Consider the following 102,053-nt stretch of genomic DNA (forward strand, 5'->3'; position numbering starts at 1 on the left):
GGTCAGAAACTATCACCGGATATGCGAGGAAGACCCCCCCCCCTCTCTCTCTCTCTCTCTCTCCTCTCTCTCTCTCTCCACAGGGTATTCTTAAAGTATCGGTATCTTCGTTGATTCACATAAACTCACGTCTTGATAGATATCACGGACAAAAGAAAAAGTACGCCCTTATCTCTGTGTGCCAATAATGGAGATTATTTTATGGTGGGGGTGGCGGGCAATAAGTTTACCTGGTAGGTCACTGTCTTCTCTCACACCGTCATCCCAACAGTAAGGTGTCGGTTGCCTGATGCTCCCTCTCCAATGCCTTATATCAAAGACACGTTATTCTAGCAAACCTCTTCTCTCCATATCATCCTTCACCTTATCTTCTTTCTCATAATTATAACTACATTAAGGGGTCGGTTGCTTGATGCTGCCTCTCCAATGCCTTCTATCAAAGGCACCCTCTTCCAGCAAACCTCTTCTCTCCATATCATCCTTCACTTTATCTTCTTTCCCATCGTTTTAACTACATTAAGGGTTGGTTGCTTGATGCGTCCTCTCCAATGCCTTTTATCAAAGGCACCCTGTTCCACCAAACCTTTTCTCTCCATATCATCCTTCACCTTATCTCACCATCTAATTATCTGCTTTACTCTCTTCCCCCGCCACCTATTCTAGCTTTGGTGGGAGAGGTAGCTCAGGATCTAATTTGTTTATATGTTCCGTTTCCTGGACATTGAACGAGAAACAACCTTTAAACCTGTAATATTTACAACCTAGTCTTGTCTTACTTGTTTGGCCAGAAGCAGTTCCTCCGCTGGTCATTGCTATTCCATGACATTGCATGTGGCAATGGTACTGTTGAAGCGTTAATAATGTTTATCATCATCATCATCATCATCATTATCATCATCATATCCTCCTATGCCTATTAATGCAAAGGGCCTCGGTTAGATTTTGCCAGTTCTCTCTCTCTCTCTCTCTCTCTCTCTCTCTCTCTCTCTCTCTCTCTCTTTTAAATCAATACGACTGTTGAAGCGTTAGTAATGTTTATCATCATCATCATATCCTCCTATGCCTATTAACGCAAAGGGCCTCGGTTAGATTTTGCCAGTCTTCTCTATCTCTCTCTCTCTCTCTCTCTCTCTCTCTCTCTCTCTCTCTCTCTTAAATTAATACGACTGTTGAAGCGTTAGTAATATTTATCATCATCATCATCATCATCAAAATATCCTCCTATGCCTATTAACGCAAAGGGCCTCGGTTAGATTTTGCCAGTCCTCTCTCTCTTTCTCTCTCTCTCTCTCTCTCTCTCTCTCTCTCTCTCTCTCTCTCTCTTTCGAGCTTTTAAATCAATACTTCTCCAGCAATCATCCCACACTTCACGCTTCATAGTCCTCAGCCATGTAGACCTGGGGCTTCCAAATATCCTAGTGCCCTGTGGAGCCCAATTAGATGTTCAGCGATGATTAATAGGAGGACACTCCAGAATCAAACCGTTATTCTCTAGTCTTGGGCAGTGTCATAGCCTCTGTACCATGATCTTCCCACTGTCTTGGGTTAGAGTTCTCTTGCTTGAGGGTACACTCGGGCACACTATTCTATCTATTTTTCTATTCGTCTTGTTTTATTAAAGTTTTTATAGTTTATATAGGAGATATTTATTTTAATGTTACTGTTTTTAAAATATTTTATCTTTCCTTGTTTTCTTTCCTCACTAGGCTATTTTCCCTTTTGGAGCCCTTAGGCTTATAGCATCCTGTTTTCCAACTAGGGTTGTAGCTTAGCAAGTAATAATAATAATAATAATAATAATAATAATAATAATAATAATAATAATAATAATAATAATGATAATAATTTATATTTTATGGGTCGAACAGGAAACATAGTAAATTGATTATATTTCCTTGTTATGTATTGTCGAAATTTTGAAGATATTGAAAAATAAAATAAGATCCGCGTGTTTAAAAAAAAAAAAACAGTCGTATCATGAAAGAACCAGTTTTTCAAGGACAACAAAATCTAATGGGTATGACTGTTTATACTGTACGCTTATTAGGACGAGAATAAGGATAAACACTCATGAAAACAGCCAACGAAAAGGGTGAATCACAATAAACATATTGACGGGACAGGTTAACAATGCTGTATCATAACAATAAATATACTTAAATCATAAATAAATTTACTATTGGAAAGAGGCAAGAGGAAGTAAATAAGATAAATGAGAAATTTAATTAAATGAAATCCAAACGGACAGTAAATAGCTAATTCTCTCGGCAGTTAAAGAAGAAATTAAATGTAAACACACCCAGCAATGTGGAAGATGTGAGAGAAGGGGCTAATTAAATGAGGTAGAAAAAGTAGCCGGGAAATACCAAAGATGGCAGGATATGTGACTCAGAGTAGCAAGGGGAAGTTCCCGAGATTATTTTTTTTTTCAAGATATTTTGAACATGGAAGAAATTTGAATAATAAATACATCCAACGCAGACAGGGAATAAATAATATGATATTTAGAATATGGAAATATGACATCAAGTGTAGCACTTATTGTGGGACGCAATACAAAATTATTATTATTATTATTATTATTATTATTACTTGCTAAGCTACAACCTTAGTTGGAAAAGCAGGATGCTATGAGCCCAAGGGCTCCAACAGGGAAAAATAGCCCAGCGAGGAAAGGAAATAAGGAAATAAATAAGCTATATGAAAAGTACTGAAAAATTGAAATAAAATATTTAACAACAGTAACAACATTAAAACAGATCTTTCATACATAACCTATAAAAAGACTTATATCAGCCTGTTCAACGTAAAAAAAAAAATGGATGCAAATTTGAGCTTTTGAAATTCTACCGATTCAACTACCAGATTAGGAAGATCATTCCACAACTTGGTCACAGCTGGAATAAAACTTCATGCAATCAAGACTTATGATAACTGTCAATAGATTTTGCATTCAGGAAGGAGCTCATGACAGTATCAAGTTAGAATATGTGCAGGGCAGTGGCCTTGTCAAGGTCTTAACTCTAGTCTCAAGGCCACAAACACGATTTCAGTTGCTGGTTTAATTTAATGAGTGGACGCTGTATTTGTTTATTATTATTATTATTATTATTATTGTTGTTGTTGTTGTTGTTGTTATTAATATTATTATCATTATTATTATTGTTATTATTGTTGTTGTTGTTGATGATACTATTATTATTATTATTATTATTATTATTGTTGTTGTTGTTGTTGTTGTTGTTGTTGATGTTGTTATTAATATTATTATCATTATTATTTTTATTATTATTGTTATTATTGTTATTATTATTAATACTATTATTATTGTTGTTGTTGTCGTTGTTGTTGATATTATTATTATTATTATTATTATTATTATTATTATTGTTGTTGTTATTATTATTATTTTTGTTGTGGTTGTTGTTGTTGTTGATATTATTATTAATATTATTATTATTATTATTATTATTATTATTATTATTATTATTATTATTATTATTATTATTATTATTATTGTCTAAACTATGGCTGGAAAAAAACAGAATTCTGTACCATAACCTCCAATAGGGAAATTAATCCAATGAGGAAAGGAATTAAGAGAATAGCAAATAAACTATATATAATTGATGAATTAAAAATGAAATATTTCAACTTCGGTAACAACGTAAAAATAGATCAGAAAAGTATTTACAAAAAGTTTGAACTTCTAAAGTTCCACTGAACAGAAAGACCATTTCCAAATCTGGGCACAGCTGGAATAGTTTACAACAAATTAATTTGATGCTAAATTGAATATCTCGTCTCTTTAATTTTATAATCCAACTCTTATATATAATAGAAAAAAAATGTCTTCATATGGTATGATAGACCTATAATGTGTCGCACAATAGATTATGTCAGAGAAGGAGGTTAGCAGGAGTCTTTTTAATATTTTTAATATTAATATTTAATATTTTAATAAAGTTCAAGGGGTTAACTACTGCACTGCAATCGTTCAGTGGCCACGTTCCTCTTGATAAGGGTCCAAGATAGACTTTAGCTTTGGTAAGCAGCTCTTCTAAGTAAAGGACACTCCAAAATCAAACCATTGTTTTCTAGTTTTGGGTAATGCCATACCCTCAGTCCCGTGGTCTTGCAGTGTCTTGGGTTAGAGGTCTCTTGCTTGAGGGTACACTCGGGCACACTATTCTATCTTATTTCTTTAAGCTTTCATAGTTTGTATATAAAAGATCTGATTCAATGTTGTTGATGTTCTTAAAATATTTTATTTTGATTGTTGATTACTTTTTATGTAGTTTAATTATTTTCTTGTGCTATTTTTCCCTGTTGGATCCCATTGGCTTATAGCATCTTGCTTTTCCAATAAACGTTACAGCTTAACTTATAATAATGATAATAATAATAATAATAATAATAATAATAATAATAATAATAATAATAATAATATAATCACACACAGAATTCCCCGTCTTCTGAAGTTCTGCCTGATGATTGATAGGAAGTCGGGAAAGCAGATCCTGATCCAGACGCTTCCTTCTGTGAACATAAACTGAAGGTCACTTGCAACATTATAGATTATACGCTGACGTCATTCCTTAATATAAAGACTATGACGTCATTGTTTCAAACGTTACTCAGCCACTCGTGATAATGATGACGTTGTAATGTGAAGTTACGGTGACGTATCTATACAAAAGGGAGGGCCGCCCAATGCCACATTCAGTGTTAGGGTTGCCAGGTTTTCTAAATGAGAAAAGGCCAACTTTTAAATAACGGAAGCTTTAAAAGGCCAACCCATTAGTAGAAAAGGCCAAATATATAGTATTTAGGGCACGCCTTTTTTTCATATTACTAAAGGCCAACCAATTTTTTAAAAGGCCAAATTTGAGGGTATTTGGTCAGAAAAAAGGCCAAACTGGCAACCCTGTTCAGTGTTCCTAGATATGGGGATTTATCCCTAGATTTGGGTATTTTGGATGTCTGATAGGGATATTCCTTATACATTTTTATGAAGAAAAAAAGATGAGTAAACATTTATATTGTTGCAATTAGTTTACTTGGACTTATATGGAATATAGTGAGTAATTTCTCTATTAGTAAAGCTTACATAATCAGAAGAAGGTATAATTGTGGAAATGGGGATTTTTGGATTCTTTTGGGGATTTTTTATCATGAGTTTTGGGGATTTTTACTTAGACTAACCAATGCCACATTTCTAACCACAGTTGTGTTAAGCAAGGTTGTCTGAATTGTGTTTTGTGAAAGTTTCGCGTTTTAATTGACTATTTTCGTCTATTTTTCTCCTTCGTTTATTAGTCAGTATTTGTAAGTATATCACGTATTCTATAATATGTAATTTGCATTGTCAGTTTATATTTTATATATTTTTTCAGAGAACGTAAAACTGATAAGCGGTTTACGATCCACCCTCTTTACTGAAACGAAATCCGGATTTCATCATATTACGGATCATAATTCATTGTGTAATTCTTAATTTTAAAAAACGAATTCTTGATTATCTTGTAACATCAAAAACATGCCATAATTAATCATCTTGAATAACTATTAGGCTAAATTTAGTCCTGAACTAATAGTTTGGTGCTAATCTGTTACTCGTGTTTATCCAGAAACAATATCCAAATTATAGCCTAATATTTTATGTTCTTTAGCCCATAGGAAAGCTTAATTAAATGCTAAATTAATAGGCTAATAGATAAAATCTGATTTCATGGGAGGCCTAACTCGGTTAAGCTTAGATTCGGCTACTTTCGACCTAGCGGTCACTTGTCTTAAGCCTAATAGGACAATAATTACGTAAGTTGCTCTTCAGCTTAATTAACCTATCGGAAAATTAATGCCAGGTTAATAGGCCTTAGATAGGCCATGTGAAAGATGGATAGCCTAGGCTATTTTTGTTTTCTTGGCTAATTTCTATAGGCCACCTTATACGTCGATTTTCAGGTTTTATTTTAGATTAACCTATTTTTCGCAAAACGATTTTAAACGTCCTATTTCAATTAATCATTAGTAGTACACTATTTTGAACCCATAAATGAGTCGCTTTGTTCCTATTAACCGGTATAATATAAGAAATTGTTTAACTTACCGCCCTAAATTTTCCTAAGTTCGTTTTGATCTGAACCATGCCACAGGGAACTCCTCACCTTGTTGGTCGTTGCGGTGTTAATTTGCTTTTATCGGCATTTGCTTTCACGCTTTATACTTTTCTTATGTCCTGCCTTTCTGTCTTCCATTTTGTGGAGGAACCCCATATAGATCCTATGTTCATATTGCACCCGCAGAGCTTCACCTGTGGTAGTGTATCCTAGGAGAGTTTTTTCCCCGCAAGCCAGTGGTATATTTGTAGATTGTTGGGTCACCATGCCTGCCGTTAAAAGGAAAATGAGAATCCTTCCTATCCGTTTCCGTCATCACCCGTATTCATACATGTATTAACGAGTATGTTGGTCAACAAACTAATAGTAATTATTCAATCACTAGCCTTTGTGCAGCCGTGGCTTGATTCGCTCGCAAATAAACATTATATTACTGCTCTTCTGTTCTGGCAAGTGGTACATGATGTGCTACGCGCGATACTCGAGTTGGGAAGTAGTTTGACAGACAAAAATTTGGTGACCCAGTTACCTACACTACTCGAGACTGTAATGCACTGTTGAATGGTCTGTGTAACATCCCTTTGTTGGAAACTGGTTAACCCTTTCACCCCCAAAGGACGTACCGGTACGTTCTTGCAAAACACTGATAATTACATGTTTTTACATATTTTTGATAATTTTATGAGAAACTTGAGGCATTTTCCAAAAGAATGAGACCAACCTGACCTCTCTAGGACAAAAATTAAGCTTGTTAGAGCAATTTCAAAAAAAATTATAGCAAAATGTGCTCGAAATTTAACCTTATGGCGGGGGTAAAAGGGTTAATTTACAGTTGAAACCCAGGCGTGGTTTTGTACATTAAAAATTTTATTTTATTAACTTTTCCTATGCGTTTCAAATGAATCTTAGCTTAATTTCTATTAAAAAAAAAAAAACGAGTAATTTCAGAGATACAGAATCCCATTAGAGAATGACAAGAATTGAGGACCACCATGAAAAAAATGGGTTTCGGAGCCTTTGTATATCAGCGGCAGTTCCTCACGCTTTCATTAAAAATGGACATCATCTAACCTAAACTTCCCCCCTAACCTAACCTACAAGCCGTGTCCTTACCTACTTACCTAACGGGGGAAGCTAACGCCCCTCTGCGACACCCCTTCGCTGCCGTATTCTAAGTTAGACATAATAATACTTCCAGTTGGCCGCTATCATACATACACCCCTGGGTTTCATTGGTAGGATTGCCGTCAAATCTAACTTCACCCACCTAACCTAATCTAGGAGGTCAGGTCCTCCTTACATACATGATAGTTGAAGCCTCCCTGGCAGCTCCCCCTTCCCTAACCTCACCTACAATGCTGTAAGACTCTCCCCCCCCAAAAAAAAGGCATTTTGGGTGTTTAGTTTGTCATCCCACACTGACTTTTAATAGAATTAGAAGCAGATGCAACACATGAACATACACTGCCGGGGTCTAAGCAATGTCAGGCAGGGTAGCCAGTCGGGACTTCAGTGTACCCCCAAAGGCAAATGGGAAGGCAACTGTGCTTACTCCATTTAAAATGGGAAAATAGCATGTTGAAAGAAGCAGATGTATAGTATATATATGACATATCTGTTTTCATGTTATTGTTTTTAAAATATTCTATTGTTAACTTGTTCTCATATCATTTATTTATTTCCTTATTTCCTTTCCTCACTGGGCTATTTTTCCTTGTTGGAGCCCTTGGGCTTATAGCATCTTGCTTTTCCAACTAGGGTTGTAGCTTGGCTTGTAATAATAATAGAAGGTTTGGGATCAATCAATTTTAATTAGTGTGCGTGATGCCTAGGATCTCCTAGTAAGTCAGAGTGTGGGAGATAGAGGAGACTAGCGGTGATTAAAAATTATGAATGAAATTATCCTCTTGGTATTTTGGTATGAGAATGAAGTGGAAGAAATACTCTTAGAATTTTTTAAGATAAGTTATATTCTCCCTCTTATGTGGATAGTTTGAACAAAGTCCCAAGGTGAAGATTACTTTATCAAAGGGAAATAGGTTAGGCCCACTAAAATGCATTCAATAGCTCCAGTTAAAGTAGGGTTAGGCCATTTAGAGCACTGGATTGTAAACTATGCTCATTAATTTGAACTAAGAAAATTCTGTGCATTGTAATATTTAAAACTGCTTAGTAAGGGAATTGGTTAAACTAAATAGCATTTGCATAATTTTCATAAGTGATATGTAATACAAGTGCACCACCGTGTCTTTCTTAAGACTTTACAAGATATTGTAATTTTATGGTTTTTGGTGATTTTCTGCAGTTATTATTATTATTATTATTACTTACTAAGCTACAACCCTAGTTGGAAAAGCAGTATGCTATAAGCCCAGGGGCTCCAACAGGGAAAATAGCTCAGTGCAGAAAGGAAAAAAGGAAAATAAAACATTCTAAGAAGAGTAACAACAATAAACATCTCCTATATAAACTATAAAAACTTTAACAAAACAAGAGGAAGAGAAATAAGATAGGAGAGTGTGCTCGAGTGTACCCTCAAGCAAGAGAACTCTAACCCAAGACAGTGAAAGGCCATGGTACAGAGGCTATGGCACTACCCAAGACTAGAGAACAGTGGTTTGATTTTGGAGTGTCCCTCTCCTAGAAGAGCTGCTTACCATAGCTAAAGAGTCCCTTCTACCCTTACCAAGAGGAAAGTGACACTGAACAATTACAGTGCAGTAACCCCTTGGGTGATGAAGAATTGTTTGGTAATCTGTGTTGTCAGGTGTATGAGGATAGAGGAGAATATGTAAAGAATATGCCAGACTATTCAGTGTGTATGTAGGCAAAGGGAAAATGAACCGTAACCAGAGAGGAGGATCCAATGTAGTACTGTCTGGCCAGTCAAAAGACCCCATAACTCTCTAGCGGTAGTATCTCAACGGGTGGCTGGTGCCCTGGCCAACCTACTACCAGTTAAAGGTAGTTGAATAATTTGATTAGCACAACGTAATTGACATAAAGTACTGTATTTTATAGATGTAGAATGCTATTAACAACTTTTTTCTTGTACTTTCCAGATAAATAAAATCAAGATGGCTGGTATGCCCGACAGAGGTTACCTACAGAATGTTTTTAACCAGTAAGTATTCTAGTGTATATTTTTAAAAGGGTCGGCTACAGTGTAACTTACTGTATTAGAATTCATTTTAAGAATATCCTTTGTCTACTGTTTGTGAGAATTATGGACGGTCTTTTTCATTGCTCATAATTCAAGTAATATATAAGGTTTAAGGAATCTGCTGTAAAAACTACATTGTTAATTGTTCTGACACGAATACAACCATCGTTCTTTACATAGAAGATGACAGCGCACGTTGGAACACGGCTATAAAGGCTATAAAAATTTATAACAAGGTGTCAAAAACCAGTTCGGTTGTTACTAGTGGTTAGTGGGGAAGCAACTCCCCTGCTCGATCACTACAACTCCACTTTGATTTTAACCGTGGTTGAGAGCATACGGTCTCTTCTATGCTCCCGGAATTTGCCTTGAAGACTTTAATCTTTTTCTTTTCGTAGGTGTGAGCGGTGCGTGAACTTTGAGGTTTACTGACATGTCTGTAATGTAGATGGGTACTCATCTGATTTTTCCGATAGTGAGGTGGTGAAACCTTTCTCCCTTGGGGAGTCCACATCCCAAAATGCTTTGCATCTCTTGTAGCCTTCCTTTGGATTTAAGAATTCCTAACGAAGGATAGGCTACTGGAGGTGTTGGTTTGTGGGATCACTAGGACATTGCTTCTGTTCCTGCAGGGATTGGCTTCTGCATTTCCCCCTCTAGAGCTGACAGGAGGGAGTCCCTCTTGCCCAGTCTCTTGCCCATCCGAGAATCTGCTGGGATCTTTGTCCTCTGCAGCAGATCCTCTCCCACCCGAGGATCTGCGGGGTAGTGTTCAAGCGAGTGTTCCCCCAGAGCGAGGACAGGGTCATCCCTCTGAGCCCACCTACCCTTTGGGGATGGCAGATGCCCTCGCAAGTACGAGAGGTTGTTCTCACCTAGGAGTTCTTCCCAGGTAACCCAGAAGCACTTTAACAATCTAAAAACAGATTTTAAACAGGATGTCAGAACTGAAGGAAGTTCTGATCCCTCCCTTTCAGGACCAGAATTCCATTTTAGCTTGGTGGTACTGCTAGCATCATCTTTTATAAGGGGTAAGTTTAACCTTAAAGTTACCAGATCTATCCCTGTTTGTGATGCCGACATATCAGCATATCAGGTTGGGGAGTGACTAGGGAAAAGTAGCATCTGCTTTGAGTCTGAAGTCAACAGGAGATGGAGTTACATATTAAATGCCTCAAACTCTTGTCGACGTTTTACTTGAGTTCGAAACTCTTGTAACAGAAATAGAGATGATTCTCCATAATCAGCACATAATTTTGAAAGATTTATTTAAATGGAGCATAACTTTCATGTCAAGATTTATTATTTCACTAGTTATCATATGATATACATTGGTTTCCCTCATTCGTCACCTTTTATTGTGGTTTCTTGCCTGGACTTGTAAGTTCAATCCTTTTATTGGTAAGGATGCCGTTGTGTTCGGACTTGCTTTGCTAACATTCTGATGAGCACCTCTTCGGATGAAATCCAAATGAAAGCCCAACAACTTTAACTTAAATTACAGAAGGATTGGGGGGGTTGTATTGCCATTAAGGTGTCCGAGGGAGACCCAGGCCATCATATAGCATGAGTTTCTCATGCTTCAAAGAAGCAATACAGTGTAAGAATTGAAATACCTTGCATTGTAACTAATTTTATGAAAATTGTTTTGTGAAAACAGAATGTAGGATTGTAGTTTTTGTCTCGCAGGTGGGGTAGAGCAATTACAAAAAGTAACAGGCATGAAATATTAGGAGAAACCTGTTTAGCTATGATTTATTTTTTAATCTACTAAAATTTACTTCCTTTTCTAAAAATCCTATATTGATTGTGTTAACGTGATTTAGTAAAGAATCATAGACTGAATAAATTCTTAACCCTAGCATTCATCATGAGAATGTTTCTCGTAATTATCTACATTAGTGTATTTAAATTAAGACTCGGTTATCCAAATACCTTTTTTGCTTCAAATTAGTAACATAATATAACTTTTTCTGGGCTCCGACCTGTGCCGCGCAGTGAAATACTCCTAGAGCACTTATTTCTAAGGAATATAACTGCTATATATTACCAGAGAAAAAAAGCATAGGAATGCCAGGTTGAACCCAGCTCGCTCACCTATATAAGGTGTCGGTATAAAATACTGGGGCGTGATAATTCACAACCAGAGGTCTCGCACTATTTAGATATCTCCTCTTCAAAATCCCCGCCACAGCGAGGTGCCGTTCAACACTACTACCACTAACCCAACCCACGCCAGTGACGACACTCCTTTATAGCACTTGTTGTTATTAAGTCCAACATGTTTATTTTCTCGTGTTTATCCTTGGATTTATCATTATTTTATAATCGATGGCCGATTCCCATGATACCCCATCGAAGTTAAGTACTTTATCCATGTATGTTAGCGAGATTGGGCAGTGTAACCTCTGTTTTTATTAATGGAGAAGTGTTTATATATGAACGGCGTTCCCGTTCTTACCGTTCATGGTTCGGCTCTGCCCTTTTTTCTCGTTAGTTCGTCAGTCATTAATATTTGTTCGAACTTTTAGGAGTTTTTTCCTTACATTTATATAGTACACCGTCTTTATGCTTTCATCTAGCATTAATTTTATGTTATCCTATGATATCAGTGTTAGCGTTTCATCAAGGAGTAGGTTATGTTGGTATGCCTGCATTCGTGCATATTGGTGGATTGCGTCACCTTTGAGATTGTTTCGCTAGTTCTAGGAAGACGACCATCTCACTTATTATTATTAAACATTTTAGTTTTATTTCGTACGCTCCACCTAGTTTTACATTTGGTTCGAGTGGGACTCGCGTATTTTGTTGTTTTTACTGTTCGATCTACCGCTTCAGTAACTAGGTTGGTACCCCTGCTTTCCATCTGCTGATGGCGTCATGCTTCCTCCGTTACCACTCGCCCGAGTCCCTCTCTCGCCATATTATTTCTGCATGCCTAACCTTACTTACGTGATTTCGCTTTTAATTCATTAATTATTTTTATGTATTTGTGCATTGATATTATATTTATTGCTTTACTCCGTTATGATCATATTTTTGGGATTTTCATGTCATGTTGAGGGGATCTCCAGTTGGTAGCCCTGTCTACCACTACGCACTGGTGATTCCCCGGTACCATACCCCCCCCCCCCACGGGTTGGGGAGGCTATTCCATCCCCCCCTCCTCCAGTGTACACCCTTCCTCTCACTCGATGGTTGTTGGTTATGACATACGGGTCAAGTATGCTTGTTCCTCAGTCTTCCCTCAACGTTCCGACATATTGAGGACTGAGTGTACCCACGGGGTGTGACTTAGTCTCATTCATTCATACCGGGCTGTTTCGTCTCCTCCCCTCCCATCGCCCCGATTGGCCATCGGTCGGGGTAGGGGGAGGGCCGGGACCACCGGGGACTATCACACGTGATTAGTCGGTATGACTGCACCTTGGTGTAACTTTTGCTTTTAGCTATGGTTGTAAGAATGAGCACTTAAATTAGGAGTGTCCCCACCTACGGTACCTCCTGCTATTATCGTCCGCATAGGACTTATTAATATCATTATATTATATTCTACATGAATCATTACCTTCGTCCCGGTACCTCTGGTTGGGTAGTGGGGGTTCCATTGGCTCCCCCGCGCTCTCCCGTGGTACCCTCCCGTCATCAGACATCGGAGCCTCCGAGCTCTTAAATACAAGATCTGTTGACACTGACAGTTTTGATTAATATCCTCCCTCCGGGAGCCCTATTCAATTACAGACATTAGTTTTAGATCATAACTGGAGTTTTCTATTTATGTATTTTAAGGATGTATCTTTAGTTTTAGATCATAACTGGAGTTTTCTATTTATGTATTTTAAGGATGTATCTTAGGTTACTTTAAGTTTACTTTAAGTTACTTTTAAGTTTACTTTAAGTTACTTTAAGTTTACTTTACCAACCCTGTTCCCTTTTTATTTTATACCTCCCTGGTAATGACGGGATGGTATATTCCTCGCTATGACAATATTATTTCATTGATAATCTTATCTTATTACGGAATTGTTTCAACATTCCCCGGTTACTATACCGGTTCGAAATTTTGTTCATAGCCTTTTGTCCCGATTTCATATCGGTCTATTTTAAGAATCCGGAACACCCGGATCTTTTTAGGTTATTAACCTATTATGGGATACTCACGTATCTGTATTTTATTCTATACTTCCCAAGTAGCGACGGGATAGTGTATTTCAAGCTATGACAATATTATTTCATTGATAACCTTAACTTATTACGGGATTGTTTTAACAATGTCAGTTTATTTATAAGTTATTCCCCGGTTACTAAACCGGTCCTAGAGTTGTTCATAGCCTTTTGTCCCGGTTTCATATCGGTCTACTTTAAGAACCCGGAACACCCGGATCCTTTTAGGTTACTAACCTATTATGGGACACTCACGTATCTTTCTTTTATTCTATACTTTCCAAGTAGCAACGGGATAGTATATTTCTCGCTATGACAATATTTTTTCATTGATAACCTTAACTTATTATGGAATTGTTTTAACAAAGTCAGTTAATTTATGATAAGTTTTTCCCCGGTTACTGTACCGGTCTGAACTTTGTTCATAGTCTTTTGTCCCGATTTCATATTGGTCTAATTCAAGAATTCGGAGCATCCGGATCTCTTTAGGTTACTGACCTGCTATGGGATACTTATGTATCTTTATGATATTCTATACTTTCCCAGTACCGACGGGATAGTATATTTCGCGCTATGACAATATTATTTCATTGATAATCTTCACCTTTTATGGAATTATTTTGACAATGTCAGTTAATTTATGAAAGTTTTCTCCCCGGTTATTATACCGGTCCGAAATTTTGTTCATAGCCTTTTGTCCCGGTTTCATACCGGTCTATTTTAAGAATTCGGAACACCCGGATCTTTTTGGGTTACTACCCTACTATGGGACACTGTAGGTGCCCCTGTCGCTACTATCTATAATTATAACTTCGGATATATTATTTTGGGATTTTCATTTTATTTCCTTTGTGATTGATCGATTTAAACATTTATTCTCGATCTATTTATTTTACATTCCCAACGGAGTTACCTTGTTCATTAGTAACGATATACCCTCTTTCGGAGCTCGCAGTCTTCCATGACTTCTACCTTGGCGACTCTTTAGATCTGGGTTGGCGGGTTTGCCTGGAGTGTCAGGGCAAAGAGATCCTGTGTCTCTTCCTTTTAGGGTTTTCAAGGAAGCACGTGGCTGATGTCGGGCCACGTCCCGTTGTCCCTAAAGTTAAAGCTACCTGCCAGCCCTAGCAAAGACTCACAGGTCTTCCAAATCACCAAACCAGTTAAGACTTCTCTTGGGCCGAGAGCGAAGCCCGGCCTGAAACCTACGACCCCGGAGGCTCCCTTCGATCCGGCAGCCCTTTCAAGATTGATGCATGGCCTCTCGTGGCATGGTTAGTTTCAACCTGACCTTTCATTAGAAGAGGCCAGCGACCGGTCCCAGGGATGAGGTAGAAATTTATTTCTATTTGAACACGATGTTGTGCTGATATTTATCCATATATATACATATATATATAATTTACGGACCTCTGTAGCTCACTGGCTCAAACCTCGTGTCACATACCGAGTCACCACGATTATAGGATAGAAGATTCCTGGTGCCTCTGTGAACTTGACAATTGAATGGAATTATTGCCATTAGGGGGAAGTGAGTGCTAAACCAGATAGCCTCATACAGGGTCTCATTTGTTATGGGCTACCTCAACAGCACAATATATCATCCCGGATGCCTCTAGGCTCCTGGAATTCGTCGAAAGCGATCCGTGGAAGGGGGCCTTGCGCTCTCCCTTCAAAGATGGTATGTTAACCATCGAATGGTTTGGCACCCGGACTGTAGAAGATTTTGAATTCTACCCGCCGGGTCTACAGTTCCCTCTCTCTAGTTTCGCATGCCTTACCGAGGAGACACTCGTAAGGTTTGACAAGGTCCCCAAAGAAACCAAAATGTACCCAAAGGGGCAGGCTCAGTCCACCTGGGTCCGGCCCTTAAACGAGTGGGAGTGTGTTAACACTACGTTAACACCTCACAAGAGCCCGTACACGATGTTTCTAGTGGAGGAGTAAACCCCTACTCCGTGTGTCACTAAGATATCGGACCTTGCTCGGCAGGCAATAAACGAGGACAAGCCGTTACCGCAGCTGAAGGAAACGCATCCGACCTCCCTCCTGTCCCTGGGGGATCACGATTGCTGGGCTAACGCCCCGGCGACCTTCACATTGGGTAAATTAAGCGCTGACTGTGCTCCCATTCAGTTCAGTGAGTGGCTACCCAGGCTTCCGGAATCTCTGATATGCCTCGAGCTCGAAGCCTGTATGCGCCTGAGTGGACCTATCAACTCTGCTACAATGGCAGAAAAGACCTCTTTAATGTATGAAGAAGAACCACCTTTTAAGGTCTTGACAAAGTCATTACTTCAAACCTTACTGTCTGATTCCTACGACTTCTTTGCGGCCAGACGTCGTTGCTGTAGGCATGTCTTGTCTGAGGCCACTATCAGACATGAGCCTAACAAGCTCATTAAAGCCCCAGTCTGGAGCTGCTAGGGTCAATCAGAGCCTCAAGGTTCGATGGGCTTAGTCCCCAAGCACAAGTTCGAACCGGCCAGCAACCAATCTCGAGGTAGAAAGAGTCTGAGATCTTTCCATTCCTTCCAAACCGGCAGTCCCAACAGGTGGTTCAAACCATCCCGGTGGCACAAGGGAGTCAACCTTTCACTTCGAAGGGTCAACCCCAACAGCAATACGTGCTGGTTCCTCAGTCCCAAGTAGCAACTACCTCCTATGCTACTTCCCCAGCCCTTAGGCCCACCTTTGAAACTCAGGGTGCTTTCCAGGGTTACCAGCGCCCCAGAGGCGCTAGCTCGAGAGGAACTTTTCGCAACAGCTACTCTCGAGGCCGGGGAGGTAAATCCGCAGCAAATCATTGGGGGTTCTCAGGTAGGGGTAGGACTTTACATCTTCCGGAACCGTTGAACGTTCAACATTTGGGCTTTCAGTATAATTTCCAAAGGTCTGGGGTGGAGTTGGATAGAATGGCCCCCTCCACCAACCAGTTTTCATCAACATCCAACGGAAGAGCTAGTCTTATATGAAAACGATTTTTTGCAAAAGGAAGCAATAAAGAAAGTAAATCGTTTTTAATTTCAGGATCACTTGTTCAGCGGGCCAAAGAAAGACTCAGAATAGCGAAGAGTAATCCTAGACCTGTCGCTTCTGAATTCTTACATTTAATGCGACAAGTTTCACATGCTGACCATCTCTCAGGTGCGGACCTTGCTTCTCTGTGGGGCCGTCACCTCCCCTATGGATCTTGCAGACGTTTGCTATCATGTTCCGAAAGCAAGGCATTTTCGTCCGTTTCTAGGCTTCAACTAGGCAAACTGCCTCACAGCAACTACAGAGTGATAATCTCTTACAACAGTTTTGGTTCCAAATCAACTTCGAGAAATCTCGTTTAGTCCCGAAGACAAGTTTCAATGGTTAGGATTCAATGGGTTCTATGCTCCCACACTCTGTCTCCCAACAGCCAAGAGGAACGGTATAGCAAAACACAATAATTTTCAATATTAAACTTACCCGATAATCATGTAGCTGTCAACTCCGTTGCCCGACAGAATTCTATGGAGGGATACGCCAGCTATCACAATACTAGAAGGGGGTGTACTTACCAGCGCCACCTGTGGCCAGGTACTCAATCATTTGTTGTTGACACCTCCTCAATTATTCCTCTGTCGTGCTTCCGGCTAGACGTTCTGGGATACGCTTATGGTCTTCGAGTTTATTCATGGATATTTGGTGAAGTATTCTCTTAGATTAACGGCTGTCGCATTACTGGAATCCTTTTTATATTAGCTAGATAGCTTTTATATAAATATTGGTTAACGGTTTATTAATTTTTGCTTGTTTTTGGATCACCCTTTGACTAACTCTTTGAAACAAGATGTCTGACGTTTCGCAAGCTCCCTCCCATAGGCGATGTAGGTCTTGCAATAGGCGTATTCCGAAAGCCTCGGTAGATCCTCACACCGCTTGTTCTGACTGTAGGGACAGGCCCTGTCTATTAGAAAATCGATGTGAGGAGTGCGCCGGACTTTCGGAATTGGAATTTGTCCGTCTTTTAAAATATTCATCTAAGTTAAGAGAGGTAGAGTTAGGAGAAGTTCTTCTCACTCTTCTATGTTTTCCTCACCTCATGATCCCCTACCTTTTCCTACCCCTGTAGTGGCTACCCCCGAACCTACTGTGTGCCCTCCGCCTGATATGTCAACTGTTTTGCGTGCTATTCAGGCTTTAGGAGATAAAGTAGAATCAGTGGTAAGTGACCATAAGTCTCTGATGGCCGAGGTTAAAGAACTAAAGGTCAAGAGTGCAGTGGGTGGAAATAGTGCCAGTGCTGTGACGAGTGCTAGTGTCTGTGCAGTGCCAAGTGCTAGTGGTGCCAGTGTGGTGCGTGAGGATTTTTCTGTGCGAGCCAGTCGTCCTCCCAGTCCGGGACCTCTTGCAAGCTCCCATGCCCAGGGGAGAAGCAATGTCGAAGGGCTTAAGGGTTCGACAGGCCTTGTTAGGCGCACAGAATTATCCTCGGTGGTTGCGGGCGTGTCTTCTTTAGACCGTCACTCCCACCTGCAGACGATTGAGCCCGTCTTCTCGTCCGCTGATCAACGTGCAGGGAAGAAACGTTGGTCTCAGGTCTCGAGACCGCTTAAACGTAGAGTTCAGTCAGCGAGTGCTCAGCCAGGTTGTAGTCATTGGCTCAGCTCCGACTCGCCTCAGTCATCGGTCGACTGTACTCCGCCCAAGAGGAGTAAGGTTCTGCCTATACAGAGCCCGACTGTGACTTTACCTCAAGTTGTTCAGCCTCAGCCTTCTTTAAGGCAACCCTTGCTTTGGGATCAGGAGAGTTATTCCACTCTTCCTCCTCCTCCTCTTGCTGCTCCACCAGTGGTGCAACTCTCGGTTGGGGTACAACAACCTCTCCCCTCCGTGAGTCTGTCTGCTCAACCATCGCTGCAGCGAGCTCAACCCTCCTCTAGGCAAGCTCCTCTACACCCTGGACTTGCGCCTCAGGAGCCTCAGCTTGCGAGAACTTTACCTTGTTCTGCGCAGCCTCAACCTCTTCATGCTCCACTCATCTCACAGGAACAGGAACGGACTACTCCGCCTCCGTCCTCCGCTCAGCTTGTGCAATCCTTGGGTTCAACTCTTGCTAGGAGTCAACCTCCTTCACCCATGCGCCTGCCTTCTGCTTCGTCTGTAGTTCAGCCTATGCAGTCTGAGCCTCAGGTTTTCCCTCAAGATGAGGAAACCTCTGTTATTGTTCCTACCCGTTCTGACTCTGCGGTTCAGCATTCTGGTCCTATTGCTTCGCTACCCTCTGCTGATGAAGTGTCGGATGATGAGGAGGCACACCTTGATCCCTCATCAGACGTGGAGGAGTCTAAGCTTTCTCCATTGTCTATTGATTTTAGGAAGGTCTTGACTCTACTCAGGGAGATTTACCCAGACCACTTCGTCTCTGCTATTCCCCGCTCTCCTCCATCTGAGTTTTCGCTGGGCGTTCAACAAACTAAGTCCAACTACACGAAGCTTGTCCTAGCTAGATCCTCCAAGAGGGCTTTAAGGATCTTAGGGGAGTGGCTTCAGTCTAAACAACATCTTGGCAAGACTTCCTTCATGTTCCCTCCAACGAAGCTCGCTTCGAAAGGTTGCGTTTGGTATGCCACAGGGGAAGCACCAGGCTTGGGAGTACCTGCCTCTGCCCAGGCTGACTTCTCAAGTCTGGTGGACTCGCCTAGGAGGACTGCGATGAGACGCTCGAAGGTTTGTTGGACCTTCTCAGACCTGGATCATCTTCTGAAAGGGTTGTTCAGAGCTTTCGAAATGTTCAACTTTCTCGACTGGTGCCTGGGAGCCCTCAGCAAGAAAACCTCTCCTGCGGACAAAGATTCTGCCATGCTAATTATGTCCTGCATGGATAAGGCCATCAGAGATGGATCGGGTGAGCTAGCGTCGTTATTTGTATCAGGGGTGTTGAAGAAAAGGGAACAACTGTGTACCTTCCTCTCAGCCAGCATTACACCGTGCCAACGGTCACAACTCCTTTTTGCTCCACTCTCAAAGTTCCTCTTTCCCGAGGAGCTAGTTAAGGACTTGTCGGCTGCCCTGATACAGAAGGACACGCACGATCTTGTAGCCTCTTCGGCTCGTAAGTCTAAGGTTACCACCTCTGTCCCCAAGACTTATCGCTCCCCAGTTGCTGATACCCCGGCTACGAGGTTCATACCGCCCTTTCGTGGTAGAGCCCCCAGCCGAGGAAGCTCCCGTCCAGACTCTCACAGGAGCAAGTCTAGGAAAGGACCCAGGACATCTAAGGGAAAGAACTGACTCTCAGATTCTCCAGACAACAGTAGGAGCCAGACTCAAGATCTTCTGGCGAGCCTGGGAGAAGAGAGGTGCAGACGCACAGTCTGTCAGTTGGCTGAGGTACGGTTACAGGATTCCATTCTGCCTCAAACCGCCTCTGACCACATCGCCCATCAACCTCTCTCCCAACTACAAAGAAGAGGACAAGAGGCTAGCATTGCAACAGGAAGTGTCGCTACTTGTGCAGAAGAAGGCAGTGGTTATAGTCCGGGACCATCAATCCCCGGGCTTCTACAACCGTCTCTTTCTTGTGGCCAAGAAGACAGGAGGTTGGAGACCGGTGCTGGACGTCAGCTCTCTCAACGAGTATGTCACCAAGCAGACGTTCACAATGGAGACGACCAAGTCGGTCTTAGCAGCGGTCAGACAGGAGGACTGGATGGTCTCGTTGGACTTGAAAGATGCATACTTTCACGTTCCCATTCATCCAGACTCCCAACCTTTCCTGAGATTCGTTTTCGGAAAGGTTGTCTATCAGTTCCAAGCCCTGTGTTTTGGCCTAAGCACAGCTCCTATGGTCTTTACTCATCTGATGAGGAATGTAGCGAAATTCCTGCACTTGTCGAACATCAGAGCCTCCCTCTATCTAGACGACTGGCTGTTGAGAGCCTCCACGAGTCGTCGTTGTCTGGAGAACCTCTCTTGGACTTTAGATCTAATCAGAGACCTAGGTCTATTAGTCAATATAGAGAAATCTCAACTCATTCCCTCCCAATCCATTGTGTACCTGGGAATGGAGATTCAGAGTCGGGATTTTCGGGCTTTTCCATCGGCCCCCAGGATAAACCAAGCCCTAGAGTGCATCATGAGCATGCTGAAGAGGAGCAATTGCTCAGTGAGACAGTGGATGAGTCTCACAGGGACCCTCTCATCACTGGCCCTGTTTGTCGAGCTAGGGAGACTCCACCTCCGCCCTCTTCAATTCCATCTTGCGGCTCATTGGGACAAGGGCTCGACTCTAGAAGCAGTCTCTATCCCTATCAATCAAGAGATGAAGACCACTCTCCTGTGGTGGAAGCACAATCTCCTTCTCAAGGAGGGTCTTTCATTGGCCATCCAGACCCCCCACCTTCATCTCTTCTCGGATGCATCGGACTCGGGCTGGGGTGCGACCTTGGACGGACGGGAATGCTCAGGAGTATGGAACAAGGAACAAAGATTACTCCACATCAACTGCAAGGAACTGTTAGCAGTTCATCTTGCCCTGTTGAACTTCAAGTCCCTCCTGCTAGGCAAAGTGGTGGAGGTGAATTCAGACAACACCACAGCCTTGGCTTACATCTCCAAGCAAGGAGGGACCCATTCGAGGAGCCTTTACGAGATCGCAAGGGACCTCCTCATTTGGTCAAGAGGTCTAAACCTCACACTGGTCACGAGGTTCATCCAGGGCGATATGAATGTTTCAGCGGATCGCCTCAGCAGAAGGAATCAGGTCATTCCCACGGAATGGACCCTCCACAAGAGTGTGTGCAACAGACTTTGGACCTTGTGGGGTCAACCTACCATAGATCTGTTTGCCACCTCCATCACCAAGAGACTTCCGCTTTATTGTTCCCCTGTTCCAGACCCTGCAGCGGTTCATGTGGATGCGTTTCTTCTGAACTGGTCCCATCTCGACCTGTACGCATTCCCTCCGTTCAAGATCATAAACAAAGTTCTGCAGAAATTCGTCTCGCACGAAGGGACACGGCTGACGCTGGTTGCTCCCCTTTGGCCTGCAAGAGAATGGTACACAGAGGTACTTCAATGGCTAGTCGACTTCCCCAGGACTCTACCTCTAAGAGTGGACCTTCTACGTCAACCACACGTAGACAGGTTGCACCCAAACCTCCACGCTCTTCGACTGACTGCCTTCAGACTGTCGAAAGATTCGCTAGAGCTAGAGGCTTTTCGAAGGAGGCAGCCAGTGCGATTGCCAGAGCTAGAAGAATTTCCACTCGTAGAGTCTACCAGTCTAAGTGGGAAGTCTTCCGAAGCTGGTGTAGAGCCAATTCAATATCCTCTACCAATACCTCTGTGATCCAAATAGCTGACTTCCTTCTTCATCTTAGGAATGAGAGATCCCTTTCTACACCTACGATTAAAGGGTATAGGAGCATGTTGGCCTCAGTTCTCCGCCACAGGGGTTTGGACCTGTCTTCCAACAAGGACCTTCAAGACATTCTCAAGTCTTTTGAGACGTCTAAAGAACGTCGTCTTTCCACTCCAGGCTGGAATCTAGACGTAGTCTTAAGGTTCCTTATGACATCTAGGTTCGAACCTCTCCAGTCAGCTTCCTTCAAGGATCTTACCCTCAAGACTGCTTTTCTCGTTTGCCTTGCAACAGCTAAGAGAGTCAGTGAGGTTCATGCCTTCAGCAAGAACATTGGTTTCACAACCGAATCTGCTACATGTTCTTTTCAGCTTGGATTCCTAGCAAAGAACGAGCTTCCTTCACGTCCTTGGCCTAGATCGTTCGAAATACCTAGCCTCTCCAACATGGTAGGTAACGAACTAGAGAGAGTTCTTTGCCCTGTCAGAGCTCTCAAATATTATCTGAAGAGGTCTAAACCTATTCGAGGACAGTCAGAAGCCTTATGGTGTGCCATCAAGAAACCCTCGAGACCCATGTCCAAGAATGGGCTTTCATACTATATAAGGCTTCTGATCAGAGAAGCACACTCTCACTTAAAGGAGGAAGACCTTGCATTGCTGAAGGTAAGGACCCACGAAGTAAGAGCTGTAGCTACTTCGTTGGCCTTTAATAAAAACCGTTCTCTGCAGAGCATTATGGATGCAACCTATTGGAGGAGCAAGTCAGTGTTTGCATCATTTTATCTGAAAGATGTCCAGTCTCTTTACGAGGACTGCTACACCCTGGGACCATTCGTAGCAGCGAGTGCAGTAGTAGGTGAGGGCTCAGCCACTACATTCCCTTAATCCCATAACCTTTTTAACCTTTCTCTTGAATACTTTTATTGTTGTTTTTATGGTTGTTACGGTAGGCTAAGAAGCCTTCCGCATCCTTGGATTTGGCGGGTGGTCTATTCATTCTTGAGAAGCGCCTGGGTTAAAGGTTTGGTAGAGGTCCTTTAGTAGGGTTGCAACCCCTTGTACTTTGGCACCTTTGGGTTGATTCAGCCTCCAAGAGGAACGCTGCGCTCAGTAAGGAAGACGAACTTTAAATAAAAGGCAGAGTAACGGTTCTATTCGACTTCCTTACCAGGTACTTATTATTTCATTGTTATTTGAGATAACTGTTATATGAAATATGGGATACTTAGCTATCCTTTAATCATGTACACTGGTTTTCACCCACCTCCCTGGGTGTGAATCAGCTACATGATTATCGGGTAAGTTTAATATTGAAAAATGTTATTTTTATTAATAAAATAAATTTTTGAATATACTTACCCGATAATCATGATTTAATCGACCCTCCCTTTCCTCCCCAGAGAGAACCAGTGGACCGAGGAATAATTGAGGAGGTGTCAACAACAAATGATTGAGTACCTGGCCACAGGTGGCGCTGGTAAGTACACCCCCTTCTAGTATTGTGATAGCTGGCGTATCCCTCCATAGAATTCTGTCGGGCAACGGAGTTGACAGCTACATGATTATCGGGTAAGTATATTCAAAAATTTATTTTATTAATAAAAATAACATGTTTTCTCAAAGACAAATTGTCTTCCAGAAGAAATCAAGAGAGAATCCTGGGTGCCCTCCAGTTTGCCTCAGTAACAGATATACTACTGAAGGCCAGACTGAAAGATATAAGCCGAGTATGGTGCTCCAGGAAAACGAGTAATATCGAGACAATGGGCTCGACTCCAACCAATTCTGAAGAAAAGACTTCAACCATGGACAAAGGTCAAAATCTGGCAAATCAGTTTCCTTACAATATCCACCCCCAAGCTCGTCATTTACACAGACGCCTCCCTAACAGGCGGGGGGGGGGGGGGATACTCTCAGTACACGAAAGTCCTGGGACTATGGTCGACAATATTCCGCCAACTTCATATCAATGTTTTAGAAGCCATGGCGGTATTTTTGACCTTAAGCAACCGGCTCCAGCCAAAAACCAACATATCAGGTTTCTTCTAGATAGATAGTGGCGGACGCACTTTCGAGGACAACTCCGCTGGAGTCGGAGTGGTCACTAGACCCAATGTCCTTCAGTTGGATTCTTTCTCAGGTTCCGGATCTCCAGATAGATCTGTTTGCAACAAAGTCCAACTACAACTAGAGTGCTACGTAGCTCCCAGCCCGGATCCTCGGGCTTACGCCACAGGCGCACTATCATTAGTCTGGAACACTTGGGAGAGAATTTACCTATTCCCACCAATAAATCTGTCGATGAAAGTGTTAGACAAGCTCAGGACTTTCAAAGGCCAAGTTGCTCTAGTAGTCCCCATCTGGCCCAAGCACAACGGGTTTCCCCTTCTGGTGGAACTGGTTCTCCACCTCGACAGATCCCCAATCCAATACAAACACAAGCAGTACAACTCGCTGTGTGTTAGCTTCCTCAAATTCAGAATGCCCTACCTTTCTGGACTTTATGAAATTTGCAGCTCAAGAGGTGCAGATATTGATCCTCAAATACGTTATTTTTAGAATCAGATAAGAGGGGATCCACCCTTCGACAGTATGATTCGGCTGTTATGAAGCTTGCCAGTTTTTAAGGGACTCAAAGGTTGAGACAATGACTATGAATCTGACAGTAACCTTCTTCAGAATTTTATTTGAATCAGACTTAGAGACTTGTACTATTACCACAAATTAAGTCACCCTTGAAGGTTTTACAATTGGCTTTAATATTGCCCTTACAGATTCATACTTCTCATCCATCCCGAGAACCTGCGCCAGATTGAAACCATCAACTCACCATAGCTCAGTTTCCTGGTTTCTGAATGAAGTAATTAAATTGGCTTCAGACACTCTTAACGAGACTTGCCATTATATTCCATTGGTTAGGAAATCCTTGTTCTTAATGAACCTGACTTCTGGCGCCAGAATATCAGAACTTTCAGCCTTGTCTAGAGATCCAGGTCATATTGAATTTTCTCTCGTCAGGGGAAGTACTCCTTTCCCCTGACAAAAGATTTTTAGCGAAAATGAGGACCCCCAGGACAGACGGTTCCCCTGGAAGATTGTCCCACTTCCGCAGGACCCATCTTTATGTCCAGTAAACACTCTGGAAGCCTACTTAAACATATCTCCCGTTCAGTCCTCGGGGCCCTTACCCATTAGAGAAGGTGAAGAACCATCATCCTGAAAGGACTCAGACAGAAGATTCTGCATTTCATTAACGGGCTACCTAGAATCATTCCCACATCACTCCCTTACGTCCATGATATATGAGCTGTAGCTACCTCAGTTAATTACTATGAACTTCACTGGACTTACTAAATATACAGGCCGGAAGTCTCCAACAGTATTTAAACGCCACTGCTTAAAACCTCTGGAAGCCTTATATTTGCTACAGTGGCAGCAGGGAATGTGATTCCTCCTGAACATAGTGAACCTTAATCAACTATGTCTTGCTATCCTCTTACCTGTTATAGATTTTTCCTTCGTCAAAATCCCTTAATTCAGAGCCTATTACTTTCACTATCAAGTTATGAATACTGTACCAAAAATAAGTTAAAACAACTGGATATTATCATGTACAATAACAATAGTAGCAAGTTTAGTATAAAACTCAATGATTTGAAGATTTGCCTAGTAACATAAAAATTACTTTGCACTCTAGTTTGTAGGTTTTGAAAAGGTCTTCAAAAATGTATATTAGATTGATAGTACAAAAAGCCTTTATATCTACTTAGTGATTTTATTTTTTCAATTTCATTTTGTATTTGAACTTTAGTATAATTGTCAGGTACCGTATTATTTTTAAATATTACATCACTTATTCCTCAGATGCGGTGCTAAAACAAAAAAAAACAAAAAATAACTAAATTGCAAAACTGCAGAATGAAATATCAGCTACCGAAGTTTATCAAGTAGTCGTAGCAAGTCAGTAAATTGCTTATTACTCTTTTATGCATCCATAAAATATTGTGTGCTGCTTATTTAAAGAATGATTTGGGGAGAAATCAGTGTTGTGATGTCTTGTATAAGTTAACTGTATGCAGAAATCAAACTTTGTTATGCAAGTTACTGTATGGAAACACAGGCTTTTGTTGTCATTTTTTTTTTTTTTTTTTTATGACTAGTTGAGAATACTGTTGGGAGAATTCAGTTTTTGTTTGTATTTTATGTCAATATTTTGCTATATAGAAAATTTTTGTTTCCTTTGAGTTGCCATAAATGTGGAGGTATGCTGCAAATATTAGAGATATGTTTGTTCCCAATGCTTTTTACTGTTTTCTGTTTGTGGGCATCATTTTTGTTTGATGGGATCATATTTAAAAACTTGTTACAATACTAAATATCTAAAAATAACATGGTTACTGTTTAGTTGTATAGTGATATATATCAATATTTGTATGAAAAAAGGTCTTTTTCAATATTAAACTTAGCCGGTGATCATATAGCTGTCAGCTCTGCTGCCCGACAGAAAAACCTAAGAACAAAATACGCCAGCGATCGCTATACAGGTGGGGGTGTACATCAACAGCGCCATCTGTCGAGCAGGTACTCAAGTACTCCATGTCAACACAGAACCAATTTTCTCTCTGTCGTGCCACTGGCAAGACCTACTAAAATACGCTGTTACTAACTGGATTTGTTTTCACAACTATTTGGTGAAGTACACTATTCTAGTTTTGAGCTTTCGCTATGCAGGGGTTTTATCTTCATCTCAAAACTTGAACTCGTTTTGGATAGATTTAATTATGGTGACTAAGAGAGTATGGACTCTCTTTCACTTTTAAATGGCCGACCCTTCCCTTAGACGGAAGTGTGTTTAGGTTTTTAGTAATTTTGCTTAACACGTTATAGATCTATATATTTTATATCTCTCCGCCTTTATTAGGCCTCTTCGATTAACTTTCCATTTTTTATAAACATATAAAAAGAAATTTTTATGTTTTGTTTATTTGCGACCTTTCCTGATAGTAGGCGGTCCTAACTTGGAACCGAAGTTAATCAACGTTGAGCCCGTTATATCGTATTTAGCCTTTAAAGAATTTAAAACTTTTTAAATTTAATGTTTTATGAAAGAATTTCTTTGATAGTCTTCGTACTGTTTTCAAAGATGAACTAACGTTTAGTTTTTTTAGACTACGCAGTTGTTGACGTTCAGGACGTTCAACATGCGCTCTATCGTTACGATAGAGAGAGAGTGTATCACGGTTTCACTTTGCAGTAAGAGTAAATCGATTCTGACGTTTCGTTCATTCTTTCTTAACTTAAATGGTTTAAATTCTAAATTAAAGGAACTTTTTATTTGGAAAACCTTTCAGTTTTTTCCTTTAGCCATATAACATGTTTTTTTGACGATATATAATTGGGCTCTTCTCTCAGAGGCGAAATCAAGAGAGAAAGAGAGAGAGAGAGAGATAGAGACGGAGGGAGAGAGAGGAGAAAAAACGTTCCGTTCAAGCGGGTAACGTTGTTCTCGTGTCACTCTCCTCCCTAGTCGCTGTACGGGGAAGAAGGTAAAACGTTTCTAGGGTTTTATTCTTGTCCCCAGGCTATGTGCGGTGAGAGATTGTAAACGTAGTTTAATTGAACTAGTGTTTAGTCTCTTTCCCAGCCACTGAATTCTTTATCTTTATATGTTTTCTGTTTTTGCTAGTATTAATGAGCTGCATTATACGACTGTTTTCGCAATTACTACCTTTTAATGAAGGGTAGAATTGCGTGTTTCAGGTAGAAATCAGTAAAAGTTTCGATTTCAGTGAAATAAGTGCAAAACAGAAAATCGAAGTGATAAAGTGATATGCGCAAAGTGTTACAGTGTTGCGTCCGAGGGTTCGTCTGTTCGTGCCTGTCGTTCACCTAGTCCGGGACCTCTTGCAAGCTCCCAAGCCCAGGGGAGAAGTAATGTCGAATGACTTATGGGTTCGTCAGGCCTTGATCAACGAACAGACGTTTTCCCTCCGTGGTTTCGGGCGTATCTACCCAAGATCGCCCCACCCACACAAAGACGAGAGAGCCCATTTACTTCTCGTCTGCGGAAGAGGTTTCTCGTAAGAAACCTTGGACCAAGGTCTCGCAGCTTATTAAGTGCAAGTCGGTCCCTTCCGCGCAAGTCCAACGGCCCAGGTGTAGCCACTGGGTCAGTTCGGACTCGCTGCAGTCTTCCGACGACTGCTCACCTCCTAAGAGAGGCAAAGCGGTACTGCAACAGGCAGTAACACCGTCTGTTGCCGCACCTGCTACTGTAGACCCTAGTGGTCTTTGCTACAGTCTATGCAGACACAGTTAGCATCTTTTATGCAGGAGTATCGTGCGGAGTAGGTTGACGCTGCACCCGTTAGCCTACAACCAACCACGGTTATGCGTACAGTAGACACTGACGCTACCTGCTCCCGCACTCCGCTTGTGAGAGTTCCACCTCCCATGCGCAGTGTACCCTGCCAGCCGCACGTTGACGTTCACAGACGCACGCTACCCTCCGTTGACGTTCGCGAGTTGCCACAACAACAGGAGGGTGGAGTTAAGTTGCTTTGTTTTGACACTGTGCGTCAACCTCCGCAACCCACTGTGGTTACCGCTACTCGCCCGCAGCAGACTAGTCAGTCAGGAGTAGAGGCTTTGCTTCCCCACACAGCTATGGTTGTTGCCAGCTCACAGACTGTCAAGCAGTTACATGACGTTGCCTTCTGGTCTGCTACTAATGCACCAGTGCTGTATGTCCTCACGCACCTGTTGTGGTTGACAGTTCAGTTTTTGGCAGTTCACAGACTGTCAGGCAGTTACATAACGTTGCCTTCTGGTCTGCTGCTAATGCACCAGTGAGACCCTCACTGAGATACCTAGCTTTTCTCGGACAAGGTTCCTGTAGATGAGAAAGTGCTGTTCTCCCTCCTACTGATATTCCTTTGAGGACTCTGTCATTTGGAGAGGAGCCTTAAGCTGCTTTGCCTCCTATGGACTTTAATTAAATCATGATGATTTTTTAAGGATCTTCGTCCGGATCTTGTAACTGCTGCTCCTCGTTCGCCTCACGTCAGAACTTACACTAGGCCTAGCTACTTCGAAGCCGTTGTTGTTAAGCTAGTGCTCTCTCGCTCTCCTAGAGAGCGTTACGTTGGCTAGGCGACTGGTTTTGCACCAGGAGGAGTTTTAGGGATACAACCTTTGATTTCCCTTCTTTTAAACTGGCTTATAGAGCGAGAGTCTGATAGGACACGAGAGAAGTTCTCGGCTTGGGAGTTCATGCCTCTGCCCAGGTAGACTTCTCAATTCTGGTAGACTCGCCCTGGCGCCTAGCCAGGAGACGCTCCAGTTGTTTACAGGTCAACTTCTCAACTTTTGTCGAGCCTTTGAAGTTTTGCTGTACTATTATGCACACATAACAAGGCTTCCAGGGATGGTAAATGGTTCCGCCTCAGTCGCTAACCCCGTCTGTTGCCACACCTGCTCCCGTAGACCCTAAATGGGCTTTGCTGCAAGACATGCAGTCCAAGCTTGTGTCCTTGATAGAGGACTTAAATACGGAGAAGAACCTTCTGGCCAACAACCTTCCTACCGGTTGGTTGTGCGCCCTGTTGACGCTGAGGTATCCTACTCGCGTCTGCCAGTTGAGGTGGTTCCTCCACCGATGCGACCCAGTGTGGGTTGCCAGTCGCACGTTGACGTTAAGCGACGTTCGGAGGTGGTTGTTGACGTTCAGTGTGTCACTAGGAAGACGTTCAACAACCAGCAGAGGTGACTTGTTGTGACGCAGTGCGTCAACCTCAGCAACCCGGTAGGGTGTTGACTGCACAACCCAGACAGTCTAGACAGTTTCGGGTTGACGCTGTACTTCCTCGCGCAACCATGGTTATTGACAGTTCACAGACTGTGCAGTAGTGCCATGATATTGCGTCCGGCTCCGTCACGCATCCACCAGTGCGACCGGATTCAGCGAGTCAGACGTTGCCCACTCCGTTGCCGTTTCCTCATCAGTTTCAGATGAGGAACCCTCTGATGAGGACGTTGCTGAACAAGACGATCAACCCCCAGCCCTGCTATCCATCCAGAAGATGCTGAAGAAGGAACGCTGCCCAGTCAGGCTGTGGATGAGTCTGGTAGGGACACTGTCATCCGTGGATCAATTTGTGTCACTAGGAAGACTGCACCTCCGTCCTCTTCTATACCATCTAGCTTTTCACTGGAAAAAGGACAAGACGCTAGAAGCGGTCTCGATCCCGGTTTCCGGAAAGATAAAGTCTGGTCTGATTTGGTGAAAGGACTATATCAACCTTAGAGAGGGTCTTCCCCTGACTGTTCAGACTCCCAACCACGTTCTCTTCTCGGACGCATCGGACGTAGGCTGGGGTGCGACATTAGACGGTAGGGAATGCTCGGGATTATGGAACTCGAGTCAAAGGACAATGCATTTCAACTGCAAGAAGCTACTGGCAGTACGTCTGACCTGGAAAAGCTTCAGGTCTCTCCTTCAAGGCAAAGTGGTGGAGGTGAACTCGGACAACACCACGGCTTTGGCGTACATCTCCAAGCAAGGAGGGACCTACTCTCTGACATGGTACGAGATCGCAAGGGACCTCCTCACCTGGTCAAAAGGTCTAGACATTTCACTAGTAACGAGGTTCATCCAAGGCAACTTGAATGTCATGGCAGATTGTCTCAGTCGGAAGGGACAAATAATTCCGACAGAATGGACCCTCCACAAGGATGTATGCAAGAGACTTTGGGCCACCTGGGGCCAGCCAACCATAGATCTCTTCGCAACCTCGATGACCAAGAGGCTCCCAATATTTTGCTCACCAATCCCGGACCCAGCAGCAGTTCATATAGATGCCTTTCTACTTGATTGGTCACATCTAGATCTATATGCATTCCCTCCGTTCAAGATTGTCAACAAGGTACTGCAGAAGTTCGCCTCTCACGAAGGGACAAGGTTGACGCTAGTTGCTTCCCTCTGGCCCGCGAGAGAATGGCTCACCGAGGTACTTCGATGGCTAGTAGACGTTCCCAGAACACTTCCCCTAAGGGTGGACCTTCTACGTCAGCCACGCGTAAAGAAGGTACACCAAGGCCTCCACGCTCTTCGTCTGACTGCCTTCAGACTATCGAAAGACTCTCGAGAGCTAGAGGCTTTTCGAATGAGGCAACCAGAGCGATTGCTAGAGCAAGGAGAACATCCACCCTTAGAGTCTACCAATCGAAGTGGGAAATCTTCCGAAACTGGTGCAAGTCAGTATCCGTATCCTCGACCAGTACCTCTGTAACTCAAATAGCTGACTTTCTCTTATATCTGAGGAAAGAACGATCTCTTTCAGCTCCCACTATCAAGGGTTACAGAAGCATGTTGACATCAGTCTTCCGTCACAGAGGCTTAGATCTTTCCAACAATAAAGATCTACAGGACCTCCTTAAGTCTTTTGAGACCACAAAGGAGCGTCGTTTGGTTACACCTGGTTGGAATTTAGACGTGGTGCTAAGATTCCTTATGTCAGACAGGTTCGAACCGCTACAATCAGCCTCCCTGAAAGATCTCACCTTTAAGACTCTTTTCCTGATATGCTTAGCCACAGCTAAAAGAGTCAGTGAGATTCATGCCTTCTGCAAGAACATCGGATTCTCATCCGAAACGGCTACATGTTCTACAACTTGGTTTTCTAGCCAAACACGAGCTGCCTTCTCGGCCTTGACCAATATCGTTCGATATTCCAAACTTATCGTATGGTTGGAAATGAACTAGAAAGAGTCTTATGTCCTGTAAGAGCTCTTAAGTTCTATTTAAAAACCTTTACGAGGCCCGTCTGAAGCTTTATGGTGTTCAGTTAAGAATCCATCTTTGCCTATGTCAAAGAATGCTTTATCCTATTTTATCAGACTGTTAATATGAGAAGCTCATTCCCATCTGAATGAGGAAGACCAAGCTTTGCTGAAGGTAAGGACACACGAAGTTAGACCTGTCGCAACTTCCGTGACCTTTAAACAAAATAGATCTCTGCAAAGTATATTCGACGCAACCTATTGGAAAAGCAAATCAGTGTTCGCGTCTTTTTATCTTAAGAATGTCCAGTCTCTTTACGAGAACTGCTACACTCTGGGACCATTCGTAGCAACGAGTGCAGTAGTGGGTGAGGGCTCAACCACTACAATTCCCTAATTCCATAACCTTTTTTAATCTTTCTCTTGAAATGTTTTATTATTGTTTTTGGGTTGTCCAGAAGGCTAAGAAGCCTTTCGCATCCTACTTGATTTGGCGGGTGGTCAAAGTCATTTCTTGAGAAGCGCCTAGATTAGAGGTTTTGATGAGGTCCTTTAGTATGGGTTGCAACCCTTCATACTTCAGCTCCTAGGAGTCGCTCAGCATCCTATGAGGATCGCGAGGCTCAGTAAGGAAGACGTACTTAAAAAGGCAGAGTAATTGTTCAAGTCGACTTCCTTACCAGGTACTTATTAATTTTATGTTTGTTATTTTGAATAACTGCTAAAATGAAATACAAAATACTTAGCTCTTAATGTTAACATATTATGCTGGTCTTTACCCCCCCCCCTGGGTGTGAATCAGCTATATGATCACCGGCTAAGTTTAATATTGAAAAATGTTATTTTCATTAGTAAAATAAATTTTTGAATATACTTACCCGGTGATCATAAATTAAAGGACCCTCCCTTCCTCCCCAATAGAGACCCAGTGGGCAGAGGAGAAAATTGGTTCTGTGTTGACATGGAGTACTTGAGTACCTGCTCGACAGATGGCGCTGTTGATGTACACCCCCACCTGTATAGCGATCGCTGGCGTATTTTGTCCTTAGGTTTTTCTGTCGGGCAGCAGAGCTGACAGCTATATGATCACCGGGTAAGTATATTCAAAAATTTATTTTACTAATGAATATAACATTTTTTTCCCTCAAAGATGTTATTATATTATATGGAGGTAATACTGTATACATATTTAACCATTATTTGTTCACTTACTGTATAAAGCTCTTGCGTTGTGTATAATGGCAATAATAGTTTTATCTAACATTCTATTTTATTTGCAGAGTTGACAAGGATCGTAGTGGTTTTATTGATGCCCGAGAATTGCAGTCTGCTCTGTCTAATGGAAACTGGACTCCCTTCAACCCTGAAACTGTCAGACTCATGATTGGTATGTTGTATTCCTACTAATCTTTTTTTTCTGTGGAAGGTCAACCTTAAAGTAACAAAGAAAAAAAAAAATACAGGTCCTTGCCAGTCTTCTATTCTTTCACCTTAGGTTTGAAATTCCAGTGGATGTTTTCTTAGATTCGAGGCAATTTTATCTGACATACTGCACTTTCCTTATCACTGCCTTATGAAATGTAAAAAATTTAATAAATATCCACTATTTTTGTTTGATATTTCACAGTATACACAATATAATAAACAGTACAGTACAGCATTGAAATTGAAAGCATTGGAAGTGAACTTATACATACATACATATACCAAGGCACTTCCCCCAATTTTGGGGGGTAGCCGACATCAACAAATGAAACAAAAACAAAAAAGGGGACCTCTACTCTCTACGTTCCTCCCAGCCTAACAAGGGACTCAACCGAGTTCAGCTGGTACTGCTAGGGTGCCACAGCCCACCCTCCCACATTATCCACCACAGATGAAGCTTCATAATGCTGAATGCCCTACTGCTGCTACCTCCGTGGTCATCTAAGGCATCGGAGGAAGCAGCAGGGCCTACCGGAAGTGAACTTATAGCCATTTATAATGTCATTCATATGTTACACAATTGTTTTCTCTGGAGGTATCCGCTATGTTATCAACTCAGCACTCATCCCTAATCCTTATTTATTGTACAGTACTTGGTAACAGTAGCTTTTCTTCATTCCCCTTTGTTTTTCTGAAATTTTTTTTTAATTTTCTCTAGTTTTATCAGTTTTTACCTCTGCCAACAAAGTAGGAAAGAGGTTATGTTTTCGCCCCTGTTTATGTGTGTGTGTTTGTGAACAGTTTCCTGGCCACAACTTTGATCGTAGAGTAATGAAACTTGCAGAGATTAATTGTTATGTAAAAAGTGGGAAACAATTAAATTTTGGAAGGTCAAGGTCACGGTCAAGCAAAATGTCCAATTCACGAAATCAGCCATAAATTTGGACATCGTTGTCACAGGAACTTCAAACTTGGTTCATATTTGAGTGTACAAAACTCCATGCCAATTATTACATGCTAAGATCAAAGGTCAAGGTTGAGCATAAGGTCGAGAAATAAGCTCTACTTAGTGCCCCTGTAGTTCAGCCTGTTTTGGTTCACAGTTTCCAAAATGCTTGTAGTGATTAGTAGAAATTTTTAGTGAAAATTTGATTTTAAATCTACAGATGTAATAATTATTAATTAGATCAGTTTCGTTAAAACCACGTTTTACTCTCAGGTATGTTTGATAGGAAAGGCTCAGGAACCATAACCTTTGAAGAATTTGGATCTCTATGGAAATATGTCACGGACTGGCAGCAGTGTTTCCGCTCATTTGATCGCGACAACTCTGGGAGCATCAGCAAGGATGAATTGAAAACTGCTTTAACAACTTTTGGTTACAGGTAGGTTCTATTTATTTACTTAAAATACCTCATTTTTTTAAGTCGTGCTTTAAATTTTGTGAATTATTTTCATTCTCAGATTTGAGAAAAAAATTTAAAGTTTGTATTGATGATAGATTGATTTCATTTTAACCCTTTTACCCCCAGGCTCTTTGGAAATTTCCAACCCTTAACCCCCAAGGGGTTATTTTTTCCCCAGCACATTTTGCAGTATATTTTTTTAAAATTGCTCTAACAGCCTTAATATTTATCATAGAGAGGTCAGGTTTTCTCAAAAAATTATCAAAAATATGGAAAAAAAAGTTTTATAGCATTTATTTGCAAGGACGTACCGGTACGTCCATGGGGGTAAAGGGATTGCTTTTGTGAAACGTACCAGTACGTCCTTTGGGGGTAAAAGGGTTAAAATACCTCTTTTTTTTTTTCCTCATGCTTTAAATTTTGTGAATTATTTTCATTCTTAGATTTGAGGAAAAAATCGAAGGTTTGTATTGATGATAGATTGATTTCATTTTAACTACCATTATAGCAACAATGGGTCCTTTATGGTGAACCTGGGTGCTTAGTAACCAGAAGTTAATCACGGTTCTTAGAAAAGAATATAAGAATATGATCATGGCATATTTTAAAAAGAGATATATTTATGGTGTGTTTTACTTACAGAAATTACCAATTTTTTTCACTTTTGTATTATCTAAGTATATGAAAATCTTGCAAAACATATAGAATATATCAATGGATAAGGAATTTATTCAGCTATACATCAATAGATGCTAACTCTTTTACCCCCAAAGGACGTACTGGTACGTTTCACAAAACCCATCCCTTTACCCCCATGGACGTACCGGTACATCCTTGCAAAAAAAATGCTATAAAATTTTTTTTTCATATTTTTGATAATTTTTTGAGAAAAATTCAGGCATTTTCCAAGGGAATGAGACCAACCAGACCTCTCTATGACAGAAATTAAGGCTTTTAGAGCAATTTAAAAAAAAATATACTGCAAAATGTGCTGGGAAAAAATAACCCCCTGGGGGTTAAGGGTTGGAAATTTCCAAAGAGCCTGGGGGTAAAAGGGTTAATAAAGTTTTATATCATATAGTTTATTGCTACAGTGACGTAAGTAAAATGGCCAAAATAAAAAAATAATAAAAAAAGCTGGGGCTTGAGTTTCAAATCATTTAGTGAGAGGTTGGACCTCAAAGGTTTAAGATTTGCTGAAACTTTTTCCATAGAAGATGATCAGCTGAAATCACACGAGTTAAGAGTTTCTATCCTGCTTCATATGTCAAGAAAGGCTGAATTTTGACAACATTTTAAAAGTGTTTATGTTAAGGAATTAATTTTTTTAATATACCCTCTACCATTCTGTATGTGGGCAGTAATAGATCCATCTTTAGGTACATTTTCTTAGCCATAGGTCAATTTGAGGATTCTTTTGTCTTAGTAGTGTGACATTTTGGTATTATTATCTGGTACACTTGTGTTTCTCATAACTGAAGAATATCTGCTGATTGATGAAGAGGTACAAGTACTTGATTTCCTTGCCTTTTGCACGTAGTATGACACACAAATGTTTAACCTTAGGGTTACTGTGTTCTCTTTTAAGGTTGTTCTTGGCAAAACAAAGAGTAATGTTTCTTTTTAGAAATTTCTTGAATATCCTTCTTAGATTTGTGAAAGGAAATATCTTTTACGTTTTGAGAAATTAGTTCCTTCAAAAGGATAGGAGAATGTTAGCCTAGTGCAGGTTTCACTAAGACAGAGCATATGTGGTAACTTTCATTATTATTGTTATTATTGCACGATATAGAGAGGCTACATTCATGCTCAAAGCAGTGAATCCGCTGAATCATTCTTAGCCCAAATTTCTTTTATCAAGAGATTTATTCAACTTCTATCTATTAGACACCTGTTGAAAGTTTTATGTAGTAAAAGTAGTGGTTTACTGTACATTGCTTACATTAGGCTGAAGTATAAACATGTAGCTTAGGTTCTGAGACTTACTTCTACTTGAAAATTCTCTCCATAGCATTTGATATAAGGATTATGGATGATTATACCTTTTGGTCAAGACTTTAACAAGATTAGTTTTTCCTGTGTAAAGGGTTACATGCCAGGTTAAAAACTTTTTTTTTTTTATTTCCTTCAGATTGTTTCTTGAAGGGCCACACATCGTCATCCATATTGGTCACATTTTTGTTATGTTCCATACTTAAGCCTTGGGAAAATGTTACTTTATTATGTCATTTTTCTCTTTCTGCTCTGCTGTCATCATTGGACGGAAACTTGCTTCTTTACCTTCTGACTCCATACAGGCGTAGTACCAGGAATGTACCTCACACATTTCACTTGAGGAATAATTAGGGGTCTTTGCAGCGTTCCTGGAACCCCTAGCTGCACTCAGCCTATATCTCTGATCCCAATTCATTTCTTCCTTGCTGTCTCACCTCGTTAGCTTTTACTTTGTAGCGCAACTGTAGAGTTTTCCCTTTTGTTGCACCTGGCTTTTTCCAAGTTTCCTCTCTTCTGTAAACAGGATTTCCCTTTGTCAAGGAATAGAATTCCCAGCTGAATTTACCAGTATATTTTTTTCTCATACTCTTCATAAGAAGAACTTCAACATTTAGAGATTAAGGCTCAAAAAATCTTTGCACAGTCACCTTCGATAGCTTTTAAATTTCACCTGGAACTACCTATAATTGAGCTCAGACTATTTTTCCAAGTTTGAATTTGTTTGTCACTTAATTTGGTCTTTGATATGTACTCCTTTGGGCCAACCGTTGGAGCAAGCCATGTTGTCAGTGTTGGGATAGGTCACATTATTTCATCCTCCTCACTCTAGTTTCAATTTTCATGCCTCAAGTATTTAGTCACCATGGGAGGCTTGGCTTTCCAAGGTACCAGTGTCTGCACCTCATTTGCATGAGTTGTGTACCTATGGCCTTTTCCCATGGTACAACCTGTTGTTTTATGCTAATAATCTTATGACTTTTGTGTGAGTGTATACAAATTTTCTTTAGCAAATTTTATTCAGCCCATCTGGGATGGGAGAGGTGGATTTTTTTAATACTTATATGGCAGAGGCAAGACACAGGACTATGTCACAGACATTAATCATATAATCAATGCTTAAGTCACATTCTTCCTTCACCATACTGTATCTTCTCATTCCAGTCTTTGTCTTTTCTACTAGATAGTTATTAAGCCATTTTATGATTTAATGGCATTTGATGGTTTTATGACAAAAAATTTATCTTTTCTTCTAAAACCATTAAGTTATACTTCTGAGTTCTCTTTAACTATCTCTCTTACCTTTTGGTAAGGCAAAGAAGAATAAGCAATAGGGATGATCTTATTAGAAGTCTTGTCTATGTGGTGTGGGTGTAACTGAAGACCTGTTTTTAAATATTAAACTTAGCCGGTGAATATATAATAGCTGACGTCTCCAACGGCTCGACAGAATTCAAAAACTCGCGAGCGATCGCCATGAAGGTAGCGGGTGTGCCCACCAGCGCCAACTATCGGCCAGATACCGCATATACATGTAAACAGCTCCAGTTCTTCTCTGTCGGTTTCATCGACAAGTCGATTCCACTCGCTATTATGACCTCGAGTTTTCTACCGAATTGGTGAAGTACTTGGTTTTGGTTTTATTGCTTTCGCCGTGTTGGATTATTCAATACTATCCTCAAAAGAAATGCTTTTGAAAGGAGAGTAATAGTGTTTTGCCCTTGCTTTTTTTCCATAGAGTAAAAATGGCCGACCCTTCCCTTAGTGTACGGAAGTGTGTTTTAGGCTTTTAGCAATTATCTTATCACGTTATAAATTGTTGTTAATTATAGATTTTCCTCTATATATTTTATATCTCACCCGCCTTTATTAGGCCTCTTCGATTAGCTTTCCATTTATACTAAACATCAAGATAAATTTTAATGATTTGTTTATATGCGGCCTTACCTATTCTTCCCCTAATCCGAGAGTAGGCGGTCCTAACTTGGAAACCGAAGTTAAACAACGTTGAGCCCATTCAACTTTTATTTTCGTTAAGTTTAAATCATTTGCTCTGTAAGAGTTATTAAATGAATATTTTTTATGAAAGATTTTCTTTGAATAGTCTTCGTGCTGTTTCAAAGATGAACTAACGTTTGGTTTATTTATGCTACGCAGTTTGCGCTCTATCGTTACGATAGAGAAAGAGAGAATCACGGTTTCACTTTGCAGAAAGAGTAAATCGATTTTGACGTTTTGTTCATTCTTCTTTCAAACTGAAATGTTTTAAATACTAATTTAAAGGACCTTGTTAATTTTCAATTTCTTAGTCCTTTCAGTTTTTTCCTTTGGTCAAATAACCTGTTTATTGACGAAGGGTAAGTGGGCTTTTCTCTTCTGTGTGAAATCAAGAGAGAGAGAGAGAGACGGAGAGAGAGAGAGGAAGAGAGAACGTTCCGATCTTTATTCTCGTCCCAAGCGAGTAACGTTGTTCTCGAGTCAGTTTTTTACTCTCGTCCCAAGTCTCTGTACGGGGAGAAAGGATAAAACGTTTTTAGTTTTTATTCTCGTCCCAAGGCACTGTACGGTGAGAGATTGAAAACGTAGTTTTTAATGAACTAGTGTTTAGTCTCCTCCCCAGTCACTGATCCTTTTAACTTTATATATTTCCGTTTTATTCGATATATATTTTTACTGTTTTTTTGCTTGTATTAATGTGCTTACATTATACGACTTATTTCGCAATTATAACCTTTTGATGTAGGGGAGAATTGCGTGCTTCAGGTAGAAATCCGTTTTTATTCATGCCTAATGTGAAATTATTGAAAAATTCGATTTCAGTGAAGTAAGTGCAAAAACAGAAAATCGTAGTGATAAAGTGATAATTGCGCAAAGTGTTTTTTAGTGTTGCGACCGAGGGTTCGTCTGTTCGTGTTTGTCGTTCACCTAGTCCGATACCTCTTTCAGGCTCCCATGCTACCAGGGAGAAGTAATGTCGTAGGACTTATGGGGACGAGAGGCTTTAACCAACGAACAAACGTTCCCTCTATGGTATCGGGCGTGTCTAGCAAGATCGCCCCTACCATAAGACGAGCGAGGCTGTTTTTCTCCTCGTCATCCGAAGGCTTCTCGCAAAAGAAATCTTGGAGCAAAGTTTCTAGACCCTTAAAGCGGAAGTCAGTCCATTCAGGACAGGTCCAGCGTCCTGGCTGTAGCCATGGGGACAGCTCTGACCCTTTGCAGTCGTCGGAAGACGATTCGCTTATTAAACGCAAGCGTAACACGGGGTCCGAGGGTCGCGGTAAAGGCAATGTTTTGCCAACACAGACGTTACCGTCGTCTCGGCCCGTCCCGACTCCTGTTGATCCTAAATGGGTTGTCCTGCAGGACATGCAGACTAAGCTTGCCTCCCTTATGGAGAAGTATGACGTTGAGCAGGTTCACGATGAACGTTCGCTTTCGAGTCGCCGTTACACTAAACGAGACTCTGGCCGTCAGCCGCCCAAATGAGCATTTACTCGTCCGTTTGACGTTATGAAACGTGATGTCGGGAGTTTGTCACGTCAGTCACGTGACTTGGATCCTTACTCGCTGCAGTCCCGTGTTGACTTTAAGCCGCTACCGCAGCCTCGTGTTGACGTTCAGCCGCTGCCGCATGCTCGTGTTGACGTTCAGGACGCTCGCCAACCAGCTCAGTTGCCTTGTTTTGACGTTGAACGTCAAGCACCGCAGTCAAAGAGTTGTTTTAACTGCTCTATCTAGGCAGTCAAGGCAGTCTCGACTTGACGTCGAGCGTCCTCCCGCACCTGTTGTTGTTGCTGGTCAGTCCTTTAAGCAGTTACATGACGTAGCGTCCTTGACTGCTACTGATGCTCTTTTGCGTGTGGACTCTGCTTGTCAAGCATTGCCACCACGGCAGGTCTCTCCCTTGCTTGAGACTCGGCAATTGTCGGACGAGGTTCCTTCAGATGAGGAAGTTGCTGATCCCCCTCCTACTGATATTCCCTTGGGGACTCTGTCAGATGGAGAGGAGCCTAAAGCTGCTCAGCCCTCTATGGACTTTAAATAAATCATGCTGATTTTTAAGGATCTTTGTCCGGACCATTTTGTAACTGCTGCTCCTCGTTCGCCTAAACGTCAGAGTTTACACTAGGCCTAGCTACTTCGAAGCCGTTGTTTTCTAAGCTAGTGCTCTCTCGCTCTTCTAAGAGAGCTTTACGTTTGCTAGGCGACTGGTTGATCACCAGGAAGAGTTTGGGGGAGACAGCCTTTGCTTTCCCTCCTTTTAAACTGGCTTATAGAGCGAGCGTCTGGTATGACACGGGAGAAGTTCTCGGCTTGGGAGTTCCTGCCTCTGCCCAGATAGACTTCTCAAGCCTCATAGACTCTCCCTGGCGCCTGGCCATGAGACGCTCCAAGATTTTATGGTCGGCTTCAGAGCTAAACCATCTCCTGTTAGGAGTTTTTTTCGAGCGTTTGAAGTTTTGCTGTACAATTATGTCATGCATAAACAAGGCTATCAGGGATGGCTCCAATGATCTGACAGCCACGTTCTCTGCAGGAACAAGACTATCAGGGATGGCTCCAATGATCTGGCAGCCACGTTCACTGCAGGAGTACGTAAGATGCAAGTGCGCTCAATGTGTTCATTGTCAAGACAAACTTCACGATGAAGTCTACCAAGCTGTCTTGACAGCATTAATGGAAGGCGACTGGATGGTCTCTCTCGACCTTCAGGATGCATACTTCCACATCCCGATTCATCCAAACTTTCAACTACATCTGAGGTTTGTGGACGGGAAAGTAATGTACCACTGTCGAGCACTGTACTCCGACGTCATTCCTGCTCCTCTTGTTTTTACAAGGCCCTTGCAAAATGTAGCAAGCTTTCTACATTTTTTGAGGATTCAGAGCCTCCCTTTATTTTGACGAATGGCTAATCAGGGCGTTCGTCATTATATCGCTGTCTGGAGAGCCTCTAATGGACATTAGACCTAACCAAGGAGCTAGGTCTCATAGTGAACGTAGAGAAGTCGTAACTTACAGTATCCCATCCCAGACTATTCTTTTTTTGGGAATGGAGATACAGTGTCTGATTTTTCGACCCTTTTCGTCTCCCGCAAGAATGGAACAAGCTCTGTTAAAAGTCCTTCACTTGCAAGAGAAAAATAGTTGCTCTGTAAGAGTTTGAACTAGCCTCGTGGGAACTCTTTCATCGGTGGAGTAGTTTATCTCTCTGGGGAGACTCAACCTATGCCCTTTCCTATTTCACCTAAACATTGGAACAAGGAGAAGGGCTTAGTGAGTATCTCTTTCCCAATCTCCAACTCAGTCTAGACATGTCTGACTTGGTGGGACAGCAACATCAGACTTCGAGAAGGTCTTTCTCTTGCAATCAAGAACCCAAACCATGTGTTGTTTTCAGATGCAGCGGATTTGGGTTAGGGAGCTCCACTGGACAGTCTGGAAGACTCGGTTCTTTGATCCACGGATCAGAAGGAACTCCTGTTAAGGCAGTAACATCTCTCCTTTGGCGAGATTTGTGCAGAAATGAATGTCTTGGCGGACGGCCTCAGCAGAAGAGGACAAGTCTTCTCCATGGAGTGGACGTTGCATAAGACTGTGTGCGAGAAGCTATGGATGACATGGGGTCTACCCACCATAGATCTTTTTGCTACTCTCTCTGACAAAGAGGCTCTCGACTTACTGCTTTCCAGGTCCAGATCCAGAGGCAGCTCACATAGACGCTTTCCTGCTGGACTGGTCTCACCTGGACGTTTATGCCTTTCCACCTTTCAAGATCCTAGACAAGGTGCTGCAGGAGTTCACCTCTCACGAAGGGACCAGGTTGACATTGGTTGCTCCACTCTGGCCCGCGAGAGAGTTAGTAACAGAGGTACTTCAATGGCTGGTAGACGTTCCAAGGAGTCTACCTTTAAGGATGGATCTCTTACGGCAGTCACGTAAGGAGTCTTCATCAAAGCCTCCCCGCGCTTCGTCTGACTGCCTTCAGACTATCGAAAGACTCTCAAGAGCTAGAGGATTTTCGAAGGGGGCAGCCAGAACGATTGCGAGAGCTAGGAGAGCATCTACCATCAAGGTCTATCAGTCGAAGTGGGAAGTCTTTAGAGACTGGTGCAAGTCATCATCCATTTCCTCTTCCAGTACCTCTGTAGCCCAAATTGCAGACTTTCTCCTACATCTGAGAAAGGTTCGCTCCCTCTCAGCGCCCACTATTAAGGGCTACAGGAGCATGTTGGCGTCTGTGTTCAGACATAGAGGCTTAGATCTGTCCAATAATCAAGATCTCCTTAAGTCCTTCGAGACCTCTAAGGAGCGTCGTATGGCAACTCCTGGATGGAACTTAGACGTGGTCCTAAGGTTCCTAATGTCCGACAGGTTTGAGCCATTACATTCAGCCTCCCTGAAGGATCTCACCCTCAAGACGCTTTTCTTAGTGTGCTTGGCTTCGGCTAAAAGGGTCAGTGAGATCCATGCCTTCAGTAGGAACATCGGCTTTTCTACAGATAAAGCCACATGTTCACTTCAGCTTGGTTTTCTTGGCCAAAAATGAACTGCCTTCTCGTCCTTGGCCTAAGTCATTTGATATACCTTGCCTGTCAGAGATCGTAGGCAACGAGCTTGAAAGAGTGCTGTGTCCAGTTAGAGCTCTGAAGTTTTATTTAGCTCGGACTAAATCCTTATGAGGTGGATCTGAGGCTTTGTGGTGCTCAGTTAAGAAGCCTTCATTGCCTATGTCAAAGATTGCTTTGTCATATTTTATTAGATTTTTAATCCGAGAGGCTCATTCTCACTTGAGTGAAAAAGATCGTTGCTTGCTTAAGGTTAAGACGCACGAAGTAAGAGCTATAGCAACTTCTGTGGCCTTTGAGCAAAACAGATCTCTGCAAAGTATTATGGACGCGACCGTTTGGAGAAGCAAGTCGGTATTCGCGTCATTTTACTTAAAAGATGTCCAGACTCTTTATGAGGACTGCTACACACTGGGTCCATTCGTTGCAGCGAGTGCAGTAGTGGGTAAGGGTTCTACCACTACATTCCCTTAATTCCAATATCCTTTTAATCTTCTCTTGAAATGTTTTTAATTGGGTTGTACGGAAGGCTAAGAAGCCTTTCGCATCCTTTTTGATTTGGCGGGTGGTCAAATGTCATTTCTTGAGAGCGCCCAGATTAAGGGTTTTGATGAGGTCCTGTTGTATGGGTTGTCGCCCTAGATACTTCAGCTCCTGGGAGTCTTTCAGCATCCTAAGAGGATGGCTGGGCTTCGTGAGGAAAGCGGACTAACAAGGCAGAGTAATCGTTAGAGTCAGCTTCCTTACCAGGTACCTATATTTATTTGGGTTTTGTTATGATAATAACTGTCAAAAACTCTAAGCATATACGCCGTAAACTGTATTAATACTGGTCTCTACCCACCACCATGGGTGTGAATCAGCTATTATATATTCACCGGCTAAGTTTAATATTTAAAAATGATATTTTGATTATAAAATAAATTTTTGAATATACTTACCCGGTGAATATATAAATTAAAGGCCCCCCCTTCCTCCCCGATAGAGACACAGCGGGATGAGAAGAACTGGAGCTGTTTACATGTATATGCGGTATCTGGCCGATAGTTGGCGCTGGTGGGCACACCCGCTACCTTCATGGCGATCGCTCGCGAGTTTTTGAATTCTGTCGAGCCGTCGGAGACGTCAGCTATTATATATTCACCGGGTAAGTATATTCAAAAATTTATTTTATAATCAAAATATCATTTTATGGCAGCAAGCACTTTATGATGAATATGTTCATATTTGAATTGTGTTTTGTTTTATCACTTTTCCAAGAAAATCTGATGAAGCCCGGTTAGTTTTAAAACTATGTACTTCGAAGTATTTTGTTACTTCAATTTTTATTTACATTGTTTTATTATCTTTAGTTTTTTATCATATGTAGGTATTTTGTTATTTGGAATATTGTTCATGATAGAAAGGAAAAAACTTTTCTGGGTTGTTCTTTATGATTGATTGATATGAACATATAAATATTATAAGTCAACAATTTTGTTCATTCTTCAATAGTGTTGCTCTTGTGGTGGCCCTTAAGGTATTATTTTTTAAATTAATCAATCATACTATTGAAAGGTACAGGGAGGATCAACTCGATGTTTACCTTTATCATGACTTGCCATTATTTATTGGACAGTTTTAGTTTATGAAAATTTTACCGATTCTTTTTTTTATTTAACATTGGTTATAAAACTGTAACATACTGTAGAAACATTGTTCAAATTTAATGCAGAGACGATGTGTTTTTCATGAAAAAATTTTACTACTTTCAGATTTTCCGACCAATTTTACGATGTGTTGATGAGAAGGTTTGATAGAACTAATAAAGGTGTCATCTTCTTTGACGACTTCATCCAGTGCAGTATTGTACTCCATGTAAGTAAATCTCTTGATTTCATACTTATGAAGTTGTGGTGGTGGTGATGTTTTAATTTTCATCTTAATTTTCGAGTGATTTATTGTTTCAAATATTTTGAGCATTTATGTACATTTTGGGTATGTTGGTTTCCGCTTTGTTGAATGACTTCTGTGATTCAAGCGTTTAGCTTACAGTCCTAAGTCCATAAATCGTAGTCACGCAAGTTGATCCAACTCGGCTTTACTTCATTTGTATTCTATGTTCATAAAATATTTTTATTGAACTTTCATAGTTAGTGTTGGTGGAGTTTTTATGGTCTATACCTACTTCAAATACAATAATTAAGTAGTGGAAAGTTTACTGTAGCATTTTATATGCTAATAGTCAATGCCGCTCTTTTATGACATTTAAAAGCAATGTACTGTATTTATATCTGTGAAGCTTCCCTGATGTTTATACGGCTTTCGTCTTCAAAAGAATAGAATGTCAACATTATCCATTAGAATCAAGAAATTTTCTGTTTCCTTTTCTCCCAATATACTAAGGCCTTCCAGTAAAGTAATGAGACTTTCCAAAGTCTAACAGCAATAACATTCTGTGTATGTTGTATCACTCTTCGGTCCAAAAGTCTATTTCAGAATAACAAGATGTGTTTTCCAGCTGTCGGGCTTTTTGTTTGTTTTGCTCTTATTTTATTGGTGTGAATATGTTTTCTCTGGAAGAAAGGATGTTATTTGATTATGGGAAACTAAATGCCCTACCTCTATCTGTCACTGGCTACCCACCACCACTAAAGTAAGGGAGTCAGCTATGAATATCAGAGGAGGTTCATATAAATAAAAGGAATTTTGATTTTAAAATGTGTTATACGTGCCTAATGTTCATATATATATGTTCATATATGTGGAGACATGTGTTTTGCTATTTGTAGTAAATTGTGGTTTTATAAGTATACATACATATATATACCAAGGCACTTCCCCCAATTTTTTTTTTTGGGGGGGGGGGTAGCCGACATCAAACAAATGAAACAAAAAAGAGGACCTCTCTCTACGTTCCTCCCAGAGGAGAGGTCCCCTTTTTTGTTTCATTTGTTTGATGTCGGCTACCCCCCAAAATTGGGGGAAGTGCCTTGGTATATGTATGTATGTATATTTATAAAACCACAATTTACAAAATATGTTATGTGTCATTCTATATTGCGGATTCTTCTTTATATCGAGGGTTTCTAAGGGCAGATAAGTTCTATATTTTTCATAATTTTTAAATTTTAGTAAGAATAGTAATTTTTGGGCCTAAATATTTATTAAAGTACATACCGTATTTAGAAATTAATTTTTAGGCCTAAAAATTAAATTACAATACATACCATATATAAAATTGCTTTATTTGCAATCTCACATATTGGGTGACCCCCAAATTTTTACCCATATAAAAGTGATTTTATCATGCATCACGTTATGCGAGTTCCTTTTTAGAGACCGAATAACCTCTTTTCCTCCAACTCTATCCCAACTTCTTGTTCAATATGTTTTTGTTTCATAATATGATACAGTGGAACCTCTACACACGAACGTATCTACATCCGAATTTTCCAACATCCAAAGTAAAATTCGAGCAATTTTTCGACTCTACACCCGAATTTTATTTCGACACACGAAGTAAGCAATTTTCGACGTACCGGTTATATCTGAATTTTTCGACACGAAGTACAATTCGAACACGTTCCTACTCTACACCTGAATTTTTTTTCGACACCCGAAGTAAACAATACCCGTGCACGTAGATGGTACTCATAGCGCCGGATGTATTTTTTATTTCTGCCGATAGAAAGCAGCATTTCTACCTCGGAGGGACCCTTAATTAGCGTGGCTTGGGACATTCCTCTGTTCTCGTCGCCTTCGTGTGGTTGTGCCCTGTGCGTTCTGCTATTAACTGTGTTTTAATCGTGATTTTTTACGTTCATCCTTTTACGGTATTTTACGTAAATCATGGGTCCTAAAAGGCTTAGTTTCGCAAGTGGTAGTGGTAGTGGTGAGAAAAGGAATAAGGAAATGCTTTCTTTAGAAGTAAAGCAAGGAATTATTGAAAAGCATGAGCGTGGCGTCCGTGTGAGTGAACTTGCAAAAGAACATCACGACGAACTTACTACAGAGGAGCTCAAGGAACTCCATGCTATGTCTGAGCACATGAGTGATGACAAGGAAGGGATCGAGGAGGTAGAACATGTGTTAGGTTCGGCACAAATAAAAGAGGTGTTAGGAAAATATCAAGACGTGGTCGACTTCATCGACAAATACCATCCAAAGAAATTGCAGGTTTGTCGTGTAGTTGCGCAGTTTGATGATGTTTCCCTAACTTATTTTCGAAACATTCTGAAAAGCTGTACCAAGCAACTTTCTATCGATAGCTTCTTTAAAAAAAACTATGAAGCGAACTCGTGATGAAGAGGAAGGAAGTGGTTCAAAGAAAACGGCAGAGTGAAGCGAAAGAAAGTGAAACAAAGAAAACGGCAGAGATTGAAGAGAACAAATTTCAATCAATTTTAAGTGTAGAGTTAAAGTGATTAAAATTAATCATCAAAAAGAAAAAAAGAAAATGTAAAAAAGAAATATAAAATATAAAAAAAAAAAAAAAATAAGCTAAGTTAGGTTAAAGTTCACTTAGTGTAAGTTAGAATAAGTTACGGTAGTGTACGTTCATCTTAGTCAACCTCTCTACCTCCTCACTGCCCGTCCGTCTCCTCTCTGCGTAGCAAGACCAACACCTGCGCTGGACTTTCTAAGGTAAAGTGATGCTAAAAACCCATTTCTTATTTATTATTTCTTGATAATTATTCTTTTTTACATGTCTATTATCTAATTTAGAGTGCATATTGTCATGTGTAATTATGTGTAGTAATTTATTAAGGAGTTATCATAGGTTTTTGGGCTCAACCATGGATTAATCCTATTTCAATGTATTCTTATGGGAAAATTCGTTTCTACATCCGAACATTTTCTACATCCGAAGTCGGTTGTGGAACGGATTAAATTCGTATGTAGAGGTACCACTGTACTTAATGAATATTACATGCATTATTTTATCAAAATTCTATTTATTTGAAATAAAACAGTACTTTTTTTACCGTAGTAAATGTACATATAGTTTGATCCACTGTGTATTCTGGCCGAGCAGTACATGCATCAATCAGTGTTCAGATTTTAATTTTTTTATTTATGTATATGTAAGGATGTGTCTATTATAGAGTGTATAACAGGTTTATAAGAGTGTTAGGAAGGTTAAACTTAAATCTATAAAAAAAATAAAAATTTTAAACATAAGGAAAAAATATACCGTGAATTTCTGTATCTACTAGCCGGTTTTTCAACTTTCACGAGGCCCCTGCAATGGAACACTTGTTTTAGCAAAGGGATTACTTTATGGGAAGAGACGTTGTAGAAGTAGGAAGCTTTAAACTACTCTCAGGAAGAAAATTAGAATTTCACATCAAATTTTGGCAAGTGCCTTTTTTTTTTTTTTTGTTTAATTCATGTTAACACAAAAACTATTAAAGATAGGACTACAGTACAACATTATTTATCAATTAAGTGAATTAATTTCCTCTAATGATATATAGTTTTACACATTTTATAAAATTTTCAATACGTAAATAATAAGAGCAACTGGTAATGACATAGAATACATTATACACTGAAATTCACTTTTATGTGCAGGAAAAAGAAGTGCGGTAGGCAAAAAATTAAGAAACAGATTTCCAAAAAGTATCATTACTCTCATTTGAAAGAAAGTAATCTCTCCACTGTGAGATGTCTGACATAGTTGAGAAGATTATCCTTTAGATTTCGTACTCAAATTAAAGTAAATGTGCGAGTAGAGGTGAATGTATCCAATATCATCCACTTATGACATTTAAAGAGCACAAAAGTACACAATTCTACCCTTGCAAATAAGTGTTGTGTTGCCAAATCATAACTCATTTTTTTTTTATGAATTCCATATTTTATGTTTTAATTTGGAATCATTTTTTTTTTTAATTTAATAAAGGAAAAAATCAAACTTAATGTGAAATAAGAAAAATTACTTTACTCGTCGAGAGAGAGAGATAGAGAGAGAGTGTGTGTGTGTGCGCAGGTATTGGAAGCTGTCCGGCCATTTGTGGTTATGGTCCAGTGGAATAACTTTGGTCTTAGAAGACATGGGTATTATTTTGTTTTAGATCTATTTTAAATACGGAAAAAGAATTCAGAGATATCTATAAAAAGCTTTCTTTAAAATAAAATGAAAAATTAATTTGTTAATAGAAAGATATCAGATCATCAGAAATTTCACATAAATTCTAACTCGGATTATTTTCTTATCTGATATCATCATCATCATCTCCCCCTATGCCTTTTGACGCAAAGGGCCTCGGTTAGATTTCGCCAGTCATCTATCTTGAGCTTTTAATTCAATACTTCTTCATTCATCATCTTCTACTTCGTGCTTCATAGTCCTCAGCCATGTAGGCCTGGGTCTTCCAACTTTTTTAGTGCTTTTTGGAGCCCAAACCATCTCCATCTACCCCTCACCTTGATCTCATCCCCATATGGCACTCGAGTAATCTCTCTTATATTTTCATTTCTAATCCTGTCTTGCCATTCAACTCCCAACACCTTCTGAGGCCTTTGTTCTCAAATCTTATAAAAATCTAATATCTTAAAGAATAGTATTAAGGTTTATGGTAACAAGAACAATTAATGCCCACAAATTTGACCTTTATTTCATAGATCACATTCCAAAATATATTTTTATCTTTCATTCAATATCATCACATATTACTTAAAACATTTTATATTACATGTATGCAGTCTCTTATTAATTTTTATTGGAAATATCATTATACAGTATGTGTATGTTTACCATCACAGTGCAGTACTGATATTCTTGTCATACTGATCAAAGCAGTATCATGTTATTACTACAAGTGTAAATTATTTGCAGTTGTCAAGCTCAGTAGTTTAGCCTAGTACAGTACAGTAAAAGGCATACTATATACTTATATGAGTGAAAGGTAGAATATTTATTTACCAGCATACAAGATTTTAACATACTTTACTATACTTATGATTACAGCATTGTACATTCACTTCTGTAGTGTACCTTACATTTAAAGTGCATTTGCAGTTCGAAGTTAATAATTACAATATTTAAAGTTCATTTGCAGTTCTAAGTGAATAATTACTTGAAGTACATTTGCAGTGCTAAGTGAATAATTACAATATTTAAAGTTCATTTGCAGTTCTAAGTGAATAATTACAATATTCAAAGTTCATTTGCAGTTCTAAGTGAATAATTACTTGAAGTACATTTTCAGTTCAAAGTTAATAATTACAATATTTAAAGTACATTTGCAGTTCTAAGTGAATAATTACTACAAGTACAAAATTTAGTTATTTATTGTCCATGGAATTCTGCAACGTGGGATATTGCTCAGAATGTAATTACTGCAAGTAAATTTGTTTTACTGCATTAGACAATTCAAAGTAGTGTGATATGATACAATTACAACATGCTTACGAATAAAGTACCATTCAGCAATAAATTATAGACTTTCTAAGTATATCTTCACTTAGATATATTTATAATAAAACATGAAGCCATGGTATATTATAATAATTAGAGTATTTTAAATGTATATTTGAAATTATTTGACAAATATGCATGTAATGCTCTAATTGGACCTGTGCATAACATTCTCTCCATCTTGAAATTAGGTGATTAGGGATCCAAGTCCATGTGGTTTAGTTTTGATAGATCTTGTGAAATATGTTGAATTGTAACTTCAGCAGTCCAGCTACTATCTCATTCCTGCAAATAACAAGAACATCATGAAAAACATAATCAACACATAAATAATGCTCTCACACATTTTTATTAGTATTCTAAACCTTTTTTAGTATGCTTTGAATAAGAATCTACAGTACAAACACTAAAATACATATTCATCTCTATTTTTCTGCTTTGCCATTGATCATTAATGTTAGTGGTTGTATGCAGTCATTGTTGGGTTAAAATATGCCTTTAACCAAGTATTTGGGGTTGTTTAATCCATTTCATCATTTGTTATGTTGCCATGCTCAGGGTCTTCTTTTCCCACCATTTTCACTACATTAAGGGGTCCTCGGTTGTTTGATGCACCATAATAGCATCATGTTTAGTCAATAATTTGGCACAGGGTTTTTACAATTACGTGCACTTCCAGTCATCAACCACAGTTATTGGCAGTGGGCATAACCATTGACCAAACAGTCCAACTGCAAGGCAGCAGTTTCCACAGTTATTGGCAGTGGGCATAACCTTTGACTAAACAGTCCAACTGCAAGGCAGCAGTTTCCACAGTTATTGGCAGTGGGCATAACCTTTGACTAAACCGTCCAACTGCAATGCAGCAGTTTTTTTTTTCCACAGTTATTGGCAGTGGGCATAACCTTTGACGAAACAGTCCAACTGCAAGGCAGCAGTTTCCACAGTTATTGGCAGTGGGCATAACCTTTAACTAAACAGTCCAACTGCAAGGCAGCAGTATCCACAGTTATTGGCAGTGGGCTTAGTGTTTTGCTAAACAGCAACACTAAGGCAGCACTTGTCCGTTTAGGGGCTTTCTGCGACACGCAGGATAAACAGTGCATTATTCTTATACCCTTATCATAGGGTGGTGTTATCATGCTCCTGGTACAGTTCTTGACTACAAATGACTTCAAGATATAGACTAGTTATAATTGATATCGCTGTAAGGGTCTTATGTATTAAAAGCTTTAATAGAAATCCAGCTTGATTTTGTTTTGATATATTCTTTGGTATTTGGGTTTAATATTCAACTTTTATTCCTTGGATATCACAAGGCTCTGTGGTGAAATGAAATTAAATTAAATAGGATTTTCTGACAATCGAAATAATGTGCATGCAATAAATTTGGTTCCACAGTCTCTACTTATATGACTGATTTAAATATCTCTGATGGATGTGAAAGCTAACAGACTTTTTTCTGCTGTTTAAAGATTTAAAGGCCACTCATGAATGGCAGAGGCAAGGGACAGTGCCCTAGAGACTGACCATGTATCATATGATCAGCATCCAAGCCCCCTCCCCACCCAAGCTACGACCAGGGAGGGCCAGGTAATGACTGCTGATGATTCAGCAGGTAGACCTATCGGCTCCCCAAAATCGCCCATCCTTAGCTCACAAGGATGGTAAGGTTACAGACACCAAAGGACTAGCGAATTTGAGGGGGACTCGAACCCCCGTCTGGCAATCACCAGATAAAGACGTTACTAATAAGGCCACAACATCGTTGTAAAACAAGGAAAGACACTTGCCACCCTATGATGTCACCATGGCTTAACAAAATTTCTCTTCAGTACATGATTTCATAAAAAATAAAAAAAAAGTGCATTTTCAGGTTATCTCCTTTGTATCACAGGTTCTCTTTAGTCAAAATATCCCAGACTTTGTTATTTCTGGGTGTCCACTAACCTGTATTCAGTACAGTAATGCCTCAAGATACGAAATTAATTGGTCCCGGAATGACTTTCGTATCGGGAATTTTTTGTATGATGAGTCGCGTTTTGCATGTAAATTGCCTAATTCGTTCCAAGCTCTAGAAAAATACCACATAAAATTTTATAATAAGGCTAAACTGTACTAAACACATTGAAATACAACAATTTGGGCCATTCAATACCAAACCTAACTGTTAATACCAGTAAATGAAGTGTATTACAGTATTAAACATACAGTACAGTAATGCAATAATAGATGGAAAAAATAGTAACAAAAATGTGGAACCTTACGTTTGTATTGAGGTGATGTCTAAAAGCGAAAGTGGTGGCAGAGGAGGACAAACGGCATAAAATATTAACACTTAATTTTACAAAACACATTAACAAAATGGCAGAAATCATTAACTCTTAACTTTACGGAAAAGTTAAAATTAAATTTCTTTTTAATTTTAGATACATACACATACCAAGGCACTTCCCTCAATTTTGGGGGGTAGCCGACATCAAACAAATGAAACAAAAAAGGGGACCTCTCCTCTCTACGTTCCTCCCAGTCTGACAAGGGACTCAACCGAGTTTGACTGGTACTGCTAGGGTGCCACAGCCCACCCTCCCCCGTTATCCACCACAGATGAAGCTTCATAACGCTGACTCCCCTACTGCTGCTACCTCCGCGGTCATCGAAGGCGACCGGAGGAAGCACCAGGGCTTACCGGAACTGTGTCACAATGGCTTGCCATTCATTCCTATTTTTAGCACGCTCTCTTGCCTCTCACATCTATCCTCCTATCACCCAGAGCTTCCTTCACTCCATCCATCCACCCAAGCGTTGGCCTTCCTCTTGTACTTCTCCCATCAACTCTTGCATTCATCACCTTCTTTAGCAGACAGCCATTTTCCATTCTCTCAACATGGCCAAACCACCTCAACACATTCATATCTTTTACTAACTTCCACTCCTTTTCTAAATTACCAGTTTCTCTTACTTTCACTTCATATGCCATTTTCAACCTTTCTTGATATTTACTTTTTACCCCCGGTTTTATTACCTCTTCAACCCTCACTAGCTCCCTTTTACATCCACCCTCTCTATTCCCCCACTCTTTTGCTACAACTAACTTCCCTTCCACCAAAAAATGATCAGATATACCGTTAGCCATACCCCTAAACACGTGCACGTCTTTCAATCTTCCAAACATTCTTTTAGTTATCAACACACAATCCATTAATGTCCTTTCTACCACTCTTCCATTTGCCACTCTTACCCATGTATACTTGTTTTTATCTTTCTTTTTGAAAAAGCTAGAACTTATCACCATCTCTTGCTCAACACACATATCTACCAGTCTCTCACCATTCATTTTCACCTGGTACGCCATACTTCCCAATGACACCTTCTACCTCTCCAGCGCTTACTCAAGCATTTAAGTCACCCATGACAACTACATAATTCCTTCTACCCAGTCCTTCTACACACCTAGTTAATTTATTCCAGAACTCATTCAGCTCTTCTTCACTATTCTCATAACCTGGCCCATACGCACTGACAAAAGCCCAACATTCCCTACCCAACCTAACCCTTAATCACATTAACCTAGATGATATCTCCCTCCATTCCACTACTTTACCTGTCATCCATTCACTCAGCATTAAAACCACATCTTCTCTTGCTCTTCCCCTTTCAATCCCAGACACCCTACCAGACATTTCACCAAACATCACTTCACCTTTCCCTTTTATCTTTGTCTCACGCAAAGCCAATATATCCATCCTTCTATTCCTAAACATACTTCCAATCTCACTTATTTTACTCTCTATCGTACTACTTCCACGCACATTCAAGCACCCCAAAACTAGAGTGCAGGGAGCAGTCACTCTCCCCCCCAGCTCCGCCTCCTTTTTTTTTTTTTATTTATGTTTTTTACTTTCTAAATTTCCTCAATTTCTTCATCACTTTCTCTTTTCTGTTTTTCCGGATCACTTTCAGCTTCCTTGCCTCTTTAAAAAAAACTACTATCCAAGGAAGCTTTTTTCTGCCTCCTTAAAATGTTCCTGAAACGACCCAGGCAAATTTCATTAAACTGAGCAACCAGATAACCTGTGTATGCCTTTTCGGGCTATCTCTTTTCTACAGAAGTTTGCAACATATTAAGAGCAGCTAGAGCCTCCTTAATTTCTCCCGCTGTCATAGGGTCCTCTTCCTCGCCGCTAGAGAATTGTTCTTGAATGACCTTCAGTTGCATGGCCTCCAACTTTTTCAGGTCATCCGTTGTAAGCTCCTCTGGTGCTCCTTGATAAGCTCAATAATGTCATTCTCATTGACTGCCATATCCATGTACCTCCCAAGTGCAATGATCTCAGCAACCTCAGGTTGCGCAACAGGTTCAGGTTCATCAACTTTTTCGGCTTCAGCTAGGCCTATGTGAAAGCCACAGCTTGTCCGTAATCCAAAGGAGAAGCAGTCTCTCCATCTCATCATGGACGTGGCTCCTATTGTTGGAGAAAACAGTCATGCTCTTAGAAGGTGTTGCTGCTTTGATGGCTTCCTTCTGTGTAAGGATGGTACCTAATATCGACAGATTTTGGCCATATTTCTTAGCCATCACTCTTAACCGCATGCCAGCCTCATACTTCTTGATTATCTCAAGTTTCGTCTCCATAGAAAGCATCATCATCTTGTTTCACAAATTGACCATCACAATACGATACAGTACAGTAACAAAAGGCAGGAAAGTGAAATCACAAACACGAATTCAATATGAACGATAACGGTGCCGAAACGAAATTGTCGAGGAACGCCTAGATGTATGTAGATGCATGTTGGGTTAGATGTTGACCAATAAGAGACCGGGACCTTGTGATGGCAACCAGCAGCAGAGTAGGGAGATAACCAATGGGAGGATAGTGGGGAGCTTACCAGCGGGCAGCGCGCGAATTTTAAAATTAGTCTCGGTGGCCGGGCGAATCTCATATTGTACTTTGTTTCGTATCACAAATTTTTTTCGTAATATGATGCGAAAAATTCTTCGTATCTCGCTTTGTATTATGAATTTTTCGTATGCAGAAACCTTTGTATCCCAAGGTATCACTCTATGTTGCTTTGCCAACTTAATGGGTAACTATTTGTTAAAAACAAGATGCCTTTGTAATTTTCAAAGTTAACTTCTTAATAATGGAGAGCTCATTGCTAGACATCAGAATCTCTATTAGGCATTTAGTATTAAGAGTCCATACTTTTTTATATATAGTGTCATATACTTACACAGGCTACACTAAGTATTAGGAATATTTTTGCATTTGTCCAACTTTTTTATTATTACTCGGGCACACAAGGATCATTATCCTTTCACGTAATTAGAGTTTACCTACTAATCTCTTAATGGTGCCATCATTTGCTGTCTTAATTATGTGATGGACAGCTCCACACCTTTCACTACCTCAAATCAGGTACATTTGAATGAGGGGTCTTTTGTCTGAATTGTTCTATCTGAGATTTCCACATGCTGTGAACGTCTCTAAGTCATCAATAACCAATATATTATAACTGTTAATGTTATATGAAGTTTGAAGAAGTTTTTTTTTTTGTGCATAACCTATAAGAAGATTATGGTACATGTAATGTGTGTGTTTGAATATAATGGATATCAAAATTTGAATAATAAAGGGCCATGTCTTACGTAGCACTGGAATTAGCAAGGATGATATAAAAATTAGTGAGTAATTGGAAGTCTTACAATTTGTAACCTTGCTTTACTTCCATCCTTCCAGACATTGACTTCAGAATTCCGTCAACATGATCAGGAGCAAAATGGAACTGGCACTTTTTCGTTTGAACAATTTTTACTTGCTGTAGCGAAAATATTGTAAAGTCGAGTTCTGAGGTCGGTAATATATCTATTAAGAGCACTGTAGAATATTGGTGAAGTTTAACAGCTAGGTGATGGGTGCTTGTTAGACTGGATTCAAGTTAGGTTTTAGGAAATAATGTAATTAAGTTCAAGAGGTCTGCAGCTACTGGTGTTATTTGAGAAAGAAATTGGAGTATTAACCAACTAGAAATAGAAGGTATGTTTAGATTTTTAAAAAGTCAGCACCATCAATACTGTATTAAGAATGTTCAGCACCAAAATTTGCATGCATAATATGTTTTAAGAGGCCATGGATATTTTTCATTCATGTTTTTTGAATTAAGACTTTTAAAAACATTCATTCCTTGATCGAAGAATTTAAGTTTTTTTTGTAATATCGGAGCATCTACAGTACAGGAGTTCCTTAAATACTGTATGTAGATACCACATACTAATGGAATACTCGGCTCACTTTAAATATAGACAAAATTAAAGGTTCTTTGTATCATCCGTTTAACTCTAGCTTTATTGCTTTCAATTTTTCATTTGCTGTCATGTATCCCATATGCCTTGACTGTTAAACTTACTGTAATATTACTTTGCTCCATTTTTCATATCTCTTGAAAGAAGAAGTCTCAACCGCAAGCTTATGATATTCTACAGTAGAAGTGTGACTTAGTGATCTCGTTAAATGATTTTATTGTAATAAGTAACATGGAGATATTCTGAAATTCTTTGCACACCACACTTGCTTAGGCATAGGATAATTTATATTTTTCTATTGTCAAAAATAATTGTTTAGAATAGTATTTCTAATGAATTTGTCTTGCACTACAATTGTACTTCACACAAAAAATTAATGAACTATTATTTTTTTTTTAAGTACACTCAGTTTAAGCTAATTATAAAAGGGTTTGAAGTATATGCACATATTTTGCAAGTTCTGGGGTAAAATAATTTTAACAATATTAGGTTTAAAGATTGCTTATGAATATCAAAATGTGATTAAATTTAGCTCCTAAGTAGTGCTGTGATTGTTTAGGCTGAAATTAACATAGTATAAAGCTTTTGTAATATTTTTGACTGGAAAATTTTCTAGAGGTTAGTGAAAGACACCATACATGTTTTTCTTATCAAAAATTAGCTTTTAGTATATTTTTCAACTGCATGATAGTTTATTAAATGATAATAGATCATAAGCATAGAATGCTTTTCTTGTCTCTGCTTACAAGTTTTTATTAACTACACAAAAGATTAGTCACTTACACAAAAGTTTATATCTTTTAAACAGACATACAAGAAAAAGTAAATTGTAGCCGTTATTGCTAAAAATATATATTTTCGTAATGGCCCTGTTTCTTTGTCGTTAGTTATTTGGGCTTCCAGTATAGGCTAGTTATTAGTTATGAAAGTATTTAACCAGACTACAAAGTTATGATTTTTATGATAATCGGGTACCCTTAAAAGATATTTCAACCAGACCATCAAGTCATAATGTTTATAGAAAGGTTCTTCAAGTACAACTTTTGAATCATTCTTGTCAGTCCATAAATATCCAAGATAACTTATCATGACCTCAAATCGATCCACTTTATAGATCTGAGAAGTGTTATCTCACACAGAGATTTATTTAATTTTAGTTATAAAGCCCTGATACGCGTGTCTGTTCCCTTAGGTTGCTTCCTGCTTGAACTTTCACTCAAAATAAATCCAATTTGGTCTAGAAAGATTGCAGATCTCATTTAACTGATATTTATGATATTTTTATTTTTCATTAAGATTTCCAAGTATTTATTGAGCAAAGCAAATGCAAAATTCTCACTTATGACTGAAATTTATTTCAACTCATGTAGTGGTGGCATTTAACTGTTTTGAAATCGGTTCACTTAACTGGACTCATACATAAAGGGTTTTTGTGTACAGTACATGTAAAAAGGGGTTTAAAAATTAATTTTTGTCTAATATTCCCTCTTGTGTAAGATTGCTAGAGCTCCTTTAAAGGTTCTTGGCATTAAATTGGGCCCAGGCAGTTTGTAATGGAATGCGATGGGAGTCCTATATTTTTTACATGCAACAATAGTCTACGGGTAATAATTACTTATGCCCATCCTGAGACCAGCCTCTCTTAACTCCTGACACACAAGTATGCAAATGTCTGACTAGTCCGTTAAATCCCTAGGGTCAACTTCCTTCCCCCCCCCAAACCCTCATTCAAATAACTTATGATTGATAGGACTTTCATTTTATTATTTACAGTAATTAAGCCCACCAATGAGATTTGAAAGTTTTTTTTAGTACACTATAGAACTCTATATTTACATAATTTTAACAAATTCAGGAGATTTTCCCAGACATATTTTTTTTTTTTTTATATTTTTACAGATTTCTGTGCTTAGTGTATATGTATTACCCTTTTAGTTCTTCATTATTAAGAGATAGTTTTGTCTTGCTTTTTTGGGAGGGGACCACTTTCAATAAAAGTAAGAAATTTTATATGCAACAATGCCTTTAATATGGGAGGTTTTGCACCGGTGGATATCTCATATAGTACAGTATGTGTACCTAGAATGTGTTGACAAATTTATTTACTGCCGTTTATAAACATATTGATTCTCATTCTATAATAAACAAAGAAAAGATCTTATAGATACTACTGTATACCATTGACCTCATATAACTATTGTTCACCATTGACCTCTTATAAATTGGTCCTGTTCCTCATTATATTATAGTAGTATGCATGTAAGGGCAAGGTTTGGGAATAAATGCTTTACTGTTTTTGTAGATGAAATAAGTGTCTTACGTAAATATTTAAGTACCATTTGCTTTGGCTTGGTTTACTCAGTTTAGTTCATATGTTAGCATGAATATTTGGGAGGCTTTCACATTAGGCCACAAGTCACAACTGGGAAAATTGTTGTATTACATAATTTTCTTTTACAAACCCATTAATTAGTCTTATTTTGTGCAAATACACCTGCTGCACCAACTTGAACAGATTTTGGAAGAAAAATCCATCTTAGCCGTGCCTAGACCACTTACCAGATAACCCATAAGGTGTTAGTTTGAGCCTTTCATATGGTTTACTTGTATCCAGGCATATAGTTAGTTCTCCCATGCTAGAAACTTTATTGTATTTTGTGATGTGCAATTAATTTAAATTGATCCTTATTCTTAGTTTTTTTTTTTTTTTTTTGCCTTACATACTGGTAGCATCAATATGTTACTAGACTTCATTGAGTTTGACAAAGTCCTGTGATTTTGGGGGTATTTTTCAGTTATTATTTTAATATTGATGGTTGAGACTGCTTAGAAGAGGCTGCCCTCCTAAAGAAGGTAGCTCAGCTTGCCTTCTCCCATTTAACAACAAACTCCGCATCTCCACAATGTGGGAACAAAGTTGGACACTGCCTTGTTGGGATGTTCCAAAGTGCCAGTGAATCCCTCAGAGCCATCTGATGCACAAACATACTGATAACTGCATCCCTTCCCTTTTGAAGATGCAGGGGTCCTAGAGGAAAGCACATTGATGAACCAAAAATTTTAGTGCCTTAGCCCTTAACCAAACAAGTTCTTCATACTGTTTTCGGACTTTCTGGTCTGAAAGGTATGAAACTGTCCCCAACCAGTGATCTAATCATGAGCACACCTGCAAAGCTGACATGGAGGCAATTTCAAAGTTTAGGATCGCAGCTGCTGTCAAAACCACCATCTGCTGAGTTTTTCACTCAAGACCCCAAGGATGCTACATTGGGATCCAGAGGCAACTGATTAGGATGTGACCAATCTATTACATAAAACTCTCGCATTAGAGGTCACTGGCAGAATTAAATTCGACAACTTCTCCATCTATAGAGTTTTTCAGAGCAGAGACCTGTTGCATAATCTTACAGGTGATGTCCTCCGTCAGTCTGGACCAAGGTAGTTCTAACCTATGTCTAGACTTTTGAGGTTCAGGGAAGAACCCATTAATGAACATCTTCGTCCTTATGTATGGTGCTGGAAGGACCTCACCAAGCTTAAATTATTTAACCTTTGAATCACCCCAAGAAGCTTCAGAAAGGATGATTCCTCACCCAGCTCTGCTGTCAGAACTTCTAAAGGATTTACCTCTAGGATCTGAGGAATCCACCTCTACAGTGACAGCAGATTGATTATCAATCATAATTGAAAAGGGAGAATCAGTGAGGTCAACCCAAACCCTTTAATTTGGCAAAGGAGCAGCAGCAGCATCTTTCTGCTCAATTAAGGATGACAAGTCTTGCACCTTGCAGGAATGTCTTACCGTTGTCTTCCCAAGTCAGGTACAGGAACAGGGGAAAGGGGTGGTGATAAGACCTGATCATGCAAGGATAACTTCACTGGTGAGGAAGGGTAAGGGTATTGTATAACAGGAGGAAGCGAAGGTTTAACATCCTCCTCTTCCGAGGTAGGGCCAAGATCAATAGGGACCAAATGGTACTGGCCTTTAAAACGCTCATTTTTAGAAGCAATTGTAACACGAGGATCTAAAAGACTTGTCACAGAAACAAACAGAATCTGAAAAGTAAGAGGTCTACTGTGCTTAGTCCCTGGGAATCGCCCTATGATACAGTTAAGATTCAAGACGTCACTTTCTTTCAAAATGCTGTTGAGGCAGAACCGTTCGCCTTCGTATGAACTGGGACATTACCGCTTCTCTTAAAAGTAAATCTTGGATGTGGAGGTCTGAGCGTAACATGCAACATCTCGTCATCCTCCAATAAAACAAGTGGAGGAGAACAAGATACCTTCGGAGGTACTGTATAAAATCCAGCCCTGCAGGACAAGGGTGTGGGATTGAGGGCGCGCACCGTGATTGACTGGGTGGCCCTCCCCGGAATTACGGATTGACGGACGCACCTCTGATCTGCAGCATGGCACCCGTGCCACTAGATTGAGGTTTGGTGGGCACTCCACAAACTTTCGGTTTGATGGAAGTGTCTCGTGCTTCCCTGAATTGTATGAAGGCAGAAGCACCTTACTAACTTGCACTCTTATGTTGTTGTTACCATGCTGGTGCTCTTGTGTGGGGATAAAATCACCAAGTATCCCTCACCTGTCAGAAAAGATTTAGTGGACATATCTTGGTTATCACGAAGTCATGGCCCTCAAGGTGTAAGCGTAAGAGCAGACTTCACTGCACGATCCGGAGAAGAGTAGGATGTCATGAAAGGCGATGGTATGGAGTTGGCGAGGTTAACGATGGAGTTTCGGGCGATGGTGAGAGCCCTGATGTGTCTGCTCAGGCATGCGTTCAAGTGAACGCTCAGAAGATGGTTCTGGAGAATGCTCCAAATACCTCGGAGGCGTATAACTTGAGAGCTCGCTTTGAGACCCAGGGCAGAAATAAAGAGCTGGTCGTAAGAGTCCAGATCGCTGAAAGGTGACAAAATCGGCCGTTGTGCGGCGAGTGTCAGTCAGAACATGCTCAATAACTGCAAACTAAGAGGAACTACCTCACTATTGAGGGCAGAAGAATCTATGTCTTTGGGATAAACCTAGAGAAATACATGGCTGCAATTCTTTATCGGTTAGCCTGGTGGCAAACCCAACAATGAATGCTCAGTCGGGGAAATTATGTAGTCAAAGTAGGAGATCTAGACTTCTCCGTCGACACCGAAGCAGTCGAAGGACAATTATCCCGTTTAGATTTCTTCATCCTAATGTGAAATTTTGCCCATTAGGAGTATGACTACTCCCTACAAACAACGCAAGAGGGACTGAGGAGCATCGATGTCCCCTACGTGTTGGACACAAAGGATGAAGATTCACTTCCACGCGACTCATAAAAGTCCCTCACTGACGTCCTTTCACACCAGGACAAGTGCATCACACACTCTTGCTTCGTATTCATTCTGAAAGACGGAAAGAAAACGACACAAAAGCAACGAGCGCCAACAATGGACGTCTGAACATTAGTACGCCTGGAGATAGTGGGTTACCTGCTTCAAGCCAAAGCCTTTCAACCCGACACATTGGCGAGTAGGGCGTGCCACATTGGTTGCCAAATCCTCGATGAGTCTTCATCAACCATACTGTACCAGCTTGCATGCCAGAGTATGTCCATCTTAAACGACAGACTTTTATTTCGCGTAAGAACGTTTTTTGAAATACATAAATCATTAAATCATCAACTTTTAAGTCAGAGTAAGGTTATGATATGTGCGAGAAGGGAAGATGGTGTGAGGTTGAATGGAGAGTTACTTGAGGAGGTGGATCAGTTTAAGTACTTGGAGTCTGTTGCTGCAGCAAATGGTGGAGTGGAAGCAGATGTACATCATAGAGTGAATGAAGAATGCAAAGTGTTGGGGGCAGTGAAGGTAGTGGTAAAGAATAGAGGGTTGGGCATGAATGTAAAGAGAATTTTGTATGAGAAAGAGATTGTACCAACTGTGATGTATGGATCAGAGTTGTGGGAATGAAAGTGGCGGAGAGAGAAATTGAATGTGTTTGAGATGAAGTGTCTGAGGAGTATGGCTGGTGTATCTCGAGTAGATAGGGTTAGGAACGAAGTAGTGAGGGTAAGAACGGGTGTAAGAAATGAGTTAGCAGCTAGAGTGGATAGAATGTGTTGAGGTGGTTCGGCCATGCTGAGAGAATGGAAAAAGGCTGTCTGCTAAAGAAGGTGATAAATGCAAGAGTTGATGGGAGAAGTACAAGAGGAAGGCCAAGTGAAGAAAGCTCTGGGTGATAGGAGGATAGATGTGAGAGAGGCAAGAGAGCGTTCTAGAAATAGGAATGAATGGCGAGCGATTGTGACAGTTCCGGTAGTCCCTGCTGCTTCCTCCGGTCGCCTTGGATGACCGCGGAGGTAGCAGCAGTAGGGAATTCAGCGTCATGAAGATCTGTGGTGGATAATGGGGGAGGGTGGGCTGTGGCACCTTAGCAGTACCAGCCAAACTCGGTTGAGTCCCTTGTCAGGCTGGGAGGAATGTAGAGAAAGGTCCCCTTTTCTACATTTGTTTGATGTCGGCCACCGCCCAAAATTGGGGAAGTGCCTTGGTATATGTATGTATTAACTTTTAATTTCCTCATTCCCCACATTCTTTTTATTATCAAGGTTGGCACAAGAATGAGGCTAGCACTTAATGGGAGTCTGTAGCTGGTTTGGGTATGCCCAATGAGCAATTTTGTCTGTCAAGACAAAATAGTGGAGCTGGAAGGCTATTTGTGTTTGATAAGGCTGTATATGATTTATGAGTTTGTTTTATTATTTTTAACATCATTTTACGCTATCAGGTTGCTAAGGTTATTGTCAAAATTCTATCTCATTGGTTTCTAATGGGATCAGTAGCAATCCCCATACTTGTGGTCAATGTAGGGTCTATACATCTCAATGGGTCAAATATTTCAACTAATGTTTATGGCCCTTGAACACAAGCTTCCTACTAATGTTGCTGATTGAATTAATAAAACTATGTTGAATAACTTTTGTGTTTAATGTAATATCCTGTCATTGAATTTTAAAGTTTTTATATGATTGTTAATCTGGTTAAACTCATGATATATTATTATTTCCTTGACAAAGTCTCAGTTTTATGAACTTAATAAAATTGTGTAAAACTAGGTCATATCACTAATTACCTGTGGCTTAATATATGTTCTCTATTGAGGTGAAAAGAAAATGTTTAAAAGTACTGTAGATTACTATAGGATAGCCACATAGGGGTAACCAAGGACATAAAGGTGAAACTCCACTTGTGTCGCCCGGAATGCTGAATGGAACCTTGGGAAGGGTATTTAAGAACCTGATACTCCATGCATGGTTACATGATCTGAAAAGTTTTGAGGTAGTTTTTAAAAAGGGACAAATTAGATTTCCTTTGAGTACAGTATTTCAAGAGGCTTTAAATTTTTTTTTAGACATTTAAATTTAACCTAAGTTTATTTTGTTGATTATCAGAAAATGAAACTAATTCTAGTATTCTCTATGCATTGACAATTATTTTTTGTTGCGTAATAGACTTGCCAATTATTTAGTCAACTTTATAAATGTAAAAGAAATAGCTATTTTGATAAAGTTAAATCTTGGACACTCACCTGGTATCTGGTCCCAGAGAACCAGAGGATCACGTCATTAGTCAGTGCAGTAGAAAAACCACCTGAAAAAAGAATGGGATTTTAATACTTGAGAATATTATTTTCTCCTTGACAGTGAAAGCAAAATAATTTACTTTGATGGAAGTTTGCTATCATGTAGAAAAATATATAAAGTAATATTTAGTCTCGATCTCTAAAGATAGTACAGTACAGTAAATTTAATTTAATTTATGTCTAAATGGGAAAAAAGGGGTAAGGAATAATAAAAAAAAAAATAACCAGCATAGAATGAAATGATAGAATTGCTACCTCTTTGATGAAAGCATACAGTAGTTAAGAAAAGAGATACAGAATAGCTGCAACCAAGTTCCAAAATCTATGGAAGTTCCATATTAACAGAACAATTCACAAACAAAAATTTTTTGTTTTTTTTCTGAAACCCATTTCATGCTTTAAAATTATTCATTAAAATTAAAGTGATGAAGCCTATACAATATACAAATTTAAAAGTATTGAACAAAAATACTAGTGACGAAAAAAAAATTGCATGGAGAGAGGTCACATTACATTACACATTGTGAAAATTTGTTCTATACCCAGCTTAAGAGCCTATGAAGTAGCAGTTACCATTCTAGCTTTAATATGATATAAAAATTCATGTTTATCCTTTATTTTCTATATATTTACTTTATATTTTATTATTAGCTTAAATAAATGTATTTTTACAACAAGAATTTAATTGGACCGGATCTGTAAGAGTCGAGCTTGACACATTGGGCTGGTTAACCTCTTCCCTTTTAATAATAACTTATCCAAAAGTACAGTAGTAACTCTCTTTACGTCTGTTTAACTTTCTCTGGTTTAAACTTTGTGTTGCTCATCCTCAAATATTGAATACAAAAAGTCCTCATTACATTGTTTTATGCAACCTTGAATATATCTCTGTTGCATAGTAACAATGAAAAGTGGCTGTAAAAACCAAAAAGTAGAAAAGGTGCTTAGTTTAAGGTTAAGGGACCATTGTTAATGTTTTATGGTATTGTACCTATTTTAACCTTCTATTTGGTTTTTAGAAAATGATAGCAGGTTGTCCATATTTTATCATCTTTGGTGTTATAGAGAACATATAAGTCTCTCTACAGGGACCTTTCTGACCTACGTTGAAAATAGACTGCCTTCTCGTCTCCGTGAACCTTTCCAATGTAAAGCAGGGTATTACTGTCTCAATAACTTTTTTATGCTAAGAGCACAGCTACCATATGGCTAGTACTCGTTAAAACCTCTTGAGCTGTTGCTAGGCTAAAGCACAGATATCTGAATTGTTACAGTACCTGAGTGTAGGCATCTTTGAGATCTATTGATTAATATCAAGAAGTCGCTCTTCCATTTGGAGCAGTGGACCAAAGCTACATTTCCATCTAAAAGGAGGTAAAATGGTAGAGTTTGTAGCTGTGAGATCAATGATGGATCCCCAACCCTTTGAGGCTTTGAGGATACAAGGTGATTAGAAATTTGCGAGTTTACTCTTCCTTTCCTTCCCCACCGTTATCCCTACATTACGGGGTCGGTTGCCTGATCCACCTTCTCAAATGCCTTCTATCAAAGGCATCCTCTTCCACCAAACCTCTTCTTGCCATAGCATGCTACACCATACCTCGCCATCCAATTCTCTGACTCCTTCTTGATCTTCTCCCCCCCCCCCCCTTCTCACTCCCTCCCCACCATCCATCCTCAACACATGCCTACACTATCTTAGTCGTGACATTAGCATCATCTCTGTAATCTTTACTACTCCATTCTTATTTCATAATTGTTCCGTAACTGGAATACAAACCACGCTATTTATTAGGGGTTATACTTTCGGCGGAGCTGAAATGACGACCCATTAAAATTTTAGCAAGGGTTAACTACCCACACTGCTAGTTAGTGGGGGTAGGGGGGGGGGGTAGCTTTCTACCACTCCCGTTCACACACCTGTGATTTAGTCACTTTACTTTTGGGTCGGATCGAGAGCAGTTGTTTCCTCTCTCTCTCCTCGCCTATTCTGGACTGCCATTTGCCCTCAAGGGGCATCATCATGGGCGTCTTCTAGTCTCCTCTACGAAGTGTTCACCTCTCTCGTTCGCGAGAGAGGCCACTCATAGAAACTTCTCTTCGGATGATCGCTACTGTTAGGTCAACTTGCTGATCCATCGGCCCTCACGGGTGTCTTCAAGTCTCTTCTACGAAGTATTCACGTCTCTCGTTCGCGGGAGAGGCCACTCATAGGCACACCTCTTCAGAGGATCAAGCAGACCGACCAGCGCAGCAGACCACCAGCACCTCATCAGTGGATGCTTGCTCTTGCAAAGGGCACATCTCAGTTCCTGATCGTCCTGACAGCTGACCTACCGATCTATCTACCAGCGCAACCTTGTGCTGTAACGTAGTCCTTTGGACTTCGGTCCTGGACTCTAACACGGACCCTTTTTACGGTCCCCATCGGTGGATGCTCGCCCTTCCAAAGGGCACATCCCAGTTCCTGATCGTCCTGCCAGCTGACCTACCGATCTACCAGCGCAACCTTGCGCTGCAACGGGTCCTGGACTTTTAACGCAGACTTGCTTACGGTCCCCATCGGTGGATGCTCACCCTTTTTTAAAGGGCACATTCCAGTTCCTGATCGTCCTGCCACTGGTCATCCTACCAGCTGACCTGCCAATCTACTAGCGCTACCTTCGCGCACGCTCTCCGACAGTCTTACGCGCGCGGGTGCCGATGGTCTTCCGCGTGCGCGCCAACAGTCTTGCACGCATACGATCTTCCGCGCGCAGGCAGCAATGGTCTCCCGCGCGCGCCCCGATGATTTTCCGCACGCGCGCACCGACGATCTTGCGTGCGCGGGTGCCTATGGGCCTCCTGCGAGCGAGCCGATGATTTTCCGCGCGCGCACGCCACGCGCCAACTGTCTTCTGCTCATGCACGCCGATGATTTTCCGCGCGCGCTAGCACCAATGCTCTTGCGCGTGCCCGCCGACGATCTTCCGCACACGGGCGCCGGTGGTCTCCTGCGCACGCGCCGATGATTTTCCAAGTGCGCAAGCGCCAATGCTCTTGTGCGCGCGCCAATAGTCTTGCAAGCGCGTGGCAATAGTTCCGCGCGCGCGGACTTACTTTCTTCCGCACGCAGGCGCCTAGGATCTCCCGCGTGCGCACCAACAGTATTGCGCGCCGATGGTCTCTTGCATGGGCGCCAACAGTCTTGCGGGCACGTGAGCTCACTAACAGTCTACCGCGCACGCCCGTAAGAAATAATCTTGAATGCGCGCATGCAGCCTTCCACGCGCGCCGATGGTCTATTGCGCTTGGGCGCCGATGGTCTTCCGCACGCGCCAACAGTCTCCACGTAGTACTCTCACGCACGCGCCAATGCATCCACCCTAGCGCTACCAGTCACACGCTTCAGTGCATTCTAGGGAGAATGCACAAAACTACACAGTGCCTTACTGCGCGCCAGCGCTCTTCCTCGCTTTCCTGCGCGCCAGGCTCTTCCTCACTTTCCTGCGTCCTCCTGCGCAGTTACGGTCCCAGATCCAATGCGCCAGCTCTTGCCAAAGAGTCGAGGCTCGCAGATCCAATGCACCAGCTCTTGCCTAAGAACCAGCGCTTGCCTGCTCTCCAGGCAGATATTAAGCACCAGCATCATCCTGTGTGCCATCGCTCCAGACTCTCCTACACACTCGCACAATTGTCAGTAAAAAGGAATAAAACTTTTTGGACAGGTCACCATTGCCCCATTCCTCCCTGCAAGCACATAAACATTGCCACCGGGAAAAGAGGAATAAGGCTTCACAGAAGGATTCAAGATCCCGAAGATTCCATCCTACAAGGGGAATCCTTAGTCCCTGTCTCTTCTGAAGTTTCTTTTTCCTTGACAGACCACAGTCAGCAAATAGGAAAGCATCAACAGACTGATCTCTAGATCACTGTTTGCTGATGGCTAGTTCACAGTTTACTGATCGCTAGGTCGCCTTTCGCCAATTGCTAGCTCAATGCTCATCTTTGACCTCTAGTCCCTCCAATGACTAACGATCTCCAATTGCTAGCATTTCCAATCACCGATTGCTAGTCAATAACCAGTCATCAGTTTGCTGATCACTAGATCACCGATGGGCAGCTCATCTTTCTTCGATCATTGAACTCAGCTCGCTGATCTCTGACCAGCCCATCTTCAGCTTGCTCATCTCTGACCAACCAGGGGAGACCATAATCAGCTTGCTGATCTCGAACTCGCCATTGGCTCACAGACCACCGATTCATTGGTCATCGGCAATTTGCCAGCAGTTCGTGACTCGCACTTACTAGTCAACCTCTTCCTGTAGTTCCTAGATCAGAAGGTATACAACATACTTCTCGCTACTGGCCGTTCGCCATCACACTAAAGTGATCGGCAAACGTTCGACAACCCTCATCAACGGCTTGCCGACAGGGAACTACTTGCGAGCACTCTCCAACAACACAGTAACCACGATACCCAACGGTTAACCATTGATTAACATTCGCCAGATTGATTCTATTCTAAGGAATAGCATCAATCCCATCAGGGCGCATGGTAATGCTAAGCGTTGCCTTCCTTCTGTTAGTTAATGAAATTCTCTCTCAGAGAAGAATTCTTACACTGGTATCGCGCCTGAGCCTTTACGACACGAGTCAAGACTCCAGCGTCGACAATCTTCCATGCAAAAGGATCAGCAAGGAGCTGTCCCTTTGGGTCGATGTCCACACCATTTTGGAGTTCGAACAAGGGCTAAGACCTCAGGTCTTCATTTGCACACTGGACCTAAAGGACACTTACTCCCAGGTCCAAACCATCCATCTAGGAAAGTTGGAAGATTCAGTCTAGACAAACAAGAAACGCCAGTTCAAGGCACTGTGCTTCGGTCTTTCCACTACACCCATCCTGGTCTCACAGGATCGGCTTCTGTCTCCTCTCTCTCGGGACGACTGACTGACCTTAGCAGACTCAGTGGCAACCTTGCATTAACACTGGAACTTCCGAAGTCTTTTTTACCAAGATCCAGTGATCAGGGTAAACCTACAGAAGTCTTCCCTTCTTCCCTCCCAGGAGAGTGGTGTATCTGGGAATGATTCTAGACACCAATCTCCACAAAACCTTCTCGAAACAAGAACGACTTCCATTCCAAGAGACTTGAGTCGGAAGAAAGAAGAAAGGAGGGACCATAGTGCTGCACCACACGACCTCAGCCCTCTGGACAGAGCCCGAAGGTACCTTCACTTAAATCTCTTAAGAGATGAAGGCCAACTTTCTGGTCCTTCAGCAACCTCATCGGTTCCTAACAGACCACTCAGTGATGTGATGGACGACACACCACACACAGACTCATACCAACAAGCAAGAAGGAACTTGCTTGTAGCCTCTTCCCATCAAATAGTATAAACACTAAGATGGGCCAAAGTCCGTTTGGTACCACTATCAGCCCGCTTCATTCCAGACTGGAAGAACGTGCTCGCCGACAGCATCTCAGATAAGGTATACCGAATGGACTTTGGATCGCCATGTAGCCAACAAAGTCCCGACTTTACGAGGTCCTCAAACTATGGGGTCTGTTCGCAACGCTCCTGAATCTCAGGCTACCGTTGCTCACCAGCCCTAGACCCCAAGGCTCTCTGGCAACAACGGTGGGTACAACAATGAAGTTTACGTCTCGTCCCGGTTTTATCTGGAGAAGGGCACTCAACAAGGTTAGAACATCGGTCAACCTCTCAAGGACTCTTCTAGCTCCGCAATGGCATTATGGAGAACGGTCTCCAAACTTTTTGCAGCTCCTGATAGTCTCTCCAAGAGATCCCTCTCCACATAACAGACAACCCACTTCGACACCCACCACAAGCTATAGCTTTGCTATGATTGTACACCTGAAGACTATCCAATACCTCCTTGCGAAAAGGTTGTCTAGATATCTGAGGAATTCCTCAGCATCAGTCTACCAGGCAGTATCGCGTCTTGTGAGGTTGGTGTCATGTGAAAGTCTCTCTCCACTCGATATTCGTTTCCAGGAATAGCGGAATCCTCGAGTATATACAAGAGGAAAAGACCCCCTATTCAGTTCCGACATGTAAAGATGATCACTCAACCTTGATCCTTCACCTTCAAACTGAAAGAAAGGGACACCGTCTCATCGATAGACTTTTCCTAAGTCATACGGACTTACAACTTGCCTTTCCCCAGTCGGAATTGAGACCTTCCTCTCAGAACATGGTTCAAATCTCCGATCCCTAAAGGAACCTCCTTATGTTCCACTTCACCAGGCAAATTTTCTCCTGATTTAAGAACACAATGTTCCTACACACTCGGACAGCAACCATACGAGTCAAGGAACTTCATGGTCTCTCTTTCGACATTGCCCATTATTGAGAAGGGCGAAAGACAATGTTCAGTTTCGTCCCTGAGTATGTAGCCAGACACAGTCTCCAGAGGTGATGGATCCTACACAAGTCTCAACTAGGTAACGGACGATCCAGATCATCCGTTACTGTACCTAGGGTAAGGTATGAGACTTTACCTAAAGAAAACGGCAACAGCCTGCCCGGATCCCTCCTCTTGTCAGCACTGGGAGAGACTAGAGGAGGATCACCGAAACATCATCTCGACATGACAACTCATAGTGTCAGGGGAATAGTTATGCCCCTGGTCCTTCTTAGCAGATTACTCTGTGACGCAGGTTTTACAAGAAAGGATGTGAATGCTCCAGGTAACTTTCACAACCTTTCTCCTGCAAGATGTGACCCACAGGAACTCGATATGATCTCTATTGGTCCGGTGGTGGCTGCACAACAGCTGGTTGTATACCTCAAGCTCCTTATTGGACAAGTAGCAGAAGGTTGAGGGCACTGTTACCCGGTTTTAATCTGCGTGATTGAAAAGATTTGACTGGCTCTTATTCTTTTCTTCATCCTACCCTCTCGTGGGGAAAGCAGCATCCTGGGTTCTCTGCATAAGCTCACCTCAGACCACTGCAGGTAAACCCTGCTCCCTTGTGTACCTAGTATTAGGCTAATACTGTTGCGTCCCCATACCCTGGCGAGGTTTTTCCTACATAGACTCTGAATAACTTTACCTGGACAGTCACACTTCTGCACGTCTCAACACACAGCTTGCGTAGGCCGCGGACCTTGCGTAGCAAGGTTTAGCGAGGGCAGGGACTCCTTATTTTTGAGTATTAACATACTCAGATAAGGAGTCCCCGGGCAAAGCCAGAAGCCAGATTGGCAGGGACGTCCACCCTTCCTAATGGGTGAGTCACCCCTAATAAATAGCGTGGTTTGTATTCCAGTTACGGAACAAATGACAAATTCGTAGATAATTTGTATTTTTCCTAACTATACAAACCTTAGCTATTTATACAAACTTGCCCCCCATCCCTATCCCCCTTGAAGTCCTACCTCCAAGCAAAGTGACTAAATCATAGGTGCGTGAATGGGAGTAGTAGCAAGCTACCCCCCCTAACCATGCTAACTAGCGGTGGGGGTAGTTAACCCTCGCTAAAATTTTAATGGCTCGTCATTTCAGCTCCGCCAAAAGTATAACCCCTAATAAATAGCTAAGGTTTGTATAGTTAGGAAAAATACAAATTATCTACGAATTTGTCATTTTTCCAATCTTTCCAGCAGTGATCTTCCCATAATCTACCTTAGCATTCTCATCTCTGTTCTCTCAAGCTTTGCTTCCTCTTTTCTTCTTAAAGCCCAAGTTTCGGATCCATACATTAACACTGGTCTTATGACTGTGTTTTAGATATTGACTTTTACATTGTTTGCAAGTTTACTGTAACCTTCCATATAGTCACAATCTCTATAAACACTTTGTCCCTTCATTGTGTGATTTAATGGGCATTGGCTGTGAATGGCTTTAGTTGGGTTTCTCCAGAAATATACCATAGGTCTATAACTTTCCTTGATGGCTATAACTATCCAGGGTTCTGATTTATCAATACAACCATAATTCCTCAAGACAAGCCCCAGCTATGAACAGTTAGGTCTGTGAATAAACAGATAACCCATGTTCTCCTCCTGACCAAGGAGAAGGATTTCTAGGAAGACTTCTTACCACTTCATTAGTAAAAGGTTGAATTTCAATTGTTGAACATCAAATATAGGCTTAGGTACTATATGTGTGACCTTCATCATGAGTTGACAAAATGGCATAAAATAAATTCTGCCAACACTTACGAGTTTGTGACCAGAAGATGTAGTGCTACCCAGGAATATCATGCAACCTTAACTGTAGTAGATGCCTCTTTGATAAGGTTTCCAAAGGACTGTGTTCCTCTTCCTAAGTAGAGTTTTCTAGAGACAAGGTCAGCAGTCAATTAAAATGGATGGCCAATAAAGATAAGCAAACAAGCCTCTTGGTTATAGCAAGTGTGTCATTTAATGGAAAACCCTTCCAGGAGCAGATTGATATGACATTAAATACATTCCTGAATTACCATAGGAACTATTAAATGCTCCCCTAGGAAATTCTTATTGCCTCAACAGGAGACATAACTTTTCAGTAAGAGAAGGCGAGATGTCTGGTCAATGCCTCAAAAGTTGAAGGAGGAATCAGTGTGTGGGACAAACAAATTGCCCAAATGGTAATAGCATCTCTGCTTTGCATCTAGTAAAGAAAAAGTGTTTTGAGTATATACTGTGTAGGTTTGTCAAACAGACTTGAAGCCCCCTCTCCTTTTTTTTTTCATGCTTATTCAGTATGGCATTTGTACAGATGAGGCAAACTGATTGAAAGCAAGACATAAATGATATGGGAAGTGATATTGCAGGTGTTAAACACATACTGTACCAGACATACAGGTAATGACCAGTTCCATGGATAAGAGACCCATGGAACTGGTCTTTATGAGAAGACTTTAAAGTGACGTAATCTAATCAAGAGACCTAGTTTTAATAATAGTTTTTTTTTTTCTTTATCAGAACTTTTAGAAAAGTTTTCTTAATTTCTAGAAAAATGTGTGCATAACTTTGGGCAATATAAGAGAACTTGAAAAATTGCCTTCTTGTATTTAGTGTATTATGGTAATATTTTTATCCTGAAGCTTTGACTTTTAATTACATATACAAACTAAGCTATTTTATAAGCTAAGATAAGGATGGTAAAAAATGATTTAGAAGTTCAGTTAACAAAAGTAGTGGAAAAGAAGCAATTTGTTGCATTTGAGAAATAAAATTTTCCCCTGGACAAAACTGGAAATTTAGTTAGTATCATACTATAAAGTATTGGTATTTCTATGGTCTATCTAAAATTATGTTCTCAATAGGGTTTTTTATCTATTATTAGGAAGAGATGAAAATAGCTCTTAAAGAGGTTACTGAATTATGACAAATTCGGAGATATTTTGGTTTCTTCCCTAACTAATACAAAGCTGGAGTTATTTATGTGGATTATCTTTCAGCGTAGCTGGAAGATAGCTATTAGACTTTAATTGCGAGGTGGCAACCCTGCCAGCGGTTAGGCTGGGGTTGGCGGGGGGTTACCCAGCCACCTCTATATATACTCTCACAGCAGTGGAGAGGTCACTTTTTTCTTTTGTCTCGGTAGAGATCGGACGTGTCCTTTCTCTCCCTGACTGTCATTGGACTTTTGATTTTGCTTTCTTTCTTTTTAGGTGTGCATGTTCTCTCTACGATCGCCTTCATGCAAACGTGTAGGAATAGATGAAAATAGCTCTTAAAGATGTCTCTGAAATGTATATTTATGGTCTATCTAAAATTATATTGTCACGAGGGTTGTTATCTATTTAGTAGGAATAGATGAAAATATATCTTGAATAGGCCAGTAAAAAGTATACCATACCATTATTATTATTAGCAGAAAAATACTGCATACAGATTTCTTGCATAGTCACATTTTTAAAATTTTGCTGTTGTAAATGGTATGAATATTAAAATTAAACATACTGTATTTGTTTGTGTTCTTGAAAAGGTTTTACTAAAATAACCTTCTCTTCCTCAGACCCTGACCCAAGCGTTCAGTCATCATGATCAAGACAGAGACGGTGTTGTTACAATATCCTACGAGCAATTCCTTCACATGGTGTTTAGTGTGCGAGTCTAACGGAAGAATCACGTTTCCTTAGCAAGTTAAGATTTAGGCCAGTAGCATATTCTTTCTAACCTCTCAGTAATGAGATAATTTCGCTTGCTACGGCAAAATATTCAAGGCCAATAGGGAGCCGAAGTCATGATGTCAGTTACCATGGGAACGGCCACCCTGGTTCAAGCGTAAACACTGTTAAGAAGTATCCTAGTACGGGATGGCTGGTTGCAGCTTAATGCAGTTGATCTACTAATTTGATGACTAAAATTACATAAAGCATGGTGGAAACCACTACAATTCAGATCACATACCGTCCTTTTCCTATTCAAATGGGATGACTGGGAAAGTCAATTTAAAGGGGGCCTGTGTTAGAACACTGGCTAAGTTGAAGATCTGTGAGCACCTGAAGCAGTTATTGTGAACGTCGGACTTCGGCTCCCTATTATACATATGTAATTTTTCATTTATTTTATGCTAAGTTTTTGTACCCTGCCTGCCCAAGGAGTGTTCATAGAACAATTATACACTTTAAAGTTTATAGCATAGAGTTATGTACTTTAAAGTTTATAGCATAAGAGTTATGTACTTTAAAGTTTATGGCATAGGGTTTATGAAAATTATGGATAGAAACTAGTTGATAGTGAATTTATGATGGTGTCATAATTGGAGAAATGGAAGTCTTTACAGTTCAGCATTTTTTATCATGCACTTGCTGCTTATGTTGTACAGTAGCTAAGCATGCAAAAAAAATTATAGTTCTCTAGTTGTTTAGTAAATAACTTGAAGGTTTAAGCTATGGTATTTTCTATATTATTGTTTTTTATGTAATTGTGTAATATTTCCATCCTGTGATAATAGACCTCTTGTTCCCCATTTCACATGTTGAATGTTTCCAGATGGTTTGGGCCAGGTAAACAGTAAAGGTTATCTCATATCACTTGCCAACCTCTATTGTACGTTTAATGCCTTCTTAAATGTACCGTGCAATACACGAATGTAAACTCTTTTGGTCTCCTTGCTATTGCATGTTACTGTACTTTGGTAGACTCGTCGGGATTCATAAAGGTTGTTTTGATTCCGTTAGAAAACAATGACTCACAGAGGCCTTTGCTTTGAAAATGTTCTTCATATACCGGTAATTGTAGTTTTATTACTAGCTGTACTGTAATTTAAAGAATGTGCTTCACAGTTGCCTAAAGTTTTCTTCTAGTTAAACTGTTACGAACAATTTTCACTTTAGATCTAGAGATTATCACATTTATGCTCTTTGCAAGTAATTTTGTTACTCTGGTATAAAAGCTTTTTTCTGTTAAAATGTTATAAAGCTTAATTATTTTATTAGTGACATACAATACTTTCTATATAAACCTGTTTCAATATCAAGACTGTAAATTTATCTAATATTGAGCATGATTACAAGGAAATGTTTAGGGAAAGGATTTCACCACGTGACAATGAATATAGTGCTGCCATTTTATTAGAAACGGTTCCTACTTAAAAGTGCTTTGCTGGTCTTTCCGTCTTACTTGAAGTTTACGTAATAGAAATTATTTTCATAGCAGTATCAAACTAAGGCAAGTTTAGATGTAGAATTTCACTGCTGATTCCATTTTTGATTAAGTGAAATAGTAGCATTACTGAGCTAATAGTGAAATATAAAACAATACTAAGGTAATAAGTACAGAGATTCACATGTGTACAGTATCTAAAAAAAATCACGATTAAGGTAGTAATTATTAGTGCGCTATTATGAAGCATTGCTAATGTTAATCATTGAAAGAAAAGGACATTTTTCTAAGCTTATTATTAAAGTTATACTGTCTCTTTACTTGAACCTCACTTGATCACTTGCTTCTGTGAAGTGTGAGTATGTGAAATTACACTTTTATGACATTCCTCACTGTTTGAACGTTTTATATTTTTGTATGTTACTCATGACATGTATTGTTCTAAGTTGGAGTAAAAATTTTATCCATTCAGTATGCTGTTTCTTTAACTTGAGAATTTTACTGTCACAAGAGTAGCCTCAGCTTTTTCTTCATATGTGATGAAAAATCAGTAATGAGGAAATGAAATACTTAAATATATGATAGTATCACTAAATATGTAACATGGCAGTTTGAGGTACTGTGTATTGTATTATTAGCACAATGTTCCAGTTATATTCTGAAGGTCATGCAAAAACATGAGAGTTCCATCTTGAGGTACCATTAAATGTGCCGTTTTTTGGCATCTTGCCCTGAGCTTGCTCAAAGTAGTCCATACTGGAACTGAAGTTGCATTTTTGATTACTGTATACATGGCAAGTGTAGGCTTTGGAATACTATCCAACCGACAATAATGCAATTGGATCAACACTGCTTTTTTACGTTGAGGACTTGAAACATTATTTTATTTTATGACTCCTAATGTTCATATTGCTTACTTGTAAAAGCCTAGATTTACATAGAGGTATACAGTAACCCTTCTGCCTTTATAGGCATTACATTTCAGGGTCCCAGGCAAAAATTTAAAATCCACAAAGCAGATACAGAAATATACAGTACATGTTTACAGTATTTTTATAATTTTGTATTTTATTATCTCTATTAATTTATGCTTTTATATGACAAATTCGGAGATAATTTGTATTTTTCCTAACCATACAAACCTTAGCTATTTACATTGGGTTTACTTTCGGCATAGCTGAAATGACGAGCCAATAGTTTTTAACGAGGGTTAACTACCCCCGCGCTAGTTAGCGGGGGTAGGGGAAGGGGTAGCTTGCTACCCCTCCCCCCCCACACACCGGTGATTTGCTTCACTTCACTTAGAGGTAGGACTTGACTTGGGGGACAGGGCTGGCGGGCAAATATGTGTAAATAGCTAAGGTTTGTATGGTTAGGAAAAATACAAATTATCTCCGAATTTGTCATTTGTTCCGTAACCGAAATACAAACCACGCTATTTACATTGGGTGACTTACCCCTTAGGAAGGGTGGAAAGTCCCCAGCCTTACTGACTTTGGCTTTCCCCGGGGGCTCCGCTTCCCAGTGAGTAGCACTTGAGAAAGGGAGCCCCTGCACCTCACAAGTTCCTCGCTTCGCAAGGAACGTGTGGCCTACATAAGTTGTGTGTGGAGGGAAGAGCGTGACTCGTCCTATGAAGTTGACCTTGAGACCTTTAGATAGGAATCCAGGATAGGACGTTCCCAATACCACCTCGTCAGGGTATGGGGGACGCGACAGTATTAAGCTTAATACTAGGAGCACAAGGAAGAATGGGTTACCTGCACAAGTTGAGGTCAGCTATGCGGAGACCAGGATGCTGCTTCCCCAAGAGAGGGGAGGATGAAGAAAGAAGTAAGGGTCAGACATACTCTTTCATTCACGCAGACTAAAACCGGGTAACAACGCCCTCAACCTACTGCTACTTGTCCATAAAGGAGCATGAGGTTAGACCAACTGTTGTGCAGCCACCACAGGGCCGATAGAAAAGATATCGAGGCTCCTGTGGGTCACGTCCTGCAGGTAGTGGGGTGTGAAGGTCGTCTGACTCTTCCAGACCCCAGCTTGAAGCACCTGCGTCGCAGAGAAGTTTCTCTTGAAGGCCAGGGACGTAGCAATGCCCCTGACATCGTGTGCCCTAGGGCGATGTGACGGAGGAGGGTATAAATTCAAGGCGTGATGGATAACCCTTCGAATCCAAGCTGAGATGGTGTTCTTGGTGACCCTCCTCTTCGTCCTGCCTGTGATAACAAACAATGCTTGCACTTGAGGACGAACTGCAGCTGTTCTCTTCAAGTAACACCTCAGACTCCTCACTGGACATAGTAGCAGCTGGTCTGGGTCGCTTGTTACAGAACGGAGACTCGCGATCCTGAAAGAGTCGAACCGTGGGGCCGGCACTCCAGGGTTCTGAGTCTTGGCAACAAACTCAGGGACGAACCTGAACGTTATCTCCCCCCATCCCCTTGAATGGGCGATGTCGTACGAGAGACCATGAAGTTCACTAACTCGCTTGGCAGAGGCCAAAGCGAGCAGGAAAGCCGTCTTCCAAGACAGGTGGCGATCAGAGGCCTGGCGTAATGGTTCGAAGGGAGGTCTCTTAAGAGCCCTGAGAACCCGAACCACGTTCCAAGGAGGAGGTCTCACTTCCGACTGAGGGCAGGTAAGCTCATAGCTACGTATGAGTAGAGAGAGTTCCAGCGAGGAAGAAATGTCCACTCCTTTCAGCCTAAAAGCCAAGCTTAAGGCTGAGCGATAGCCTTTCACCGCTGAGACCAAAAGGCGCATTTCCTCCCGCAAATAAACGAGGAACTCCGCTATTGCTGGAATAGTGGCATCGAGTGGAGAGATACCCCTCCCACGACACCAACCACAGAAGACTCTCCACTTCGCCTGGTAGACTCCCTCAGAGGACTTTCGCAGGTGCCGAGACATCCTCTCTGCAACCTGTTGCGAAAAGCCTTTCTCCGTGAGGAGACGCTGGACAGTCTCCAGGCGTGAAGCCGAAGTGAGGCTACGGCCTTGTGGAAGATGTTGCAGTGTGGTTGTCTGAGTAGCTCGTGTCGTGGGAGAAGTTTTCTCGGGAGCTCCGTTAGGAACTGCAGAAGGTCCGGGAACCATTCCACGTGATGCCATAGCGGAGCTATCAGAGTCATCGAACAGTTGACTGATAGTCTGGTCCTGTTGAGCACCCTTCTCATCAGACAGAACGGTGGGAAGGCGTACACGTCGATGTTGTCCCACCGTTGTTGGAAAGCATCTTGCCTGAGTGCCTTGGGGTCCGGGACTGGGGAGCAGTACAGGGGCAGCTTGAAATTCAAAGCTGTCGCGAACAGATCCACGGTTGGGGAACCCCACAAAGTCAGGACTTTGTTGGCTATCTGAGGATCCAAAGACCACTCGGTACTCACTATCTGCGAAGCCCTGCTCAGACTGTAGGCGAGCAAATTCCTCTTGCCAGGAATGAAGCGAGCTGATAGTGTTATCAAATGGACTTCGGTCCACCTCAGAATCTCTACTGCAAGATGGGATAGCTGCTGTGAAAAAGTACCTCCCTGCTTGTTGATATAAGCCACTACCATGGTGTTGTCGCTCATCACCACCACGGAGTGACCCACCAGGGTCCGTTGGAACTCTTGAAGAGCCAGAAAAACGGCCTTCATCTCTAGCAGGTTGACGTGCAGGTACTTTTCTGATTCTGACCAAAGGCCTGAGGTCCTCTGGTCCAGAATGTGCGCCCCCACCCTTCTATTGACGCGTCCGAAAACAGTGTCAACTCTGGGGGGAGGACGAGAAGATCTACTCCCTTTCGCAGGTTCTCGTCGACCAGCCACCACCGCAGGTCCGCCTGTTCCGAAGGTCCTATCGGGACCTGTAAGTCGGGGGAATCGGATCCTTGATTCCACCGGGACTTGAGCCGCCACTGCAGGGATCTCATCCTGAGACGGCCATTTGGAACCAGACGAGCCAGGGAGGACAGGTGACCTAAGAGACGCAACCACGATTGGGCGGGAAGCTCTTCTCGCCTGAGGAAGGGTTCCGCCGCCACCCTCCTCAGCCTTGCTATCCTGTCGTCTGATGGAAAGGCTTTGTGGAGATTGGTGTCTAACAACATGCCTAGATAAACCAGTCGTTGGGACGGCTGCAGAGAGGACTTCTCGAGATTTACCACGATCCCCAGATCCTGGCAAAGTCCCAGAAGCCTGTCTCGGTGTCGAAGAAGGGTCGACTCCGAATCTGCTAGGATCAGCCAGTCGTCCAGATAACGAAGGAGACGGATGCCGTTCCTGTGCGCCCAAGATGAAATCAGGGCAAACACTCTGGTGAACACCTGAGGTGCTGTGGAGAGACCGAAGCACAGCACCTTGAACTGGTAGATCTTGTTGTCTAGGCAGAATCTCAGGTACTTCCTGGAAGACGGATGGATTGGGATCTGGAAGTACGCGTCCTTTAGATCCAGTGTGCACATGAAGTCTTGTGGTCTCACCGCAAGTCTGACCGTGTCCGCTGTCTCCATGCTGAACGGAGTTTGCTTGACAAACTTGTTCAGATCTGAGAGGTCGATGACAGGTCTCCAGCCTCCAGACGCCTTCTTTACAAGAAAGAGTCGACTGAAGAAGCATGGGGAGCCGTCGACAACCTCCTGGAGAGCATCCTTCTTGAGCATGGTCTCGACTTCTGCCCGAAGGGCTAGCCCCTTTACCGATCCCATGGCATAGGAGCTCAACGACACTGGATTCGCTGTCAGGGGAGGTTGAGATGTCGTGAATGGGACGCGATAGCCTTGGCCGATCACGGAGACCGTCCAAGCATCGGCCCCATGTTGCTGCCACCTGTGCACGCAACTTTGAAGGCATCCCCACACAGGTGGACACGTGAGGGGACTGCCACTCCTAGCGTTTGCGGCCGCTCCCTCTAGGAGTCTTGCCTCCCCTGGAGGACTTACCGCCCCTCTTGTCCTTGGCTGGAAAGGGCTGGGGCTTAAACAACACTTTCTTAGCTGCCGGCGCCTGCTTTGGTGTCTTGCGAGGCTGCTGCTGCGGTTGCTGCGGAGCTGGAGGCTTGTAGGGCCGAGATGCAAGGGCCCTTTGGAGGAGGGAGTCTTGGCTAGACTTCATCCACCTCTGAGCTGTACGTTCAATGTCCTGCGGCTCGAACAGATTCCCCCCAGGAGGGAAGCGTGCCTGAGCCTGCAGACATCCACGGCGGGGACCTTCGGATGGATCTTCTCGGTCACCGCATCACGATGCTTCAACACCGAGTTGGCCCAAAGGTTGGTAACCTGATGTGCCAGGAACTCGATGGAGCGAGTGCCCGAGAGGAGGAAGGTCTCCAGGGCCTTCCTATTGGTCTCCTTAGACAGATCCTCGGAGCGCAATAGGATACCCAGAGACCCAAGCCAGATATCCAGCCACGAAGTGGCCTGCATGGCGCACTTAACAACCTTCTCATGGCTCAGGATTTCCGACGCCGAGAACGTCACCTGCCGGGAGGAGAGCTTCTCAAGAGGAACTCCCCTAGCGAGCTCTTCTACCGAATGATAGAGGGGAAGAGCGAGGCTAGACTCCCCCATGATCTCAAAATACCTCCTCTACTGGAGACGAGGAGGTGGGAGGAGTTTTATTCCCGGCAGAGGAACGACTGGAGGAAGCGAGAACCGCGAGTTGAGCATTGGCCCTGGCTCTGGCACTCTTCAGCCCCTGGGACCAGGGCAAAGCCGCTCTGGCCTTGGGGGGCTTCTGAGTACCGTACACCTGATCCAGGACCGTGTCCTTGCCTTCACGGGGGGCGATCACGGGGTCCATGAACCCGTTGAGCTGTCTCTTCAGGCTCAGAACCTGCCAGAAGGCATGCTCAGACTCTTGCTGGTCTCCTCCCTGTGGACTGGCAGCTAAGTCTCCTGTCCCCGGAATCTCTTCCTGGGGAGATGCGTGGACGTTCTCCCGGGGTGCAGCTGGATCCTGATGAATTCAAGAAGAAGACTTCGGAACCATCTTGGAGTCCTTAGGTTCCCTCCTGGGCGGGATACACGACCCCAACAAAGAGGTCTGGAAGGCGCCTTCCACGCGAGACGATTCCCCTCCACGAGGAGACGACTTCCCCTTTGGAGCCGAGGGGGAGACCGCTACCTCACTTGATACTCCTGAGGACGGAAAAGCCTCGTCCTCGGGAGAAGGAGAAAGCGCCTGCGAAGGGGACAGAGCCTTCCTGACGGACCTCTTAGGAACCAGCTTCACCCTGGGATAAGTCACCACGAAGTCCACTCCTCTCCTTCTCTTCAGTGGGGGCGAGGCCGCCGTTGGCTTGTGTCCTTGATTGGCGAGTGCCGGCTTCATAGCCTTCACTAACGCCCGCATCAGAGAACCAAACCAAGACTGCCGAGACATGGACACAGAGTCCGAAATTCCCGCTGGAGGGAAGGGGATCGGGCGATCTTTCGGAGTGGACACCACTGGACCTGCCTGTAAGGAAAAAGGGGAAGAAAGTTGTTCTGACCTCTCCGAAGGGTCTTCCCTATCCTGAAAAAGAGACCTGCGCTTAGGTGGGGGCGATCCTGATTGCGGTCTGGCGACATGCGTCCCTGCTGCTGTCGCGAGCTGCGGAATCCGACGCGAACGGGGGTCATGCTGACGCTCGTGCGTAGGCGAAGCTAAGGAGTCGCGCGCGAGAGGCTGTTGAAGCGCGGGGGCGCAATCGCGCGGAGACAATCGAGCGCGGGCAAACTGTCGCACAGGCGAGTAAGCGCGTGGGCGAGCGCGCGCGAGGGCGAGCTGGCGAGGGAACGCGTTGGGACGTGGGCGAATGAGATCGCTCCGACGACCACTGTCGATGGTGTCCAGGGGACCTGTAACGCGTGGGAGAGCGATGGCGAGCAGGCGATGGCGAGCAGGCGATCGATGGCACATTGGTGAACGCTGGCGCGTAGGCGAGCGATGGCGCGTTGGCAAGCGATGGCACGTGGAACGCGCAGGCGAGCGACAGCGCGTGGGCGAGCTGGTAGAAGGAGACCCATGTCTCTCCAGATCCTCTGGGCGCCGACGCGTCGGAGAGCGCTTGCGCGCAGGCGAAAGATCACGCGGGCGGTCAGGAGAGCGCCGATGTTCAGGGGATCGCTGACGCGCTGGGGACCGTTGACGCGCAGGAGATCGCTGACGCGTCTGTGATCGCTGGCGAGCAGGAGGGCGACCCGTGGAATCCTGTGTGGGAGCTGCCGGCACGTTGCACAAAGGCGAACGTTCACGAACAGGCTCAGGAACAGGAGGTGCGTGGGCGCGAGGGCGTACAGGAACCTTGGAAGTACGCGTAGGAGACCGCGAGCGTTGCTGCGCTGGAAGAGGCTGACGAGCAGGATCGCGAGGGCGAGGAGAAGAGTCCTTGTCCAAGACCTGAACCGAAGTTCTAGGTCGTGCGGCCGAACGTGGGCGCACAGGGCGCGTGTCAGGAACTGGGAGCGCAGGTGCGCTCTGACGGGCAGGAGATCTAGAGCGCTCAGGAGACCGATGGCGCACTGGGCCCACAACAGGAACAGCAGGATGTTCGGTGTCCTCAGGAGAGCGCTGGCGAGCAGTGGGGCGACGATCATCAGGAGAGCGCTGACGAACAGGAGAGGACTGGCGATCAGGAGAACGCTGACGAGCAGGAGAGCGCCTGTGCGCTAACACTGCAGAAGGGCGCGCAGGGGAACCCTGACGCGCAAGGGAACCACCCACACCGTGGGAGGCAACCCTTTGCCCCGAAGGGACCGTTGCCCGTCGGATGACGAGGTCATACTGCTGTCCATCTGCACCAGAGGCGGAAGGTCTGGAAGGCGTTGGAGAACGAGATCGATCCCCGGAGAGGTCTAAGGAGACAGGAACTGCAGGCTGCTTACGGCGAGGAGAGTCCCCATCGGAGGAAGGAGGTGAAGATTCAAAAAGGTGCCTCTTAGCACCCTTATAGGGAGACGGGAGGCCCTTGCGACGTAGCGGACGGTGAGCCTTACGGCGAAGGCGGCCATGAGGGGGGTCGTCAGGATCATCAGTCCTCCGAAGGGGAGTCTCAGTCAAAGCGCTCCCCTGAGAGGGAGGCTTGGCAGCAGAAGAGCCCGTGGGACTCCCTTCCCCCTTCGAAGGATGTACAGAAGGGGGAAGAGAGCCTTCAGCAACGTCATCCTCATCAGGAACCGCAGAGGTTTGCCCAGACCCGTCAGAAGCCTCTGTCACCACGACGTCGACGATAGACAGAGGATCTACCTCTGCTATCACCGGCGACTGCTTAACAGCAGCCCCCAACTGGACAAGGTCAAACAGGGCTTCCTTGGAGGGCAGGCCCTTAAGCCCCAAGGAGGCCCAAAGCTGAAAAAGATCATCATGAGACACAGGATCATTATCAAAAACCTCCTCTGGAGGAGGAGGGGGAGCCGCCCCGTTATGGGAGGCGACGCCCTCACCCCCACCGAAGGTCGGGAAACAGAACTAGGGTCTGCGCTCCCACTCGGCGGTCTCCCCTTAGGAGCCGGACGAGGGGGAGCTTCGGAGGAGGTTTGGGCGGCGGATTTAGAGTCCCGAGAGCCTTCCTCCTTCAAGGCAACCCCAGAAGGAGAACGGTCTCTCTTGGACTTCTTCTTACGCCGGCGGCCAAACTTCTCCCACTGGGAGGCAGACCACTCCCTACACTCAATACAAGTATTTTCTCTGTCACACCGTCGGCCTCAACACTGCGGGCAAAGGGTGTGAGGATCCGTATCCACCGCAGACATGAAAGTACCGCAAGGGCGACCGGCAATACCAGGGCACTTGCGCATGGTGGACATCCAAGGGGGAGGCCAACTTCAAACACACACAAGCTGAGGAAAAGCAAAAAAGATTAAGGCTGTCAAACGAGGACGATGGACAGACACGTCTGTTCATCGCCGGAGCCAAAAGTGAAGTGAAGCAAATCACCGGTGTGTGGGGGGGGGTGAGGGGTAGCAAGCTACCCCTTCCCCTACCCCCGCTAACTAGCGCGGGGGTAGTTAACCCTCGTTAAAAACTATTGGCTCGTCATTTCAGCTACTGTACGCCGAAAGTAAACCCAATGTAAATAGCGTGGTTTGTATTTTGGTTACGGAACAAAAGCAAATTTTATAGTATGCTGGAGCACTTTTTAAGCTAAAACTTGCTTGTAGACACATTCTTACATTATGTAAGAAAAAAAAAATTGAAATTAGAGCACTCACCAGTGATGATACGTAAACTTGGTTAATGATTAGCTGTGCAGTACTCAAGTATGAAGATATTAGGCATACTGTATATACTGTACAGAAAAGAAGAGCATTAGTGCTTCTCTGAAAAGCACCACTTCAGTAGGCTCTTATTCAGGTGGTGCAATATCTTCATTCCAAGTCCAGCAAAATAACTTCTACTTACGCGGACGGAGTAGTACGTTGGTCTTTTTATTTTTGTGAGCGAGGAACAATAGTGATCGGAAGTTCCTTACACTGCCTTTTCTTATGTGCAAGAATGTTATACCGGTAAACTTTCGTGGCTCTGTCAATTACATTTTCGAACTGGAAAGCACAAATCATCAATAGGTCCCAATCTTCAACCCTTTAGCTGTTTTTGCTAGAGTTGAGACGCATTCTAGTCTTAGGCTGACTTCCTCTTCTCCTGGACCTTTATGCTCTTCTTTATCCTCCCTTGTGGACTTTGTCATCTCCGTCAAATCTTCCCTAAACAGATTCGAGTAGGCCTCTATCAGATCATTTACATTGTCAATAGTCACATCAGCAAAGCTATCCTCCGAGCAATCTTGGTAGTCTCACTGCCTCATCTACTGCCGAGTGGTGGATTTCATTTGGAGAGAATCCTTTACTGTACAGTATAGTCATCGACTGTTTCTGTCCACACTTCCTTTCAGCAAGCATTTAATATTTCTTCATCTTTATCTCTTTATTTGGAGATATGTTGCAATGGTCAACCCTGTCTATTACTCCTTCAGTGAGAAGATTAATGTCCGTAGACTTTACCAGATATTGCAAGAATTTTGGGTAAAAAGTACTTTGAAAACAAGAAGAAAGACGATCCATGGGCTGAATCAGCAATGTAGTGTTCAGCAGAAAGAATTCTACTTGTATGCCCTCGTAATACAGGTTGATCGCATGGCCTCCACCAGTGTCCATTAGAAGAAGCCCTTTAAATTCAAGGCCTTTTTCCGTAAGGTAAAACCTGAAGCACTGGTGAATCCAATCGGCTGTCAGTTCTTTTGTTATCCATGCCTTTAGGTTGTGCATCCAATGCACTGGTAGCAGTGTCTTATTTTTGTTTTTGAAGAGCCTTGGGTTTTTGGACAAATAACCTCTGGCTTTATCATATAGCCTGCAGTATTCCCACACACTATGAGTGTGAGAATACCTTTCTAGGGGTGCTGGCCTTCTCCAAATTAAAAAGTCCATAATGGCATAATCTTCCAAAAGAGGATAGTCTTATCCATATCGAAAACTTGTTTACAGTATGTGCTTAGCCCCCTTCCTCTAAGGTAGTTTGGAACGTCTTCACATACTCATCAGTGGCCTGTTTTTTAACAGAGGCAGTTTCTCCTTACAGGGATACACTCTTAAGATTGAACCTCCATTGAAATTTATCATAACACCCCTTGCTGGCATTAAATTGAGTTAGTTTGATGGGAGATGCCATAAATGGTCCCGAGTCTGGATTGTTCTTACTTCCATCCGTAAACTTGCCGTAGAGCTACCTGGCCTTTTCGTGCATGGTGTTGGTATCCAGTGCAATTATTGTTCTTATAATGGACTCATTGCAGGAAGTTACCACCCTTTTTGTTGTCTTGCTAGAGGTGACATTTTCTGTTGTCTTCCATGATGCAGTGAATGGTAGATTTGCTGATGTTATGACAGCACTACATCTGCGTAACTTCTCCTTTCCTTGAGCATGTTAAGGAGTTTCATCTTCTTTGCTATAGTAAATATTTTCCTTTGACACTTGGGTTCACTACCAGAAGCCTTAAAAAGTGCAGAATGTCTGGCTGCCATTGTAGGGTTTGCTTTAAAAATTTTAGCCAAAATTGCAAAAAATATCACCATACAACGCGCATAAAGATGCAGAGCAATGTTGTACACATATGTGTGGTGGTTTATTTATTCTTGAATAAAAAATCATAAATTTTAAAAATACCCTTAATTGTACTTTGACTAGCTATACAAACCTGAGTCCTTTAATTAGTACACTAACCATTTACACCTAAAACAAGGTGTTAGCAGTAGTCGGTAGTTACTGGCTGGTGGTTGGGAAGCCCCTCACCCTTGCTGGTACAATGAACACTCACTTTTATTCATCTTGGACTTTTGAGGGAGGGTGTCAAGTTAAAAACTCCGGTTTATGTAGTTAGGAAAAATAAAAATTCCTTTAAAAATTTGTGATATGTTCCTATACAAATACAAACCTTTGTCCTTTAATTAGTAGACTTATCCTTAAGTGGGAGGAAGTTCCTTTTACCGAACTGGGTGGCTAAAATCCCAGGATTACTGATCTCTGACCTAATAAGGTACAGAGAATAGCATCGTAGATGCCTCACGAACCAAGGTCGAAAGTACCATTAGGTGATTCTTTTGTATTTATGCCTGTTAAGCAATATAAGATTCCAACAGCTATACCTCGAGGGAAGGGAAGAAGAGAAGAAAGCATGGCCAGACCCTCTCACTCTTGACCTAGAATTACGTTGTAACAGCTATCTTAAACTTGATCATTACACCACATGCTAAGGAACATTCACAGACTCAAGCGAAAAAGTGTCAAACAACCTCGAGTGCATTACCTCAAATAATGCACAGTGAATGTGGTCTGATGCTTCCACACTCGAGCGTCTAAAAGTCAAGTCACCATGAGTTTTTCTTGAAGGCAAAAGTAGCAACTGCTCTGATCCCATGAGCGCACACCTTAACTTATTGTGGTGCTCTGATGGATCTAGGGCATAAAGCTCTGTTAACCGCCTCCCACTTCCAAAAGGAAATTGCATTTTTGAAGAGACTTTTCCACTCTGTCAGTGCTCCTTTGACTGGCCAGACAGTACCAAATTGGATTCCTCTCTGGTTACGGCTCATTTTTCCTTTGCCTATTCATACACTGAATAGTCTGCCCTATTCTTTGCACATTCTCCTCTGTCTTCATACACTTGAGAACACTAAGATTACCAAACAATTCTACTTTGCTCAAGGGGTTAACTACTTCACTGTAATTGTTCAGTGGCTACTTTCCACTTGGTAAGGGTAGAAGAGACTAGACTCTTTAGATATGGCAAGCAACTCTTCTAGAAGAACACTCCAAAATCAAATCCACTGTACCATGTCTTCCACTGTCTTTGGGTAGTTTTTAGGTTTTTATAGTTAATATATGAAAGATTAATTTTAATGTTGTTACTATTCTTAAAATATTCTATTTTAATTGTTCATTGCTTTTCTTGTAGTTTATATTTTTCAATATTAAACTTACCCGATAATCATGTAGCTGTCAACTCCGTTGCCCGACAGAATTCTATGGAGGGATACGCCAGCTATCACAATACTAGAAGGGGGTGTATTTACCAGCGCCACCTGTGGCCAGGTACTCAAGTACTTCTTGTTGACACCTCCTCAATTATTCCTCTGTCGTGCTTCCGGCAAGACGTTCTGGGATACGCTTATGTTCTTGGAGTATTTTCACGACTTTGGTGAAGTATTTCTCTTTGATTTCGGCTGTCGCTTTACTGGAAAACTTCTATATTAGCTTAGTTAGCTTTTGGAATTAATTTGATTAATTTTGATTATTTTTGGTGACGAGAGAGTATGAACTCTCGTTCACCTTTCAATGGCCGACCCTTCCCTTAGACGGAAGTGTTGGTTTCTAAGAGAGTATAGACTCTCTTTCTTAATTTTGCTTAACAAAGTTATAGATTTATTTTATATCTCTCCGCCTCTTATAGGCCTCTTCGATTAACTTCCTTTTATTATAAACTCATTAAAATTAATTTTTATATTTGTTTATATTCGACCTTCCTAATAATAGGCGGTCTTTTACCGAAGTTAATAACTTTGAGCCCGTCATTTCGGTTTTACCTGTTAACATATTATGCTTTTTCCGCCACAGAGTTTGAAAGATTTTCTTTGACAGTCTCGTACTGTTTTCAAAGCTGAACTAACGTTTTGTTTTGTCTCTGCAGTTGTTGACGTTCAGAACGTTCAACTTGCATTCTATCGTTACGATAGAGAAAGAATGTTCACGGTTTCACGTTGCAGTAAGAGTAACCGTGTCTAGCGTTTTGTTCATTCTTTCTTAACTTAATGGTTTTGATCCTAATAAAGGAACTTTTCAGTTTTTTCCTTTAACAATAATATGTTTTAACGATATATATGATTGGGCTCTTCTCTCAGGTTCTAAGTCAAGAGAGAGAGAGAGAGAGAGAGAGAGATAGAGACGGAGGGAGAAAGAGGATAAACGTTTCATTCAAGCCTGCCAGGCGTACGAGTAACGTCATTATCGATTTTTGCTCTTCTCCCTAGTCTCTTTAGGGGAAGAAACTAAACGTTTCTAGAGTGATCTAGTGTTTAGTCTCTTTCCAACCACTGATTTATCTTTCATTAGATTTTTCTGTTACATTGTAATTCTGTTTTCGCAATTACTAACTTTGAGAAAGGATAGAATTGCGTATTTCAGGTACAAACCACTTAAGTTTCGAGTTCAGTGAAATAAGTGCAAACAGAAATCAAAGTGATAAGTGATTAGTGCGTGAGGGTACTTTTGTGCGCGCCAGTCGTCCTCCCAGTCCGGGACCTCTTGCAAGCTCCCAAGCCCAGGGGAGAAGCAATGTCGAAGGGCATAAGGGTTCAGCAGGCCTTGATCGGCGCACAGAAGTATTCTCGGTGGTTGTGGGCGTGTCTTACCGAGACCGTCACTCCCACCCGCAGACGATTGAGCCCTTATTTTGCTCGTCTGCAGAAGAGATTAGGGGAGAAAATAAAGGCAGAGTAACGCTGGTCTCAGGTCTCAAGACTTCTTAAACGTTAAGTCCAGACCTATGCCAGACGTACGAAGTTAAAGTTCACAACCCGAATGCAGTCGTTGGGTTAGCTCTGACTCTCCTAAGTCATCAGTTGATTACACTCCGACTTAGAGGAGTAAGGTTCTGCCACAACAGATCTCTGCTGTTAAGGCTTTACCTCAGCAGAACTTAGTGTCTACCGACCCCAAGTTAACTCTACTGCAGTCCATACAGTCACAACTTTCGGTCTTGATGCGTGAGTGTCGGGCTGAGAGTGTTGCACCGCCTGCACTCCCTCCACCTGTTCTCGCTGCACCTGTGCTCGCCCAGCCTGCACCTGCTCCGCCTGGTCGCAGCACCATCTGCCAGGCGTACGATGTTGTGAACTCTACTACAGTCCATGGAAGCACAGTTTTCGGACTTGATGAGTGAGTGTCGGGCTGAGAGTGTTGCTCCACCGCCTCCGCCTACACTCCCTCCTCCTACACTCGCTCCGCCTGATCACAGTAGAAGGAAGAAGACCTTGCTTTGCCATCTGCCAGGCGTATGATGTTGTGGACTCTACTACAGTCCATGCAAGCACAGCTTTCGGACTTGATGCGTGAGTGTCGTGCTGAGAGTGTTGCACCTCCTGCACCTGTGGTGCACCATCCTCCTGCACCCGTTCAGCCTGTGCTGCACCCGCCTGCACCGGTGGTGCACCAACCTCCTGCACCCGTTCAGCCTGTGCTGCACCCGCCTGCACCGGTGGTGCACCAACCTCCTGCACCCGTTCAGCCTATGCTGCACCCGCCTGCACCGGTGGTGCACCAACCTCCTGCACCCGTTCAGCCTGTGCTGCACCCGCCTGCACTCGCTGCACCCAGTCGCAGCTCCATCTGCCAGGCGTACGATGTTGAACCACTTTCGGAGTTTGCTGTTCACAGTGTTGTTCAGCCTCAGCCTTCTTTAAGGCAACCCTTGCTTTGGGATCAGGAGAGTTACACTCTTCCTCCTCCTCCCCTTGCTGCTCCTCCAGTGGTGCAACTCTCGGTTGGGGTACAACAACCTCTCCCCTCCGTGAGTCTGTCTGCTCAACCAGCGCTGCACCGAGTTCAACCCTCATCTAGGCAAGCTCATCTACACCATGCACTTGCGCCTCAGGAGCCTCGGCTTGCTAGAACTTTACCTTGTTCTGCGCAGCCTCAACCTTCTCATGCTCCACTCATCTCTCAGGAACAGGAACGGACTACTCCGCCTCCGTCCTCCGCTCAGCTGGTACAATCCTTGGGTGCAACTCTTGCTAGGAGTCAACCTCCTTCACCCTTGCACCTGCCTTCTGCTCCGTCTGTTGTTCAGCCTATGCAGTCTGAACCTCAGGTTTTCCCTCAAGTTGAGGAAACCTCTGTTGTTGTTCCAGCTCGTTCTGACTCTGCTGTTCAGCATACCATGGTTTAAACCCCATGCAAGCATGCATTAAGCACTCTAGCACTGGTCATGGAATTTCTGAGAAATGTTAAACGCCATGCACACGCTCTGCTTTCCTTTCAGCAGGCTCTGCTTACAGCAGGCTCTACTTCCTACATGCTCAGCATTCAGCATGCTCTGCATTCAGCATGCTCTGCATACAACATGCTCTGCATACAGCATGCTCTGCATTCAGCATGCTCTGCATACAGCATACTCTGCATACATCATGCTCTGCATACCTTACCGCATGCTTCTCAACACATCTTGGGTTGTTGCCAACTCACTAGACTGTCAAGCAGTTTCATAACGTTGCCTTCTAGTCTGCTGCTTTGCACCAGTGAACCCTCACTCAGAGAACTTAGCTTTTCTAGGATAAGGTCCCTGTAGATGAGAAAGTTCTTTTCTCCCTCCTTCTGATATTCCCTTGAGGACTCTGTCATTTGGAGGGAGCCTTTAGCTGCATAACCTCTTATGGACTTTTATTTAAGCATAACATGCTTACAGGGAAGGTAATGGTTACACTTCAGCCGCTAATCCCGTCTGTTACCACACCTGCTCCCATAGACCTTGAGCTGTGTTGCATGACATGCAGTCCAAGCTTAGTCCTTGTTAGAGGATTTTTTGTTTACGGAGTCAATGTGTCACGGGGAAGACGTTCAACAACCAACAGAAGGGACTTGTTGTGACGCAGTGGGCAACCTCAGCAACCCGTTAAGGAGTTGTCTGTACGACCCAGACAGTCTAGACAGATTCGGGTTGTCACTGTACTTCCTCGCTTGCCCATGATTGACAGTTTACAGACTGTGCAGCAGTATCATGATCTTGTGTCCGGCTCCGTCAGACGACTGGCTTTTAAGAGCTCCCTCAAGTCGTCGCTGTCTGGAGATTTTCAAATGGACTATGGATCTGACCAAGGAACTGGGCCTCCTGGTCAATTTTGAGGAGTCTCAGCTCGTTCCATCCCAGACCATTGTCTCCTTGGGTATGGATCTTCAGAGTCGAGCTTTTCGGACTTGTCCGTCGGCCCCAAGGATCTTCCAAGCCCTAGAATGCATCCAGAGCATGCTGAGAAGGAACCGATGCTTAGTCAGGCAGTGGATGAGTCTAACAGGGACACTTTCATCGCTGGCCCTGTTCATCGAGTTAGGGAGACTCCACCTCCGCCCCCTTCAGTATCATCTAGCTGCTCACTGGATAAAGGACATGACGCTAGAGACGGGCTCAGTTCCTGTTTCCGAAGAGATGAGGTCTACTCTAACGTGGTGGAAGAACAGCATTCTTCTCAAGGAAGGTCTACCATTGGCTGTTCAGTCCTCCACCACCGTCTCTTCTCGGACGCATCGGACATGGGCTGGGGTGCGACACTGGACGGACAGGAATGCTCGGGAACATGGAATCAGGAGCAAAGGACACTTCACATCTATTGCAAGGAGTTGTTGGCAGTTCATTTGGCCTTGATAAACTTCAAGTCCCTCCAGCTTAACAAGGTGGTGGAGGTGAACTCCGACTACACCACAGCCTTGGCTTACATCTCCAAGCAGGGAGGGACTCATTCGAGGAAGTTGTTCGAGATCGCAAGGGACCTCCTCATTTGGTCAAAAGATCGAAAGCTCACGCTGGTAACGAGGCTCATTCAGGGCGATATGAATGTCATGGCAGATCGCCTCAGCCGGAAGGGTCAGGTCTTCCCCACAGAGTGGACCCTTCACAAGAATGTTTGCAGCAGACTTTGGGCCCTGTGGGATCAGCCAACCATAGATCTATTCGCTACCTCGATGACCAAGAGGCTCCTCTTGTATTGTTCTCCGATTCCAGACCCAGCAGCAGTTCGCGTGGATGCCTTTCTGCTGGATTGGTCCCATCTCAACCTGTATGCATTCCCGCCGTTCAAGATTGTCAACAGGGTACTTCAGAAGTTCGCCTCTCACAAAGGGACACGGCTGACGTTGGTTGCTCCCCTCTGGCCCGCGAGAGAATGTTTCACTGAGGTACTGCAATGGCTGGTCGACGTTCCCAGGACTCTTCCTCCTAGAGTGGACCTTCTGCGTCAACCTCACGTAAAGAAGGTACTCCCAACCTCCACGCTCTTCGTCTGACTGCCTTCAGACTATCGAAAGACTCTCAAGAGCTAGAAGCTTTTCGAAGGAGGCAGCCAGAGCGATTGCCAGAGCAAGGACGACATCCACTCTCAGAGTCTATCAGTCTTTATGGGAAGTCTTCCGAAGCTGGTGCAAGGCCAATGCAGTTTTCCTCAACCAGTACCAATGTAACCCAGATTGCTGACTTCCTGTTACATCTAAGGAACGTAAGCTCCCTATCAGCTCCTACGATCAAGGGTTACAGAAGTTTGTTGGCAGCGGTTTTCCGCCACAGAGGCTTGGATCTTTCCTCCAACAAAGATCTACAGGACCTCCTTAGGTCTTTTGAGACCTCAAAGGAACGTCGGTTGTCCACTCCAGGCTGGAATCTAGACGTGGTCCTAAGGTTCCTAATGTCATCAGGATTTGAACCGCTCCAATCAGCCTCTTTTAAGGACCTCACATTAAAAAACTCTTTTCCTCGTGTGCTTAGCAACAGGTAAAAGAGTAAGTGAGATCCACGCCTTCAGCAGGAACATGGGTTTCACATCTGAAACGGCTACATGTTCCTTACAGCTCGGTTTTTTGGCTAAAAACGAGCTTCCTTCCCGTCCTTGGCCTAAGTCGTTCGAGATCCCAAGCCTGTCCAACATGGTGGGGAACGAACTGGAGAGAGTACTTTGCCCAGTTAGAGCTCTTAAGTACTATCTAAAGGTCAAAACCATTACGAGGACAATCAGAAGCCTTATGGTGTGCTATCAAGAAGCCTTCTCTACCAATGTCTAAGAACTCAGTTTCTTACTACATCAGGCTTCTGATTAGAGAAGCAAATTCTCATCTGAAGGAAGAAGACCTTGCTTTGCTGAAGGTAAGGACACATGAAGTGAGAGCTGTGGCTACTTCAGTGGCCTTCAAACAGAACCGTTCTCTGCAGAGTGTTATGGATGCAACCTATTGGAGAAACAAGTCAGTGTTCGCATCATTCTATCTCAAAGATGTCCAGTCTCTTTACGAGTACTGCTACACCCTGGGTCTATTCGTAGCAACGAATGCAGTAGTAGGCGAGGGCTCAGCCACTACATTCCCATAATCCCATAACTTTTTAACCTTTCTCTTGAATACTTTTTATGGGTTGTACGGTCGGCTAAGAAGCCTTCCACATCCTTGTTGATTTGGCGGGTGGTCAATTCTTTCTTGAGAAGCGCCAAGGTTAAAGGTTGTGATGAGGTCCTTTAGTATGGGTTGCAGCCCTGTATACTTTAGCACCTTTGAGTTGATTCAGCCTCCCAAGAGGAACGCTGCGCTCAGTAAGGAAGACGATCTTATTAAAGGCAGAGTAACGGTTCAAGTCGACTTCCTTACCAGGTACTTATTATTTCATTGTTATTGTGGATAACTGATTATATGAAATATGGGATACTTAGCTATCCTTTAATCTTGTACACTGGTTTTCACCCACCCCCCTGGGTGTGAATCAGCTACATGATTATCGGGTAAGTTTAATATTGAAAAATGTTATTTTTATTAATAAAATAAATTTTTGAATATACTTACCCGATAATCATGATTTAATCGACCCTCCCTTCCTCCCCATAGAGAACCAGTGGACCGAGGAATAATTGAGGAGGTGTCAACAAGAAGTACTTGAGTACCTGGCCACAGGTGGCGCTGGTAAATACACCCCCTTCTAGTATTGTGATAGCTGGCGTATCCCTCCATAGAATTCTGTCGGGCAACGGAGTTGACAGCTACATGATTATCGGGTAAGTATATTCAAAAATTTATTTTATTAATAAAAATAACATATTTCCTTATTTCCTTAACTCACTAGGCTATTTTTCCCTGGAGCCCTTTGTCTTATAAGATCCTGCTTTTCCAACTAGAGATGTAGCTTAACCAGTAAAAAAAAAAAAAAAAGGGTAGGAAATATTAAGATAAGGTTTGAAGCTCGATCATGAATGGCAGAGGAAAGGGACAGTAACAATTCCCTAGAGACTGACCAAGTCTGTTCTTCACCCAAGCTATGACCAAGGAGGCCAGGTATAGGCTGCTGATGACTCAACAGGTAGACCTATAAGTTCCCCTAACCCCCACCCCATCCTTAGTAGACCTACCAAGACTCCCACATCCTGCAGGAGTCTCCCTCATTTTGAAAATGCTTCCCACATTTCACATTGGCACTCGATTCTCCTGCATTTACCGTAGATAAAATCTCCCACACTTTAAGTTTGTAATTGTCATTAATGCATATTTTTAAATATTTAACTTAGCCGGTGAATATATAATAGCTGCAACTCTGCGGCTCGACAGACAACATACTCAAAAAACTCGCGAGCGATCGCTATGCAGGTTGCGGGTGTGCCCACCAGCGCCAACTGTCGGCCAGATACCACTCTTGTATGTAAACAAAACCTTCAATTCTTCTCTGTCGACGCTGACGACAAGACGTACTTATACTCGCTGTAGAACCTGGAGTTTTCCCATCATATTTGGTGAAGTACTTTATTTTGGTTTGAGCTTTCGCAGTACAGGTGTTTTTCCTCAACATAAACTCTTGAACTCTTTATTGAATCGGATTATTTGTTGATGACTTGGATTGTTTTTGGAATTTTCTTTGACTAATTCAAAATGGCTGACCCTTCTCAAGTACCTAGATTTCGAAAGTGTAATGCTAGGGACTGTAATAGGCGTCTTCCAAAGGCTTCTCTCGACCCTCATACTGTTTGTTCCAATTGTCGGGGTAAAACCTGTCAATTGGGAGATCGGTGTGAGGAATGCGTGGGCCTTTCGGAATTCGATTGGATCGAATATGATAAGTATACACGCAGACTAGAGAGAGATAGGGTAAGGAGAAGTTCATCTAGGTCCGTAGATTTTTCCTCTCCACATGCCCCTGAACCTAATCCTTCCCCTGTAGTGGTTGTTCCTAACCCCCCTCCTAGCACTCAGGAACCGTCTATGCAAGACATGTTACGTGCTATTCATGCCTTGGGGGAGAGAGTTGAAGCGTTAGCAAGTGACCGTAATCAACTCATGGCTGACGTGAAGGAACTTAAGTGCCATAGTGCCACGGTGGAAAGTGGGAAAGTGATTAGTGCGCAAAGTGTTGTGAACAGTGTTGCGACCGAGGGTTCGTCTGTTCGTGCCTGTCGTTCACCTAGTCCGGGACCTCTTGCAAGCTCCCAAGCCCAGGGTAGAAGCAATGTCGTACGACTTATGGGTTCGAGAGGCCTTGATCAGCGAACAGACGTTCCCTCTATGGTATCAGGCGTATCTCGTCAAGATCGCCCCTACCATAAGACGAGAGAGCCCATTTTTACCTCGTCTTCCGAAGGCGTTTCACGCAAGAAACCATGGAGCAAGGTTTCTAGGCCTTTGAAACACAAGTCGGTCCCTTCAGGACAGGTCCAACGTCCCGGATGTAGTCATTGGGACAGTTCGGACCCGTTGCTGTCATCGGATGACTGCTCGCCGCCTAAGCAAGGCAAAGTTGTGCCGTCTCAGACGCTAACCCCGTCTGTTACCGCACCCGTTACCGTAGACCCTAAATGGGTTATACTGCAGGACATGCAGTCTAAGCTTGCGTCCCTTATGGAAGACTACAACGCAGAGAAGGTTTCCGTTGAACCTAGCCGTTTATCTCATGGAGATACTGGCCGTCAGCCACCCAAGCGTTCTGTTGTGCGTCCTGTTGACGTTGGTGTAGCCATTTCACGTCAACCAGTTGGGGTTGTACCACACCCGATGCGGTCTCGTGTGGATTTTCAGCCGCATGTGGACGTTAAGCAACTCGCTGATGCGCCTGGTGACGTTCAGGACGTTCGCCAACCATCAGAGTTGACTTGTTTTGACGCGGTGCGTCAACCTCCGCAACCCAGAGTTGTGTTGACTACACAACCCAGGCGGTCTAAGCAGTCTCGGGTGGACGCTGTGCGTCCTCACGCACCTGTTGTTGTTGACAGTTCCCAGACTGTTCAGCAGTTTCAGGACGCTGCGTCCTGCTCCGCCACTTATGCACCAGTGCGGGCGGACGCTGCGTGTCAAGCATTGCCTACCCCTTTGCTTGTTTCTCATCAGTTATCAGATGAGGAACTTTCGGATGAGGACGTTGCTGACCCTCAGCCTGAGGATCATCCTTCAGATATTGATGAGCCTAGAGCAGTTCCGCCATCTATGGACTTTAAAAAAGTCATGCTCATTTTTAAAGAGTTATTCCCTGAACACTTTGTCTCTGTGGCTCCTCGTTCGCCGCCGTCTGAGTTTGTTTTAGGCGTACCTGCTGCCATGCCAGCCTTTACAAAACTCGTTCTCTCTCGCTCATCCAAGAGAGCTTTACGGCTGTTAGGCGATTGGTTGGAAACCAAGAGGAGTTTAGGGAAGACGGCCTTTGCCTTCCCCCCATCTAAACTCTCGTCTAGATCAAGCGTCTGGTATGCCACGGGAGAAGTTCTCGGCTTGGGAGTTCCTGCCTCTGCCCAGGGCGACTTCTCAAGTCTTGTAGACTCTCCCCGCCGCCTAGCCATGAGACGCTCGAAGATTAGTTGGTCATCCTCAGACCTGGACCATCTACTTAAAGGCATCTTTAGGGCTTTTGAAGTTTTTAATAGGGCTTTTGAAGTTTTTAACTTCCTTAACTGGTGTTTGGGAGCCTTGAGTAGGAAAATCTCATCAGCCGATAGAGATGTCTCCTTACTCATTATGTCCTGCATGGATAAGGCCATCCGCGATGGATCCAACGAGCTCTCCGCCTCGTTTACGTCAGGAGTCCTAAAGAAACGAGAGTCTCTGTGCTCTTTTCTGTCAGCAGGAGTGACGCCCTGTCAACGATCTGAGCTACTCTTTGCCCCTTTGTCTAAGTTCTTGTTTCCTGAACTTTTAGTTAAGGAAATAGCGTTGTCTCTAGTGCAGAAGGACACCCATGACTTGGTTGCGTCCTCGGCTCGCAAAGGGACCCCTTCGTCTGCCTTGTCTGCTAGACCTAGGATAGACACTCCAGCGTCCAGGTTTATTCCGCCCTTTCGTGGCAGAGCCCCCAGCAGGGGAAGTACTCGTGCCGAAGGGAAGAGAGGAAAGAGGAAAGGAGCCAAGTCCTCGCGGGGCAGAGTCTGACTGCCCGCAGCTTCAGACAGCAGTAGGTGCCAGACTCAAGAACTTCTGGCAAGCCTGGGAGAAGAGAGGCGCAGATCAACAGTCTGTGAGGTTGCTCAGAGAGGGGTACAAAATCCCATTTGTACGCAAACCTCCTCTAGCGACGTCCCCCCTCGATCTCTCTCCCAGGTACCGAGAGGAAGCAAAGAGACAAGCCCTGAAACTAGAAGTGTCTCTTTTGCTAGAGAAGGGAGCGGTGGTCAAAGTCTCGGACCTTCAATCACCGGGGTTTTACAACCGTCTCTTCCTAGTACCGAAGAAGACAGGAGGTTGGAGACCGGTGCTAGACGTCAGTGCTCTGAATGTCTTTGTCACAAAGACAAAGTTTACCATGGAGACCACGAAGTCAGTCTTAGCAGCGGTCAGAAAGGGAGACTGGATGGTCTCTCTCGACCTAAGAGACGCTTACTTCCACATCCCCATTCACTCAGATTCCCAACCTTTTCTGAGATTTGTCTTCGACAATGTGGTGTACCAGTTTCGGGCCCTGTGCTTTGGCCTAAGTCCTGCTCCTCTCGTGTTTACGAGGCTTATGAGGAATGTGGCAAAATTCCTCCATTTATCGGGTATCCGAGCCTCCCTTTATTTGGACGACTGGCTTCTCAGAGCCTCGTCCAGTCATCGCTGTCTGAAGGATCTCAATTGGACTTTAGATCTGACCAAGGAATTGGGACTTCTGGTCAACTTGGAAAAGTCCCAGCTGATCCCATCCCAAACTATTCTGTATTTAGGGATGGAGATTCGCAGTCCAGTTTTTCGGGCTTTTCCGTCGGCCCCCAGAATAGATCAAGCCCTGCTCGTAATCCAAAAGATGTTGAAGAGAGAACGTTGCTCAGTCAGGAATTGGATGAGTCTAGTAGGAACTCTATCATCCCTGGAGCAGTTTGTCTCGCTAGGAAGGCTACACCTCCGACCTCTACAATTCCATCTAGCTTTTCACTGGAAAAAGGACAAGACGCTAGAGGCGGTCTCGATCCCGATTTCTGAAGCAGTAAAGACTTGCCTGAATTGGTGGAAAGACAATATCAGTCTACGAGAGGGACTTCCCCTAGCAGTTCAGAAACCAAACCACGTTCTCTTCTCAGACGCATCGGATTTGGGTTGGGGTGCGACACTGGACGGTCGGGAATGCTCAGGTCTGTGGAACTCAAGTCAGAGGAGCATGCATATCAATGGCAAGGAGCTTTTGGCAGTTCACCTGGCCTTGATAAGCTTCGAGAGTCTCCTTCGAGACAAAGTGGTGGAGGTCAACTCGGACAACACCACAGCCTTGGCGTACATTTCCAAACAAGGAGGTACCCACTCCCTGACACTGTACGAGATCGCAAGGGACCTGCTCATCTGGTCAAGAGATCGAGGCATCTCCCTAGTAACGAGGTTTATCCAGGGCGACTTGAACGTTCTAGCAGATTGTCTCAGTCGGAAAGGTCAGGTAATTCCGACCGAATGGACCCTCCACAAGGATGTGTGCAAGAGGCTTTGGGCGACTTGGGGTCAACCCACCATAGACCTCTTTGCAACCTCGATGACCAAGAGGCTTCCAATCTATTGCTCTCCAGTCCCAGACCCAGCAGCAATACATATAGATGCCTTTCTCCTAGATTGGTCTCACCTAGACCTATACGCATTCCCACCATTCAAGATTGTCAACAAGGTACTGCAGAAATTCGCCTCTCACGAAGGGACAAGGTTGACGTTAGTTGCTCCCCTCTGGCCCGCGAGAGAATGGTTCACCGAGGTACTTCGATGGCTGGTAGACTTTCCAAGAAGTCTTCCTCTAAGAGTAGACCTATTACGTTAGCCACACGTAAAGAAGGTACACCAATGCCTCCACGCTCTTCGTCTGACTGCCTTCAGACTATCGAAAGACTCTCGAGAGCTACAGGCTTTTCGAAGGAGGCAGCCAGTGCGATTGCAAGAGCGAGGAGAGCTTCTACCATTAGAGTTTACCAATCGAAGTGGGAAATCTTCCGAGACTGGTGCAAATCAGTATCTGTATCCTCGTCCAGTACCTCTGTAGCCCAAATCGCTGATTTTCTCTTATACCTGAGAAGAGTTCGCTCCCTTTCAGCTCCCACGATCAAGGGCTACAGAAGCATGTTGGCTTCGGTCTTCCGGCATAGAGGCTTAGATCTTTCCAACAATAAAGATCTACAAGATCTCCTTAAGTCTTTTGAGACCTCTAAGGAACGTCGTTTGGCTACACCTGGATGGAATTTAGACGTGGTCCTAAGATTCCTCATGTCAGACAGGTTTGAGCCTTTACATTCAGCCTCCCTGAAGGATCTCACTCTTAAGACTCTTTTCCTGGTGTGCTTGGCCTCAGCTAAAAGAGTCAGTGAGCTTCATGCCTTCAGCAAGAACATCGGTTTTTCGACAGAAAAAGCCACTTGTTCTCTTCAACTTGGTTTCCTAGCCAAGAATGAACTGCCTTCTCGTCCTTGGCCTAAATCTTTTGATATTCCTAGCTTATCAAAGATCGTAGGCAACGAGTTAGAGAGAGTATTATGCCCCGTTAGAGCTCTTAAGTTCTATTTAGCTCGTACTAAGCCTTTAAGAGGTAAATCTGAAGCGTTATGGTGTTCGGTTAAGAAACCATCCTTACCTATGTCAAAGAATGCTTTGTCATATTTTATCAGATTGTTAATACGAGAAGCTCATTCACACTTGAGTGAGGAAGACCGATCTTTGCTTAAGGTTAAGACGCACGAGATTAGAGCTATATCAACTTCCGTGGCCTTCAAGCAAAATAGATCTCTGCAAAGTATCATGGACGCGACCTTTTGGAGAAGCAAGTCAGTGTTCGCGTCATTTTACTTGAAAGATGTCCAGACTCTTTACGAGGACTGCTACACACTGGGTCCATTCGTAGCAGCGAGTGCAGTAGTGGGTGAGGGCTCAACCACTACACTTCCCTAATTCCATATCCTTTTAATCTGTCTCTTGAAATGTTTTTAATATTGTTTTTATGGGTTGTTCGGAAGGCTAAGAAGCCTTTCGCATCCTGGTTGATTTGGCGGGTGGTCAAAGTCATTTCTTGAGAGCGCCCAGATTAGGGGTTTGATGAGGTCCTGTTGTATGGGTTGCAGCCCTTGATACTTCAGCTCCTGGGAGTCTGTCAGCATCCTAAGAGGATCGCTGGGCTCCGTGAGGAAGACAGACTTACAAGGCAGAGTAATCGTCTAAGTCAACTTCCTTACCAGGTACCTATTTATTTTGGTTTTGTTATATTGATAACTGTCAAAATGAAAAAACTCTTAGCTTATACGCTGTAAACATATTAACTCTGGTCTCTACCCACCTCCTTGGGTGTGAATCAGCTATTATATATTCACCGGCTAAGTTAAATATTTAAAAATTATATTTTAATTATAAAATAAATTTTTGAATATACTTACCCGGTGAATATATAAATTAAATGACCCTCCCTTCCTCCCCAATAGAGACGCAGCGGGACGAGAAGAATTGAAGGTTTTGTTTACATACAAGAGTGGTATCTGGCCGACAGTTGGCGCTTGTGGGCACACCCGCAACCTGCATAGGGATCGCTCGCGAGTT

General features: G+C 42.6%; 1 protein-coding gene across 2 annotated transcripts; it reads left to right on the top strand.

The window, feature by feature from the left end:
* Window positions 1–5,211: 5,211 nt before the first annotated feature.
* Window positions 5,212–76,326, top strand: LOC137640039 (programmed cell death protein 6-like). Of its 2 annotated transcripts, none has more exons than XM_068372415.1 (6): window positions 5,212–5,328; window positions 9,182–9,243; window positions 32,847–32,953; window positions 34,211–34,376; window positions 44,716–44,818; window positions 74,264–76,326. In XM_068372415.1, the coding sequence occupies exons 2-6, from the start codon at window positions 9,197–9,199 to the stop codon at window positions 74,363–74,365; spliced, it is 525 nt and encodes a 174-aa protein (XP_068228516.1). In that variant the 5' UTR covers window positions 5,212–5,328; window positions 9,182–9,196; the 3' UTR covers window positions 74,366–76,326. The 2 variants fall into 2 exon arrangements, with proteins under 2 accessions (XP_068228516.1, XP_068228517.1); XM_068372416.1 differs by lacking the exon at window positions 74,264–76,326 and adding an exon at window positions 56,111–57,056.
* Window positions 76,327–102,053: the final 25,727 nt, after the last annotated feature.

This window comes from Palaemon carinicauda, chromosome 4 (genome assembly GCF_036898095.1).
Source record: "Palaemon carinicauda isolate YSFRI2023 chromosome 4, ASM3689809v2, whole genome shotgun sequence".
Taxonomy (NCBI): domain Eukaryota; kingdom Metazoa; phylum Arthropoda; class Malacostraca; order Decapoda; family Palaemonidae; genus Palaemon; species Palaemon carinicauda.

Excerpts from the sequence above, each read along its gene's own strand:
- LOC137640039 (XM_068372415.1), top strand. The coding sequence starts at position 9,197 with ATGGCTGGTATGCCCGACAGAGGTTACCTACAGAATGTTTTTAACCA. Across the intron at positions 9,244-32,846 it reads CTACAGAATGTTTTTAACCA|AGTTGACAAGGATCGTAGTG; the intron begins GTAAGTATTCTA and ends TTTTATTTGCAG. Across the intron at positions 32,954-34,210 it reads AACTGTCAGACTCATGATTG|GTATGTTTGATAGGAAAGGC; the intron begins GTATGTTGTATT and ends TTTTACTCTCAG.